We start from the raw sequence: 102,436 nt of genomic DNA on the forward strand, positions 1-102,436 counted from the left end.
CCACTACAGATCCCCTGTCTCCCACTGATCTTGCTCCCAGCCTCTCCTTGTTCTGGGATAAATTCCCCTAGGGGCTTTAAAGGTTTTTATTTTGTCTTTGGTATTCTGCAATTTTACTACTATGTATTGAACTATGAATTTGTTTCTGTTCACATTGCTCAGGACTTGTGCCTCTTGAGTCTTAGGATTTATCAACTATGAAAATGATTAGCCCTTTTTTTTGGTTGTTTATTTTCTCCTGGAAATCCTATTGGATGCTCATTAGAGCTTCTCATCCTGTCTTTGATTCTGATACCTGAGTATTTCCATTTATTTATTTATTTATTTATTTATTTATTTATTTATTTATTTTTAGACAGAGTCTGGCTCTGTCACCCAGGCTGGACTGCAGTGGCACTGTCTCAGCTCACTGCAAACTCCGCCTCCCAGGTTCACACCATTCTGCTGCCTCAGCCTCCCGAGTAGCTAGGACTACAGGCGCCCACCACGAGGCCCAGCTAATTTTTTGTATTTTTAGTAGAGACGGGGTTTCACCGTGTTAGCCAGGATGGTCTGGATCTCCTGACCTCGTGATCTGCCAGCCTCGGCCTCCCAAAGTGCTGGGATTACAGGCGTGAGCCACCGCGCCCAGCTTCTCTTTATTTCTTAAGAGATTAGCTAGGCCTTGTGAAGAATTCTGATTTACTCGGTCTGACATTCCTGGGAATTCATAATAGACAGGTTTTCTTCTTATTAAGTCCGCCCTCTTGCTGGAATGATGCCTCCCCAACAGGTACAAGAAAGCATATTTATTAAAATAGCAGGCCAGGCACGGTGTCTCACACATCCCAGCACTTTAAGAGTCTGAGGCAGGTTGATAGCTTGAGCCCAGAAGTTCGGGGCCAACCTGGGCAATGTAGTGAGACCTCCTCTCTACAAAAAAAAAATTAAATTAGCCAGTTGTAGTGGTGCAAGCCTGTAGTCCTAGTTACTGGGGAGGCGGGAGGATCACTTGAGCCCAGAAGGTGGAGGTTGCAGTAAGCCAAGATCATGCCACGGCACTCCAGCCTGGGCAACAGAGCAAGACCATGTTTTTGTTGTTGTTGTTGTTGTTTTTAAAAAGAGAAAATAGCACAGGTTTAGAACCATATAGAACTTGGGTTTAACTGGAGATTTAATCTGTGTAACTATGTGATTACAAGCATATTACTGGTGCTTTCTAAATCTACTTCTTTATTCCCAGAGTGGAAATTATTATGAAAGGGCTGTTGTGCAGACTATATTATAGTGTTTTGTATACGTTAGATGATCAATCAATATTAGCTCATTTTCTCTCTGCCCAATCTGAAGTCATCCAACACCATTTGCCTTAGAGTCCTTTTTATTTTTCAAGTGAAGGCTGCCTGTCCTCCCAACAAATGCACTTAACTGTGGCACACACCCTCCTCCCAACAGACTACTTCCACATCCTTTTTTACTTTTTCACCACCATTCAAAGCTCTCCCTTTTTTTCTCACCTAGCTCTACCACCTTTTTCTTTTTGCTGTGACACCTAATATCTTCCAGGCCGCTTTTTTCCATTCATTGAGGACATTCACCTAATTCTAGGTCTTCTTCATTCCTCCTTTGTAATCATGCTAGAGAATGAAGTGCCCAACATGGTCATTTTTATGGTTTCTTGACTTCCACTCTAGTAACCTCCTTTCCATTTAAACCACTCCCACACATGTCCACATTCTTGTCATCAGCAAGAACCCCAGCACTGTAAACCTAATCTCCAGCAATTCTCTATCAGCTCAAAACCCCCTGAGTTCTTCAGCTTTCCACCTACTTAGTCACTGATCTCATTTAGATACCGAACCCTTAGATTCCATCATTTTCCTCTAGTTGCTAATCCTTTTGGGTTGCATTTCCTTCCCTATCCATCATTGAACTGTTTTGTCTCAGCATTTTCACTCCATTTTCTTTCCAGGAGCCCTGAACCGTGAGACCCCAACAACATAATTCCCCTTGAGAATACCATCTCTCTATCTTCATCACAGCAGCAGGGGAACATTGCAAAACTATTCACACTGTGGCTGTTTCAAAAGCTCGGTTTCCAGTTTACTGGGGGCCCATCACTCCTCAACGCTTTTATTTATCTTTGTTCCCTTTTTCCGTACCCCTTAGCAATTATTCCAAAGCAGTGCCACTTTTCACACTCTCCCTTACTCTGATCTTGCCACTTCCTTCACCTAAAAATAAAAGTCGTTAAAATCAGAACTAACTTCCTGCTGATTCCTCTTCTCACAAAACCTGTATCCACTTCATTCCTTTCCTCCTTCCTTCCTGTGTCAATGGAAAAAGTGTTATAAACCTTCACCTGTGATCTTAAATCCCACTGCCTTCCGCTTATCTCTTTGCTCCTATTATCCCTTTTTCCTTTATCTTCTTCCTTTCATTGGAGGTCTCCCCCTCAGCCTTTAAACTTCCTCAAATCTCTCCCAAGTATAAAGAATTCTCCCTTAATATACTAAGCCCTTCTAATTACCTGTTGTCTTTCTTCGAAGAGTGATCTCTTCTTGGAATTTTTGTATGCCTTATTTCCATTCATTCTTTTTCTAATGTAGTTTTTAGTCAGTTATATAGGTACACAAAACGTAGTATCCCTTTCCATTTGTTCAAGCCCCTTTTGCATCCTTTTAGGGGATTTTAAAGGGTGCTCACATAAGTACTGCACATTTTTTGTTTAATTTATACTTAGGTGTTTTTTTGTTGTTGCTGCCATTGTAAATTGTCCCCACCTCCTCTTTTATGTATCAAGAACTAGTATGGCCTAGTGGTAAAAAGCATGGATTCTGGGGCTTAGACTGCCTGGGCTCAGATTCTGCCTTAGTTGTGACCAAGAAGGACTTACTTTCTATGACTCCATTTCCTTATTTCTAAATGGAGATAATAATGGTATATACCTTATAGGGTTGTGGTGAAGATTACAAGGATTAATGTACATAAAACCCTTACAACAGTGTCTGACCCATGATAAGTGCCACGTGGTGTTAGCTATTATATGCAGCCTTCCTGTTTGATTTCTGTGACTAATTTGTATGCTGCTCCTTTACTAAATGTCCTTATTATTCCTAGTAGCTTTTAGTTGATTCTCTTAGGTTTTTCTGGAATTTGATCACGTTTGCAAATAGTGCTAGTGCTATCTCCTTTCCAATATTTATGTGTACATTTAATTCTATTGGCAATACTTCCAGTACCATATTAAATACTTCTAGTAGCTCCCACCTTAGCATGATGCTGGCTTTTAGGCAGAGATAGATTGATTATGTTGAGGTAAACTTTATTATGTTAAGAAAGCATCTATTTATTCCTTTTTTTCCTCCTCACAAGGAGTGTGCTTAATTTTGACCAAAGTCTTTTCAGCATCTATGGAAAATATGATTTTCCTCCATAGGACTCCTCCCTAGAGCCAGTCAGATGATTAATTACATAAATAGATGTCCCAATGTTAAACATCTGGTTATAGTATATGAATCCATTACTGTATTAAATTTGCATGGATAGGATTTTACTTAGGATTTTTACATTAATATTCATTTGTGGGCCAGGTGCAGTGGCTCATGCCTGTAATCCCAGCACTTTGGGAGGCTGAGGCGGGCGGATCATGAGGTCAAGAGATCGAGACTGTCCTGGCCAACATGGTGAAACCCTGTCTCTACTAAAAATATAAAAATTGGCCGGGAGTGGTGGCTTGTGCCTGTAGTCCCAGCTACTCGGCAGGCTGAGGCAGGAGAATCGCTTGAACTTGGGAGGCGGAGGTTGCAGTGAGCCGAGATAGAGTCACTGCACTCCAGCCTGGCAACAGAGCGAGACTCAGTTGCAAAAAAAAAAAAAAATCTTTTGTGAATCAGGGCTTTTCTTTCTTTGTGGCAATCTTGATCAGATATTATTAGCTTGACAGAAACAATTTAGAATTTTTCTTCCCTTTTTTGGTTCTCTTGCTAGGCATTAGAATTAGCTGTTGTTTAAACGTTTAGTAGCATTGCCCTGTGAAATCATGTATTTTGGTAATTTGTGGGGAGAGCGCTTTGACAATTTCTTCAATTTTTCCTATGGAAATTGGTTTGTTTAGATTTTAAAACTTCCTTGGGAACAGTTTTGGTAAATTACATTTTCCTAGAAAAGTTTTCAAATTTATTCCTAAAGAATTGAACAAAGTAGTCCATTATTATCCTTTTAGTTTTCTCTTTTATGGGTATTTCTCTCTTATTTCTTGTTTTGTATATTTGCATTTACTCCCTTTTTTCATGACTAGTTTAGTCAGCAGTTTGCCTTTTTCCTCTGAAAAATCAGGGTTTTTTTTTTGTAGTTACTTCTCCTGTTTCAGAAGCCAACAACCCATTTGTTACTACTGCCTTAGGCAGAGGTTAAAAATGCCCTCAACCATGGTGAACATGACAGTAGAGGGCACCTAGTGAGCATGACACATCCTCAAATGTCACAAAAGGACACAAATATCCTTGTTGCAGTATTGCTTCCGAAAGAATATGGGGACAGTATGCACACAAGCAAGAAATAACTTATTCCGTATTTGGTGGGGGCAGGGGAATGCTATAGTCTTGACGATCTAGAATTCTACTATGTAACTCTAGGAGTTCTCTCATTCTATAGTCACTCCACTACAGCCAAACAGTTTCTTGTGAAATTCAAACCCAGCACAATCATCATTTTTAGAAATCAAAACTGTATCAAGCCAAGGGTCCATCAAACCGTGCACCTTTTAAGAAAAATTTAGAAAAATTCTACTGCAGTTGGCAAGCATGGAAAAAATAAAAATAATTGTTGGAATAGGAGGACTGAAAGCTGACAATTTTATCTATATTTCCCCTTTCCTTCTTTGTGGCCTATTAAAGTACAATTAAGAGAGGGATTTGAGTCTTGGCTCAGACACTTAAATAGCTGTGTGACCCTGGGAAAATCAGCCTTCAATTTATTGATCTTCACAGGAGTATTTTATTTGATGAGTTTCAAAAAGCCTTACACCGCTAATAAAAGTAAAATTAATAATGCATCTGGAATCTGCTGCCCCCTGCTGGCAATTTACCAAATTGCAAATTCTACCTTTCCAACGCATAGACTCCAAGTTTTAGTGTCGGCCTATATTTTATCTAATTTTCCTTGTTATAGTCCATTACCTATCTTCCTTTTTTAAAATATATTTTTATCTTTATAGGTTTAGGGGGTAGAAGTGCAGGTTTCGTACATGCATATATTGCGTAGTGGTGGAGTTTGGGCTTTTAGTGTAACCATCACCTGAATACTGAACATTATACCCAATAGGTAATTTTTCAACCCTCACCCACCTCCCACCTTCCTATCTTCTGTAGTCTCCAATGTCTATTATTCCACTCTATATATGTCCATGTGTACCCTTTATTTAGCTCCCACTTATAAGTGAGAACATGTGGTAGTAAACTTTGTTTCTGAGTTAGTTCACTTAAGATAATGGTCTTCAGTTCCATCCATGTTGCTGCAAGACATGATTTCATTCTTTTTTTTCATGGCTGAATAGTATTCAATGGTATATATTTACCACATTTTCTTTATCCAGTCATCCATTGATGGACACTTAGGTTGATTCCATACATATCTTTGCTATTGTGAATACTGCTGTGATAAACATACGAGTGCCAGTATCTTTTCAATATAATTTCTTTCTTTCTTTGGGTATATGCCCAGTAGTGGGATTGCTGGATCAAATGGTAGTTCTATTTTTAGTTCTTTGAGAAATCTCTGTACTGTTTTCCGTAAAGGTTGTACTAATTTACATTCCCACCAACAGTGTAAGTGCTCCCTTTACTCTGTAGCCTCTCCAACATCTGTTTCTTGACTTTTTAATAATGGCCATTCTGATTGGTGTAAGATGATATCTCATTGTGGTTTTAATTTGCATTTCTCTGATTAGTGATGTTGAACTTTTTTTTTTATGTTTATCATCCACTTGTATGTTTTCTTTTGAAAAATCTGTTTTTTGCTCACTTTTTATCTTCTTACTTAGACGCCAGAGGTATTTCTTTTACAACCAAATGCCCTCTTAAAACTTTAAATCAAGCTTGTTGTTCAAATCTTCCTTCTTTCCTAATTTCCCTGAAAGTTTTGTTGCAATCTCCCACTATGATGATAGATTTAACATTGTAGTAAATTGGTTCTTTAAGAATTTAAGTAACCTTTATCCCTAATGGTTCTTTTTTTTTTTTTTATACTTTAAGTTTTAGGGTACATGTGCACATTGTGCAGGTTAGTTACATATGTATACATGTGCCTTGGTTTTTTTCTTAAAGTCTGTTTTTAAAAAATATAACTGTATCCATGTTCTTTTGGAGAAAATATGCCCAGTGTATTTTCTTTCTCCTTTCACTTTCAAATTTTTTATGTCCTTATGTTTTAGGTATGTTCCTTTTAAACAACATATTGCTGGATTTTTTCCAATTTAAATAAAATGTTTTCCAATTTCAGTTCTTTCTTTTAATAAGTTTACACCCTGATCAAGCACTCTCAAAAGTCAATTCTAGACTGGGCACGGTGGCTCATGCCTCTAATCCCAGCACTTTGGGAGGCGGGTGGATCACCTGAGGTCAGAAAGTTCAAGACCAGCCTGGCCAACATGGTGAAACCCCGTCTCTACTAAAAATACAAAAATTAGCCGGGCGTGGTGGCACGCTCCTGTAATCCCAGCTACTTGTGAGGCTGAGGCAGAAGAATCACTTGAACCCAGGAGATGGAAGTTGCAGTGAGCCAAGATTGCACCATTGCACTCCAGCCTGGGCAACAAGGGTGAAACTCCGTCTCAAAAAAAAATAATAATAATAAAAAATATAAAATTCAATTCTAGGAGTACTCCTTTGGCTTTTGCCAGAATGTGCTAGCTAATTCTTACACTTTTTGTGTAGTTTCTTTTCTCCTTTATCAGGCCCAGCACATCTCCCATCCTGGCTTTACTAGGATTTAGCCCTAGTTACAGGCCTGGCAGCAGACTAGGTAGGGGCAGGTATTGCCTTAGGGATGTGGTTAGTAGCAGCCTCTGTAACATCTTGGAGCATAGACAAGGTACAAGGTCTTATTAGAGAAGCGTGGGCTTCTTCTTAAGACCAACGGTCCAGTAGAGATTGCAAAGTCTCTCAGGTGCATCCATTCAGATCTCCCCATGGTTCTAGCTTTTCCTCACCAGGGCCTTGACTTTCACAAACTAGAAGAGGTTTCGCTGAACATTCAAGTGTCTGAAACTCAGCAACTCTTAACACTTAGGTGTTCAGCCTGAAGCTCAGCTGTTTCAATCCCTCCATTGTAGGAGGTAAGGCCTCCCTGGGGGCTGCCCCACCCCATCCATTTCTGTAGGTCATCAATACAATCCTGCTGTAACCGGCCAACTCTGCTTTTCTTGTAGATGTTGTTCTCCCCACATTTTTCAAATGTCTGCATCACTGACCCTCCTGGAGAGTTCCCCTCTCCATAAGCTACTATCTGTGTCCTGAGTCTCCAAAACTCTCCCCAAGTTGAGTGGTTTGCTAGGACTCATCAGACTAAGCAAAGCTTTATTCACAATTATGATTTATTACAGAGAATATAAAGCAAAATGAGGAAAGGGAAAAGGCATATGGGCAAAGTCCCAAGAAAATCAGGTACAAGCTCCAAGATTCATTTCCCAATGGAGTCACACAGGACATGCTTAATTCCTCTAGCAATAATGTGTAACAATACATCAAGTGTTGTCCACCTAGGAAGCTTGCCTGACTGAACCTAGGAGTCAAGGTTTTAGGGAAGTCAGTGTAGGTACCCTCTGCCTAGCATGTATCAAAATTCTAGATTCCCAGAGGAAAGTAAGTGTTCAACAAAAATCCTGTCGTTTGTACAAACACTTCAGGCACAGTAAACAACACTTACCAGCAAGGGGATAATGGGAATACTCCTGATATCCAAGTTGCTGGATGCTAGCCAAGGTCCAACCTTGCAAGCAGACCTAAAGACAACAGGTTCAGGCCTGTTCTGTTAACTCTTTTCTGCACACCATTTGTGAAATAGCCACTGAGCCATGATTTTGTGCCAACGACTAGATAAACTATACTTACCAACCAGATGTCATTGTCTTTACCCTTTGGATGGGTTCCTAATGCCCATCTTATTACCTGTTTCCTCAGATCTCACTCATGGTCACTTGTGTTAGTCTAGCCTCTCTAAGAAGCAGATGCCAACACCAAAAAGGGATCTGCTGTGCAACAGATTTATTAACGGCAATGCCAGTGAGGAAAAATAGGTAGGAAGCTGGAGTTGATTGGAGGCTGGAAGGCAATGAGATCACAATGGAGTTAAGACCCAAGGTGAATGAAAGGAGGAAGGAAGGTTGGGTGAAAGCAACTTGGACTACAATGTAATCCTAAGGGAGTTTGGCAAGACCATCATGGAGTGCTCCAGCTAAAGTTGAGGAGTCATCATATAATATCCCTGTCATAATCAGTCACTGACTGGCAGCAGCGTGGAGGAGCATAGCCTCACCATGTACACAGGGATGGATTTCAGACCACAGCAGCTGGGCCTTCAGTAAGCTATGCTCCCTCCTGCACGAGAACTGACAGATGCATTCTCATGGCTGCTGCCATGGTGGTTATAGCTCTCAAATCACACCTGAAAAAGGTTCATTATTGAACAAATATTCAGCACCAACAGTGCACGGTAATTTGCAATACTTTTAAAGTGTTTCTTTAAGGTTAGTTATAAAACCACCTAAAATAAAATACTGATTAACAATGAAAATACAAGTTCTCTTTAAAATTTCATAAACTGACCAAAAAAAAGTTCATAAATTGACCAATATCCTATGGGGTTGTATTCTGGGGAAAAGACTTCTTTTCAAATCACTTGGTGAATTGGGAGCTTAAATCAACACACGGAAAACATGTATGTATTAGCACTAAATCAAGGTTAGTCAGTGACAAAAATGTATTTCTAATGTTCATAACATTTCTAAATGTTCATAACTCAAGTAATTCATTTACAAGTATTTTCCAAAAATTATTTTACATATAACTTAGGAACTTCTAAATCATATATACTTAGATGTCAAAATGGAAGAATACCCTTTCAAATAGTATCTTAAATACAGTATTGATTTTCTAACTTTCATCAATGTTTTCCTCATAGATAACAACAGCTGGCAATATTTATAACACAAAATTAAGCCAAGTCCTTTGCACAGACTTTATGACATGTTGGTACAAATAACAGAACTACTAGAAATAAATAACAAGCCAAAATATTTAACATCAAGGAAACAAAATGTTTATTTAAAAAAATGAGATCAATATCATTTTAATGTAGAAGATGCCATCTTTATTTACAGGCTAATAAAAAAATATTAAACTCAACTAGATATAATACATTATCATAAATGCAATAGATTTGAGGCCAACCATAAGTGTAAGACTGGATAGATGGAATAGGGATTACATAATCAGGATGTCAAATACTGTGCATCTTACACATGAATCACATGAAACCTTTTTGTTTCTAAACATGAAAACAGCATAAGTCCACTGCGGTGGGGAAAAAAACAGCACCACAGACAAGCTGTGCTAACTTTCGATAGCTGTTGACTTGTAATTATCAAGACTCACAAAATTTTCATCTTTCTCAAATTTATTTTAACAATAGTCTCACCAGCAAAATGTTGCTTTTCCATCATATTCGTAACAGAGATACTGTAGAAGAGAATTTTAGAGGTTAAGTGTAAATATATACACGCACACATACAACCTTCACATTTTATTAAAATGTTTTCTCAACCATTCTGTTTCTGTATACATGTGTGTATTTCTCCTTCTGTCCCCTTCTCGATGAAATGGCTTTGCAACAGTTCCCTCCTTACTTGTTTGGTTTTGTCCTAGAAGTTTCAGGGACATATGAATTTCTTTCCTATAAATGTGAAAATATTAAAATTGGTTCTCAGTCCTTTGGAACTAATAACTAATTCTTAGTTCATCCCCCAAAACCATACATTCTAAAATGAACTTTTAACTAGCTACTTTCTAACACCGGACAGGAAGCTCACAGTAGCATCTGAGCAACGGTGCTCTCCCGTAGGCTTACAAACCATAGTGAAGCAGGAATGAAAAGGAAACTGACCTGTGGAGTTTTAAACTACCTGGAAACTTTTCATTCTATTTATCAGTCCTTAAAAGGAATTTATATCATGACAATCTCACACAATTCTTCAAATTACACAGTGACCTCATAAAAATTCCAACTTGAAGTTTTAAAAAACCACCTCTTCATACACTTATTCGGTAGTTCTTGAAAATCAAAGGGTTATAGCTTACATTTCCTAAGGATTCAGTCACAGCAGATAAAGGATGTTCTCTGAAAAAAATGCCATGGCCATTCCATCCCAGGCTGTGTTTTAAGAAGATAAGAATAACATGGTTTCATGTCACAGCAAAAAGGTTTTCAGGTCTGCTACAACGGACAATTTTTTTGACTAAATAAATACAGTGGCTAAAATCCAGTTTGCAGATCTCATGTCATGCATGGAAGGTATGTGTTTGGCATACAGGATTCATAAGGAAAAAACAAGTTGTTTTTTTTCTTTTAAGAGGCCTACCCTGTCAAGAGCAAACAATAACATGTAACTTGCTTATTCATTTGTACAATTAAATACTAGCTTTTGCTCAGAGACAATGCTATAAAGTATTTTAATGTCAGTAACAATATACACTACGAAGTGCACTTCCATTACAAATTAACATGGTGATATACAGATGAACACCACCACCCAAAACAAACCATAAATGAGCAACAGTTAAAACATTAAATTTATAAATAGCAAAACGACAAAATATATACATTTTGTAGATTTACCCTTGAACAAATATATAGTGTATCTGGGAAAGACAAAAAAAAATGTGTTTTATCACATAACATCTAAATACCAGAAATGAAGATACTGATAATATTCTAAAAGCCTTGTAGGCTTTCTCCCACTTAATATTCCTTTAACTGTACGTCCTTTAAAACAGTGATATTAGCAAAGCTATCACCTCTTTAATGCAATGTTGTGACTTTGCCTAGCAGGTTACAATGACCTGCAGAATATTAAATCAGAGAGGAGGCACTCCATGTTTAATCATGGGACAACAGACCTAACAAATTTATAAACCTGCATATGAAGAGAGCTTTAGTCAAACATAAACTGACATGAAAACCCAACCAAAACAATTACTGTATCAAAATGTCTTTATCTCATCTTGCCCACCTTTTAGATGACTGGAAATCATTTACTTAGAAAGAAAACAGCCGTTTGATTTGAATGTACTGTGTTTCATGACATGGTAATAAATCTGAACTTTTACTACCAGAAAAATTTGTCTTTAAGTGCCAGGACTATCACAAGACAAACTTTATGAACAACTCAAAATGTATAAAACTGTCTTTTGTGGACCCCAGAAAACAAGCATTTGAGGCTCAACATGAATGGGTAAATGCTCCAGTACCGCGCACACAGATCAACATAATTGAGAACAGATGTTTTACACTCATCTGCATTTCTTTTAAAAAAACAAAAAAAGTAAAATGTTTAGTAACTTTTGAGACTCTACTTCTAGTGCAGCATTGATTGATAAAAGACTGCTTAAAGAAAACTATTTCGTACTGCATTGAATAAAGCTGAAATGCAAACTCATTACAATAAATGATCATTAATAATTGGTTTAGATTTTAGGATGCACAATAAATTTTTTTTAAGTCTAAAGCCTTTCAGTTACAAAAATTAAGTCAAGCCTATATTTCTACAATTCGTTGAGTCAAGCTCTGTCTTCTGAAATACCACAGTTAACATTCTAGAATATAAAATATGAATTCACTTACTCTCTGTATTTTAAAGGGTACTCCTTATAAAATTCCAGTTAGCACTGTCCTCCTACTAAAGGGAAAAGGAACCAAGTAAAACAGTAGGGTTTCATTTGGTACTTAAGAGCCCAGTAATACCCCTTTGGGAAACACATGCTTTGGTGCTTACAAGTTCAAGAAAATCAAAATTGCTTTACATGCAATAGCTAATTATGGTCTACCACAGAAAACAGGGTGTTTTATGCATTGAGAATTGTTCACATGAAGCCCTGAGGTACCCGCCTTTCATTTAGGCAACAAACAGCCTCCCCTGATTTTGTAGTCTTTGTCACCATCTTCCCCAGTGCCCCAAATTCAGAATAGTCTGATTAACAATCTTGTCTGGAGATATGGTCAATTTAATAAGATTTTTTATGATACAGAGTGTGCAGATCATCTAATTTTGAAGCACCGTCATCTAGCGGAGTTTCACTTGCAGTGCCCAGGTCTCCATTTTCATGTGTGTCAGTTACTGCCTTCTTATTAAATCCTGAAAGAAAGGAGAAAAAAAAAGCAGATACTTTCTGGTTTAAAAAGTTAGTTTTGGTCAGGTGCAGTGGCTCATACCTGTAATCCCAGCACTTTGAGAGGCCAAGGTGGGTGGATAACCTGAGGTTAGGGGTTCGAGACCAGCCTGGCCAATGTGGTGAAACCCCGTCTCTATTAAAAATACAAAAATTAGCCGGGCATGGTGGCACATGCCTGTAATCCCAGCTATTTGGGAGACTGAGGCAGGAGAATCACTTGAAGCCAGGAAGCGGAGGTTGCAGTGAGCTGAGATCGTACCACCGCACTCCAGCCTGGGCGACAGAGTGAAACTCTGTCTCAATTAAAAAAATTAAAAAAAAAAAAGTTAGTTGTATAAGTTTATTGAGTGAAAAACAAAGGAATGCCCAAGTAATTAACATTAGTAATCTAAGGCAAAAATAATGCCTTATATTAATCAAATCAGTAATTCCTAACAGGGGAATTCTTCCCCCTTATGGCAGGTATCAAATATTGTACAGATTTAAAAATACTATATTGGGCTTATGTAAAAATTGTATTAAGTTTCCTATCAAGTTTTCCTTTCCTTTTTTTTTTTCTGAGACAGGGTCTCATTCTATTGCCCAGGCTGGATTGCAGTGGCATGATTACGGCTCACTGCTGCCTTGACCTCCTAGGCTCAAGCAATCCTCCCACCTTAGCCTCCTGAGTAGCTGGAGCTACAAGCATGTGCCACCATGTCCAGCTATATTTTAAAAATTTTTTTGAAGAGACAGGGTTCACCATGTTGCCCAGGTTGGTAACTCCTGGCCTCAAGCAATCCTCCTGCCTTGGCCTCCCAAAGTGCTGGAATTACAGGCATGAGCCACCATCAAGCTGTCTGTAAGACTTAGAAGTAATACATATAATTGTAAAATTCAGTCAATTCTGCTTATATAAATATCTACTGAACTGTGAATTATATTTTTATTTTTCATTGTTGCTTTCATATTACATTAACTTCAGTTAACTGAGGCATATACTAGTTAATTGCTTAAAATGTAATTTGTTGGCAAGATGATGTCTAGCTAAAATTTAAAACGAATTCTGATCATCTATAAAATAAATAATAGGCTTATAAATAAATAAGTGTTGACTATATCACCTATTTAGGTGATATATATATCTATAAAGTATAGACGTGTGAAACAATAACCAATAGATACTTTTTTTAAGTGAGTCAGTTAAAAGATATATACACACAAATTTTTAGTTATTTGAGTCACATTTTAAGTGTCTGCAATTTGCATAAGTGACAGAGAAGACTTCTAGCCTCAGTTACAAAAAAAGGAAGAGACAGGCTTTCTAATCCCGACAGAAAACAACAAGTGTGAAATACAATGAAACCATATGGAGAGCAGCCCAACAGTGTAAGGTTTTGACATACTGCCACAATAGTTTTGCTCAAGATGCACAGTGAAAACAGTAACTGCTACTGCTATCTTTGTGCAGACAGTTTACAACACACAAGTTTATCAAAAGTGCAACAGTTTATCAGTTCACCATAAAACTCCATGCCAGGAGTTCAACATTTTGGTCTCAGGAGGCCTTTATACTAAGCATTGAGGACTCCAAGAAGCTTCTGTTTATGTGGATTATAGCTACTGATGTTTCCCATATTAGTAGGTAAAACTGAAAAATCTAAAAAAAAAATTCATTTCTTTGTTAAAAATGACAATAAATCCAGAATGTTAATATAAATAACATTTGTCTAATGACAAATAACTCTATGTTCCAAACAAAAAAATTCTAGTTAGAAGAGTAGCATTATTTTACAATTTTACAAATCTCTTCAATGGCTTTGTAGATGACAGCTGTATTTTCATATATCTGCTTCCATTCAATCTGTTACAAGTATATGAAGAAAGTTCAGCCTCACACAGATATGTAGTTGCTAAATGGAAGAGTATTTTAACAGCCTTTTCAGATAACTGTCAGTATTGTTCTCTGATATTATACAAAAATTTGACAATGTGGAATTTGAAACCTTATCAGTGAACTTTTCACACTCTGTTATATTAAAATCCATTTGCCTATCTTGCATTTTGAATGGATCTTTCCCCATGCAAAATTTTATAACATCATTTACTGGTGATTTGAAAAATATTGGACCATGAAGTTATGTAGCAATTCCAAAAGTTGACACATTTCACTTTACTGTATCAAAAAATCACATTCATTAATATCATCATCAATCTCATCAGAAAAGCTTAAGTGTTAGGAAGCTGTCAAGCTCATGGTGATCAACGTATGTTTTACAAAGTTCTAACTTTCACTTGAGAGCTCACATTTTATCACTGGCAATAAATATTATCAGTTGTCTTTCCTGAAGTGATGGACTTTGTTCATTTTTAAGAAAATGACTTCCAAATAGTCCGAAAATCCATACTTTGTTAGTCATTCATTCAAGTAAAAATTGTCTTCCATGAAGAAAAATGGCTAGTTCAGTCACTTATGTACTTTCCCTTGAAACCAGCATCTTTGTTCAGTGTGCAGAGTAAGTGCTTTATGCATACTTCCCATCTCATCACAAAGAATATTAAAAAGACAGGTACTCAAAGGTCAATATTTAAAAATTAACTGTTACTGCCATTTCATCAAAGATATTTTTAAGCAAAATTGGTATCTTCTTCTTCTTCTTTTACTATGAATGGATGGCAAGGAAGAAAACAATGATTACTAGTACAGTTACTAGTATTAGCAACACTGCCTTGATTAGTGCTAAGGCACCAGCAGTTTCACCCCAATTGCTTTTGCATCAACCAGATACCATCAGTGCAAATATCAACATAGCAAAAAAAGACAAATGATGTCTTAGTATTATTATGAAAAGTTTTGACCTCATGAACTCTGCTAAAATATCTCAGAGAACCTCAGAGATCCACAGATCACAATTTGAGGACCACTGCTCTATGTAAAAGGAAGTGCTAGAGTTTTTCCTTAAAATATGTCTAAATGATAGCAAAGGAACTAAACCAAACATCCCCAAGATAATATAAGTTTATTCTAATAGCAATCATAAGGTGACAGTATACTTCATACTTATTCATAATTAGCTTAAAATTCATTGTGAGAGATGAATTTGCATCAAGACAGACAGACAATGTAGTCTACAAGATAGATCTACTCAAAATAGTATGTTGGTCTTTGTTTCAGAGTCTAGAAAAAATTTTATTTATTTTTCAAGGATCACTTGCAGTAGAGTAACTGGTAATGTACTTGTCTTAACAGTCCAAGATGAATATAGAAGAACATATATGGTAAATAAACTGTTAGCATAGTATACAATAAAACAATAAACAAGGGAAAGCTCTTCATTCCTTTGATTTCCTCACAAAACAGTTTTACTGAAGAAATTCTGAGGCCTTCACATTTTAAACATTTAATAATAATGAATATGTTAATAATAATTTTTAGAGTGATTTTTACCTTGTAATACTTTGATTTCCCCACTTGTGTCTTTGCAACTAGCACCAGGGTTACCACCTCCTTCTAACTCATCAAGGTACAAACGGTAACGATGTCCACTCTCATCTTCATACTCTACGTTTTCATCATCAGAATCCACTTCAGGAGCCACATAAACTACTTCAAATTCAATCTCTCCTCTCTAAAACAGGAAATGAAAATGAGAAAGTCAAGTTATTGTAATTGTAATTTAAAAAGGATTTCCAAATTCTTTGTGGGAAGGCTTAGGGGTAGAGAGATCTAAGAGATAGCTGATTTCCAGAAAATAAATAATAAAATTCTAGAATCTAAAGAGGTAGTAAGGCCATCATGTCTAGATCAGCCTCGTGAATCCTCTCTACAGTTCCTTTAAACATTATAGTAGCTCTTTCTACTGACCATAGTCTTTTTGCTAACAGATCTAAAATTTAAGAGGATGCTTAATTATTAAATTTATAGAATTTTGGAACAAGTATTCAGTTTTAAAGTTATTTGCTACTTTGTACTGCACACAGCAATTCAGCAAATACATCTAAATAGTCAGATATTAAATAAGGATATCATACAAACCTTTCCTTAACTAATTCAAGAAACCCCTACAAAATGATTTTTGTACACTGCCATAAGGATATCATATAAATCTTTTCTTAACTAATTCAAGAAACTCCTACAAAATGATTTTTTGTTTCTTATTCAATAGGTCTTGAGTAAGAACTTACACTGAGTACCAGACATAGACATAGTGTTAATCAAGGTATTCTGTCTCGTACTAATAGTAATTACTATATTTATATATTTACTATAAATTATAGCCTTCAATCCCCAGAATAATCCTATTATAGTCTCTTTTACATGAACGAGAAAGCTGAGTGAGTCCTGGAGAAAGCAGATAACTTTCCCTACATAATGAACAAGAATAAAGAAAAACAAAAGTTTGACTCTGAAGTCCTTAATCTTTATATTATGCTAGACTAACTGTGTAATATTTGTACTGTCATTCTTTAACAATGAAACATTCAAGTAAAACGTTACAGATCATGCCAGGCACAGTGGCTTACACCTGTAATCCCAGCACTTTGGGAGGCTGAGGCAGGTGGATCGCTTGAGCTCAGGAATTCGAGACCAGTCTGGGCAACATGGCAAAACCCATCTCTACAAAAAAAAAAAAAAAAATTAGCTGGCCATGGTGGCAGGCATCTGTGGTCTTAGCGACTCGGGGGGCTGAGGTCGGAGGATCTGTTTGAGCCTGGGAGGTTGAGGCTGCAGTGATCCGTGATTGTGCCACTGCACTCCAGCCTGGGTGACAAAGTGAGATCCTGGCTCCAAAAAAGAAAAAAAATGTTACAGATCGTTTTATGTTAAAAGAAAAATTTCCAAGCTATAATTGTCATTTAATAAGAGACTCCAACCTCTACATATAAGTGTGGTGTTGGCAATTCTGAAAACTATGGCTTGCCTTTGCTCAAAAGAAAACACGCCATTTTTGACTGCTACTCACTAAGTTAGTCTCTTTGGTGCTCTTCTTTCCCAGCAGTTTAAGGTTATACCTCAGAATTTTAATATGTGCTTAGTTAGCATTTCCTTAAAACTTATGGCTGCCCATTGATAGCTTCTTCACCATTTATCCCACTCTTTTGCTACTGGATGACAGTCAAGATGGATTGATAAAACACTAACTTAAGAGAATAGCGTAGCATTCTTAGATCTCTCTTGTCAGCTAATGCTTTAAAAATACCATTTTGCAGAAAGAGACAGATGATGCAGTGGTCTTCAGCAAAGTTTTAGATGACAGAATTAGATCTGTGAGTAGCTGTCATGGAGACACAGATTTCAGGCTTAATATGAGAAAAAGCTTTCTAAAAATCAGTACTGTATAACAATGGAATGGACTGGTTGATATCAGCAAGTCTTCTCTGTAATATAATTATTGAAGTAGTGATGTTGCAAAGATTTATGCATCATATAGAATTGAACCAATGAACAATATTCACTTTCAACTCTGAGATTCAATTCTACAGAGGCATACCACACTGATAATCCAAGAAACATCTCAATGTACTACCAATGCCTCTAATTCCCTCAACTCTATTCTTGAAAGAAATAAACAAAATAAAACAACATTTTAAGTACAACTGTATGACAAATATGACTCCTGAGTATGAATCTCAATTCTATAATTTATTTGCTCGGCAACTTTGAGTAAATCCTTTCATCTCTAAGAACTTTAGTTTACTCATTTTAAGAGAGTTGGGCTAGTTTCTATGTGTGATTTCAATTTTAATATTCCATGACTAAAATCAATCTACTTCTAGCACTGTCTTTTCTGTAATACCTTATATATAGTGTTCTAGGCATTAAGGATGTTGTTTTTTCAGTCTCAGGTCCTGTTCTAAGTACTTTATATGTATTAACATACTTAATCCTCACAGCTTTCCTTCAATCCTTCCCACACAGGTGAGGACACTGAGGGACAGAGGACTTAAGTAACTTGCTCAAAGTTATTAAGTAAACAAAATGGAATGGTCCATTTTCAGTAAATCTGACTGAATGTCATCTATAAAAGCATTAAATCAAAGGAAACAAGAACTATGTGTAAACACTTTACTACTTTAGAAACTTCGTAGGGAAGTATACAGTGTTCAATAGATTCATAACCAATTGATAGATCCAGTTCTAATTATATGAAGGGAATTTACCTGCTGAGAAAGAATAGTTACAGCTTCTTTATGCTTTGTGTCCCTTAGGTTAACTCCGTTGACTGCCAAAATAGCATCCCCAACGTGCAGCCCTCCGCATCTATCAGCAGGTTGCCCCGGATGGATCTCAGAGATGAGGATTGGAACACCATGTTCTTTCCCACCCTAACAACAACAAAGGGCAGTAAATTAAAGTACTCTTTGTAAGGTACAGTTACCGATTAATCTAGAGATAAAATATTTTCTTAAAAATATATTTCATTAAACACCTATGCTGTCTCTATAAATGCTGGGTAAAATTTTATTTGCTACTTAAGTAATGGTAAAAATTATCAAAGAGTATTGAACAGAAATTGGCTAAATTCTTAAACTAAAAAAAACTTATGTGTTAGTACTCCATAGCACCATTACATTTTATCAAGTCTAAATCACTACGAATGACAAGACCAATTATTTTAGGTGCCACAAAAATAATTTTAAGATTATAAGATAAATTTCAATTTCAGAGAAGTTAAAATATGAAAATATATGCAATGTAGAATTGAAAAAAATGCAGTATTTGGTACCTATCACTCTCTAGCTTATATCATTGTTGCGTGTGTGTAGGGGTGTGTGTGTGTCTTATTTGTCCTGCTAAAATGTATGCTCTTTGAAGGCAGCACATTAAAAAAGGTAAGTATTCAAGAAATATAGATTAGATGAGCTTTTTAAGAAACATTTCTACATTAAGCAATACTAAAAAAACAAATGATCTTGCTCAGTGCCTAAGTATTACCCAATGAAAATTAAAGCCACCTTATTCATTAAAGCACTGAGATGACAACAAAATGACTCCTAAAGGCATCGAATTTAAAAAAAGAATATATAACATTTGGACCCAAGAGCCAGTGAAATCTGACAGCTAATAAATGAGGCAAGAGAAAGATACACATACTCTGAGAGAGAACAATACAATCTGAAGCCATTTAACATAGAAGAAAACAGCCACGTCTATTCCCAAGGGCTCCTAGAGGCATCACAGTATATGGCACAGAACTATTAAGTGAATCATAATAAAAATGTTAAACTATGCTTACTAAAGGTACACTTAATAGTTGCTAGGAATATTTATTTCTTAAAAAAATATTTACACAAAAGCAAACATTTATCCCCATGGGGATAAATTTTAGTTATTTAAAAAATATATCCAGAATATTCTGTTCCCCAGTGATGTCCAACAAAGGAGCATGATTATACTAGACAACTGTAGAAAATGATACTGGAAGTACTACTTCTTACTGTAATTGAAATGCCAAGGCCTTCATGATCTTCCTTAAGGAGGAGAACTTTTCTAATTGGACCAACACCTTGGCTTTTCTTTAGGGAATCTTGATCCTTATTGGGAGGAAAAAAGAAGAAAAAGTAGTATCATTTAAGTAGCATACCAAACAGAGTAAACTCATACTATATAACTTGCTTTTAGAAATCTGTATTAACTTCCCGGAATGGATAAACAGTATAGGGTTAAGAAAGTAACAGATAAAATGGAAAAATGAAAATAGCTATTCTGTTGATGCAAAATTTATAGATGATGTTCTCACCCTTTTGCCAATAATGTTTAAAATATTGATACATTTCTTTTTAAATTGTAGGGCATTATGAAAGAAATGATTTCCAGGAATTAATTGAGGATCAAATATCCTCAAAAAATAAAAGTGTCTATCTTCACTGGATATCTTTAAGATATGCATTCATTTTAGCTGAGTTGTAGAGTTGAAAAACAAATTTCCAATTGGACCATTAATTACTTATACATTCCTTGGTGCTCTGGAGTCTACCTCTTAAATAAAGGGCCTTAATCCACTAATAATCTTTTCTCTGGTACCCTTACTCTTTCTGTCTCTACTAAGCTGTTTTCCTACTCAGCAGATAAATGAATCACAAGCCTCTTCCAGTTTTAAAATACTGATCATGTGCAAATGCAAAACAAAACAAAAAACCTTTCAATCCTTCACTATCTTCCTTAGCAACTACCATCCTCCCCCTTTCCTTAACCTCTACACGAAGTTCATCCTCATCATATCTACTTCCTTGCCACTCACATTCAGTCCTCTGGTCTCTGTAATTAGAGTTTTGCCCCTACATGCACAACTGGAATTTTCTTTTCTGTGGTCACCAGTAATCAATATTGTTACACACAATTAACACTTTTTGTCACTATCCTACTTCAAACTTGCAGAAAGTTGATACTGTTCATCAACCCCTCCTTGAAACCCACTCTTTCCGTTAGTTTTTATTACACTACTTTCCTAGATGGCCTGTATCTGACAGCTCCATCCCAGGCTCCTTCCTTTAGTGATCCTTTTCCTTCTCCCACTCCATAAGTTTCTATCCTTGGCCTCCTATTCTTTTTACTACATATATACTTTATATATACATATATACTTGGAACAGGCTTAATCAGTTCCAAGGTTTCAAGTATAATAGAAGCATAGTTTCCCTAATATTTCTTCAAATCAGATTTCTCTCCTGAAATCCAGAGTCATATGTCCAGTTGGATGTATCTTGGACATCCCATTGTCACCTCAAACACTACTTGTCTAAAACTGATCTCATCATCTTTTCCCCAAATCCTTCCTTTTCTTCTATTTCCCTTCCCAGTGAATGCCAGATCTCACTCAGTTGCTCAAACTAAAAGCCCAGACTCTTCTTTTTCACTATTTAACCAAAAGCAGTTAGTCACCAATCAAGCCCTCCTGATTATAATCCTCTCAAATCTGTCCTTCTTCTTAAATGCTACTTCTCCTGACCTCATCACTTTCTCCTTGGATGACCATAGTATCTTTCTAATATATCTCCTTGACTCCAACTTGGTCCTCTTCACTATACCAAAATAACTATTAAAAATGTAAATTTTATGAAGTCTGCCATTTTATTTAAAACTTCCATGATTATCAGGTTAAAGTTAAAATTCCTCTCTTTAGTATAAAATAATTTCTATAATCCAGCCACTACCTAAAACCCCAACCTCATATTTAGCTAATTTAACAAGCATGCTTTTATCACTCAGACACATCTGATACAAACTACTTTGTCTTCCTCCTAACCGCTCCATTTCCCAAATCTACTGGACCTAGAAGTTAATGGGAACCACCAGTGTCCTAGAAAACAATGGCATAAGTGCTTATCGCTATCCCCACTTCTCTTCCACCAACTCTATTTACATACCAATTCTTCTTACAAAAATCTTTGCAGAGGCAACAAACTATTTTACTATTTAAGGCCATACATTATCTGGTACTAAGATATGTGAACCCTTGGGAGACATGCTTTCATATATTAAGGTCTATATTATCAAGCAGCTGTTATGATAAAATTTAATAAAGATTTATCCAGATAGAAGCTTTTATATAATGGTGGCTACAGAAGCAGACAACTGGCTACAGATCTCAAATTCTACCTTAATCCAAGACCAAACAGGTCTAAACGTTAGTTCAGAATCTACATTTGGATTCAGTTACTAAAAGTTCCCTTAAAGAACTACCCCAAAATATTTGCCAAATTATCAATATGACCACACACTCTAAGCTAAGATTAAAACAAATTCAAGCATGCCCAATCATGATCCAGGAAAAACTGGAAATATGATCCAACATACTAGCAATATGCATTTGCTAACAATGGCTCACTGTCTGCAGCACTCTTAGGGCATTAGTAAGTCTGTGAAGAGCTACTAAAATTTCTACGGGTGTTGAAACTTCATCTACTTTGAATAAGTTGAATCCCATTTTCACTTTTAAATAAAGGTTTCAAACAATACTAGAATAAAGGAAAGAATGGAAAGCAACTGTGATTAAAGAAAGAAAGAAGAGGCTGGGTGGGAAGCAGCAGCAAAGCAAACATACATGGCCTGGTGGTGCTTGCATTGGTCGTTTCAAGTCATTACGTCCTCTGCAGGCTCGGATCACAGTTTTGTGACGATGCAAATGTATTTCAGCTTCTAATTGGTTCCAAAGCTTATCATGAGCAGGTCCCTTCATATCTCGTCCTAGCAACTGTATCTGTTGGACCCTTCATATTGGGAAAAGAGTACATTGATTTTTCATTATATTCACTATAGTGAGAATTCAGGAAAATTACTGAACATAAGTAGCTTTTGCATGAATCTCAAATTAGTGATAAAACTAATACTCAGGAACTTCTTGATGTCTCTCAGATATAAAAAAAATATGAAAACTCTGAAAAGAACAGGTATCTTCAAGGGAAAAACCAGTAAAAAAATTTTTTAAAGGAATTAATGTGAACTCCTTTAGTCATATACTTAATTCAAATAAATCTAAAAAAAATTTATGAGATTAATGTCAATCTATTTTATGTCTTGCATGCAAAGTCACTGAACTCAGATACTATTAAATGTTAGCTTTTAGATGAGATAAATGGACAAAAATATTTCTTCTAATTAGAGTTTCTTTTCACAAAATGATTATTTTAAATGTGGTTAAAAGCTACTAGAACCAGCCAGGGCAACAAGGCAAAACCTTAACAATTAACCGGGCATGGTGGCGTGCCTGTGGTCTCAGCTACTTGGAAGGCTGAGGTGGGAGGATCACTTGAGCCTGAAAGGTGGATGCTGCAGCGAGCCAACGTTGCACCACTGCACTCCAACCTGAACGACAGAGTGAGACCCCATCTCACAAAATTAAAAAAAAAAAAAAAAAAGTTACTAGAAAATTTGTACTTCAAGATGATATAAATTATTTTTTCTTTGTTCCATGTTTTTAATGTGACATTAAAAGAATATGCACAAAATGATTCAGTACTAATAAGTCACCAAAGTTTGTTAATAATTTACTTAATAAATACAAACAGAATTCTGTGTATGATTATGATAAAATCATTGTCATTAACTAAATACCAACACGTTTTTTTGAAGGGCAAGAAAGACTGGGTTTCAGTGATCATAAAAAGAATTCCTTATGGAAGTTCTGCTATGCATGTGAATATCGGCTGTACGGGTCTCAAGGCACAAAATAGTTGAAAAGTGCTGCTCTACAGAGTTGTTAGCATTTCACAGTAAGATACTATCAGTGTTTGTGTGTGTAAACTAAACATATTTAGTATGGATAACTAGATCTGCGATACATAATGCTGTCAGTATTAATTTAACAACAGTAAGTTAAAACCAACTGTAAAATAATTCTGAGGAAAAAGATTAATGCTTCATTTACCATAAGAAAAAAGAGTAGGCCAGGTGCGGTGGCTCACACCTGTAATCCCAGCACTTTGGGAGGCCAAGGTGGATGGATCACAAGGTCAGGAGTTTGAGACCAGCCTGGCCAACATGGTGAAACCCCATCTCTACTAAAAATACAAAATTTAGCTGGCCACGGTGGCAGGCACCTGTAATCCCAGCTACTCAGGAGGCTGAGGTAGGAGAATCGCTTGAACCCAGGAGGCAGAGGTTGTAGTGAGCAGAGATCATGCCACTGCACTCCAGCCTGGGTAACAGAGCAAGACTCCGTCTCAAAAAAATAAAAAAAAAAAAAAAAAGAAAGATGTAAGAGTCAACCTCATTAAATATCCAATTTGTCACTTAAGAGTACAATAATACCCATTTTTTACACACCTTCCTGCCAGTTCCTTATCCAAGTACTTGGCAGCTAGTCTCGCCCCATATACTTCAGCCTGGAGAACAGCTATATGTCTACGAAGGGCTTCATTCTCTTTTCTCAACAATTTCACTTCAGCTTCAAGTTGTGCTTCTTTCATTTTTTCTTTTTTGTTTGCCTCAAGCTCTCTTTCCTATGTAATTTTTAAAAGCATATAATTTAATGAAAATAAAAACTCTTTAGCACTAGACCATGTTCCTGAAAATGCACAAAAGCCTACAGTTCAACAATGTATCATCTCTATAAAATGGAACACAAAGATCTGGATGTAGTTATTTTGAACCAGTACCATAACATCTTGGAACTACTTCTAGATAAAATAATTGCACGCCATGGGTTACCCTGATATGGAGTATAGTAAGAAAAGTAGTCTACTCTAAGCTCATGTTATCACATATTAGTAAAAGTGGCTTCAGTGGATAGTTGAATCTGCTATTTACTTCTAAAACTGACTTAGAAAACTGGACTAATAAAAAAATAATCATTTTGGTGGTTGTTCCCAAACATTTAATTAACTTTAATGCAACAAGTCTATAAAGTAGACTTGTCAGAACTTGCATATACACTTTATAGCTAATTTATCTTGGAGGACCACAAGAAACTTATAACACACACACACACAAAACTATATGGCCAGATAAAACCCTTTTGAGAGTTAAATAAGGACCCCAATAGACATTTTAACTGTTATTTATAGATCAAAAAAACCACGTAAACACTGAAAACTTGCATTTATCCTGAGCAGAACTGCTTTTACAGAATCCACAAATCCTATGAAAACATGGTTACATTTGTTCACAATATGTGGAAGACATTATTCCCTATACCCCCTTTGTCCCTTTTGTGAGGACGTAAATAAAAACCTACCTTAGCACCAGAGAAATTGTTTCTCTTGAGGAAATGATGAATAGTATTGTTTCTATTGTATGGGCACTGATTATTTTACATAATTATTTCCCTTTTTATTCTGGATATTGAGAAGCTAAGAAACAAATTTAAGCAAATTTTCAGCAATTCATGGAACATATTTTGGTACTAATTTAATGTGCCTCCTTTGGTCTACTGTTTTGAACAACATCAAAATAGATATATTTGAAGACTAGTCAATAAATACGATAATCCTTAAAAAATATATATTTACATATACACAACACACACACAAACTAAAATTAATGACAACTACTAAATGCTAGATATATTTATCACTTCTTTGATTAAAAATATTTGTTATATATATGACAAACAGATGAAAGATTAGCAGACTCAATTTCTGGGAAAAAAAAGATTAGAACGTAATTTCTACATACTGGTTTTAAAGGATTCGAAAAACTCAATCTAGAATCCTCCTTTTAACATAATTTTGGAATTATTAAAATCTTTATTTCAGAACCTATGTCCTAAAAGGGCAAGTATCTGTTTCAAAAGAAACCAGTTTGGAGATACAAACAAAAATCTTTCTTATGACATGTTAAAGTTGATGCAACTTTTGAAAGAGCATTCCTAGACCAAGATTTCTTTGGCTTATGGGCTAAATAAACTTTATGTTGACGATTACCTACTTTCAATTACTTTAATGAGCTATTTATACTACATTAATGAAATGTGGGAGACATACTAAGCTACCACTCACTGGGGTTTTAATGATTCAAATCCCTAATGAATCTGACAAACTCTTGGGCCCGAAATTAACAGAGGTAAGCAAGAATAAGATGAAGGAAACTGAAGTTAACCATTTCTAGATTTCCAGAAAAAAATTTTCTTGGTTCTTAGTTAACCTGTTTGTTACTAGGTAACACCCAAGATGTTCATTTTACATTTAGATACCAAAGATTATATCTTCAAAAGAGGTAAAGCCATAAGACAAATTGGAACTTGATTAGGTTGGGGTAATGAGAAAAATATTAAAAATGTATTGTTATTTTCTAAAATAACTTCTGCTAAAGCATTTCAAAATTCAATTGTTTCAAAGGCCATACGATTATTCTCAAGACTCTTGAAAAGTTGTAACACATGCAGTAGATGAAGAAGAAACCAACATGCACATTCTTTTCTGGAAATAATTTCAAATAGAAACTTAAGGGGGTTAAAAACTAAGCCTGCTTGATATATCTTCAATACCCTAAAGTGGGAAAACCAATTGCTCTTTGAAGTAGAGGTATGAGCAAGCTACAAGGCTCAAAAATTGTCAAAAATGGACAGGCTCTGCAAATAATGGCTATAAATCACTAACAAAAGAAAAATGTTTAACAACATGCAGTGAGAAAAGAGCAATGGGCCATCCACTGAACTTTTCAGGTACTGGAACATTAAAAAATTGCCATCATTAATGCTATTTTCAAATACAATGAGTGACAACATATAATATGCAAATAAAACACTAAGAACACTTCAGCGTGACATATTAAAGCAAAACAGAAACAACATACTTACCAGCTCCTCCACAGAGGGGCCAGACTTCAGATATAAGAAAAAAGTTTTATAATTAGAAAAAGATCAAACAAATGATTTTATTTAGTGGTATCATCATTATAAGGAAAAATCCCACATGTTGAATATCATTTGGGTAAAGTTCATTAGAACAAATATATTTGCAATCTATAAACAATAGTAACTGTAATAGCATTAGATTAAAATTTTTTGTTTTATCAAAATTAGTCAACATAACTGGTACAGTGTTCTTTTCATCATACTCTTTCAAATTCTAATGTTAAAACTCCAGGTAAATTCTTTTCTAGAGAAAATTTAGATTGTTTCTGAATGTTAATGTCAAATAGCTCGAAGAAGCAGTTATGAGCTTTTATTTCAGTTAAATAAAACCCTTCCAACACAGATTCACAGACTTAGAAAACTTAAGAGTTTAACTTAAAATTATTTTCATGGATTTGTAACACATCATTACTAGGAACTAATTAACCAAATGAAATTAACTGAAAACAAATAAAACTTATAAATGTATTACTCTCATTATATCATCAACATCATTTCATGTCCTGCCTCTGCCAAGCAATAGCTGTCTTATTTATTGCTGTGTCCCATATAGGAACAAAATATCTGCTATCTCTTACACACTCAAAACATATGTGGTACACAGTGGCAGGAAAAATGCTTACAATATATTAAGAGCAAAAGAAAAGAATGTGCTACTGGTTGGTACCCAATTCCATTTCTTACTTCTTCCTTATTAACAGACTCCAGTTTTACTGGAAGTGGCCATATGGCCAATAGGAGACTGACATGCAGCTGGGGATGGTCAATGAAATGCTGGCAAAAATTACTGAGAAAGATTTAATAATAAGCTCTTTAAAGAAGGCTAACATCATGGAGAAGCATCTTTTTGCCCTTTCCTTAGATTAATCCTTCTTCCTGCCTGAAATGCAGACATGAAGAAATCCTGAGGATGGAAACCATAAGCTAAAAATGGCAGAGCACAGTGATGGAAGGAATCTGGATCTCTAATATTTGTGGAACTGCCGTATCAACTCTAGACTGCCGGTCTCAGATTTCATTTCAGAGAAAAATAAGTACTATTCAAGAATAATCCCAATGTTACTTGGGATTTCTGTTATATGCAACTGAATTTAATCCAACTGATACAGTAGGGCAAAAAAAATCTTATATGTTATAATCACAAATATCTTTTAAACATATTTATACATATATTTTAAATAGGAAAAATTCTATCAGTTGATTGTTGATATCACTGATTATCTATAGGTGATGAGATTGTAGATTATCATAATGATCATAAACTTTATATTTCTTATATTTTCTAAATTTCCCACAATAAGCACATATATTTTATAACTTAAAAGTCTCATTCAAAATTGTCCTCTACACCCTGTAAAATACATGCAAGTGCATGTCACTCTCTAAACTACTTACCAATTTTGCCTTAATGGTACCAGAGTCAACACTTTGACCAGTTTTAGCATGAAGCTGCAGCTGAATAGAGTGCAGCTGTAAAAGCTGATCATGTACTTCTTTCTCCAGAACAACTTTCTCTGCTTGGGTTTCTGTCAGTTCAGATTTCAGATCCACCAACTGTGCCTTATAAAGAAAACAACAGAAGAAATTAAGGATGCTTAATTTTCTTTCTTTTGACTAATAATTGTTATTCAAGAATGACAACAGAGAGACTACCTTTGAAATAAATACACAAACATTAGAATAATATTATCCAAGATACAAGACATCCATCTAAACTGACAGAAAATCAATAGTATAAGTCAGATATTTCGGTAGCAAGAGAAATCCACTATAAGCTGTATCTTCTAATAACACAGAATGCTACTTCCATTTTACTTTGCTTACTTTAAGAAACCTTTTTACTGTTTCACCTTTATCTTCAAAGCTTATGAAAACACAAAACTATGAGGTGGTTCACCATGTGGTAGAGACAATGTGTGCTGTGGTGGATCACTAACATTAACAGTATTAGAGAAGATGTCAGTAAGTGAGTTGTGTTCTGTCTTCAATCCAACGAATACTAGCCCAAATCATCCCAATCATTATCTAGTGAAGTTATTTTAGGTGCTAAGGTATCAACTTCTGAGACTATGGTAAGCCTAAAGATCAGAGTTAACTGTAAGTCTTCAGCTTTAGCATAGCAGAGCAACTCATCAGGACCACTTACCAATTCAGTTTGAAGTTTTCATTTTTGCACAATTGATATACTGTTTTACAATTGTGCACAGGATGTGTCCCTTGTGTTTTTGGTTTTCCCAGCTAGCCAGTAGATTAAAGATCAAGACATGCCTTTGTTTCCTATTCAACTCAACATAATTTTGCTAAGCATCTAAGGGCCCAGAACTATGCCAGCACAATGAGAAAAAAAATTGTAGATAATATTTTTAAAAATCATAGATCATAATTTATGCCCTTGACAAGCTTTCATATCAACTGGGTTGATAAATACACATGTGGACCAACTAAAATAATGTGGCAAGTTATATACAGAGAGAGAACTGACCCAGTCCCAAGGAATTCAAACTAAAGGAAGGCTTAAAGAAGGGAAATAAGAAAAAGATTCATACTGAAAGTGAGTTTAGAAGGGCTTTGAAGGAAAACAACAACATGGACAAAATAGAAGCAGTAATGAAATACAGACATGGGAAGACTAGCAAAGGCAAAGTGGAAGAGAGACTACAAGCCTCTCTGAGCATAGATAGGGATCAGATAATTGGAATATGTCTCTATATCCCAACTGCACCAACCAGTGCCTAGTGCATAAAAGATGCTCAAATTTAAGTATCTGTAAAGTTGAAATAAATTCTAATACTAGCCCTGTGATTCTAGATAAAACATTCTGTCTCAAGTTCCCTCAGTTTAAAACAGTGATAATATCCATGGCTTTGACTATTCTCATAAGATTATTAATCTTATATACAAAAGAACTTATTAGACTAGGAAAATGTTATTATCGAGGAGACTAAACTACCTCAAGGGATGGTATACTGACAGACTGGATATGACCCGATAGGAGAAATGAAGCTGAATACAATGAATGGCTTTGGATGATAAACTAAAACTGATATTCAATCTAACAGGAAATCATTCTATGCCCTAAGTGACATTTTTTGTTTTTATTTTTAATAACACCTTTATTGAGATATAATTCAATATCATAAAATTCACTCTTTTAAAGTAAATAATATAGTGGTTTTTAGTATATTCATGAAGTTGTACAACCATAGTTACTACGTAATTTTGAAGCATTTTCTCTCAATGGCATTTTAGCAACACTACTAAGGAAGTGAAGACAAGGACACAGTAGCAACGTCCTATTTGTAGCTTATCAAATGACATCTTATCATGGTAACTTTGTAAATGAAAATAAAGGATTTTACAATGCTGAAAAGAAATCGTTAGCAATACTTAGTTACAGTGTGATCTAGTACAGTGGATGTGCAATGGAAGATTAGGTCAAGAATAATGCAAGTATTTCCAGTTTTGAGAATAATGAAGCCATTGATGGAAACAGTAAGATTAGGATGACAGCTTATATAGACATGAGAGAAAGAAAAAGATAAATTTAAGTTTTAGGCATGCTGATTTTGTGTCAACCATGATATAATCAACAGGAAATATTCCACAGAATGTAGGAAATAAAGAAAATAAATAAGTGAAAAGGTAGGATCTGGATTAACACTAGGAGCACGGAGATGTGAATTCATATCCTATGAGTTACAGGGAGAACAGAGTATCAAGGACTGGCATGGCCCAAGAGGTAGAAGAAAAGAAGTAGCATGCTATAAATTAACCAAGATGTGGTATAATATAAATAGTGGGCTGCCTCTTGCTTTTTTACTTCCTGGAGATCACTCCCTATTAATAAAACTTCTTCATTCCTTTTTTTTTAAATAACTTTTTAATTCATATATAAACATATCAGGGAAGTACACAAGTAACATATTACAAAAAATACCTATTTAACTATCACTCAGATCTTGAAAAAAAAAAAAAGGGCAGTGCTAGCACCCCAGGATCCTTCTTTTGACCCACTCCAATCACTACCTCCACCTTCATCCACAAAGGTAACCATCAGAGTATACACTGACTTCTAACACCATAAATAGTTTTGCCTGTTTTTGAATGTTTGAGTATGCTTATAAGATTTGTTCATAGCTTGTTTTGCATAGCTGCACTTCATTTTCAGCAATATTGTATTCACTAAATAAATATATAACATTACTATTTTTCATTCATTCTACTTTCCCTCAACTTAATTCTACTTCTCATTCTATTTCATTCTACTTTGGATGGGCATTTGTGTTGTTTTGAATTTTTGACTATTAAAATGATGTTGCTATGAATCTATCTTTTGATACATATTGCATATATTTCTCTTGAGTATATATCTAGGAGGGAAGCTTCTGGGTTACAGAGTATGTACGTTAGACTTCAGGAGAAAAGGTCACTTTTCCAAGTGATTGTAGCAGCTGACATACCCACCATGTATTAAGAACTTTGAGAGCATCATATCCTTGCCTTCACTTGGCATTGTCAGTATTTTTCATTTTAGCAATTCTGGTAGGGATGCAGTGGTATATTGTTGTGGTTTTAATTAAAATTTCCTCATTGCTAATAAGGTTTAACTGCCTTTTCATATGTTTACTGACCATTTGAATACCCTCTTTTGTGAAGCACCTGTGTTAGTCTCTTGCCTATTTTTCTAGAGAGTTGTCCATATTTTTCTTGGTGGTTTGTAAGTTCTCTCTCTCTCTCACTCTCTCCCTCCCTCCCTCTGCCTCCCCCCCTACACACACACACACACACACACACACACACACACACACACACACACATTGATAGAGGCAGGAGGCAGAGAAATTCTAGGCAGATGGGGGTGTGTCCTCGGCAAAACCCCATCTTCAAGCCTAAAAGCTGAAGCCCAAAGTGAGAACTTCCATCCCTGTGTGTCCACTCTCTCCTGACTGGTTCTTTCTGAATAAGGTCTTTTTACCAATCAAATGTTGTCTTTTCTAAAACTACCTATGGCCTGCCCCGCCCCCCATCCTGTGCCAATAAAGACCCCAGACTCAGCCAGTAGAGAGGAGAAGCAGCTGGACTTCGGGCACAGGCATCATGACTTCAGAGATGGTAGCTAGACATCAGAGAGAGGCAACTTGACTTCAGGGGAGAGTGACATGCCCTTCCCATCCCCTTTCCAGCTCCCCTCTCTGCTGAGAGCCACTTTCATCACTCAATAAAATTCTCTGCATTCACCATCCTTCAATTCATGGATGAAGGATGGTCAATGCAGAGAATTTTATTGAGTGAATGAAAGTGGCTCTCAGCATGAATTCACATTACCTCATTCTTCTTGGGCACCAGACAAGAATTCGGGACCCACCAAGTGCAGGTACCCAAAAAGGCTATCACACTGGCCCTCTGCCCTTACTGGTGGAGGGCAGCTGCCCCACAAAATGCAAAAGGTGCAGTGAGCTGATAATACACTTCTGTCCAGCAGAGCTAAGAGAACCTTGTAACATGCCCTCTGGAGCCTTGGGATCACAGGCACCCGGACCTGGATGCTGCCACAGGGCCTGCATGGAGTTTGCTCCTGCAGGTACTAAAGCAGCTGGCCAGTTCCTACACCTGCTTGCCTACACACTCCCTCCCATGAGGGGTGGAGTGCAGCAGACCCAAGTGAACCAAGTTTGCTCCTGCCAGTGCCAAAGCAGCCAGCCAGTTCTCATACTCATTTGCTCGTGTGCTCCCACCTGCCAGGAGTTGAGCAGGGTGGGCTGAGTAAACAGGGCACCCCTGTCGTGAGTACCGTGAAGGTGTCAAGAAAATATCCTGCATCAATATGAACTCCTTTATTGGGTATGAGTTACAAATACCTTCTCCCATCCTGTGGCTTCTTTTCACTTTATAAATGTGTATTTCAATGAACAGAGTGCTTAATTTTAATGCAGCTCATTACGTTAATAGTTTCCTCCCCAACAGTAAATGCTTTTTTGGCATGAGTTCTACCTTATCTGGTATCAAGTTTGCAACTCCTGTTTCATTTTATTTGCAATTTACTCAGTATAATTTTGTCTGATCTTTTGTTTTTAGCCTTTCATCCTATTTGTCATGTTATATTTGTATATAACATAACACACATGTAAAGTCTTCATCGCTCTCTTTGGTGGCTTTAAAAATGTACCTTTTTTTAATCTTCTGGAAGCTCTGTATCTTTGTTCTAATGATTACTGTGACATTATATCCTAATTTCCTCTTTTGACTGTATTTTAAGGTATTATCTTTAAGGTATTATCCCTTCTGTGAGAACTCATGAAATTAGCTAGTTGACATTTCACTTCCTTCACTCTTCTCAAACATTTAACAAAGTGTTATCCTTCTACTCCCAGCTAATAACTATGAGCGATCATCAAACTTATTTCACATTTTCAGAATACTCTTCTCCCATTTTGAGAATTGAAAACAAAATCTATATTGCAGCACATATAGCATTCAATATTATTCCATCATCTTTAACTCCAATACTCTTTGTTCTGCAATTAAATATATTCTATGCTCAGTACCAGACCTTTAATCAAAGCTACTCCAATGATTTCAGCTCATTCCCAGGAATAGATTTATCAGAAAGGTTTCTTTGGATTAGTGGGAAAACAACCACAACCTCAAAGTGTTTTTCCTATTCTCTCATTCCACAATAATCATCACAGAAACTTCTGTGACCAAATGTGGGGGATTTCACCCCACCAACAAACAAGCAATCAATTTTGCAGCAGACATCAGTTGGGTGTCCTCCAATTCAATTTTGACACTATTTACCTGGAGATACTGTCAGATCCCACAGATTGAGGGCTCTGTCCTACAAGACTGCCCCATTCTTTTCAGACACTAGTTGCAAGTCTATGCTTCCAGAACTTCTGACTGAATGGCTTCAAGTTGGGGTTCCCATATTTCCCTTTTTAGGTTCAATTAGTTTGCTGCAGCAGCTCACAGAACTCATGGAAGCACATTTACCATTTTATTATGAAGGATGTTACAAAGGATACTGATAAAGAGATGCACAGAATAAGGACTGGGGTAAGGGACACAGAGCCTCCATGCCTTCCCTGGGGGCACCAGCCTCCATGAACTTCCATGTGTTCATCTATCCAGAAGCTCTCCTAACCCTGTCCTTTTAGGTTTTTATGGAGGCTTCACTACACAGGTGATATAGTTTGGATGCCCGTCCCCTCCAAATCTCATGTTGAAATGTGATTCCCAATGTTAGAGATGGGGCCTGGTGAGAAGTGACTGGATGGATCATGGGGCAAATTCCTCATGAATGGTTTAGCACCATCCCCTTGGTGGTAACTGAATTCTCACTCAGTTCATACGAGATCTGGTTGTTGGAAAGTCTGTGACCTCCCCCACCTTACTCTTGCTTCTTTTCTTGCATGTGATCCATCTGCTCCCGCCTTCACCTTCCACTATGACTATAGGCTCACTGAGGACCTCACCAGAAGATGCTGGCATCATGCTGCCTGTACAGCCTGCAGAACTGTGAGTCAATTAAAATTTTTATAAATTATCCCCGTTTGATATTTCTTTATAGTGACACAAAAACAAATTAACATAAGAGGCATAACTGGTTAAAATACTGGCTACTGGTGATCAACTTAATTCTAAGCCTCCTTCACTCTCTGGAGGTCAGGCACCAAAATCAAAGTAATTTTTTTATTCAGTTTCCTATTAATCCACTTGCTTAAACTTTAATCCTCTACCTATATTATTTTCTAAGAATACACAACAACTACACAATTTTCATTTTAAATATAAGCAGGTTTTTATTTTTTTAACTGTCTTATGGATAAATACTCCAATTATTTTACCTTAAGCCCCCTCAAAAGCCTCATGTTTTGAAGGAGGAGCAAACTAAGCCAAGAAATTTGTGAACATCAAGTTGCACAGCAGGAAAATTGGATGCAGCTCAATCATTACTTTTAGCATGCCATAGAGCTCTTTTGATAAAGTTTTAGAAGGTCCAAGCTAACAACCTAAAACAACTTTATTTTACACATGAAGAAACTGAGACCTAAGAGATTATGTGAGATGCCCCAAATTACAAATTGCATGGTATTAAAACTCAGACCTCCTCCCGACATCCTTTGTAATTCTGGCAATAATAGAAAAAATGGGGAAGATGTAGTCCATGAGCTCCAAATGACAGCATATTCCCCAAATATCAGAACTAGACAAAGCTTTAACTAAACAGCAGATTCTGAACCCCATACACACACCCCATACCCATATACATGCACAAAGACAGGCACTGGTACTTGTGAGCATACACAGGTATGAATACACAGACACACCTGTAGGCATGCAAACAGGAACAGATGCAGGTACAGATATGCAAGCAAACAAAGCACACATTCCCCAAGTTGTTTAGTAATTATGAAGAAAATAGTTGACTCCACATGGCAATTTAACTATAATGAACTATAGCACAAAAAGCTGCTGATAAAGGTGTAAATATTATGTCACATCTACCTATAATTGCTTCTACACCTTTTGTTTTAAAGTATGTGTACAAAAAGTAATCACTTCACCTTTTAAATATCTGTATTCTCTTTATGTTTTAAAATGTTAATTTAGGATGAAAGTACAGATTGGAATTTAAATCTCTAGCAATTATACCATTTAGTGTCAATATCCCAAATTTATCACAGACATCCATCTACTTTTCAAAAGGCTTTAAACCTCATATAGTCAAAAAAACAAAAATGTAAAAAATAAAAATCATATAGAGATGGCAGGATAACACTATAAAAAATACTAACGTATTAGTTATTGAGTACTATATTAAATTTAATATAGTAAATTGAGCTTCCAATTAATAAGAGAATCTTTACAGATTATGCAAATCCCCTTTTCTCATTAGAGGAGGCAATTCCATTTTATCTGGCAAAACTGTCTTTTTTCCTGGAACTAAACTTTTAAAAGAATGCATCACAGAGATTCTTTTTTTTTTTTTTGAGATGGAGTCTCACTGTGTCACCCAAGCTGGAGTGCAGTGGCGTGATCTCGGCTCACTGCAAGCTCCACCTCCCAGGTTCACGCCATTCTCTTGCCTCAGCATCCCAAGTTAGCTGGGACTACAGGTGCCCACCACCACTCCCGGCTAATTTTTTGTATTTTTAGTAGGGACGGGGTTTCACTGTGTTAGCCAGGATGGTCTCGATCTCCTGACCTCGTGATCCGCCCGCCTCAGCCTCCCAAAGTGCTAGGAACAGAGATTCTTACATAAAAGATCCTAAGCTACCTGACAGACAACAGAGGCAGAACCATTCTTCATAAGACCTTTTCTCTTGTGACAAAAGTCAAGAAGAAAATGTAACTAATGAAAGCCATTTTGATCCATTCCTTTTCTTGTACACCTTCAAAATATCATTTAACTCATTCACTTTATTATAAAAAATCTCCCTCTATTTTTTCTTTCTTCTATGTGCCTGAGGTGGTCAAAATCACAGAAATCTAATGAGTCTTACTCTAAAACACAAGACTATGACCAAACAGAAAATATATTCAAAGGTCAAATTGAAAATCTCTGCCATCCCTCAAGATAGGAAATAATACTCCTCCATACTTCAAGTCAGCTCTTGAAGCAGTTATCTGGTCTATGAAAGTTCTGTGAGAAAGTTGTATCTGTTCACTCTATTTTTTTTCTATCCAACCATAATGACCTCTGAGTTCATCTGCCATTAGTTCTCCCCCAAAAAATAACATTCTACAGTCTAGACAAGCAAATGTAATCCTCATAATATACTCTGAGAGATGCACTTTTTATCCAGATATGACAACTGAAGTACATAGAGGTTAGGTAACTTCACCATGGTCATTAAAAAGCCAGTAAACCAGGCATACATAACTACTAGAGAAGCTAAGGCAGGAGGATCACTTGAGCCCAGAGTTTGAGGCCAGTCTGGGCAACACAGCAAAACCCCCATTTCTTGAAAAAACCAACCCCCCAAACAGTATATAAAACTACAAATTGTAATGAGCTATATGAAAGAAACTAAGAGAATTAGCAGAGTGGAAGTGTATGGCTATTCTTCTGGGAAGAGTTTTGATTATTACTAAAGCAGCAGGTCCCAAGGTCTATGGGACATTTTCAGGGGATCTGAAAGGTCAAAACTATTTTCATTATAATAAAATATTATTTGTCTTTTTCACTATGTTGACATACTGAAGGTACAAAAGTAATGATGAGTAAAATGTTGGGATTTTAGTACAAGTCAATGCAGTGGCACCAAGCTCCATCAGTAGTCATTGTAGTCTTTACTGCTATGCACTTGTAGTTTTTGTCACTGTTGATGTTTTGTTTTACTTTTTTTTTTTTTGAGACAAGGTCTCACTGTGTTGTTCAAGCTGGGCTGCAGTGGCATGATCACAGCTCACTGGGGCCTTGGAACTCCTGAGTAGAAATAATCCTCCCACCTCAGCCTCCTGGGTAGCTAGGACTACATAAGCACATGGTCATTTTTAAATTTTTTTTGTATTTTTTGTATTTATTTAAAAATAGGTCTCAGTATGTTGCTCAGGCTAGTCTTGAACTCCTAGTCTAAAGCGATGCTCTCACCTTGGCCTCTGTATTAGTCTTCACTGCTATAAAGAAATACCTGGGACTGGGTAATTTATAAATATTATTATTATAAACAAAAGAGGTTTAAATGCCTCATGGTTCCACAAGCTGTACAGGAAGCATGGCTGGGGAGGCCTCAGCAAACTTTTTTTTTTTTGAGACATTGTCTCACTCTGTCACCCAGGCCAGGCTGGAGTGTAGTGGCATGATCCTGGCTCACTGCAACCTCCACTTCCCAGGTTCAAGAGATTCTCCTGCCTCAGCCTCCTGAGTAGCTGGGATTACCATTGCCCGCCACCATGCCCAGCTAATTTTTGTATTTTTAGTAGAGATGGGGTTTTACCATGTTGGCCAGACTGGTTTTGAACTCCTGACCTCAAGTGATCTGCCCGCCTCAGCCTCCCAAAGTGCAAGGATTACAGGCATGAGTTATCCTCTATTAAGCCAGGAATTTAAAGGTTTGCAAAAATATAAAACAATGCTATTCTTCTAAAACATTTTTTGGTTTTAGAAAATATAATTACGTTTTAATTTAAAATCATTTATATTAACATGTAATGAGTTTATTGTAGTTATTTTTAAATGACGTAATAAAGTTTTCTCAGTTTAATTTCTAATACAATAAATTCTACATTTATACTTTTTTTATATTTTATATTTTTATATATTTATACATATAACCCACATTAAAAAAAAAAAAAGAGCTCTTTGGGGTTCTCAAAATTTGTAAGAATGCAAAGGGCTCCAGAAACCAAAAAGTCTGAGAACCTTGACTTAGACCTTCTGAAAAAAGGCTCATGTGGCTCCACCATATAGAGTAGGGATAGGCAATCTTTTGGCTTCCCTGGGCCACACTGGGAGAATTGTCTTGGGCCACACACAAAATACACTAACACTAATGATAGCTGTGAGCTAAAATTAAAAAGAAAAAACAAATCATGCAAAAAAATCTCATAATGTTTTAAGAAAGTGTACGAATTTGTGTTGGGCTGCATCCAAAGCTGTTCTGGGCCACATGCAGCCCACAGGCTGCGGGTTAGACAAGCTTGAGATAGAGTAAGGAAAGAATGGTAAGATACATCATAGGAGGGATACCCAATGTCAGATCATGCAGAGCCTGTCTGCCAAAATTAAGAGCTTGAATTTTATTCAAAAAGCAATTGATGAATTTATGTTTTCTTATTTTTTATTTATTTATTTTGTTGAGATGGAGTTTCGCTCTTGTTGCCCAGGCTGGAGTGCAATGGTGCAATCTCGGCTCACTGCAACCTCCACCTCCCGGGTTCAAGTGATTCTCCTGCCTCAGCCTCCCCAGGAGCTGGGATTACAGGCATGTACCACCATTCCTGGCAAATATTTTTTTAGTAGAGATGGGGTTTCACCATGTTGGTCAGGCTGGTCTCAAACTCTTGACCTCAGGTGATAACGCCCACGTCAGCTTCCCAAAGTGTTGGGATTACAGGCGTGAGCCACTGCGCCCAGCCCTAATGTTTTTTTTTTAAAAGGCAGCTATGTGTAATATGAGAGACAACATGAGTGAACTGAGTTGGGGGATGTGAAATGGAAACCAGTTGATAAATCTGACAAGTAATTTGCTGTAAACCTCAAATAAAGATCCAATCAATAAAAAATGTTTCTATTTTAATTTCAAAGCACTCAGTTGCTCCACGATCAAACTGGAGATGGGGTGGGGAGGAGAATCAACCTACTCAATATTTTAGGAATATCACAAGTACTAAATCCATACTCAATATTCTTATTTCATGATGTTTAAAGTTATTTTCAATCAGTTTCAATTTTTTCCCAAAATAAGATACCATGAAATATTAACTCACAAATTATATGCTTGTGAATTACATACCAGGGGAATAAATGAACCTGAAGATCAGTCTTTCAGCAATGGAGCAGGCACTGTATACATGAATATAGAGTCAACAAGCAGATACCATCCTAGCTCTCATGAAGCTTATATTACAGAATGATTGTGGGTAATCTTTGAAGATTTATAGCAGAACACCAGATGCATTTCAAAAAATTCATTCATTCAAATAAACATTGAGTACTCACTGTGTACCACAATCTGGGGACACAAAGATGAATAAGACATGGATTCTAGAAGTTCTCTATTAGGAAAAGACAAGAATGTATTTCCAGGCTGGGCATGGTGGCTCACACCTTAATCCCAGCACTTTAGGAGCCCAAGGCGGGTGGATTGCTTGAGCTTAGGAGATCGAGCCAGCCTGGGCAACATAGTGAGACCCTGTCTCTACAAAAATTACAAAGAATTAGCTGGGCGTGATGGTATATGGCTGTAGTCCCAGCTACTCAGGAGGCTGAGGTCAGAGGATCACTTGAGCCCGGGAGGTCGAGGCTGCAGTAAGCCATGATCGTGTCACTACACTCCAGCCTGGGCAAGAGTGGGACCCTGTCTCAAAAAAAAAAAAAAAAAAAAAAAAAAAGATAAAAAGATTACATTTCCAATTGTGATGCAAAGTGTGGTAAGCACTATTTGAAAGACGTGTAATGTACCAATTCAAAAAGAGGTAAGGGGAGGTAGTCAGAAAGAAGTTCTCTGAGCTTTGAATGGAGATCTGCTAATACAGGGAGTGGAAAGGGAAAGGTGAGATATGAAAACACCTGACAGGTGAAATAGGGAATAACTAGATCAAAATGACTGGTATTTAACACATCAGTTCCAAATTTTGTTGTTGTTTTTTTTTTTTGGAGAAGGAGTCTCACGCCGTTGCCCAGGCTGGAGTGCAGTGGCATGATCCCAGCTCAATGCAACCTCCACCTCCCAGGTTCAAGCAATTCTCCTGCCTCAGCCTCCCGAGTAGCTGGGATTACAGGCATGCGCCACCACACCCAGCTAATTTTGTATATTTAGTAGAGATGGGGTTTCACCATGTTAGCCAGGCTGATCTTGAACTCCTGACCTCAGGTGATCTGCCCACCTCGGTCTCCCAAAGTGCTGGGATTACAGGCGTGAACCACCACACCCGGCCCCAAATGTCCAATTTTAAAAAGGGGCCAAATACCAATTCTGTAATCCTTATATAAACCAATCTGATATCTATACCAAAGGAAGTACTCAGCAATGTGGTTTGGGAGCATGGAAGCAAAGAATACAAAAAACAAACAAAAAGCTCCTAGAAACCAAAATAAGTTCACAAAAAGATAATGCTGCCTTCTAAATCAGCTTCACAAAGCATTTGATGGTTCAAACTATTTCCCCTAAAACATGGTTCTGACCTTCAAACAGCTTACATTCTAGAGGTAGAAAGATGTGGTAACTGCTAATTATAGTACAATGTAACAAATCTAGCAGTACAAATAAGTTCAAGGGCTTAGGGCAGCCTCTGCCTATAAAGAGCAGAGAGGAGTGGAGTAAGGAAAGCCCTCTCTGAGACAATGACGTAAGTGGAGTCTTGAAAGATGAGTGTTTGATACTGTAGACAAAGGGTACAGAGAAGGCATTATACACCAAAGCCTATGTGAAAGTACAGGTGCCATAAAAGAGCAAGGCCTATTTACAGAACTGCAAATAGACCAGTTTTATTGAGGCAAAAGCAGCTAAGAAGGGGTGATAAGAGATAAGGAGAGACAGACAGGCACACTGATCACCGGGCCAAAGAATTTGAATTTTAGAGAGATACAGAAAGAAGAATGACAGAATTAGGTTTGTCTTTTTAAATACAAACCACTAATATGAATCACTCTAGAATGATCAGGCAACAAAAGGATGGTTTGGAAGGAATAATGATTAGGAGACTATGTTAGGAACACGCAAGAAGAATAAGGACCTTAATTATGCAGAATATCCTAATCTTATCTCATTATCTTTCCCAGACCTGCTCCTCCTTTTCCTGTATTCCTTACTTCAGTAAATAGTAATGTATAAACTTCCTAGGGCTGTTACAAAAAATTAGCACAAGGCTGGGCACGGTGGCTCACGCCTGTAATCCCAGCACTTTGGGAGGCCAAGGCGGGAGGATCACTTGAAGTCAGGAGTTCGAGACGAACCTGACCAACATGGTGAAACCTTGTCTCTACTAAAAATATAAAAATTCACCGGGCATGGTGGCTGGTGCCTGCAATCCCAGCTACTCATGAGGCTGAGGCAGAATTGCTTGAACCCAGGAGGCAGAGGTTGCAGTGAGCCGAGATTGTGCCACTGCACTCCAGCCTGGGCAACAGAGTGAGACTCTGTCAAAAAAAAAAAAAAAAATTACCACAAATGTGGTGGCTTAAAACAACAACATAAGTTTATTCTTTCACATTTCAGGATGCCCCAAGTTTGAAATAAGGTATTGACAGGGCTGGCTCTTTCTGGAGATCCTGTGCCTCTCTCCTAGCTTTCGGTGCTGTTGGCAATCACTGGCATCCCTTGGCTTGTAGATACATCACTCCAATCTCTGCTTCTATCATCACATAGCCTTCTTCTCTGTGTCTGTGTGTGGCCTTTTCTGTCTCCTATCAGCACACTTTCATTGGATTTAGGGCGCCCTCTAATCCACTATAATCTTACCTCCATCTTTGCATAATTACACCTGCAAAGACCCTCTTTCTAAATAAGGTCACATTCTGAGGTTTTGGGGTGGATATGAATTTTGGAAGGATACGATTCAACCCACTACAGATACTGATCAATCATTTCCCAAACAGAAATGCACTGTTATCCTTAACCCTTTCTCTTATCTCCTGCATCTACATAATTATCAAATCCTGTCAATTCTCCTTCCTTAGTCTTCAATTTATCTCCTTTTCATCAGCCCCATTACCACTTTCACTTCAATAACACACTTGTCTGTATAACAAACTCCTTTGCTATAACATTGAATAAACCTAGTTATTACTCTCATTACTGTGCCTGCACCTAAACAGATATGCATTGCTAGAGAAAATCACACAACAGTACAGACTGGTTGCACCATAATTTATGATAACTAACCCCAAGCCATTCCTCAACAATGCCTGGCAGTCCTGTTTCTCTGGCCAACTGGCTCTCCCACTGTTCCATAACTATCTCAAACCTCTTCTACTAGCCTCATGCTCTTACTCTCACCTATTTTCAGCAACTGACGTGGGCTCCTATTTTACAGAAAAAAAAAAAAAGCCATCAAACAGAAACTTCCACAACCTCCTACTGTCCGCTCGCATTCTCTCCCTCTTCTAAGTAGCTGTTATTACAAAATCTTACTAATATTAATTACCCCACTCTTTTTCTATATTTGGCTTTTCTCTCAAGTAGATGCTTCTCACAGACTTATGTTTTATTTGTTTTTATTTAAAAACAAAATGAAAACAAAACCTCCCTTGTACCCTACAATCTCACTTCTTGCTATCTATTCAGCCACACTCACTCTTTCTGTCTACTTTTCTCTCCACCTCCTCCATCCCCCATCAGACATAATGTGTTTGTGCAGAGACTGATTTCTCTAGCTCCGTAGCCTCAGGCCTTTTACTTAATCCCTGTAAAGTTGGAGTAACTATACTAATAAACCTGTTTCCAGGACTGTTGTGAGAATTGGATGAATCAGTCTATGTAAAAGACTCAGAAGAGAGGTTGGCCCATGGTAATTGATCAATAAAGTTGGCAATATTGTTATTGCTAATAATATAACACATTCATCTATCTATTCAGGCAACCAGCTGCACAAGATTGTCACTTGGATTTATCCTGAACTCCCTCATCCCTCTGTTCCAATCCATCTCTAGGTTTTTTTTATTTTTACCTCTCCAGTTTCTCTTGTTCTGAATACCTTCTCCTACCTCTATTATCTTACTCCACACTATCATAATCTCACATAAACAGAAACCTTCTAAACAATTTTCTGCATTCATTCATGTCATTCTCTGCAATTTTCTCCATACCATAGTCAGAGTGAACTATTCTAACTTCATATCTGAGGCTACGAACTGGTTTAAAAGACTTCCCACGATTATGATAAAGCCCCAAATATTTTTGCATGGCCATAAAGTCATGTAGAAATAGTCCCTCCCTGTCTGTTCAAACTTATCTTGTACCTTGCTTCTTTTGCCCTCTTCTCTTGTTACACATACCAACTATCTCTCGAATCTTCAAATGCACTATGATCTTGCCCACCACAGGTGCTTTTCACTTCCCATTCCCTCTACTGCAATGTTGAATGGCATTCCTATGTCTCTTAGCTTAATTCATTCCTATTCACACATAATTCCTTTATGTCTTAGCTCAATAACTTCCTCAGGGAAGCCTTCTCTGACATACCAAAATAGGGTCTCATTTACTCTTATGTACCTTTCACAGTATTCATCAAAGTTGCAATTTCTCATTTACATGATTATTCTCCCAACAAATTCCTCCAATATAATCCAAACTCCATAAAAGCCATGACTACATCCCTTTTTTGCTCTCCATTGTATCCCAAGTGCCCAATACAGCATCTGGCACATAATTCGTGTTCATAAGTGCGTACTGGATCAATATTAAACTTAAGCTTCAATGTTGCAAAACAGCCTATTTAAAAACAGGACAGATTTAAAGCAGCAAAGGGACAAGCATATCACCAGGTTATTATCAATGTGGCTCTAGATCAAAGTTAAAAGTTTCTCTACTGTTGGCTATGAACAGTAAATCACTTCAGAGAGATACTAACGGAGCAATTGCTGAGGGAAAGGAGGATGTGAAAGAAGGTGTATTGTTGTGCTGTTACTTTAAAAAAGGAGTAACAGGCAGAACACTATTTCAAGGCAGAGGTGAATTTTTTAAAGTGTTGGTTCACAATCTTTATTCTATTCCAACACACCTACTACTGCTAGTATTACTATTCCTACTGTAAACCTAAAAGGAAAAGGCTGAGGCACAAAATATACTTTAGTTTACCTGAGCCAAAATGAGGACAGCTACTCAACACATATTTCCCAGATGCCTGGGGAGTGCTCTGGCACCTGAGTTACAAGCAGATTTTAAAGGGAAAAAGGAACAAGGCAGATACAAAGTTGCTTGATAAGAATTCTCATTGGTCTACAATCACTGATTAGTGACTGGCTATTCATTGTTGCACTGTAAGGTATGACTTATGGTGTCCAGCATATGGTATTTTATGGCTACTTGGCGTCAGTTAGTCTAAATCCTACATAGAAGGTGGCTTCCAGAGATAACTGCTTAGGTCAAAAGGGAGTGCCATAACTGCAGTTTCATTCCAATGCCTCTCTAGGCCTCACAATGGAAAGGAACTCAGTTGTGTTTTGTTTTGTTTTGTTTGTTTGGGTTTTGTTTTGTTTTGTTTTTTCAATAGGTTTCTGGGGAACAGGTGGGGTTTGGTTACGTGAATTATTTAGTGATGATTTCTGAGATTCTGATGCACCCATCACCTGAGCAGTGTACACTGTATCCAGTGTGTCATCTTTTATCCCTCATCCCCTTCCCACCCTTTACTCCAGATCCCCAAAGTCCATTGTATCATTCATATGCCTTTGCATCCTCCTAGCTTAGCTCCCATGTATGAGTGAGAACATACATTTTGTTTTCCACTCCTGAGTTACTTCATTTAGATAATGGTCTCCAATCAATTCCACCCAGGTTGCTGCAAGTGCCACTATTTCATTCCTTTTTATGGCTGAGTAGTACTCCAGGTGTCTGTATATATACACACCATATTTTTTTAATCCACTTATTGATTGATGGGCATTTGGGCTGGTTCCATATTTTTGCAATTGTGAGTTGTGCTAGTATAAACGTGTTTGCAAGTATCTTTTTCATATAATGACTTCTTTTCCTCTGGGTAAATACCCAGGAGTGGGGTTGCTGGATCAAATGGTAGATCTACTTTTAGTTCTTTGAGGAATCTCCACACTGTTTTTCATAGTGGTTGTACTAGTTTACACTCCCACCAACAGTGTAAAAGTGTTCCCTTTTCACCACATCTGTGCCAACATCTATTTTTTTTGTTTTTTTGATTATAGCCATTCTTGCAGGAGTAAGGTAGTATTGCATTGTGGTTTTGATTTGCATTCCTCTGATCATTAGTGTTGTTGAGCATTTTTTCATGTTTGTTGGCCATTTGTATATCTTCTTTAGAGAATTATCTATTCATGTCCCTAGCCCTCTTTTTGATGGGATTGTTTGTTTTTTTCTTGATTCGTTTTGAGTTCCTTGTAGATTCTGGATATTAGTCCTTTGTCGGATGTACAGATTGTGAAGATTTTCTCCCACTCTGTGGGTTGTCTGTTTACTCTGATTATTTCTTTTGCTGTGCACAAAGTTTTTAGTTTAATTAAGTCCCATCTATTTATCTTTGTTTTTGTTGTGTTTGCTTTTGGGTTCTTAGTCATGAAGTCTTTGCCTAAGCCAATATCTAAAAGGGTTTTTCCAATGTTATCTTCTAGAATTTTTATGGTTTCAGGTATTAGATTTAAGTCTTTGATCCATCTTGAGTTGATTTTTATATACAGTAAGAGAGGAGGATCCAGTTTCATTTTTCTACATGTGGCTTGCCAATTGTCCCAGCACCATTTGTTGAATAGGGTGTCCTTTCCTCACTTTATGTTTTTGTTTGCTTTGTCAAAGATCAGTTGACTGTAAGTATTTGGCTTTATTTCTGGGTTCTCTATTCTGTTTCATTTGTCTATATGTCTGTTTTTATACCAGTATCATGCTGTTTTGGTGACTTTGGCCTTATAGTATAAAGTCAGGTAACCTAATGCCTCCAGATTTGTTCTTTTTGCTTAGTCTTGCTTTGGCTATGTGGGCTTTTTTTGGTTCCATATGAATTTTAGGATTGTTTTTTCTAGTTCTGTGAAGAATGATGGTGGTATTTTGATGGGAATTGCATTGCATTTGTAGATTGCTTTTGGCGGTATGGTCATTTTCACAATATTGATTCTACCCATTCATGAGCATGGGATGTGTTTCCATTTGTTTGTGTCACCTATGATTTCTTTCAGCAGTGTTTTATAGTTTTCTTTGTATAGGTCTTTCATCTCCTTGGTTAAGTATATTCCAAAATATTTTAATTTTTTTGCAGGTCTTATAAAAGTGGCTGAGTTCTTGATTTGATTCTCAGTTTGGTCACTGTTGGTATATAGGAGGGCTACTCACTTGTGTACATTAATTTTGTATCCTGAAACTTTGCTGAATTCATTTACCAGTTCTAGGAGCTTTATGGATGAATCCTCAGGGTTTTCTAGGTATACTATCATGTCATCAGCAAACAGCAACAGTCTGACTTCCTCTTTAACCATTTGGATGTCCTTTTTTTCTTTCTCTTGTCTGATTGCTCTGGCTAGGATTCTAGTACTACATTGAATAGAAGTGGTGAAGGGGGGCACATTCTTCAGATAAAAAGTTTCTTTTTTTTTTTTTTCTTCCACAGTGCCACTACTATTCCAATCAATGCCTATGATTCTAGCATAGCCATGATCAAGTGGCTCATGACAGCAAAAACTCACAAGCACGTGGAAAGTGTGAGAGATGTGAGCAATTTGAAATGGCACCACCTCAAAATACACTGATATTCTCTGCTATTCCATTCTCCTCAGATAAGACTCTTCCCAAATATTGCTATGGCAAAAAGCAGTCACATGGATATCATTTGTATTTAATTTTAAGATGTAATCTATGTTCTCAAAAAACTAAAAATAGAACATATACACTAGGGATATATGCCCCCTAAAAAGGAAATCAGTATGTTGAACAATATGTGCACACTCCCATGTTTATTGCAACACTATTCACAATAGCCAAGATACGGAAACAATCTATATTTCCACAACAGATGAATAGATTTAAAAAAAAAAAAAAAAGTGGTATATATACACAAAGGAATACTACTTTGCCATAAAAAAGAATGAAATCCTGCATTGAAGACCACATGGATGAGCTTGGAGGACATTAAGTAAAATAAGCAAGGCACAGAAAGATACATAATGCATGTTCTCACTCAAACGTAGAAGCTAAAAAAAATTGATCTACCAGGCATGGTGGCCCATACCTGTAATACCAGCATTTTGAGAGGTTGAGGCAGGAGGATCTCTTGAGCCCATGAGTTCAAGACCAGCCTAAGCAACATAGTAAAACCCCATCTCTACTAAAAAAAAAAAAAAAAAAAAATAGAAAAATTAGCTGAGTATAGTAGCTCATGCCTGTAGTCCAAGCTACTTGGGAGGCTGAAGCAGAGGGATCAACTGAGCTGGGAGTTGGAGGCCACAGTGAGCTATGATTGCACCACTGCACTCCAGCCTGGGTAACAGAGTGAGGCCCTGTCTCAAAAAAAGAAAAAAAAAGTTGACCTCATAGAAGTAGAGAATAGAACAGTGGTTACTGTTAAGTTGGGAAGGGTGAGGCGGGTAGGAAGATGTTGGTTAACACAGCGGTCACCAACCTTTTTGGCATCAGGGACTGGTTTTGTGGAAGACAATTTTTCCACAGGACAGCGTGGGGATGGTTTCAACAAAAGACATTAGACTCTCACAAGAAGCTGGCAACCCAGATACCTCGCATGTGCAGTTCACAACAGGAACAGGATTTGTGCTACTATGAGAATCTATATGAGAATCTAGTGCCACCACTGATTTGACAGGAGCCAGAGGTCAGGCTGTAATGCTCTCTTGCCCACTGCTCACCTCCTGCTGTTCAGCCAGTTCCTAAGAAGCCACGGACTAGTACTGGTCCACAGCCCGGGGTAACAAAATTATAGCTAAATAAGAGGAAAAAGTTCTAGTATTCTATAGCACCGTAAGATGATTACAGTTAATAGTAGCTTAATGTATATTTTCAAACAGCTAGAAGAGCAGGTTTTGAATTGTTTCTAACATGAATAATGTTTGAGGTGACGGATATGCTAATTACCCTAATTTCATCATTATTATGTGTATCCAAATACCACACTGTGCCCCCTAAACAGGTGCGATTATTATGTCAATTAAAAATAAAAAAGAATAGCCCTAATAGCCTATTCAAGTAAAAAAGTAACCTATGATTTTTTTGCAGCAAAATTTAATATTTTAATAATAAATATAGTGTTTAATGTTAACTACATTATAAATTACCCAAATTGGAGGTATCTGTTTCTTCATTATATAAAAGTATTTTATTACAGTAATATGATTAAAGGTATTAACCTCTGAAACCACTGAATGTCACGTTTGTCATATTAAACCATAAGTGGTTTCAAATATGTCTTAATGTCCATATAATTAAAACAATAGAACAAATTCAATCCTTTTCCTAAAAAGTAAAAAAGGGCAAGAAAATATGGAAATTGTTTCAAGCTTTCAAACAATATATGGAGCAACCACTGAAATTCTGTAGATGGAACAGCAGCAAGTCTACTTTGAAAGGCACTGCTGACAATGAACTTCTTTCCACAGCAATACACAATTGATTCCATGAAAACGGCAGAAGCTGCTAAACATGTACAGATTAACATCAAAGACAAATAAGTTGACTGTAACTGAAAAAACACAAACAAATGAACAAACAAACCAAAATCATTAGGATTTTTCCCCTCCCCATTTTCCTAAGATCTTTAAATCAACAGTTTCAAGCATAAAAAATATGCTCACATTGTGATATGCCAGCATTTCCTATTTTGAGAAACAATGCAACCTCCTAAACCAGGACATAAAGTCAGAATGTGTGATTTTAATTTCTGAAAAAAGAACATGCATAATTTATTACAATTCTGAGTACTCATCTAAAATATTTAAAGACAAAAAAAATGGAGCACAGTCTCCTACTCAGAAAATTATCCTTCCTCCCAATTTCAATTTTTATATCTGACATCAAGTCCCTGTTTAAAGTTTCCTTAGGTCATTTTAAAAATAAATAAAATATTGTTTCATTTTTAAAAAGTTGTTAATGCCCAGTTGATACTGCAGTTGTAAATGATATGAAATTTCTCATGTGATGTTTTAGTCCACTTTCTGTTTCTTATAACAGAATACCAGAAACTAGGTAATTTATAAAGAAAAGGAATGTATTTCTTACAGTTATGGAGACAGAGAAGTCCAAGGTCGAGGGGCCAGATCTCGAGAAGTCGAGAGCCTTCTTGCTGGCAGGGGATCTGTGCAGAGTATGGAGGCAGCATAGGGTGTCACATGGCAAGGAGGCTGAGCATGCTAACATGCTTACTCAGGTCTTTCTTCCTCTTCTTATAAACCACCAGTTCTACACTCCTATGATAACTCATTCATCCATTTATCCAATAACAAATCAATCTATAAGTGGATTAATCCATTCATAAGAACAGAGTACTCATGATCCAGTCTCCTCTTAAAGGCCCCACATTGGAGATTCAATACTGTCACATTGGGGATTAAGTTTCCCATACATGAAATTTGGGGGACACATTTGAATTATACCATGTGGTAAAGGCTACTCTTGATCTTTGTTGTTTAAAGCTAGAGAACTAATGGCCAGGCACAGTAGCTCATGTCTGTAATCAAAGCACTTTGGGAGGCCAAGGCAGGAGGATCACCTGAGGCCAGGAATTCAAGACCAAACTGGGCAACAAAGCACTCCATCTCTTTTTTGAAAAAAAATATAATAAGATAAAATAAGATGAAATAAAGCTAAAGTACTATTTCTAGAAAACATTAAATGCAATTTCACTATCTGAAAAAAATAGCTTTCTTGTGGAAATTACTACCAATAAAGAAATCAAGAGATGTTTTCATTTACCTACAGTAAGAAGTGATTACCTTCATATTAGCACTTTCTAATCTTTTCAAAAAGGATAGAAGAAATTAACAGTTCTCGCAGTGGAGAAGAGCCACAATTCTTGGATATGTAAATCTATGTTAATCAAATATTAATTATGCCACATATTTCATGGCTAATAGGAGAGAAAGAATGCTGACCACTAGGCAAGGAGAGGATGTTTAACTGACATTCATATTGATATAGATATAATGGGCACTGTCAATGACAACGAGTAATGATGATTTCTTAGGAAAGCATGTTCAGAGTTTTGCACATCACTGATTATCCCATTTTTATCTATTACACTTTTTGAACAGAAAGACCCATTCTCTTAAATTGCCTAGTTAGAAAGTACTCTTTATGCAATAATGTTAATCTATCTTGATTTCTACATATTTTAATAATGTCCTTTTTAAATTTTCTGCACAATATGATAGTTTTTTTTGTTTTTTTTGAACCACAGCCACTCCACCCTCACCCATACCCAGGATCAGAGATTAAAGCAAATGATTCTTTACATTCTCTCAAAAATAAATCGAGACTTTGGAAAATTACACAGTAATGTACAAGCATATAAAAACTCAAGGTCAGAAGTAATTTCAATAATTGCAGGGAGCTCTCTGGAGGTATCTGCCTGTAATTTAACAACCAACTATGGATGTAAACCGAGACAGTGATACTATCGTTATGCACCACGAAATTTTCCTAAGAGCTTTGATCAGATTCCCCTAAATAGTTTATGCATGTCTCTATGCAATCATAGGCGCTGACCTGGAATAATTAAAATGAAAATAATCAGTGCTGTATCTGTCTTAACATATACAAATTCGGTTTATCAATGTGAAAGCAGATCTGCAAAACTCAATTGTCAAAAGGTGGCCTACGGTATTTTCATGACAGAGAATCTTTGTTAGGTTTGTTAATGTAACATGTGCAATGGAGGCTGGTGTATGTAATTAGTTTCCTCCTCAGAGAAATACTAGGAAGGTGGACGACAGTACCCCGGGAACTCACACGTCGGTCTAGGGCCCTTTTTGTCCCCCACCCTCACCTCACTCCTCAGACATGCACTCTCCCATCACATTTGAAGCCCCGGTGGGCAGTTTTCTAGGGTCGTTTCACTGGAGCGTTAAATGGGATCTGACGCCACCGGGCAGCCTGGGGTTGGATGCCATAGCCGCCAGCACCCACGGCTCACCTCCAGCTTGTGGTTGATTTGAGACACAGACTGGGCTTTGTGGCAAAGCTGTGCAAAGCAGGAGCTCAGGCTGGTCATCTTCTGTCGCCCCTCATAAGTGATGTCCGCCTGGTCTGGATCGATCTCTCCCAGGAGCAGATCCACATCCACAAAAGCCTTGTCGAACTCCTTCTCCAGCACCTCCAGCCACCGGAACATGGATACCCCGCCAGGGGCCCCCACGGAGCAGGAGGCGCCCCCTGGGCCCCCTCCGGCTGCTGCTGGGCATGGACCGCCCGCCGACATGGCGCCGTCAAGGGCCTCTCCCGACTGCTGAAGACCCTCGCCGCCCCCCGCGCACGAAGGGAACTGCTGGGACTGAGGGGACCCCCGCGCGCGCGGGCACACTCCGTCACCTCCCTTCACCTCGCGCCGTTAACGCCAGCAGCACAGCCACAGAACCGCAGGGGTAACGAGGCTGAAGCTGAGGCGGCAACGGCAGCGACACACGGAAGACTCAGTCCGTGCCCACCTCCCAGCCTGCCCCCGCTGCGCATGCGTAGCGAAGAGCTGGGCGGACGCAGCCACGAGAGACAAAATAGGCGGGGACAGGATGCGATCTTGGCCTATGAAAGGCCTCAGCTTGGGAGCGGCCTGTCAGCGGCCATATTAACAACTGGCAAACTACGGCTTGAATCCCTGAGAAACGGAGGCGCGTGGTTTCTGCATCCTGGTTGGAAAGGCCCGAGGATGAGAAAGGTGTCCACGTCGCAGAAAGGAAGGATTTCCGCCGGTTTGACTTAACAGTTGGCGGGAGCCGTTCCAAAATCCTCCCAGAAAGTTGCTGCGGTGGCATCTAGGGTCAGGGAGGGGAGAGCAAGGAAGGGCGGTGTGAGCCTGCGCAATAGCCACGTTTTACCTTCTCGATTCCAGTTCCTGGATAGGGTGGAGTGGGTGTACACACTGGCTGTTCTTGGTAAACCAGACCCCAAATTCCAGGTGTGGACTGCCTAAAGCTGCGCATTGAAGCGGCTGACCAGATTTTGCGGAATTAATAGAAGACTTTTTGTCTTGTGATTAAGAGTCAGGTAGACCTGGATTCAGTTCTTACCCTCTGTCACATACTACCTGTGTCGCCTTTCATGTATTAACCTCGAAACCAAGTTTCCAAATTTTACTTAACTCAGTTGTAAGGTAAAACGCTTAGCGTCACTTCTTGGCACACGGTATTCCTCTTAATACACCATAGGTCACACATTTCAAAATTAACTACAGTAATGCTTCACTTAAGATGGGGATATGTTCTTAGGGATATGTCCTTAGGTTAATCATCCCTTAGGGAACATCCTAGAGTGTATTTAAACACAAACCTAGATAGTATAGCCTACTACACACCCAGGCTATATGATGTAGCCTATTGCTCTTAGGCTGTAAACCTGTACAGCATGTTGCCATTCTGGATACGGTAGGCGATTATAACACAGTGGTAACTATTTGTGTACTTAAACATATCTAAACATAGAAAAGGTACAGTCATATACTCTTATAGGATCACCATAGTTTATGTGATCCATTCATTGCTGAAGCCTTGTTATTTGGCACATAACTGTACTTTAAAAGGTGTATTTATTTGAAAACTGGTAGTGTCCTCACACGTGACATTTCAGAAAATCAAAATTGTGAATTCATATATTTACAAATATATTGAATGCAGAGCTCTGTTGCGACATTGAAGACACAAAAATGAATGAGACATGACCCTTACTCAAGATAGGCTAGTGAGGCTACTACCTCTCAACTATAACTTTAACTTGAATTTTTCAGTGCCTTTAAAAGTATCCAGCAACTCCTCTCTTTACATTCTGCCTACTTCCACTTCAAGGGTAGACAGTCCTAGAAAGGGAAAAAGAAACCTGTGTGATTAGAGTAGGCTGGTGGAAACTCCTGCATTACCTAGAAGCATATTTAGCTGAGTGCAGTCTGCTGTTATCTGTTCTTGGGGCAGACCCTTCCAGTTAATCACAACCCAAAGCCTGCATTGTGTGCCCTTCGCTGATGCAAGGCAACTGAGGAGCAAGAAATCACAATTTTATTATTGCAGTCTTTGTACTGCATGGCAGACTGGTTAGCATGAAGCAATAAAGTCCTTTGGCTTGAGCAAACTTAGCTAATCAAAATGGATCATGAGATCCTGACCTTAGACTTAAGTAGGGACCTTCATACAGGTTTTAGTACACAATAAATAATGTAAAACTAAAATTTACATCTTTCCCCATTCCCTTCCAAAATTAGCTTTATTTTCATCTACAATATTTGCAAAAACATTGCTACAGCTATCAAGCTCCCAGCCACTTTATCTACACATAATACAGTTAGCAATGCATTTTCAGGAACGCGAAGTAAATAATTTAAAATTAGCAGGGCAGGGGGAGAATACATCGAACCACAATTATAATAGCTTTCAATTATTGAGTCCTTACTATGTGTTAGGCATTATGCTATTTTCTTTAATTCTTTGATCCTTACAAAATCCTATGAGGTAGGTATGATCACGTCTTTTATTGTTGTTGTTGTTGAGACAGGATCTTGCTCTGTCGCCCATGCTGCAGTGCAGTGGCACGATCACAGCTCACTGCAGCCTCACTTTGTTGACCAGGCTAGTCTGGAACTCCTGGACTCAAACAATCCTCCTGCTCAGGCCTCCAAAAGTGCTGGGATTACAGGTGTGAGCCACCACACCCAGTAATCACTTTTTAACAGCTAAAGTCACAGACAGCTTAAGTGTCTTGGTAAGGTCACAAAACTAGAAAGTGATTGAGGTAGTGTATCAATCTAGGTGTCTTTTTCTCCTAAGTTGTTGCTGTTAACCATGTAATACAGAAGAATGAAGGAATCTATTTCTTCTTGTAAAAGTCAGCAGTATAATAAACTAGCAAGTCAGTTCCAAAAGTTCTTTTTAATTTCTCCCTAGTTAGAAACCATATACAAATCTATTAACATATAAGAACCATTACCAAAAATTGTAATAACTCATTTTCTATTACTTGTAACTCTAATTTATATGAACCACACTTGAGTATAAATTTCATCTCTTTAAAAAATCAACTTCCAGCTACATTGTGTGGGTGCAGCTGAGTGACATTTTAAGTGTTTATATGTTTCCAGTGCTCTAATGGTTTGTGGGTACCCCCATTTTCGAGATTGCAGAACCCAGCTTCGTATCTATTACCTTTACAACTTCAACAAGTCATAGACTCATGTGTCTCAGACGAGTTTCATGTCATGTTGTCCCTTCTCATTACCATAGTATGTAGACATAATCTTTTGCCCACCTTGATTGAGGTTATGCAAATCTGCAAGTCACAGCAGAACATGGATGTGAAAAGGAGGGCTTATCATCGGGGCTTGATGTTCAAGTGCTGCCATCTGTTGTCGGTGTACTCTATCTACACTTACTGCCTTATCCTTACCTACTCTGGAATTGGAGATTGTATGTAATGTCAATACTTGAGCGATTTGTTTTTCCACAGATATTAAAGTCTTGATACTTCTATTTGCAGTTGGATTGGCAGAAGCTTCCAATAACTGTTTTATGAATCATGCTTATGTGATTTTTAAAAAATATAACTTAAATGTGACACTCTTGTTTTAGGAACTTATCCCTACAGAGTTTTGTCACAAGGCATTACTAAAAATAAATTGGTTGGAGACTGAGGAAATTGGGGAAAGAGAGACGATGCTAAGGATTTCTTTGATAGGTACTGGTAATTAACTGCGGGGTCAGTGTATAGTTTAAATATTTATGGAGCATCATTGATTGCAAGGGCACTGTAATAAAAGGGTGTATAAGACCCACCTTGGACTGGAGAGGGAGATTATCACTTATTGAACTCTACTGTGTTCCAGGCCATGTACCTAACTTCACGTGTTTCATTTAGTTTCCAGTAACCCTACCAAGAGAAGGGGTTAAGTATATGCTGTTAGTGGCTATAACAAGTTGTATGTATGGTGAATGAAGAAAGTAAAAATCCACTAGCATTTTACTTAATCAATGTAGGAAAGGTTTGGAGTGTTGTATTCATACATATTATTTATATTTATTGAATTTATTATTCATATTACCAACAGTTTTGAAAATTTCAGATACATATGCTAAAGAAGTAAGTTTAGGAATCCAAAGGGATTTATTAGCCTTATTCTCCTGATTATTTCCCTTATATAAACAAAGGGATCTGGGTGTGGCGGTGTGCACCTGTAGTCACAGCTACTTGAGAGGCTGAGGTGGGAGGATTTCTTGAATCTGGGAGTTTGAGACCCTCCTGGGCAACATAATGAGATCATGTCTCAAAAACAAACAAAAAACAGGACAACTGTTTGCTCTCTTGTTTTTAAAATTTGAGAATTTTGGTACAGTGATTTAGAATTAGCTCAGACACCTCCTCTTCCAGGAAGCCTTCCTTCTTTCTCCTCATATGATGCTATGGGCTCCATCCCCAATTAGTTTCCTGTAAATATCTTTTACAGCATTTATCATATTATTTTGGAGCTTGTTAGACTGTGAGTTCCTTGGCAACAATAACTGTATCTTACTTATCTTTGTATCCCAGGTCCTAACACAGGACCTAGAATGTGGTAGGAATGCTGTAACTATTTGTGTGATAACTTCAATAATTAAGGTATTCGATCATTCTACCTAGGAAACTAACAGTCACTTCACTTTTCAAGACATACTTGTGATACATGCTAGAGAGCATAGCTAAATATTAATATATTTTTATACTGCCTCAGATATTAGGATATCTATAAATTACATATTAGTCTTTCTTTTCCAAACCTAAAGTTTTATTTTACAATGATCTGGCTTATTTGACTAATAAATCCATTATAATTTAGGCTTCAAGGATTCTTTTGCTTATTCCATTGTTAAAATTTACTAGATACTATGTTTTGTATAGTATATTCAACCTAAAACCAAAACATAATAAATTTTTTAAAAACCATTGTTATTATATTTTTATTTCCTTACACTATCAAAGACAGACTATAACTGCTTTTCCCCTTTTCCCCGATGTACATTCTTCATCTACCACTTCCCACAGCTCCAGGTTTGCTTCAGCCTTGTCTGAAACCACCATTTATCAACAGTAGTATCAGAGTTTCCTACTCATGTTTTCTTCTTCTTTTGTCCACTGTGAAGTCACTGTTTATTTCTCAAGTGTCAGACTGTATGGATCAAACATAGACTTTCCTTCATCACCTTCTGTTTTTTTTTTTTTTTTATAAATTAGTCTACTAAGGGCCTCCCAAACAGTTGTATTCCAAATACCCTTCAACAATAATTATTTTTTCGAGTTTTGACTGAAAAGTATAAGTTATCTAATTAGAAATTTCAGCCGGGCGCCGTGGCTCATGCCTATAATCCCAGCACTTTGGGAGGTTGAGGCGGGCAGATCACCTGAGGTCAGGAGTTCGAGACCACCCTAGGCAACGTGGTGAAACCCCGTCTCTACTAAAAATACAAAAATGAGCCAGGCGTGGTGGCACGCACCTGTAATCCCAGCTACTCGGGAGGCTGAGGCATGAGAATCACTTGAACCTGGGAGGCAGAGGTTGCAGGGAGCTGAGATTGCACCATTGCACTCCAGCCTGGGCAATGAGAGCGAAACTCCGTCTCAAAAAAAGAAAAAAAAAAAAAAGGAAAAAGAAAAAGAAACTAAAAGTCAGAAAAGTGTAGTGAAACTATTACACAAAAAGCTCTATCACAACAATTGTTGGAGATAGTATTTGTTTTGTCCCCAGATGATTGTAACTCACTCAGAATTTGTTTGGCTTTTGTGGCCATGGTGAGCAGAGGGAGTTAGGATGAAAAGACTTCTATAGTGAAAATTTGTCACTACACGTGGGATACTCTCCATATTTGAGCTCCCTTCCTCTAGGGAATTTCCCATTTTATGTTACTTGGTGAGAGAGAGAATTCTTCCATAATAAGCTGAAAATGTCAGATGATCACTTTCCTGACTCTGTGACAGGTAGAGCACAGGGCTGTGACCTAGACTCAGCTAACTAGAATTATCCACCTGAAATTTTTAACATGGAGATAGTGAGGCAGGATTGGGAGAATTCCTTTTGGTAGGGATTGGAGAGGGAGTGAAGATAGCAGTTTCAGCAGCAGCCATGCTAGTGTTGGTGTTGTGCTAGATTCAGGTTTGTGGTAGAGGGTGGTGCACTCGTGTTCTGTAGTGGCAGCAGGAATGGTGTCCTCACTCAACTGAGGTGCAATTTTGCAATTTTGCTTGTGATTCTGGCTATGCAGCCTTCCTTTATTCTTGGCCATTTCCAATTCACATTCTCCAGGCATTCTTATACTTCACTATGCTACCCAATTTTCTTTCAGTAATTCTTTTTCTGCTTTAATTGGCCAGAATTTGTTTCTGTTGCTTGCAATCCATAACTTAAACTGATACGCCAACTATCATTTTTTGAGATCCTACTTTTTGCCCATCAACTTGATAAAGTTTAGTTTGCTTCATCTATTCCTTTCTGTAAAGTGGAAATTATTTCCCCCATTTTATCTTGTAGAAGAACAAACACGAGGCTTAGAGAAGTTAAGTAGTAGAAGAATTTAATTTTCTGTGTTACTTTCAACGTATGCTCTTTATGCAACGTGCTTCAGAAGGAGCAAATATATTTAAAAAGAATCATATACATAATTTGTTTAATCTTTAAAATGTCTTTTATCAGAGACAGAGGTTTTCTTTTTTTTTTTTTTTTTTTTTTTGAGACGGAGTCTCACTGTCTTCCAGGCTGGAGTGCAGTGGCGCCATCTCGGCTCACTGCAAGCTCCGCCTCCCGGGTTCACGCCATTCTCCTGCCTCAGCCTCCCGAGTAGCTGGGACTACAGGCACCCGCCAACACGCCCGGCTAATTTTTTGTATTTTTAGTAGAGACAGGGTTTCACAGTGTTAGCCGGGATGGTCTCGATCTCCTGACCTCATGATCCGCCTGCCTCGGCGTCCCAAAGTGCTGGGATTACAGGCGTGAGCCACCGCGCCCGGCCAGAGGTTTTCATTTTTTAGAAGTCTTCTGTTTAGCTCCTGGCCAATCGGTTTTATTGCAGGAATAATAATGAGCTGATGCTTGTAATCCCAGATCAGGGAAAATTTGAGTTAGTTCGTTTCCTTTTTGGAATTCAGTTTCCTATGTACAGTGAAAAATGTGGTGTTGATTAGATTATCTCTAAAGTTCCTTCCAGTGCTGACATCCTATGAAAGTAATAAAAATGATCCACACATCAAAAACAAAGTTAAATACTCTTTTTTTTTTTTTTTTTTTTTTTTTTTTTTTTGAGACTGAGTCTCACTGTGTCACCCAGGCTGGAGTGTAGTGGCACAATCTCGACTCACTGCAACTTCTGCCTCCCGAGTTCAAGCGATTCTCCTTGCCTCAGCCTCCTGAGTAGCTGGGATTACAGGTGTGCGCCACCAGGCTCGGCTAATTGTATTTTTAGCAGAGACAGGGCTTCGCCATGTTGGCCAGACTCGTCTCGAAATCCTGACGGCAGGTAATCTGCCTGCCTCGGCCTCCCCAAGTGCTGGGATTACAGGCGTGAGTACCTGGCGCTGCCAAATTCTCCTCCTAACTACAACAGAAGTTTCCGCATATTTATTTATCCTGGTATGATATGCCTTCTATGGTCATTACTCTCAAAATACTACATGCAAGATATTAGGTAACTTCAGAGTTTAGGCCAATTATTTCTTGCCCTTTGCTTTTAATAAATCAGGGAAGGCCAGTATCCGTCTCGTAGAGGTACACATTTGTTATGTACAGCAGCATTTTTAATGACGGCACTATGGACAGTTTGGACTCCATAATTCTTCATTGTGGGGGCTATCCTGTGCATTGTAGCCCCCACAGTGAAGCAGCATCCCTGGCCATTACCCACTAGAGGCCGATAACACTGCCCCTCTCCCCCGTATTTTGATGATAATCAAAAATAATATTTCCAGCGGAGAACATGGTGGCACCCCTGTAGTATCAGTTACTCTGAAGGAGTGAAGTTGGGGAGGTGGAGGTTGCAGTGAGACAAGATTACATCAGTGCACTGCAGCCTAGGCAACACAGAGTCTATCTCAAATAAAACAAAATAGAAAAGTTTCCAGAGAGAGAGGGAAAATAAGGATAAAGAAAGCAAGAGAGGGATATCCCAGCTACGCGGGAGGCTGAAGCCTGAGAATGGCTTGAACCCGGGAGGCAGAGGTTGCAGTGAGCCAAGATCGTGTCACTGCACTCCAGCCTGGGCAAATAGAGTGAGACTCCATCTCAAAAAAAGAAAACTTAAAAAAATAAAATGAGAGGGAGTATCCAGCCTAGAGAATCTGAACAAACAATCTACTCCAATCCAAATTCAAATACAAAGCATATTTCTTGAGATTGCTATCTTTCTTGTGTTGAAAGACTAAAGCTAGATTCTGAGCTCTATTTTGAACACAGTTGCTGGGCGTGTCGTCGAGTTGCCATACTTGAGAGGCACCCTTGCTCCTTCACTTGGTTTCCTCTTACCCAAAGGAGTCAAGTAATAACAATCACGTAAGGTGTTGTTAAAATCTTTGGAAAAAAGTACTGCATGCTTCACACTTAGCCTTAGGGACCCACAAGCTCCAGAGATAAAAACACCAGAGCTTTATACTTATGGTCCTTAGTCAATGTGTGAAAACTCCAGAAGTCGGCAGAAAGTGAACTAGAACCTGAGCAATGGTGGCAGCTCATGTATTCCTCCTAGCATAATAAAGATGAGACAGGCTTGCCATCTCCAGAAGAGGAACAACAAAACATGTATGTCCTTCAAGCATAAAGGCTGTACCTTTGTTTTATATTTTCTCTGCAGTCTGTAAGTATCAACAAGACTTTGCCTCCTAGCAAAAAAAAAAAAAAAAAAATTGACTTTTCAGCTTAACCTAAATAAATAGGTATGTTCTGGGAAAAGACAGATCTTTTATTCTTCAAAATATTCTGAAGCTTTTTATGATCAAAGTTATTTACATTTATAATGCTAAAATCAAAAAACAACTTAAAACTCCAATAGTTAGAAAGTAGTTAAATTATAGACAATACTTTTGATGGCCTATTATTTAGACATTTAAGTTTTTATTTATAGAAACTGAAATAATATGCAAAAAATAATAGTGAAAAGAGTAAAATGTAAAGTTATATATGAGTATGTTTACAACATGAGAAAATAAAACTCTTCACAGTGTAAAATATTATAAATAATGCTACAATTGCAGTAAAGGTATAGAAATGCCATGAAAAAGAAGAAAAAAATTATATAGTATAATTTCAAGGCTCAAAGAGAAAGGAATCCTATGGTCACCAACAAAGGATGAAGAATGGAACTCATCACTGTGCTGCATAACAGAAAAATTTGCTGCTATCAATGGCAGATGAGAGGACAGGATTTTTCAGGCATTTTATTTCAAGTAACTGGATATGAATTTACCTTTATAGTAATGCAGAAACATGTGCAATAAATATTACTCTTTGTCTTTTCAAAGCCTAAGCATAGAAAAGAAGAAACTGGAAATGTAATGTTTGACTTTGGGATGTGACTCAAGGTGACAATTCTTCCCTCCTTGCTGTTTTTTTTTTTTTTTTTTCCAAATTTTCTTTCATTGAGCATTACTTTGATTGCTAGAAATTCTAAAAATCAAAAAGAAATTCTATTACTCAACAAAAGAAACAACAAAGTGTTCGGAAAGTCAGAATAGTTACCAAAATCTCTTTACCATTCCTTATCTGTGATAGTTAAAGAAAACAGAGGAAAAACAATTATTAAAAAGAATACAAAAGTCTTTGGAGAAAAGCACACAGAAATCCTTACTCTGGAAATAAAATAAATTGATTATTTGATCAAAGAAACTTTTAGCTTCCGTGAAAGGAAAATATCTTGGGGCCCCAAAATCACTAAACTAAAGGGAAAAGCCAAGCTGAGAACTACTTAGGGCAAACCTGCCTCCCATTCTATTCAAAGTCACCCCTCTGCTCACTAAGATAAATGCCTATCTAATTATCTGAGAGGATAATCAGAAACTCAAAAGAATGCAACCATTTGTCTCTTATCTACCTATGACCTGGAAGCCCCCTCCCTGCTTCAAGTTGTCCCACCTTTCCAGACCAAACCAATGTTCATCTTACATATGTCGATTGATGGCTCATATCTTCCTAAAATGTATAAAACCAAACTGTGCTCTGACCACCTTAGGCACATGTCATCAGGACCTCCTGAGGCTGCGTCATGGGCGTGTGTCCTCAACCTTGGCAAAATAAACTTTCTAAATTAACTGAGACCTGTCTCAGAATTTGGGGGTTCACATTTTGGTAACCACGGAGGGATTCTGAGTGTAGGTGTCCTTCACCTTTGACAAATCTCCTATGGGTGCTTGGTACCAGCTTCAGCAATCTTTATGACTCAAACCAATAGAACAATTTGCTGAGGCCTGGAAGCATCCCCTCCAGAGAATCCCTGATCTCCCAAAATTTGGTTGAGAACTAGTTTATTTTGCTGTACAACTTTTTTTTTTTTTGGAGTTTTACTTGTTTCCAACACAAGGAAGGCAAGTTTTTCTGCTTCCACGACGATGGTAGGCAGTGTTATATATAAAGTTTTGGTGCCGCAAAAGAAATGGCACTCGAATGTAAAATTTTCCTTTAATTCTCAGCAAGGCAAGGTACTTCTATAGAAGGGTGCACCCTTATAGTTTGAGCAATGGTGAGCGCACACCTGGACAAGGGAGGGGACGGGGTTCTTATCCCTGATGCACGTGGCCCCTGCTGCTGTGTCGTTCCCCTATTGGCTAGGGTTAGACAGCACTGGCTAAGCTAATTCTGATTGGCTGGTTAATTTAAAGAGAATGAGGGAGTGAGTGCTTTGGTGGGAGTCAGGGCAGAGCTGGTAGCAGGTAATTGGAATGAGTTAGGGTGGAGCAGGTGATTGGAATGAGTTAGGGTGGAGCAGGTGATCAAAATGAGTCAGGGTGGAGTAGGTAATCGAAAAATGTTGCTTTACGAGGAAGTTAAGTTTAAAAATAGAAGGCAAAGAATTGAACATACTGACATATTAATTATTTGAAAAGAAATTTAGAACTCATATCTAACAGCAGGTAACTCCTTTGGGGAGTTTGAGCTTGCTTCCAACGGGAAGAAGAGGTTTTCTTTCCCTGCTTCTAGGAAGGTAGAGAGCAGTCTTCAGCTTGAGACCCAATCCTAGATAAGTAAGTGAATTGCGGTTTGTCTTGGCTAAAGTTAAGATTAACAACCAGCTGGTCTTAATTTCTCCTTACCATTAGAGCGCTCAGTAACTATATAAGTTGTGTGATCATTTGTTTTGCTTAACTTATTTGCTGCTGTTTGTTTCTGTATTTGTTGTTGTTTTGGTCTTTTTACCACTGGGTTTGATCAGCTCTATCTGACCAGATTAAATCTGAAGGAAGTTCCAAATTACAGGGAACGGGGCCTCTGAAGTGGCTAAATTCCTACCAAAAAAAAAAAAAAAAAAAAATGGTGGTGTGGTCGGGGGAAAAAATGGCCAGCAAAAGGGGAAAAAAAAGAGGAAAGATTTTTCATTTTGACTACCAAGGGGCTTTATTTACATAACAAGGTCACCTTTTACTAGCCAGACCAAGCTGAAAGAGCAATGGCTATGCTTCTGAAATTGCAGCAATTTGTCCTAGTTGAAATATGGTAATGAGATTTTAAAAGATTTTTTTAAAGCAACTCAGTGGTTAAAAGTCAGCTTAATTAAAAGCTAACATCCAAGATGTGTGTGTGTGTGTGTGTGTGTGTGCATATGTGTGTGCCCGTATTTAAAAGGCCTTCATGTTTTTGTTTTTGTTTTTCTCCTAAAACCATGTCTCTTTTTGAGCAAAAGTTGTTTTTTTCTTCCTCAGTTGACTGAATTCTGTTTTCTTCATTTACTTCTGCTGTCTCTCCTTTCTCTTGCACCCTCTGCTGCATAAGGGACTTAAAATAGTTTATAATAGCCTGGGGCTCCTTAAAGAAAATGAAGGCACCAGACTCCCTTTTGGGGAGAAACCTGTTTTTCCTTATGGGGAATGTATTTAATTACAGGGATATATTCTCCTCCAGGGGCGGTCTCCAGTCCTCTCTCAGGAGGGAGCGCGCTCTTCTGCCTCATTGCAGTGGCTTCAGGGATGAGAAATTGAGACCCACCCAGTGTGACGAATAAACCTGGACTCTCAGCAATGCAGAGAAAAAAAAAGAAACTGGCCAGCAACCTAGCCACATATGTCTCAGTTCTTAAACTGCTTAATTTTATATTGTGTTAACTGCTTTTTTATTTTTGACTAAAATCATTACCACAAGAGAAGTTACTCTTGGGTTTTAAAGGAAGAGTGTGGTTTAGACACTTAAAAGTGTCTTTAAAAATTTTTTTTCAAGTGTAAAAGCATCACATGGTCTAACCTCATAATAATTTTCCCTTTTTGAAGATTTACAATTCAGTATGGGCTCTGCCCAGAGCTTGGAGATCCATAGATAGTCCCTATTTAAATAAAATTGGTCTCCTTATACAATCCTATGATAGATTTCTATAATTTTATGCTTGATTTTGCATCCACCTTTAATCTTCCTACAGCAACACCAAACTTACTCTTTCTGTACCTTATGATGTAAATTTTGCTATTTGAATTTCACTTGAGTTGTTTAATATGCAAATTTAAGGCTATTTAACTGACTACTGCCTAGGGTTGTGAAACAGGTTATCAAGAATATGAAAGTCTCAGATAGGGAAAAACAAAAGGGTTTTATAAATCTATAAAATGTACTTCTATTGGCATGCCTAATACATTTAGGTATTTATGCATTGCCAACACAATATTTCACTACTGATATAAAAGAGCTCTAATTAATTGGCTTAAGAAAATAAAAACACTTGAATCAGATACTTTATCAGGAAAAAAGAAAAGACTAGTCAAATGCTTTCTTATTTACATAAGCAAAATCTTTAGTAAATAAGCTAGGTTAAAATTATTGGTAAAGTAATATTAGAAATGTCTGAAGAATTGCCAGTATACATATTTGTTGCATTTATCAATCAAGCAATTTCATACTTATCCCTGCCAAATACTACAAGGTGTCAAAATTGGGCATAGGGGTTACGAAACTATAAACCCGGCCCAAGACAGAATGATCTTTGCTTGTGTAATTTTTAATAAATAAGACATTGATATTGGTTTAATAAAGATAGCTACATCTTGAATTTAGTAAGATTACCATAACTTCTAATCTTGCAGCTTTAGCTGGTCTAGTCCACAGACGTAAAAAGTAAAGCAGAGGTTCCTCTTCAAAGACTTTCCTCCCCATTTAATTACGAATAAATAGTAACTTCTCTTAGAAGCAAAATTTATTCAAAGACCTGTGCTAACATTCTTAAATATCTGCTAGCTGTGATAAAGAAATCAATGCACTTTATGCTCTTAGCTCCCACAATTTAGCCTAAATATTTGCCCTGACATACTTATACTGGTCCAAGCAAGCATTAGGTCATAGCATATTCCTCTTCCTTATTTGAAGGTGTTTTTACCTTTCTCAGCATTCCACAAGTTACTTCTTCCTTCCTTTGTTCCCCTCTACCTTTGCCTCTTTTAAAAAGTTCTAAGTTGCTAACCAGTCGGGACAAATACAGAATGTAAGGTCCCATTCCAGCCAGTGGAAACTGGACACAGCAGTAGGATGGACATGTCAGGTTATAAATAACCCTGTCTCCTTTGTTCGGTGTGCTGTCATGGCAAAACTGCTGGTGAGTGTATCATTTCTACAGAAAGTATAAAAATGGCCTTGCTGAGTAAATTAAATTTATGTTCAAGTGCTATTTCTTTATGGCACTGGGGAACAAGCATTTCAAACAGTTTGGTGGCAATCCATACGGGGATGTATTCTCCTCCAGGGGTGGTCTCCAGTCCTTTCTCATGAGGGAGTGCGCTCTTCTGCCTCATTGCGGTGGCCTCGGGGATGAGAAATTGAGACCCACCCAGTGTGACGAATAAACTCGGACTCTCAGCAACGCAGAGAAAAGAAAAGAAAGAAACTGGCCAGCAAGCTAGCCACATACCGTGGTGACAACTCCATGCACAGACCAAGGAAGGAGAAGCCGCAGGGGCCAGTAAAGTATTTCCTTGGTGGTCGGGACTAAGGAAAAAGCCACAGGACTGCAAAGCATTCCTTGGTTAGGATGTACCAAGGAGAGAGAAACCACAGGGGTGGTAAGCATTCCTTAGTTGGGACTAGGGAAAGAAAGCCGCAGCAGGGCCGTGAAGTATTCCTTAGTTGGGATGTCTTGCAGGTTAAAAAGAGGTGAGAAATACCCATGGGGGTGGGGCTTGAACCTCAGAAAGAGGTGAGAAATCCCCATGGTGGGGCTGAACTTCAGAAACAGGTGAGAAATCCCCATGAGGTGGGCAGGATGGGGGAGTTAAACCTCAGAAAGAAGTGAGAAATCCCCATGGTGGGGGGCGCTGAACCTCAGAAACAGGTGAGGAATCCCAATGTGGGGGGTTGAACCTCAGAAAGAGGTGAGAAAGCCACGTGGAGGGGGGGTTGAACCTCAGAAAGAGGTGAGAAATCCCCATGAGGGGGGGTTGAACCTCAGAAAGAGGTGAGAAATCCCCATGAGAGGGGGTTGAACCTCAGAAAGAGGTGAGAAATCCCCATGAGAGGGGGTTGAACCTCAGAAAGAGGTGAGAAATCCCCATGAGGGGGGATGGAACCTCAGAAAGACGTGAGAAGTCCCCAAGAGGGGGGGTTGAGCCTCAGAAGGAGGTGAGACATCCCCATGGCGGGGGTTTGAGCCTCAGAAAGAGGTGAGAAATCCCCACGGGGGGGTGTTGAGCCTCAGAAAGAAGTGAGAAATCCCCATGGGGGGTGGGGGTTGAGCCTCAGAAAGAGGTGAGAAATCCCAATGGGAAGGGGGGGTTGAAGCTCAGAAAGAGGTGAGAAATCCCCATGAGGGGCTTTGAACCTCAGAAAGAGGTAAGAAATCCCCACGAGAGGGTTTGAACCTTAGAAAGAGGTGAGAAATACCCGTGAGGGGGGCTTGAACCTCAGAAAGAGGTGGGAAATCCCCATGGGGGGGGTTGAACATAAGAAAGAGGTGAGAAATCCCCATGAGTGGGGTTGAACCTCACACAAACCTCCCGTAGTAAGAAAAATATTCAGAACCCCCTTTCCTTTCCCTTTAGGGGAAGAAACAGTAGCTCCACTCCTGCTGGTCCCTCCCCTAGGGGAAGGGGAAAGAGAGGGGAAAACAGCAGCATAGGTCACTGGCAAAGACAAAGGAAAGACCAGCAAAGAGGAAAAAGAAACTAGGAGAGGAATTCAGAGAGAAAGAAAGCAAAAACAGCAAGCACAGCACCAAACAGCCAGGCAGGCACACCAAGAGTTAGGTCCCACTCCCCAGCCTGGCTCTGTGTGAAAAAGAGGGCAGGGACCAGTGCCAGGGGGAGAGCAGAGGAGGTGAAAGGGGCATAATTCTTGCAATTTATGGCAGGCATCTGCCAAGCTTCTGGGCTGGTGACTGCCCGGGGCCCGGAATGTAGCTGCGCAAATCCCACCCACCCCGAGAAACTAAGTAAGAAGAAAGGAAAAAAGCAAAAAGGGGAATCGGGAGAAAAAAAATAGGAGAAACAGATGGCAGCATGTGCACAGGGGTGGGGCCCATGCTGTGGCCTGGCCCCGCTGGTGGCAGGAGTGGGAGAACTCGGGAGGGGAAAGGGAAATGGGATGACACAGAGAGAGAGGAAAATAGAGTGCAAATGATAGAGAAATCAAGGGAAAGAGTAAGAAAGAGAGAAACTGGAAGAGACAGAAATCAAAGGAAGACACAGAGGGTGAAACTAGGAAAAGAAATAATGTAAAAGGAAGGCAGAAAGTTAAGACATGTTGAAGATTGTCTGTGAAAGTCATAAGAAATGCTATAAAAGGGAATTTATGCAAGAAATATTGTATAACTTAAAAATAATTAGGCCTCTTGGATGTAAAATTATTTTTAAAAACCCAGATTATGTACAAGGTATGTAAGAAAGATAAAATATACTTTTAATAACAGGATTATAAGGAGGCATAAGAATATGGATTTTTACCTACATTAAAAGGTTTAAAAAATTTTGTTTTAAAGGTTTAAACAAGTTTTAAAATGTTAATTGTAAAGGAAATTCTTTGTGTAAACATATTGGCGAAAGCTAAAGGGGTATCATCCAGTTTTTCTGTGAACTGGACGTTAACATAAAAGCACAATAAATTTTTCTTAAAGCACTAACCTGCTCTTTAACAAAAAGTATAAGAAGTTAAAAAGAGTCTATAAAAGTCTTACCTTACAGTCAGACATTAAAAGTGGAAATAATGACAATAAGATTTTATGAAAATTAAGTTTCACATTAATAGCACATTAATATAGAGGTAAAATTTAACTTATCTGGTATAAAATCATACAAAAAACATTGTCAAATATAAAGTGGTGTTTAGCTTTCCTTCTTTCTTTTTTTTTTTTTGAGACAGAATCTCACTCTGTCATCCAGGCTGGAGTGCAGTGGTGTGATCTCGGCTCACTGCAAGCTCCACCTCCCAGGTTCCCACCATTCTCCTGCCTTAGCCTCCTGAGTAGCTGGAAATACAGGCGCCTGCCACCATGCCTGGCTTTTTTTTTTTTTTTTTTTTGTATTTTTATTAGAGATGGGGTTTCACTGTGTTAGCCAGGATGGTCTTGATGTCCTGACCTCATGATCTGCCCGCCTCAGCCTCCCAAAGTGCTGGGATTACAGGTGTGGGCCACCGCACCCAGGCCGGTGTTTAGCTTTCTTAAGTCCCAAAAGGCAGCCAGGTAAGACACAAGGCCCCTCAACCCCAAGGCCACAGCGTGCAGGGGCTCAGCACCTGGGTGGTGCTGAGCAGGAATGGAGTGGGAGGCATCACCATGGGGCCTCAAGCCCCAGGATATGCAGCAGAAATTATATACTTAATTTATCTTCCACTTTCCCTTCCCTTGGAACTAAAAGTCTTTTAGCACAGGTACCACCCTTAGAAATCCAGCACACAAGCACCAGCCTGAAAACCAAGTCCTTATCAAAAGATAGAAAAACCTCAAGCTACCCTGGGAAGAACCCTATTTTATGCTGTTAACCACTGAGACTGCCGTCCACACAGCCAAGAGAAAAATGGACCCAACATACTCGAGTCAAGAAAACATCCTCTCAGAATCATGCATTACTGTACTAGGATCAGGCCCTAAGTTAAAGAAAGCTTAACTTTCATATACCTTCTATATTGCTTCCTTTCCTTTCCTTGTTCTGTCACTAGTTCCTTTGTTATTAATATAACTAAGTCTGACATACCTTAGACCATTGCCTTTAATGCTTGCTCTGTCATACCTTGTGGAAATGTAAAAGATCAATAACAGCTAGCCTTTTTACACAAATATTTATGTCCCAGCCCTCTAATTGACACAGTTTCCCCTAGCACTCATTGTTGTAATGACCTAAAGCCAAGATGCTGATTTTCTGCTCCTACAGCCTGGCAACCTTGTAGTAAATGGGACTCCATCCTTTAAACTACTCAGGAGCAAAGTTGGACTTCCACGAAAAAGATTTGTGCAGATCTAAAACCCCTCATCTATTTCACTAAAACGACTACCCCTTGTAACTGTCAGCCTAATGTAACCCTGTCCTTCTCTGTATCACCACCTCTACCTTAACTAACTCTAGACCTGCCCTTAGTCACTCTATGGTATGGGGATTGACATAAATGGAAAAGACCCCTAGGTATTTTTAAAATACGCATTATTCCCCTATCTTCCCTTCTTCAGTAGCCTCAGTTCTAGATCCCACACCGGGTACTCCTACATCTAATAAAACTAGGGTGCCTATTGTAAAAATAATAGATCTAAGAGAGACCTTAGCCGTCAAGACAAAATATCAAGATGCAAATGCCTGGTTGGAATGGATTAAATACTCTGTTCACACTTTAAATAAAAGCGATTATTACACTTGTACGCACGGTAGGCCAGAGGCCCAGATTATCCCCTTTCCACTCAGATGGTCTCCTCGTCAACCAGATATGGACTGTATGGTGGGTCTTTTTCAGAATCCCACTGCTTGGGATAATCCATCATGCTGAGCTCTCTCTGCAATTTCCTGAAATTCAACACCCTGCAGGTCAGCCCCTGAGGGCAATCCAGCTTCCACCTCTAAATGCCAAGTTTACTTCATGCATCTCATGGGAGGGGGAAAATTTGGTGTTCCTTGGAAGCATAAAAGGATGCAAGGAGCTCAAGCCTTTCCAAGAGCTTGCCCATCCATCCATGCTTAGCCATCCCCAAGCAAATGTATGGTGGTACTGTGGAGGACCTTTACTGGACACCTTGCCAAATAATTGGAGGAGTACTTGGGCTCTAATCCAATTGGCTATCCCCTTCACCCTGGCATTTCTTCAATCTAAAAAGGTAAAAACAAAACACTGCAGGCCAAAGGAAACTCCTTATGAATCCTTTAATCCTCAGGTTTACATGAATGCTATTAAGGTCCTGTGAGAATGCCAAATAAGTTTAAAGCACAAAATCAAATAGCTGCAGAATTTAAATCCACGTTGTTCCAGTAGGTAAATAAAAAAAAATTAGACTACATAAACTATATCTATTACAATCAGCAATGATTCATAAATTACACTGGGGATGCCATCAAAGAGAGAGCTAAGCAATTAAGACCTAGAAATCAGATGGCCTAGAAAAATAGAATAGCTTTAAATATAACATTAGCAAAAAAAGTTGTTTGTGTCATAATTAAAACTCAATGTTGTACCTTTGTTCCTAATAATACTGCCCCGACGGAACTATAACAAAAGCGCTACAAGGATTAACAGCCCTATCTGATAAACTTGCCAAAAAGTCTAAAATAAATAACCCTTTTTCTAAAATGATGAAACATTGGTTCAGTGGATAAAATAAAATTTTAACATCAATTCTCACCTTGCTTGTTCTTGTTATTGGTGTACTTATTCTTGTAGGCTGTTATATTATTCACTGCCTTCAAAGTTTTATACAAAAACTTGTCTCTACCACTCTTACAGAGTTAACTCCTAACTCTCCTCCACCCTATTTGGAAAAATTACTTCTCTTAGAAGGACAAACAAAGCAATTAAGTCAAAACATATTAAAGAAGTTTGAAGAGGAGTTATAAAATAAAAAGAGGGGGAATTGTAAAAAGTAAAGTAGAGGAACAACTCCTAACTCTCCTCCACCCTATTTGGAAAAATTACTTCTCTTAGAAGGACAAACAAAGCAATTAAGTCAAAACATATCAAAGAAGTTTGAAGAGGAGTTATAAAATAAAAAGAGGGGGAATTGTAAAAAGTAAAGTAGAGGTTCCTCTTCAAAGACTTTCCTCCCCATTTAATTAGGAATAAATAGTAACTTCTCTTAGACGCAAAATGTATTCAAAGACCTCTGCTAACATTCTTAAATATCTGCTAGCCATGATAAAGAAATCAATACACTTTATGTTCTTAGCTCCCACAATTTAGCCTAAATATTTGCCCTAGCATGCTTATACTGGTCCAAGCAAGCATTAGGTCATAGCCTATTCCCCCTCCTTATTTGAAGGTGTTTTTACCTTTCTCAGCATTCCACAAGTTACTTCCTCCTTCCTTTGTTCTCATCTACCTTTACTTCTTTTAAAAAGTTCTAAGTTGCTAGCCAATCAGGACAAATACAGAATGTAAGGTCCTGTTCTAGCCAGTGGAAACTGGACACAGTGGTAGGGTGGACACGTCAGGTTATAAATAACCCTGTCTCCTTTGTTCCTTGTACTCTCTTGGCAAAACTGCTAGCGAGTGTATCCTTTCTACAGAAAGTATAAAAATGGCCTTGCTGAGTAAATTAAATTTATGTTCAAGTGCTATTTCTTTACAGCACCGGGGAACAAGCATTTCAAATAATTGTAAGGTTTGTCTTGGGAAAAAACTGTTATTGTGTTTGTTTCAAAGCTGAACTGTAAACTAAGTTTCTCCTGTTAAAGCGAACTAAATATGGCCTGAGAAGGGACTCTGTACTTCTATATATGAGTCCATATGGATGAACTGCAACCTAGTTTAATAGGTAGACAATATTGAAAACCTAACTTAGGAGTATGTGCCTGTAACAATAGCTGAGTCTTAGCCAGTCCCAGTAGCCATACTTCAACAATTCATACACTGCTGAGTATTCAAACTGTGTTCAAATAAGGCAAATGCCAACCTGTAACCAATCCAGCCATTCTGTACCTCACTTCTGATTTCTGTATGTCATTTCCCATTTTTGTCTATAAATCTTCCACCATGTTGCTGTGCTGGAGTCTCTAAATTTGCTGTGATTCTGGGGGCTGCCTGATCCATGAATCGCTCATTGCTCAATTAAACTCCTTTAAATTTATTTTGGCTGAAGTTTTTCTGTTATCAAACGGTATCAGAAGTGGGATCCAAAGTAGAGCTTCTAGCAAGCCCTAGGAGCACTGAGTGAACAAACAAGGTACCTGCAGGACCCACTTTTGTCCATTAATCTCTCAGAGCAGCTGGGGATGATGGGTAAGCTCCCTCTCTCACAGATTTCAGAGCTCCATGGATTTGTGCTTTTTGCCCTCTGAGTTTCTTCAAGCAACTTTCTGATCCAAACTGGGTTTGAAGTCACAACAGAATCTGGGCTGGGTCCAGGAATGGATTTGATCCAGGAATTAACTGGCTTGGATCAAGTTAGAGGCTCCATATATCTGACTTGGTCAGAAAGGAACTGGTATTAAGCAGTAATATTGCAGGGGTTATACAATTTGGCTTTTGAAAATTCATGGGGATTTTTGTGTTCTACCCCTTTGTTTTCTTTTGCTTGCATGCTTAGGAAAAATCATTGGCTAAGTCAATCAAGAGAACCTGAGATTAAAGCCAATATTTTAGGTAAAAATGGGATCCTTAATTTCTGGAAAACTGAGTTCTTTCTAGCTTATACATTATGCCCAGAAGGCAGTGAAGTCTTACAGAAATGGCAAAATCTTACTAAAGATAACTTACTGTAGAACATTCCAAATGAACAACAATTCACTGGAGTACATTTAAAAATGAGGGCTCTTAGTAAAGTCCCTTTTGGCTAAGAATGGGTTTGGCACTATGGCATGTTAACTGCTATTCCCTTTGGATTAATCTGTCTTACACTTTTTGCTGACAGATATGGGTGACAGGATAAGGCATGTACAGGACCATGGGATATGGGGAGCTTTTTCCTCCCCAAAAGGGGAAACTTGAGACCTGATGGGACTGCTGGAAAAGATCCCTTTGCTACTGAGAAGTGGCTGCCTGAACTTTTCAGTGTCACTGCAGTGGGTAGGTCTTTATCTGGCCTCCTTGAGCTCTTCACCTTCCCCACCCTGCCACAGGCAATACTTTTCTTTCTTTACTTTTCCTTTCCTATCTTTTCTGTTACACAGGGCAACCATCTTGCCCAGAAACCATGTGTTGAAATTCGTAGTCAGAGGTTGGATTAAAGATGATGGGGCTCATCTGAAGGCAAATTTAAGCCTTGACAATTTGATATTGGGAGTTAAGCAGAGTGGCTAATGTCTACGTTTCATCACACATATTTTGCTCTGGGCAGAACAAAAAAAAGATAATTTTCCTTTTTTATGCGGCTTGGCCCCAAGGTTGATGGTGCAGCAAGCTAGGTCACTAGGGCTGCTTAGGGAAGCCTAGTATGCTGGCAAAAGTGTTAGAATTCCTAGGTAGTCAGATTTCTGGCTTTTCTCCCTCTTTTTCTCTGTGCAAACTGGTTAAATGAGGGGTAAAAAGATACTGCTTATCTCCTCTGTAAAGTTTTGATTAATATGAAAAAATTCTGAGGCTGGTCTTAAGCTGTAGTGAATCTGGTGTGCTTTGTGTGTCTTTCTGTATTGTTCCGTAATAAAGAGTGGTACCTTAGGATAAAATGCATGCCTAAAACCCCATAAGCCTGATGTTCAAGATGGCCCAGCAAAATGTTCAGTTATGTACTTGGGAGATTGAATTTGTAACCATGTGGCCATGCTCTCTTTTCACAGTGGTGGCCTGAGTTCAGGGTTCAATCCCTAGCTTAGGGGATGAGCCTTTCTGGTTGATATTTGGGTGAACTTGGCCATTTTTTGATTCTCTTCCCCTCCACCAGTTGTCTTGAATTTTCCTTTCTCAAAGCACCTGTGAGGTTACTTTTGGTAAAGTTTAAAAGCCAGAAATATCAGCTGTTTGGCCTGGCTAAAGTTAGGTAATAAGAAATTTTAAAAGGATTTTGTTAAAGAGTGCTATGGTTAAAAGTCAGCTTAATTAAAAGTGAATATTGAAGCTCTAAGAGCCTGGGACTCCTTGGGAAAAACAGAAGACACCAGATACCCTTTCCTGGCCCTGTTCTTTCAAGGACTCCACCCTAAAGCCAGTAATCCAATTAAGAAACTTTAAAACTGGCAAATGAAAAGTCTTGCAACTACTGTAGTAATCTTCTTCTGTCTGTGTAGTTATATATGTGTTGTGTGTGTAATGTTTATATATAAGAGCTCTAATTAATTGGCTTAAATCAAAGTGCTTATATAAAATATTTGGAAGAAAAATAAAAACTGTAATGCCTTTTAGTTCATGTAACTTTAGTAATCTTTGGGAAATAAACACAGCTTTAAAGATTATTAATAAAATAAATACATTTAGTCTAAATCATGCAGGTCAGATATTAGGTTTGCTTAATGCTTTAAGGCCATAAACTGCTTTGACTTTTGGAAATTACTCAATTTCTTTTGGAGGCATTAAATTCTAAATAAGGCCTGGGGATATGTGATATTAGCCTTACCCCCCAGCTATGCAAAGACAGTTATAAAGAAAAATGTTTTATATAAGAAATAATATTGTATGGTAAATTCATGTCCTAAAGTAAAATGATGGTTGTTTAAAAGGAGGGATGTTTAGGACAAGTCAGAAAGTCCAAGTATGTCATAGATGTTCTATTTAAGTTGCAAAGGGATTTGTAAAGGAAAACTTATGCACCAAAAGTGAAAGTTGCTAAGAATTACCATTATAACATGTAATTAAGACTACTGAAAAAAATAGGTTTACATGCAAGGTGTGCGAGGAGAATGAAATGTGTTTTTGGTAAGAGACTAGAAGAAGGCAGGGAATGTACAATTTTGTCTAGAGAGTTAAAGGACTATTTTAAATTAAATAAGATAAAGCTAAAGGTCTAAATGAGTTTTGGAAGGTTTGTAAAAATGAACCTTGTAAAAGAAATGATATGTGTGAACATATTAACTAAATTTAAAGGAGTACTATGCGGTTTTTCCATAAATTGAACATTGAATAAAAGCAAAACATGGTTTTCTTAAAGCACTAATCTGCTGTTTAACAAAAATTTGTAAAGAGTTATAAAAGATTCATAAAAATCTTGCCTTATGGTCAAACTGATTAAGCTTTGATAGATTTATCTATGACCTTTTATTAAAAATTGGTGCTGATATTAATAGCAACTAATGCAAGGGTGAAATTTGGCCTTCTCACTTGAACAAGATTTTCATGTAATATTAAAAGATAATAAAAGATATTTGTTTGCCTTTTCTTTTTTTTTTTTTGAGATGGAGTCTCACTCTGTCACCCAGGCTGGAGTGCAGTGGCGTGATCTCGGCTCACTGCAAGCTCTGCCTCCCAGGTTCACGCCATTCTCCTGCGTCAGCCTCCCAAGTAGCTGGGACTACAGTCACCTGACACCATGCCCAGCTAATTTTTTGTATTTTTATTGGAGAAGGGGTTTCACCATGTTAGCCAGGATGGTCTCGATCTCCTGACCTTGTGATCTGCCCGCCTCGGCCTCCCAGAGTGCTGGGATTACAGGTTGTTTGCCTTTTAAATACACTAACAAAAAAAGAAAAAGAAGAAAAAGAAGGGAAAGACAAAGACAGATTGTTTGGAAAGCTAAGTCTTCCCTCCATTAATGAGTAAAGGTTTTGACTTCTTAAAAAATTTTGAGTCATCATTTTGGCTAAATGAATAACTTGGGGTGACCTGGAATTCTAGTTAATAATATCAAGTGTTTTAAACCTTTAACATATTTAATAGGCTTCCCAAAATCAAATTTTAGTTTCAAAATGGTCTTCTTTGGGTTCTGTTTTTTTGTAGCCTGATGCTAACAATGTTTTCTTAAAGATCTCAAGGACATGTTTTCTTCTAGCATAATATTCTGTGCAGTACAGAAGGTCTTTTCTTTTCCTTTTAGTAACTGGCCTAATGAATTTTACATTTTACCAAAATAATTCCTATGCTATGATTATTGAGTTAGGTTTGCTTAGGAAAAACTGAGATTTAAAAAAAATTAATTAAGGTTATTAGATTCTTGAATCTTCCTGTCATCTCAGACCTGGTAGAAGATGCCAATCAAAATTAACTGCATTAAAGCCTCATCTTTAATTAACTGCATTAAAGCCTCAAAATTATCTGCGTTCCTGAAACACAGGGTCAGAAATTAAAGTTATTCAACTCCTCAAGGCCCAGGGACAATCATGGAAGAGGGGGGCCTGTGAGATTGTAAGGGCCGATTTTGAGAGGTAAAATAAGTTATTTCTCTATAAACTAATCATTAATGTCAAAGGCACACTGATGCAAGACCAGCACATAAGCCCCCATGTCAGATTAACAAGGTTTTCATAAAACATTAGATGACTCCTTAATAAAGGTTACAAAGGTTATAAAGACTTAAGGAAGTTATAAATTAAAATCAAGATGAAATTTTATAGATTGTTTATAAAATTTTGGAAAACAAATTTAATTGGCTTCATGCTGTTTTATTAGGGCTTATTGTTTGGAAAATTAGTCTCTCTCAAAGAATGAATGTTTTTGCCTTTTTTTAAAAAAAATCCTTGAGTTATCACTTTGGTTAAATGAATGACTTATTTTACAATGACCTGTAATCCTATTTTGTAATATCGAGTGTTTTAAACCTTTGGTAATTGACAAACTTTCCAAAATCAAATTACAAATTTTGTATCTTTCTGAACTAATTAATCCTTTAAGATGTTATTAATAAGTTCCCTAAACTCCAAAAATGACATATTTCATTTATTTGGTACAAAAATTACACAGGAAGCATTGTCAAATATAAAATGGTGTTTGATTTTCTTTGGGTTGTATTTGATGACATATTTGGCTTATTTGGTATAAAAAGTATACAGGAAGCACTGTCAAATATAAAATGGTGTTTGATTTTCTTTGGGCTGTATTTGTATAACTATGTTATTCATATGTGTTCTAAAATTATGAGAATTTCTATAATTTTGATGTGACTTAATGTATGTTATCAGTAATAATTATAATTGTTATGTTAAATTATTGTGTGCCACAAGAGGTAACAAATTTCCTTGTCAATTGTGTCTTTGAGTGTGGCTGCCCTGAAACTTTTTGCCATCCACGGACAATTACTGTCTTGTTTTGGTCCTCTTTAGAAGATGGTTTTATAGTCCTCTATAAACTCTAACAGGTGCTCTTGAATGCAGGTTTCTGATAACTTTCAAGATTGTGACATCAGAATAGAGGAAAACTTTCAGGACCCATGGAGAGCTGAAATGTTCATGAATATCAAGCAGAATAGGAATTAACTTCATGGACTAAACTAATAGAAGGCTGAAGTAATCTTTTTAAGTTTTGCTTAAAACATTGATGATCCCTTGTTTTGCTTTTCAGAGTCAACAACTTGTAAGCTATTTACAAATTTTAACAATTGAATAAAGTATACTCCTATGAACAAAATTTGGAGCATATTTTTTTCTCTCTACCTTATTTCTACAGAATATGGAAACTATTTGTGAGGATTCTTAACTTGTGACAATACAGTTAGTAGCATAAGTGCAATAAGAATCTGTTTTCATTTGTACCAGGACACAATTGGAGAACTGGTTATTTTACCAAGGCTTTTACTGGAATGGTGTGTTTTCCATTTAGGAATCAAACTTATTGAGCCAATAAAACTCCTTGGAAAAACTGTCTGCTTACCTTTGTCTACACAGTTCCTGTACAGGGTTCCTGACCTGTGGTAAGTAAGGAATGTACTTTCTGACAAGTCCAGGGCCCCAGGTTTATCTTGGAACCTCAAGAGGAGAGGAATTCACCCAACTCATAGGTATTTAATGGTATAAATACATGACTGGGCTTGGCTTATTCCTTCTATGGAATAAAGTTCCATCAAGACCAATTTAAGAGCCTATTTAGGCCAGGCATGGTGGCTCATGCCCTTAACCCCAGCACTTTGGGAGGGTGAGGTGGGTGGATCACTTGAGGTCAGGAGTTTAACACCAGCCTGGCCAACATGGTGAAACCCTGTCTTTACTAAAAATACAAAAAAAAAAAAAAAATTAGCCAGGTGTAATCCCAGCTACTTAGAAGCTGAGGCAGGAGAATCACTTGAACCCAGGAAATGGAGGCTGTGGTGAGCCAAGATCACACCACTGCACTCCAGCCTGGGTGACAGTGTGAGACTGCATCTCAAAAGAAAAAAAAAGTTATGTAAAAATTAATTATTCTTGCTGCACTGTATACAAATAATTAGGCCAAATATAATAAAGCAAATTAGTCCTACTATGGTTTCTCTTTAGTAAAAATGGGAAACGGGAGAGAGAAAAATTAGGTTCCAAAAACTGTAGTACACCTGTTGTTAGATTCTAGTCTTGCCTAATGCTTTTCAATTTTTATTATTTCCTACAGTTTGGATGAAATTCTAATTTTTCTTGGCTAGAAGACTTTAAAATAATGTTTTCTTTTTTTTTACCTTTTTTCCCATTTTTCCTAATTCAGTGTCACTGAAAACTAAGCTGTGCTTTCATGAAGCCCTGCGAACTGAAGCTAGACAGCTTAAACTTCAGAAGAAAATAACAGCAACCTATTTACATACACAAGCCACTTTTATACCTGCCAACTGACATATGGACTTCAGAGTAATGTGGTCTATATTGATTTTCCAGGATGTTCTTTGTTTGTTGTTATTTTTCTCCATTCCTCCTCCTATTTTCCTTTCATAATACATGACACTTCACAACCTTCTAAAAATGAACTTTCCTAATAACTCGAGACCCACCTGTCTAGGAATAAAACATCCTAGCCATGAGAGATCAGATGAAACCTGAGACCAGATTCATTTTCTTCTAAAATGCTTTCTCCAAAAGGTTTTAAAAAATTAAAAGGAAGGAAATGTGAAAGGAAAATATCTTGTGGGACTGACTATCTTAGTGATTTGGCCCCCCAAATCACTAAGCTGAAGGGAAAAGTCAATCTGGGAACTGCTTAGGGCAAACCTGCCTCCAATTCTATTCAAAATCACCCCTCTGTTCACTGAAATAAATGCATATCTGATTGCTTTCTTTGGAGAGGCTAATGAGAAACTCAAAAGAATGCAACCACTTGTCTCTTATCTACCTTTGACCTGGAAGTCCCCTCCCCACCTTTCCAGACCGAATCAATGTTCATCATACATATGTTGACTGATGTCTCATATCTCCCTAAAATGTATAAAACCAAACTGCTCTGACCACCACTTAGGACTTCCTGAGGCTGTGCCACAGGCATGTGTTCTCAACCTTGGCAAAATAAACTTTCTAAATTAACTGAAACCTGTCTCAGGTTTTCAGAGTTCACATTTCAAATGACAATTACAGCAGAGAAGCAAGGTTGAAGAGGAGACTGAAGGATCTTTTCAATATTAAGAGTTTCATTAGAGCAAACTGCTGAGGACTGCTGGCATTAGGAAATAAAGTTCTTCATTTGTGGATAGAGATCTTCTTTATATAATTTTTTGCATAGTGTGCTTTCAAAACCCTCAGCAGGTATGCTCAGAGCAAGACAAAAAAGCCATATCAAAGGAGTGCCTAGACAAGTGAAGTTTTCCCCTCTGTACTCAGTGAGGTTTCACAACTGACAACTTTCTCTGAAGTAGCTAGAGGCCCTTTCTATCATTATTAAAAATAGATGAAAATAATCCACCCATGTTGAGGTTTTGTTCTCTGAATGAGCAATATTTTTGAGCAAAAAAGTTGTTTTCCAAATATTACATTTGGGTGGATCAAGTGATAAATGAGTAAGTTATCTGTGCCTCTAAGTATCTTGCCATTGTACCACCATTGTTTTATTTAGCAATAAAATGTTACTGAAACTGCAGTAAAAAATAGAAAACCTTCCTATTTTCCCTTGCTAGTTAATGTGAGAAGACAACACCTGCTTGTTTCAGTCCCACAAAAATGGTTTTAATATAGGGTTAAATTCAAAGGTTTTATGGCCCATTATAAAACAGCTCTTTGTCTTTGCCCACTAATTCCCTAGTGTCACATTTAACAAACAAGGAAACTACAGATAATAGAGGTGTTTGCAGATTAGCTTTCAAAACCATAAATAACATAGGGTTTTCTCACCTACAAATATTAAGGCAGCTTATCAATGTTTAAGCCCCTTCCTCTTTATAATTGTTGCTAACGTTTTAACCCAAATTGAGAAAATTTTTCTTTACTGTCTTCTTACATTGACAGAGTACACATTCATTAGATTTTATTATCAGATTTCATGGTATAAAGAGACATCAGCTGAACACCTACCTACATCTGAGATCCCCTGTTTTGGAAGATGCATCTGCTTTATGCTTTCTTTATTTTGCTCTCTCTTAGCAATGGTTTTAATCCTAACTGTCCTGGAAGATGTAACTGTGATTCTTTGCGGTCGGCGCAATGCTACAGACTAACGGAGGTACCATCAAGTATTCCTTCTACCATCAAGAGGCTCTACATCAGCCACAGAAAAATTCATCACCTCCAGGTAACTATGCCATGCAGCACTCAAATTGTTGCAATATTACTTTGTGAGACAGTATGAGGGGCAAGTGTGGGGTTGTTAAATTTATTTTAAATAATCATACCTTAAATGTGCTAGTTATCAAGGTAGGGTAGTTGAACTAGCTACCTGCTTGCTCTGTACTATTGAGATGGGTATATGCCTCTGGATGTTTATTTTTAGGAAAACAACAACAAAAGTCAGAATCTACAGTTAATGATACTCTATTTTAATTTTTATTCAAAATATTAAAAACTATGTTGCTGCAAAGTAAAAATGACTCTTGCTTAACAAAAAGTATACTGCTACTTTATGTCCCCCAGATTAAGAATAAATCCTTTCAGGGGAAAATGCAGTTTTGTTTATTCCATGGATGGAAGATGATATTTACAGCATCATCAGACTACCAAAGCAAACCCAGTGTATCAGAAGAATTCATACAAACCCTATGTATCAGTCAGGTACTAGCGTCTTTGTGGAAACCTATGCAGAGGAAATAAATTTTTTTGTTTTGCCAAGTTCCTCACAGTTCTCATTCTATGTGCTTTTAATTATGACTTATTTTTATGCCCACTTATCCAGAGGGCACTGAAAAGGGTGCTATGGATTTGTCTGACTTATATAATATAAATGAACTTTTATTTTTGATCTCTGATATTTTGAAAGTTACCAACAGACTAGAGTCTCATCCCAGTTTCCCCCCTAATTAGAGATATGACTATCTTAGGTTGGCTGTCAAAAAAATCTCTGGGCAGCACCTTTATGAAGTGAGAAGGCTAGATTAGACAGGTGATCCCAGGCCCCTTCCAGATGGAAAATTCTATGACTCTTTAATTTTCCCTTTACTATTCACTGCTTCTCCCTCAAAGATCCAAATCCTAAGACAAAGAAATGCCTCTCTGTGAGCCAGGTGCAGAGAGGCAGCAGGTGAGTGTACCTTACCTTCAAACAGAGACACCATCCCTTTAATTTGGTTAAGAAATGTTCATATGAGTGTCCCATAAACACAGAGTTTTGAATATGTGGCATGGTATTTAGATCCTGGCTCAATAAACACAGTTGTCTTGTCTCCATCTGTTTGCTTTCCTCTTCTAACCCTGTAGTGTCTAACACCAGATAGCAAGTCTGACACCATTAAGTGTAAATGTTCAAGCAAGACATCTGGTTAAAGGGTAAGCTACTTAAATATTTGCTCTGAGGACTTGACATGCTTATTGAGCAGAATGTGAACTAATCCTAGTAATGATTATACAATGGTACTTTGTAACCAATAAGATAAAATTATGCCCCTTATTAAATTCAGTTATTGGATGAGTCAATTTGTCATTGGTTTAGTTTCACTGAATAGCAGCATTGCCACTTCCCTGACTTTAAGCTAGGTAATTATTTCTTGGAAGGACTGTTCACAACAGAAACGTAATAAAAGACAGGATTGTTTTGTTAAGGAAAAGGAAAGCTCTTTTTGTTGATGAAAGTTCTGACCAATGATACTTCTCTTTTAAAAATACTTAGGTCTTAAGTGACCATATCTCACTTGCATAGGTTTTAAGTGACCATATCTCACTTGCATTTGGTAAATACAATGTACATTCTATTTATTGGGTTTGAATTTACAGAATCATTCAATATCTTCCAAAACTTCGGTAGAGTGTTGGGTTGCATACTCAATTCCTGCCATCCTCATTCTCAATGAATAGCTGGCCTCCCATTTTATTGACAAATCATGACAAAACTTGATCTCCCTCAGTCCCTGCTCACTGTGTACAAATTTGTCTCCATCCACTTTTGCAAACTCTTTTCTCCAGAGAGGACATGTCTCTCCTTGTATTCAAGGCCCTTGATTCTATCCTTCACACTTCTCTCCAGACCTTGCTCTCTAACTTTCTGCACCCCCATATATTCAGCTGCTCTTTCTTTACTAGCTGCTCTTTACCTGCCTTGGCCTCCAGAGTGCTGGGATTACAGGCTTGAGCTACTACACCTGACTTAATTTATCTATTTTTCTTTTGTCACTCATGCATTTGGTGTCATATCTAAGCCAGCTTTACCTAATCCAAGTTCATGAAAATGTAATGCCTATATTTTATTCTAAGAGTTTTACAGTTTTAGTTTGTACATTGAGGTCTATGATCCATTTTGAGTTAATTTTTGGGTATGGCATAAGAAAGGAATTCAGCTTTATTCTTTTGTTCCCCTCTGTCCTGTTCTGTTGCTATTCACTAACTCGGACTTCAGTCTCAAGCCATGATGAACTGCTTAACTGTGTTGAGTGAAAGACACAATGAGTAGCTGATTACATGTGATACCAAATGGACAATATGCTAGGTGACCCAAGTCACTTCTATTTAGAGGATTGTAGGTTTGGTTCGTACTTTGTGTCCACATGTGTAAAAAATCATTAAGTTTACTTCACTATTGCCATTCAAATGGAGAAGCCAAAGTGATATATTCTCTTCAGAGGTAGAAGACAAATGGGAATGTAGTTATGGTAGCAGTCAGTTAAAATGATAGTACTTTACATCTTTTGTGGAAGACAAGAAGCTTCTTCAAATTCTTCCTAAGAAATACATAAACAAGGTTTATTACTGAATGGGGGGATAATGGGTTATTTTATATTCTCTCTACATTTTCTAGAATTTAAAAATTGTTTGTAGAGAAAAAATGTTTGATGATCAGGAAAAAAATCCAACATTGTTTTACAAACTCATTCCTGGCTTGGTTCACACAGGTCTGAAACCATCACTTTGTGTGTATGTCAGTTTCGTTGTACATTGGATCTATAAGGAGCCAGAAAAGGGTGTGTTCCCTTTACTACTTGGAGCAGGGTCTGCCTAGGATTGAAACCAGAAACAAAGCCTTCCCCGGAGAAGCTAGCAGGAGCTATCCTGTGCTCTACTTCATTTTACTGGCCTTGCTTTTTAGGCAATATTGGAAAAGCTGCCAAAAGCTGCCAAGGTTAGCTCTAGGGCAAAAGCATCTCTTTCCACATATCTTGTGTGAAGCCCTGCTTAAGCCATGGAAATGGAAAAATGGGTCTGGCAGAATTTTTTTCCCTTTGTCAGCTCTGCAAACCCAACTGAAAAGTTGAAAGTCAGCAGGAGTCTTCCTCATTGTTATGTGGCACCATAATTGTATTTTCTTCAGCTAAAGGATGTTATAGCAGTAAGGCTAAAAATATATGCACTGGGGTAAGATAAACCTGGGTTAGTAGCCCAACTTTTCCACTAGAAAAGGATATACTTGGACAGGTTATTCCACTTTCTTGAGCCTTAGTTTCCCTCTCTGAAAATGGAATAATTATGCTTATGCATAGGGCTTTGTAAAAATTAAATATAGTAAATATTTCTAAAATTGTAGCCATTTTAATAATTAAATGTAATCTCTATTGACCCTGACCAAAAAAAAAAAGAAGAAAATGCTTTCTATGCTTAATAATAGTGATTTAAGAATATGAAGTCTATTTAGCTCAGTCTGTATACTTTATAAATAGAAATCAAGACAAATTGAAGCTTTGACACCATCCCTTGTCCATTCCCAAAATAAATTGCCCATTCTGATCCATGTCATCTCTGAGACTTACTGCATAGTTAGTAATCATTTTTTGTTTATTGTCACTCAGATATAAGTTGAAATATAATACCCAGTTCTTTTTGGGGGATCTCAACAGTCCAAGACATAAAGATATATGTCTAGAGACATTTCTGACTTTATATAAAAGATAAGCCTACAAAAAGGCATTTCAGAATGGAGTGTAAAGAACACTAAGTCTTCAGCAGGTTATTTAACTTCTTGGGCCTGAAATTCTTTATTCCTGAAATGGGAGATTTAGATTAGATAATCCCTAAAATCTCTGCTTTTTTAAAGCTCTGTGATTTGTGTCTAGATCTTGAGCCTCTTTTGAAAAACAGTAATTACAGGCCAAATGCAATAGAAAATGCTTTAGAAAATGGTGTAGCTAAGGAAGAAAGGGGTTTGCAGTTCAACAGACCTTGCTGAAATTCTGAATTCTTTCACATTCTAGTTCTCCTAGTCTCCTCATCTAGAAGCCAGTGTTGATAATAGTAAACTTGCTGGGTTATTAGGGGATTGGTGATAATATATGAAAAAGCACTTGGCACTCGTAGATACTCAATTAATGCAAGAATAAAATCTCTATCATTATTGGGACTAGGACTATTCAATATAACTGATAAATCATTAAGAAAATATAAAATGTTAGCAGCAATATGTAACCCAAGGCAACTGCCGAAACCATTATGATTAAAAATATTCATTTATGGAAATTTTAACTGGAGAGTCTCCTAGTGGAGTAACATATTAGAGATGTTTAAAAATACACGATAATTCACATCACATATCCTCCAAGAATATAAGTACCTATAATAAATATATGATACAAAATAAACTCACCTTGAAGGTGTTAATCATGTACTGGTATGTACTGGTATTATAAAAGTGCTCAACTGCATAATTAAGTCAAATATTTAAAAACTGTGGATAGTAAGACACGTGAAATTGTATACTGAAAATTGCAGCTTCATTGAATTCTAAGGCAGATTGAAAATTTTGTGAAGATTTATCAACCTGAAGAAAACATGGAACAATTCGTTTTTCTGCTTAAACATAACCTTACTCGTAGCACCAAATAAAGATCATTACATCATTCAGAAAAAGACATGGGTATTAAGCTCAGAGGTTGGCAGGCATGTAGAGAGACAGGGGAATTTACAAAACACGAAGAAAGTATATCAATTTTGGCAAATATCTAAATTCTAGAGGAAGGGTGGCATTAGGTCTGGAATATATGCATGAATGAACTCTTTGCTCTACAGAGACGGAGGGAGATAACATGTACACATTTGTCTCTTTATGAATTTTTTTCATTGGTGAAGTGAAAATTGGATATAGAAAACAGGTAGGCTCATTTTCCAAAATACAATATAGTTGAAAGTGTTTTCAGTAAGTGCATCCTAGTGATAACAGACTGGGACATTTACATTTTTGTAATTTTTAATGCCTTTTTAAAACGTGTGATTCATAATGTTAAACAATGCAAAATACAGCCAGTGAAAATCCTTTGTAATCTTACCCTCTAGATTTAGAAACTACTAACAATTTGGTGAAAGATTTCCAGATTGTTTCAATTTATGGCTAATATGAGATGATACAACAAAGAACATCCTAGTGCATGAATCATTTTGCAATTTGTAAGTATCTCTGCGTATAAGTAAATTTGCTGGGTTAGAGAATATGCAGTAAAATTTGGCCAATAATATGTCTCTATTAACGATGTGTGAAAGTGCTTAGAATATTTTTCATACCTTACACTGATGTTATCAATCATAAATAAAAATATTCAGGATCTGAGTTTCAACCGTTTTCCAAGAGATAATTTAAAATAGAATCTGAAGAGAAATCTGAAGTATTATTAGTATTGTAATGACAGTGTACCTGGTATTTTTTAAACAATATTAATTTATTGCTTTTTCTTCCCCTTCCCTGCCTCCACATTTTTTGTAGCTGTCTGACTTCACCTGAATGTAGGCTTTAGAAGATTCTATTCTGCTGGCCAGTGGAACAGAGTCAGTAGAAAATGACACCCTCAAAACTCTGAGTACTTTGAAGACCTTAGAACTCTGGAAAAATAAGTTGAGTCCCTAGTGCTCTCTCAGCCAGTCTTGAAGTGTTAAAACTAAATGATAACTCAATAAATGTCCCACATGGATCAGATTTTGAAGGATTTAAGAAATTAAAAATCCTCAAACTTAAAAACAACCTGATCTCTTCCCTCTCTCCCAGCACTTTCTCCACCCTTGTCAGTTTGCAAAGTTTGATGTTGGATGGTAACAACGTGGAGGCTACAGCTGGACCCCTGATACTTCCCCATCTGACACATATGAGCCTGGAGAATAATAAGCTACATCTTATACAATAGCTTCTTCACTCTTGTGTAGTCTTTGCAATTTCTCAGTTTCAGTGGTAACTTTCTGACTAAAGTTCCTATCAATCTACCCAAATCCTTGCTATCTTTAAAGATGGAAAGAAACCACCTCAGAATAGTAAGGTTTTGAGACACAAGACACTTGGTAAAGTGACACGTAAAGACATCTTTACCTGTCAGAAAACTTACTCTCTTCCATCAATGGGGCACAGTTCCTTACCAATTTAACTGCTCTTGAGCTGTCCCAAAACCAGCTCCAAATATTGCCCTTCAGACTACCAGTAAAGTTACAAAAACTTGATTGTAGCAATAATCTGATTCAGAGAGTAACAGCACAAGACTTCCAGGACCTCCAAGACTTGAAACATTTGATTCTGGAGAACAATGCGAGTTTCTTCGAAGCTGGAGCCCTGCAGAGGTGTTCTCAGCTCTCCAACCTGGCGCTGGAGCAGAATCTGCTGTTGTCCATACCCCTAAGGTGAGTGAGTGTTTTCACTTATTGTAGCTACCATAAAAATTTTCTGAAGATTTGGACAATTCAGCACATTGTATAATCAAGAGACTTAGAGCAAACGTGAATTATCTGATGAAGGCTACACAAGGATTTAGGGATACAAGTTTTAAACAGAGCTGTGCAATCTCCAGCCCTCAAACTCACTACTGCACTAACTTTATCTATCTTGTCTATGGGACAATGTGACCAGAACTGGTTCCTTCCAGTGAGTTCTTGGTCTCGTTGGCTTCAAGAATAAAGCCGCAGACCCTCACAGTGAGTGTTACAGCTCTTAAAGATGGTGCGTCCAGAGTTTGTTCCTTCAGATGTTCAGATGTGTCCGGAGTTTCTTCCTTCTTGTGGGTTCGTGGTCTTGCTAACTTCAAGAGTGAAGCTGCAGACCTTCGCAGTGAGTGTTACAGCTCATAAAAGTAGTGTTGACCCAAAGAGTGAGCAGCAGCAACATTTATTGCAAGCAAAAGAACAAAGCTTCCACAGCATGGAAAGACACCCAACCAGGTTGCCGCTGCTGGCTAAGGTGGCCAGCTTTTATTTCCTTATTTGGCCCCACCCACATCCTGCTGATTGGTCCATTTTACAAAGCACTGATTGGTCCATTTTACGGAGTGCTGATTGGTGCATTTACAAACCTTTAGCTAGACACAGAGTGCTAATTGGTGCATTTTTACAGAGTGCTGATTGGTGCATTTACAAACCTTTAGCTAGACACAGAGTTTTGATTGGTGTGTTTACAATCCTTTAGCTAGACAGAAAAGTTCTCCAAGTCCCCACCAGACCCAGAAGCCCAGCCAGCTTCACCTTTCAACAAGACACCAACAGGTGATATCTCTATTAGTAAACATAATATGAAGACACTGTAAAGATTGTGTCTCAGTTTCATACTGTGTATTGCCTGGATAATCAACAGTCAGTAGGCCTGAGCTTAGCTGTTAGCAAAACAAGGAAACCAGGAAAAAATAAGGGGGAAAATATAGTAAGATATTTATAATTTAAAATGCATTGAAGTAGTAGTTATTGGGGGAAAATTAAAACTTTACAATGTAATACTGTATTTATTTTGAATTACTTGTTCGGGAGCCTCATATTCTTTTCAGTGCTGTGACCTTTAAAGAGCTTAAGCTGGCTTTGGTTATTTCTCTGTGTGTCTGTCTGTATAAGTGGGTGAGTCCACCAGGTTGGTCTTACCTTCTGGTTTTGGTTATCTCTTCAGTTCTCTCTCTCTCTCTGTCTCCCTCTCTCTCTCTCTCTCTCTCTCTCACTCACACACACACACACACACACACACACAAGCACGCCCTCACACTCGGACAATTTCTCTTTCCGAATATCCCTCCCTTTATACCCAACCTGCTGCACCTGTTCCCCCAACTACTCATAATTTATAATTAATGCAACATGTGTTTGTATTAGTTGATCCTATTTCTTTAAACTTTATTTTATGTTCCACATTTTAAAGTAGATAAATTTTTAAAATGTAGGATGAATCACTATTATTCTCTTTAAAATGATACTATGTTTGTCTATCAGTGGATTCTTTTTTTCCTTTCAGCACTTTGTTGAAAAAATAAAAGGCTTCTTGCCCTGGCTATTAGCATTATCAAATTTCTCATAATTAATATACTAACTTCTGGTTTCTGTAGAATCCTATGGTACTCTATTTACTTAATTTTATTGTGTTTTATAATATATATATTTTTAAGACAGGGTCTCACTCTGTCACCCAGGCTGGAGTAAACTGGGGTAATGATGGTTCACTGCAGCCTCAACCTCCTGAGTTAACGCAGCCCTCTCCCCTCAGCCTCCTGAGTAGTTGAGACTACAGGCATGCACCGTGTCTGGCTAATTAAAATAATTTTTTTTTAGAGATGAGTTCTTGCTACTGCCCAGGCTGGTCTCAAACTCCTGGGAGCAAGTGATCCTCCCACCTCAGCCTCTCAATGTGCTGGGATTATAGGCATGAGCCACTAATTATAGTCCCAGCCTATAATAAGTTTTTATCAATAAAAAAGGGAAAATTATCTTTGATATGTAGAGATGTTCTTTTTTCTAGTTGAAAAGGGGATTTTTAAATTATATAGTATGGTAACTGTACTCAGTGTAAAACATCAAAAAGTGATATTTCCAAGAGAAATCAGTATTTCAAAATATATATTGAAGGTGAATTCAAAGTAATTAATTTCTTTTACTGCATAAGCATAAATATACAATTGCTTTAATTTAATCAATATCTTTTGAGCACTTACCATGTGCCAGGTATTTTACCAGACACTTGGGATACATCAATGTAATAAAAGAGATAAAACTTCCTATTGTACACAGTTTAAAATCTAGCAGGGGAAGACTGATAATAAACATAATACATAAGTAAAATATATAATATTCAAACTATATTAGCTATTATAGCTTACAACAAAAAAGGGCAAGATTATCAGGTTCAAGAGTGTAGTGGGTGAGGTGGCTGGTTGCAATTTTAAATAAGGTAAGAAAGGTAACCCTCATGAAAACATAACTTTTGAGCAAAGACTGGAAGAAGGTGAGGGATTTAGCTGTGAAGCTATTTGGGAGAAAGTTTTCTAGACAGAAGAACAGCCAATTCAAAGGCCCTAAGGCGAAAACACACTTGCGGTGTCTCAAGATTCTACTACTTTTTATTTAAATAACTTCTTGACTATGTTACAAGCCTTATTATTTATTTATTTATTTATTTATTTATTTCGAGATGGAGTCTCGCTCTGTCGCCCAGGCTGGAGTGCAGTGGCTTGATCTCGGCTGGCTGCAAGCTCCGCCTCCTGGGTTCACGCCATTCTCCTGCCTCAGCCTCCCGAGTAGCTGGGACTACAGGCGCCTGCCACCACGCCCGGCTAATTTTGTTTTTGTATTTTTAGTAGATATGGGGTTTCACCGTGTTAGCCAGGATGGTTTCCATCTCCTGACCTCGTGATCCTCCTGCCTCGGCCTTCCAAAGTGCAGGAATTATAGGCGTAAGCCACAGCACCTGGCCACAAGCCTTATTTTTTAATTACTGACTGCCCCAACTCCAAGGGGAAAAAAATAGTGTATAAAATAAAAACTCATACAACAGGTTAGACAGTAACTATATAATGTAAAAGATGTGACACCAGGCTATGACAGCCATGGGCAATATTGTGAACTTCGTGGGTTTTTCTACTCAAGTGACTTTTAGAAAGCATTTTGTTGAGTAATCCTGCTAAGTTTTAAGAGTGGAAAAAGTAGCTTTATTATTTACTCTTGTCAGATTATTTGTGTTTTAACAAGTGACTACAGAAAGCACATTGTTTTACCCAATGGAATGTATAGTGGAATTGCAAGCATGAGCTAGCCATAGTTCTCAAATCTGGCTTCACATTAGAATTATATGGAGAAATATTTTTAAAAAGCATACTTATACCTAGGCCTCACTTCAAACCAATTAAATCAGATGCCCCTGGACTCAGGCATCACTACTTTTGAAAACCTCCCCAGATGAATTTAATGTGCAGCTAGGATCAAGAGCTACTTTGCAAGGACAATGGGGCCAGTAACATGAGGTGGGAGTGGGCTTTTCCTGTGAAGCTTAAATTAAGCAACACAACTGTCTGCTCTGTCAAAGTACTTGGCCAGCTGTGATAGCAAAGTTCTTTGCTTTGAAATACCCCTATCAACACTGCCTCCACTCCTCAGCTCTTTTTTGTTTTGATTGACAAGTGGGAAAGACCCAGTAAGGTTTCCCTGTGGTTTTCCTCTCACTAAAAGTTAAAACATGGTTGAGCACAGTAGTTCATGCCTGTAATCCCAGCACTTTGGGAGGCTGAGGCAGGCAGATCACTTCAGTCCAGGAGTTCAAAACCAGCCTGGGCAACATAGTGAGATCCCATCTCTACAAAAGTTTTTAAAAAAATTAGTTGGATGTGGTGGTGCATGCCTGTGGTCCCAGCTACACAGGAGGCTGAGGTAGGAGAATTGCTTGAGCCCTGGAGGTTGAGGCTGCAGTGAGCCATGATTGTGCCACTGCACTCCAGCCTGGGTGACAAAGCAAGACCCTGTCTCAAAAAACAAAAAACAAAAAGTTAAAACTTGAAACATCATAATATCTATTCCTTATATTTTAATTAAAAAATTTTTATTTATGGCCTTTAAACATTACAACTTTAAAAAATTTGCATACTTCTTCTTCATACACAGTACCTATAATATACAATTCAGTTTTCTACAAGTAAACTATTAACACAGGCAACCTGCTTCTATCACCAACGATATTTCGGCATATCTTTTCTTTTGCCTACCATCCTCCATTCTACATTTCATCAAGAAAATAGTAGTATATGGTTTTAGGTACACATATATTCAAAGACCTACTACATTTGCCTCATTACATTAATTGAGATAGAAAATAATACCTAACATTTATTAAGTGCTTACTAAAATCAGCAGTGAACTTAGAAACATACAATAATTCTGTGAAGGTAGGTACACTGGTTTACCTAATAATTTACAGACTAGGGTGTTACGGCTTAGAGGTATTCAGAAACTTCACAGTCATATTCATAGTTTAAATTCATAGTCAGAATTTAAACACAGTAGTTTTAACTCCAGAGCCAGGGAAGTTTAGCCACTGCATAGTCCTGCCTCTAGGATTTACTCTACTGTCAATAAAATAACTATACTACTTCAAATGCCCAGGAACTGGACTTCAATTGTTGCTGCTTCAGATTTCATCAATTGCAGCTTAGTGAATAAATATAAATTAGATTATCTCTTTTTATCCAGTCTTCAGATAATTGAAATCTAGAATGGCTTCTTACAACCTAATGCACATAGCATTTTATCTTACACCCAACTGCTATCTACTGCAAAATGGGCTGTGACCCTTTTTACTCTAAAAAGCAACAGCTACCCAAAGAACATGATAGCATTTCTAGAAAACTGTTTATTTTAAAATCAGAGCTACTTTAAAATATAAATCAGACTTATAAAGACAAATTATATCAAAGCAATAAGTGGCTGTCAGAAAGTCACAAAACCAGGATAAATAGTGATTTCTCTTACAATGTCATTTTGGTGATGACTTCCATACAAACAAGACGGGAAAAAAAAAAAGGCAAGCTAAGAACAGGCACAATTTTTGGATACATATCCAAGAACTGGATAATTGTATTTGTTTCCTAGAAAACTTGACTTGCTCATTTTCATTCTCTAACATTGGTTATGGGACTTCTGTGTACTGAATGGTTCATCTGTAGGGTGGAAAATTAGGATCTTTAAGAAGCAAAATGACTTACCTAAAACCACACAGTGGTAAACAGAATGGCTTAAGTTAGAACACAAGTCTTAATACATTGGGACTTTTTGACACCTGTTTACTCTGGTGGATCTTTCCCAGTTAGGCTTCATTGTCCTCTGCAATGGGAACAAAGTCTTGCTTACTACTACACAATCCAACAATAGTCTATTTTTCCTTGGCAGGGGGGAACCTATACATAAGAGATTTTCTGTATACCATTTAGAAATTCACCTTAGATAAGCTGGTGTGTGCACAAAATTATATTTTCTTGGAGATTAACTTTGAATTGAATTTAATTATCAAACTGTTAGAAGGCATAAAGTGATTTTCCCTGGTAAATTAACCTACTTTATTAGGTAAAATTTATTCTATCTAGGAAGAAGACACTTTAAATGATTGAGTATTTTTACTCAAAAAGCGTAAATACTTATGTATACATACTACTGTATAGGATATGATTACAAATATAAAATGACAAATTTAGTTTAAAAAAGAAAACCCCGAAGGCAAAATGTAGGCTAAGTGCTAAAAACCCAAAATACTGATCTTTTGGGATAAAATTCATGTAATAAGAATACTATAACAAGCAAAAGGTAATATTGGCATAGAATATGGCTAAACTTATTTATTTTCTCTTTTTGATATAACACTTCTATAACTGGGACTGCCACAATAAACTACACTGAATACTAAAATTCAAGAATATATATCCAGTATGTTCACTTTGTACGAAAATAGCATTCAGGTGGTATTTCAATTTGAAGGGCTTTTTTTCCCTATTAAACTTTCAGATGTTTTGTATTTCATAAAAAGGAAAGCACTTACTACAAAGTTTCTGTGTAGGAAAAAGATTTTCACGTTCACCATTGTGATTCTTTTCTATTTTTAAATCAACAGCCATGAGCATGACATTTTTCAAATTGGTATTCACAGTTTTAAAAAACCTGTATTTTCTTCCTGATTATAAAGCAATAGCTGTTCAAGCTTGAAAACTTAATATGCTGAAAAATTAAAAATCATCCAGAATTGTTCAACCAGAGCCTTTGTCTAGACAAAAGCACATAATTTGTTTTTACATATTTGGGATCATTCAATTTTGTATTCTACTTTTTCCACTTAACATAATGTTTTTTCTCTCTCTCTCTTCTCCTTTTCTGTTTTTTTCCCAGGTATCACTATGGACCCACGGATTTTAATTTATTTGGTATGTTTTGATCACTTACAGTTGCTAGTCTCTTTTGGTGCCCAAATTGTCACAAATATGGCTAGTGGGAGCCCCTCCAAGGTAGTTCCTCTGTTCATGAGACATGACTCCATTAATCTTTTTTTTTTTTCTTTTAGTTGTGGTAAAATACACATAAGGTAAAATTTATCATCTTTAAGTGTACATTTCAGTGATGTTAAGTATGGTCACATTCTTGTGCAACCAACCTACAGAAGTTTTCATCTTACAAAACTACAACTCTATACCTATTACAAAACTCTCCGTATTTCCCTCCTTCTAGCCCCTGACAACCACCATTCTGCTTTCTAACTTTAGGTTTCTATGAATGTGACTATTCTAGATATTTCACATAAGTGGACTCATATAGTATTTGTCTTTGTGATTGGCTTCTTTCATGTAGCATAATATAATATCCTCAAGGTTTATGTATGCTGTAGCATGTGTCAAAATTTCCTTCCTTTTTAAGGGTGAATAATACTCCATTGTATGTATAGACCACATTTGGTTTATTTATTTGTCTGTAAATGGACACTTGGGTTGCTTATACCTTTGGCTATTGTGAAGAATGCTGCTATGAACATGGAGGTACAAATATCTCTTCAAGACTCTGCTTTAAGTTCTTTTGGATATATAGCCAGAAGTGGAATTGCTAAACTATATGCTAATTCTATTTTTAGTTTTTTAAAAATAAAAAATTATTATTTTCACAGCAGCTGCACCATTTTACATTCCCACCAACAGTGCAAAAGGCTTCCAATTTCCCCACATCCTTGCCAATACTTTTTATTTCCATTATTTTGACAGTAGTCATCCCAATGGGTGTTCCATTCATCCTTAAAAATTGTACACATTCTGGCTGAGAAACTCTATGGGTTTTTTTCCCTAGACATAGAATCAGTCATTTCTCCAAGAAGCTCTGGTTCTTTCCAGTAAAGATTGGAATTCAGCAGCTAAGATCTGTGTGCTTGGTGTGCTCATGTCATTGGGGTAGCATTGCTACTAGAATATAATATTGTTTGTAGGTCCTTTCAGCAAACAAGAGCTAGAAAATATATTTTTTAAAATTATGAATTCACATTGACATTTTCAATTCATATTTAACATCAGAGAGGGTTTTCTTTATTTTATTTTATATTTTTATCTTTTTCTCTTACAATGAAAGTACAGTTTCCTAATGACATGAATATATTTACTTATTTGTTTTGCCAGATAATATTCATAAAAAATTTCAAAATTTCATTATTAACATTAGTATTAACAATAAACATACTAAGAGAAATTTCGAGATCTTTTTGTCCTTAGAATCTAAGGCTTAAATATATCCACTAAGGTTGTTCAGTCAGAGTACTTTTTCTTTTCTCTGTATGACTATGTTACAAATATAAACATTGGATTAATTAATTAGATATGCTTGTTCCTGTTTGTTTTCAGTTTTAGGACTTGATTTTGTTTTTGTGAACATGTAAAACATTAACATGGTTGAAAAGTTAAAATCACATGGAACCAACCACTCCCTATATGTAACCATTTTTATTGATTTCTGGTTTATCATTCTCCTTCAGTTGCCCCAAATAAGTAAACGTGTATATGTAATTCTTATTTCCCCTTTTCTTACACAAAAACTAGTGTACTATATATACTGCTCTGTTTCTTGCTTTTTTTCTCTTTAACAATACTTTCTGGAAATCACTTCATGGTAATTCATAGAGACCAGCCTCTTTTTTTTATTATTTTATTTTTTTTAAGGCTGCAGAGTAGTTCTTTACTAATGTACTGGGTTGCTTCCAATCTTTTGCTGTTATAAATAATATCATAATAAATGCCACATATACTGTTTATATTTGTAAAGTCATATCTTCAGGGTGTATTCCTAGAAGTGAGATTGCTGGTCTAAAGGATAAATATGTATTTTTTTTGTTAGGTTTTGCTAAATTTTTCTCCATACAGGCTGTGCCATTTTAGACTCCCATGAGCAATATATGAGAATATCTGTTTCTTCACAGCTTTGTTCGCAGACCAGATTGCTAAGGCTTAGAATTTTTACCAATCTGTTAAGTGTTAAGTGGCATCTCTGTGTAGCTTTAATTTAATTTCTCTGTTCTGCATAAAGTTGAAGACTTGGGGGCCCTTTGCTTTGCTTTTTATGTGAACTTCCATTTGTTTTTTTGCCCATTTTTCTGTTTTATTTTATAATCTTTTCTTCTCAATTTTAAGTGCTTTTTGTATATTAAGGAGATTCTTTGTTTGATATAAAGTGCAGACATCATGCTTATCCCCAGTTTATCATTTGTCTTTTGACTTTGCCTGTCTTTTGCTATACACAATTTCTTTTAAAATTCTTTTTAATGTTGATGCTTTATCAATTTTTTATAGCTTCTAGATTTTTTTAGTCATAGTTACAAAAGCTTTTTCATATAACTGTTATTTAAAAAATTATTTTAAAACATCAGGCCAGGTGCGGTGACTCACACCTGTAATCCCAGCACTTTGGGAGGCCGAGGTCAGTGGATTGTTTGAGTCCAGGAGTTCCAGACTAGCCTGGGCCACATGATGAAACCCTGTGTCTACCAAAAATAGAAAAAATTAGCCGGTTGTGGTGGTGTGTGCCTGTGGTCCCAGCTACTCAGGAGGCTGAGGTGGGAGGATCACTTGAGCTGGTGAGCCAGAGGTTGCAGTGAGCCGAGATCTCACCACTGCACTCCAGCCTGGGCCACAGAGACAGACCCTGTATTAAAAAAAAAAAAATCAAAACCCATGATTTTTGTAACCACATAATAGTCCATCATCTCAGAATTTAAAATCATTGAGCATTAGTCTTTTTTTTGCTGTTATAAATATCAAATATGTGACAAACATCTTTGTCAATATTTACTTTTTCTATTATTTCCTAGGTCAAAAGGCATGATATTAATTAAATTTAATACATATTACTAAATTGTTTCCTAAATGGTACCAATTTACACTTCTACCAACAGTATTTACTATACCTACAGCAGCAGTGTTTTAAAATTAAAGCCATGTTTTAATTTGCTATATTAAAACACTGCATTTTTTCATTTGCCTTTTATATTCACGAAGAGCAACACTTTTTCATACTTTGACATTTTTACTGCTTCTTCTGTAAATTATTGATTAATGGCCTTTGCCACCTTAGAAATGGGGAACTTAGTGTTTTTCTTATCAATTTGTTTGAGTGATCTCATTTCACAAGAAAAAAAACTAAAGATTTTATGAATAGGAGCCAGAAAAATCAGAGGGTTAGAACGTAAGATCTATGAGAAAAAGTTAAAGATCCATAGACTAACACTGAGATTTGTGCTTATAATTAATTTTCTCAAATAAATCTTGTTTCCTAGCTTGAGAAGAGACAGAGCTGTATGAAAAGGCAATGCTGCTCAGTTACTGTTGCCCTGACAGTTGTGGAATGATGGGCATGGCCTCCTCTCACATCCTGTTTCCATGCTTTGCAGGCTCCCAGGGACCTTAACCAGGCTGGACCTAAAAAGCAGTGTCATCCAGAATATTGCTGAACGGGAGCTCAAGGACCTCAAGCAGCTTCATGTTCTAAACCTGAGGAACAATAAGATCTCTGCCTTAGACCTAAAAGCCTTAGAGGGTCTGCCTCACCTCAGGCACCTGTACCTGGATGGAAATCCCTGGAATTGCACCTGCAGTCTCTTAAAAGCAAGAGAAGTCCTGATGGCCAAGGGCACAGATGTAAGGGGAGGACAATGTGCAGCACCAACTGAACAGCATGGGGAGAGCTGGATGTCTTCCAAGAAGATCATGAGGCAATGTAAGCATCACTTTCGTCTGACCGAGAAAAGTAAAGAGACCAAAAAGAAATCAAAACCTGAAGACCCCTCCAGCATCAGAATCAACATGGAAGATGGATGATTATAACTATGAAACAGATTAAGTATGAACTTTGCTCACAGTTTAGAAAGTGTTTCTTAATGTTCAATCTCTTAAGTAGAAATCTGCTATACACTTAGATATGCAAGACTCTCTTTTGTAGTGGTTCTCATTTTTGTTTGAAGAATGTCTTAAGAGTGAGGGTTAAGATGAGATGGGGGAAGAAAACAGAAAAGAACAATGGTAAGAAGATGTAAGATTCCTTCCATTCTAAACATAATTTGTGTGGCTAGCAAGATGGCTGAATAGGAAGAGCTCCAGTCTGCAGCTCCCAGAGAGATCAATATAGAAGGTGGGTGATTTCTGCATTTCCAACTGAGGTACCTGGTTTATCTCATTGGGACTGGTTAGACACTGGATGTAGCCCACAGAGGACAAGCCAAAGGAGGGTGGGGCGTCACCTCACCAAGGAAGTACAAAGGGTTAGGGAAATCCCTCCCCAAGCCAAGGGAAGCCATGAGGGACTGTGCCATGAAAGACAGTGCATTCTGGCCCAGATGTTATGCTCTTCCCACAGTCTTCGCAACCTGCAGACCGGGAGATTCCCTCAGGAATCCCTACACCACCAGGGCCCTGGGGTTCAAGCACAAAACTGGGCGGCTGTTTGGACAGACACTGAGCTAGCTGCAGGAGTTTCTTTCTTTTTTTTTTCATACACCAGTGGCTCCTAGAACTCCAGTGAGACAGAACCATTTGCTTCCCTGGAAAGGGGGCTGAAGCCAGGGAGCCAAGTGGTCTAGCTCAGCTGATCCCACCCCTATAAAACCCAGCAAGCTAAGATTCACTGGCTTGAAATTATCGCTTGCCAGCACAGCAGTCTGAAGTCGACCTGGGACACTGGACCTTGGTTGGGGGAGGGGCGTCCCCCATTACTGAGGCTTGAGAAGGTGGTTTTCACCTCACAGTGTAAACAAAGCTGCCGGGGAAATTCAAAGTGGCAAAGTTGCTGTAGCCAGATTGCCTCTCTAGATTCCTCCTCTCTGGGGAGCGGATCTCTGAAAGAAAGGCAGCAGCCCCAGTCAGGGACTTATAGATAAAACTCACATCTCCCTGGGACAAAGCATGTGGGGTAAGAGGCAGCTATGGGTGCAGCTTCAGCAGACTAAAACGTTCCTGCCTGCCATCTCTGAAGAGAGCAGCAGATCTCCCAGCACAGTGCTCAAGTTCTGCTAAGGGACAGACTGCCTCCCCAAGTGGGTCCCTGACCCCGTGCTTCCTGACTGGGAGACACCTCCCAGCAGGGAGAGCTCTGGCTGGCATCTGGTGGGTGCCCCTCTGGGATGAAGCTACCAGAGGAAGGAACAGCCAGCAATCTCTGCTGTTCTGCAGTCTCTGCTGGTGATACCCAGGCAAACAGCGTCTGGAGTGGACCTCCAGCAAACTCCAGCAGACCTGCAGCAGAGAAGCCTGACCGTTAGAAGGAAAACTAACAAACAAAAAGGAATAGCATCAACATCAACAAAAAGGAGGTACACAAAAACCCTATCAGAATGTCAACAACATCAAAGAACAAAGGTAGATAAATCCATGAAGATGAGGAAAAACCAGTGCAAAAAGCCTGAAAATTCCAAAAACCAGAATGCCTCTGCTCCTCCAAAGGATCCTAACTCCTTGCCAACAAGGAAACAAAACTGGATGGAGAAGGAGTTTGATGGATTGACAGAAGTAAGCCTCAGAAGGTGGGTAATAACAAACTCCTCCAAGCTAAAGGAGCATGTTCTAACCAAATGCAAGGAAGCTAAGAACCTTGAAAAAAGGTTAGAGGAATTGCTAATTAGAATAACCAGCTTAGAGAAGAACGTAAATGACCTGATGGAGCTGAAAAACACAGCACGAGAACTTCATGAAGCATACACAGTATCAATAGCTGAATCAATCAAGTGGAAGAAAGAATATCAGAGATTGAAGATCAACTTAATGAAATGAAGCATGAAGACAACATTAGAGAAAAAAGAATGAAAAGGAATGAACAAAATCTTCAAGAAATATGGGACTATGTGAAAAGACCAAACCTACAATTGATTGATATACATGAAAGTGATGGGGAGAATGGAACCAAGTTGGAAAACACACTTCAGGATATTATCTAGGAGAACTACCCAAACCTAGCAAGACAGGTCAATATTCAAATTCAGGAAACATAAAGAACACCGCTAAGATACTCCTTGAGAAGAGCAACCCCAAGACACAGAATCATCAGATTCACCAAGGTTGAAATGAAGGAAAAAATGTTAAGGGCAGCCAGAGATAAAAACAGGGTTACCTACAAAGGGAAGCCCATCAGACTAAGAGTGGATCTCTCTGCAGAAACCCTACAAGTCAGAAAAGGGTGAAGACCAATATTCAACATCGTTAAAGAAAAGAATTTTCAACCCAGAATTTCATATCCAGCCAAACTAAGCTTCATAAGTGAAGGAGAAATAAAATCCTTTACAGACAAGCAAATCCTGAGGGATTTTGTCACCACTAGGCCTGCCTTACAAGAGCTCCTGAAGGAAGCACTAAATATTGAAAGGAACAACCAGTACCAGCCACTGCAAAAACATACCAAATTGTAAAGACCATCAACACTATGAAGAAACTGGATAAAAAATGGGGAAAATAACCAGCTAGCATCATAATGTCACGATCAAATTCACACATAATAATATTATCCTCAAATGGAGATGGGCTAAATGCCCCAATTAAAAGGCACAGACTGGCAAACTGGATAAAGAGTCAAGACCTATCAGTGTGCTGTATTCCGGAGACCCATCTCACATGCAAAGACACACATAGGCTCAAAATAAAGGGATGGAGGAATATTCACCAAGCAAATGGAAACAACAACAACAACAAAAAGCAGAGGTTGCAATGCCAGTCTCTGAGAAAAGAGACTTTTAACCAACAAAGATCAAAAAAGACAAGGGCATTACATAATGGTAAATGGATCAATGCACCCAATACAGGAGCACCCAGATTCATAAAGCAAGTTCTTAGAGACCTACAAAGAGACTTAGACTCCTACACAATAATAGTGGGAGACTTTAACACACCACTGTCAATATTAGATAGCTCAACAACACAGAAAATTAACAAGGATATTCAGGACTTGAACTCAGCTCTGGACCAAGTGGACCTAATAGACATCTGCTGAACTCTCCACCCCAAATCAATGCGAAAATATACATTCTCCTCAGCACCACATCACACTTATTCTAAAATTGACCACATAATTGGAAGTAAAACATTCCTCAGCAAATGCAAATGAACAGAAATCATAACAAACAGTCCCTCAGACTACAGTGCAATCAAATTAGAACTCAGGAGTAAGAAACTCACTCAAAACTGCAGAACTACATGGAAACTGAAAAACCTGCTCCTGAATGACTACTGGTAAATAATGAAATTAAGGCAGAAATAAATAAGTTCTTTGAAACCAATCAGAACAAAGACACAACGTACCAGAATCTCTGGGACACAGATAAAGAAGTGTTTAAAGGAAAATTTATAGCACTAATGCCCACAGGAGAAAGCAGGAAAGATCTAAAATTGACACCCTACAATTAAAAGAACTACAGAAGCAAGAGCAAACAAAATCAAAAGCTAGCAGAAGAGAAGACATAACTAAGATCAGAGCAGAACTGAAGGAGATAGAGACACAAAAAACTCTTCAAAAAATCAATGAATCCAGGGGCTGGTTTTTTGAAAAGATTAACAAACTAGACCGCTAGCCAGACTAATAAAGAAGAAAAGAGAGAAGAATCAAATAGATACAATAAAAAATGATAAAGGGGATATCACCACTGATCCCAAAGAAATACAAACTACCATCAGAAAATACTATAAACACCTCTACACAAATACTCTAGAAAATCTAGAAGAAATTGATACATTTCTGGACACATACACCCTCCCAAGTCTAAACTGGAAGAAGTCAAATCCTTGAATAGATCAATAACAAGTTTGGAAATTGAGGCAGTAGTTAATAGCTTACCAACCAAAAAAGCCCAGGAACAGACAGATTTACAGCCAAATTTTACCAGAGATACAAAGAGGAGCTGATACCATTCCTTTTGAAACTATTCCAAACAACAGAAAAAGCAGGACTCCTCCCTAACTTATGAGGCCAGCATCATCCTGATACCATAACCTGGCAGAAACACAACAAAAGAAAATTTCAGCCAATATCCCTGATGAACATCGATGCGAAAATTCTCAATAAAATACTGGCAAACTGAATGCAGCAGCACATCAAAAAGCTTATCCACCACAATCAAGTCAGCTTCATCCCTGGGACGCAAGACTGGTTCAACATATGCAAATCAATAAATGTAATCCATCACAAAAACAGAACCAATGACAAAAACCATGTTTATCTCAATAGATGCAGAAAAGGTCTTCGATAAAATTCAACACCACTTCATGCTAAAAACTCTCAATAAAGTAGGTACTGATGGAATGTATCTCAAAATAATAAGAGCTATTTATGACAAACCACAGTGAATATCATACTGAATGGACAAAAATTGGAAGCATTCCCTTTGAAAACCTGCACAAGACAAGGATGTCCTTTCTCACCACTCCTATTCAACATAGTATTGGAAGTTCTGGCCAGCACAATCAGGCAAGAGAAAGAAATGAAGGGTATTCAAATAGGAAGAGAGGAAGTCAAATTGTCTCTGTTTGCAGATGACATGATTGTGTATTTAGAAAACTCCATCTTCTCAGCCCAAAATCTCCTTAAACTGATAAAAGAACTTCAGCAAAGTCTGAGGATATAAAATCAATGTGCAAAAATCACAAGCATCCCTACACACTAATAATAGACAAACAGAGAACCAAATCATGAGCGAACTCCCATTCACAATTGCTACAAAGAGAATAAAATACCTAGGAATACATCTTACAAGGGATGTGATGGACCTCTTCAAGGAGGACCACAAACCACTGCTCAAGGAAATAAGACAGGACACAAACAAATGGAAAAACATTCCATGCTCATGGATAGGAAGAATCAATATCATGAAAATGGCCATACTGCCCAAAGTAATTTACAGATTCAATGCTATCCCCATCAGGCTACCATTCACTTTCTTCACAGAATTAGAAAAAACTACTTTAAATTTCATATGGAATGAAAAAGGAGCCCGTATAGCCAAGACAATCCTAAGTAAAAAGAACAAAGCTGGAGGCAGCATGCTACCTGACTTCAAACTATACTACAAGGTTCCAGTAATAAAAACAGCATGGTACTGGTACTCAAAACAGTTATACAGAATAATGGAAGAGAACAGAGGCCTCAGAAATACCACCACACATCTACAACCATCTGATCTTTGACAAACCTGACAAAAACAAGCAACGGGGAAAGAATTCCCTATTTAATAAATGGTGTTGGGAAAATTGGCCAGCCATATACAGAAAACTGAAACTGGACCCCTTCCTTACAACTTATACAAAAATTAACTTAAGATGGATTAAAGACTTAAACTTAAGACTTAAAACCATAAAAACCTTAGAGGAAA

The 102,436-nt window shown here is 37.6% G+C and overlaps 1 protein-coding gene and 1 pseudogene across 2 annotated transcripts; one reads left to right on the top strand and one right to left on the bottom strand.

Moving 5' to 3' along the window:
- Nucleotides 1–9,274: 9,274 nt before the first annotated feature.
- Nucleotides 9,275–52,053, bottom strand: GOPC (golgi associated PDZ and coiled-coil motif containing). 2 transcript variants are annotated; one of them, XM_004044595.3, is made up of 9 exons: nucleotides 51,185–51,885; nucleotides 28,097–28,261; nucleotides 26,645–26,668; nucleotides 24,172–24,347; nucleotides 22,451–22,616; nucleotides 19,845–19,940; nucleotides 18,567–18,731; nucleotides 15,853–16,033; nucleotides 9,275–12,388 (listed from the first exon to the last, which is right to left on the bottom strand). In XM_004044595.3, exons 1-9 carry the CDS (start codon nucleotides 51,467–51,469, stop codon nucleotides 12,258–12,260), a joined length of 1,389 nt encoding a protein of 462 aa, XP_004044643.1. In that variant the 5' UTR covers nucleotides 51,470–51,885; the 3' UTR covers nucleotides 9,275–12,257. The 2 variants fall into 2 exon arrangements, with proteins under 2 accessions (XP_004044643.1, XP_004044642.1); XM_004044594.3 differs by lacking the exon at nucleotides 26,645–26,668 and having other exon boundaries at nucleotides 51,185–52,053.
- A 20,403-nt stretch (nucleotides 52,054–72,456) lies between these two features.
- LOC101138480 (nephrocan-like) lies at nucleotides 72,457–97,111 on the top strand (annotated as a pseudogene).
- Nucleotides 97,112–102,436: the final 5,325 nt, after the last annotated feature.

The sequence above is a fragment of the Gorilla gorilla genome, chromosome 5 (genome assembly GCF_029281585.2).
Source record: "Gorilla gorilla gorilla isolate KB3781 chromosome 5, NHGRI_mGorGor1-v2.1_pri, whole genome shotgun sequence".
In the NCBI taxonomy this organism is placed as follows: Eukaryota; Metazoa; Chordata; class Mammalia; order Primates; family Hominidae; genus Gorilla; species Gorilla gorilla.

What these genes read in the sequence shown, in the direction of transcription:
- GOPC (XM_004044595.3), bottom strand. Translation starts at nt 51,469, where the DNA reads ATGTCGGCGGGCGGTCCATGCCCAGCAGCAGCCGGAGGGGGCCCAGGG. An exon ending in GCCCCTCTGTGGAGGAGCTG is followed by an intron (nt 24,348 to 26,644) that starts GTAAGTATGTTG and finishes AAAATTACATAG; the next exon opens with GAAAGAGAGCTTGAGGCAAA. An exon ending in TAACTATTCTTTCTCAGCAG is followed by an intron (nt 16,034 to 18,566) that starts GTAAATTCCCTT and finishes TTCCTGTTTTAG; the next exon opens with AGAGGAGAGATTGAATTTGA.